A 144,179-nucleotide genomic window follows, 5' to 3' on the forward strand; every position below is an offset into this window, starting at 1 on the left:
GGAGATGACTACATTGGGTTGGATAGTTGTTGGACGTTTTTCTGACACTGACACCTGTTAAAACCCCCACCTGATTTAATGCTGGTCCTCACACAATGTACCTTTTTCTACTGTTCTTTAAATAGACAAATTCTAGGTATAACACAGCAGGCAGTTTTAAATTAGCCAGACATGTATGAAGCCTGCATGTGGGAAATAGGGGTGGAAGGGAGTGATAAAAAACAACAATCTCAATAAAGGCATTTAAAAGATTTTCTGTTTCTTGGTGTGACTAAATCAGTAGGCAACACATTATGGTGAAATGAAAGAAACTTAAAACAAAAATCTTACAAAAAAAAAATCCTTTCTGAGTTGAAAATCTCTCTATTGTACTATTCATAGTAATACAGCGGGTGTAAAGCCAAAAGTTATCAGTTTTCCCAATAGCGTCAGAGTGCAGTTTAAGATTAAGCATTTTTAAAGGCATATTAAAAAAAATCAAGTCCCTAAGTTAAAATAATGCACCTTGAAATCATTTTCCTCATCCTTGTAAAGTTTAATACTTTTTAAAATTACAGAAGAAGAAGAATAAAAGGTTAGTATCTGTGTTTAAGTAAGCCAAGCATAGCCTTTCTTTATGTCAAAATTGACATAAGCCAGTCATGTTTGCATCTCTGTCATAAATTTTCTTTACGCTGTCACTTCTTTGTTAATTTTAATAAAATTAAATCATTTTCAACAGCGTAATTCGATTTTTTGACAATATCTCCGCTGATTTACAAACCTTTCTTTTTCTAATACATTTTCTTTTCAGCTCTACACCCTGAAAGCTTGGGGGCACCTTGTCCGTACGCTGCTCTCGGGGGCGAGCTCCTCGAATGTGTGCGTGCGCGTGAGTGAGAGCGTGTGTTGAGTGTGTGCGTGAGTCTGTGTGTGTATGTGTGTGTGCGAGGTAGAGAGAGAAAGAGAGAGGGAGGAAGAGAGAGAGCGTGTGAATGTGTGTATGTGTGTGAGTGAGCGTGCGTGCGCGTGTGTGGCTGCTCTGCTGTTGCTGCCCTTTGATCCCTGCATTAGTGTTAGTTAGGGGCTCGGAGACACACTTGCACCGAGAGCAGCCATAGTCAAGACACGGCAACAACAACAGCGGCACCTCCTCCGCCTGTGTTCCCATTCCCTAACAATACACTTTAAACCGAGCAAAGCCAGGTGCACGACCGAGTCCCTGCCATCACTGGCGCCTCCAGTCTCAATGGGAAAAACCTTTTTTCTTCTTATCCCTAAACAAGGACGAGAATGTGATTAAAAACGGGGGAAAATGCCAAGGAGGAAGCAGGAGCAACCAAAGCGCCTGCCTTCACGTAAGTCGCTCTCTCGATTTGTTCCATTTTAACGGCTCTCCGTGTGTTTTGCGCAGTAGTTTAGGGTTAAAGAGGTGAAACAGACAAAAGACACGGCGTAGGTTATTTCTCCCTTTTTAGGTCCGAGCGAGGCAGCCATGTTGTTGGCGATGGGTAACGTTAGCCCAGGCAGTGAGTAGATAAATGATACGTGGCTTTATTAAGAGTATAATCGATAGAGGTCCGAATCTGCTAAAGGTTGCGGTCAGTTGGCATATGTGTCGGTTGTGTGTGAGAAATAACGGCCAAGCGATGTCCGTAACGTGCTCGCCTCTCTGCTTGGTCGCTTTTCGGGTAGAAAGGGGAGGATCTGGGAGTCTGGCCGCAATAAAATGAAGGGTCAGTCGGATCAGACAAGCCAGAGTCTGGCTCCCCGTACCCTAGTGTTCCTAGTTAGCAATAGCGCTATCTAGCAACGCTTGGTAAACTTCATTTCCTCAGCTTTATACATCTAACTTTCGCCTCATAGTTTGGCTTTCCTTATCTCGGAACTGGATTTGTTCGCGCTTGTTTGTCAGCGACTTTAAAAAGTGTGTTTCCCCCCCTCCAAGACAATGTAGTTTCTCTCTACCCCTCCCAGTCTGCATGCAGGCTGTGTCAGAGCCATGGTCGGTCACCTGAAGTTCAGGGTTTTCCCCCCCTTCCCTTTGCAGCCATTCATTGCAGACAGACTACGATCAATAACGCGGTTAGAAGAGAGAAACGACAGTTCTGCTGCTCTATGATGCTTAAAACAACGATGTGCCACCGCGGAAACATATAGAAAAAGGCGTGATGTGGATTTCAGAAGGAGGCTGCTTTACTTTTGTACATTTGACCCACCGTGTCTTGGATGTTCGTATTGTGCCTTTATCAGTCCAGATAATGAAAAGCTGCGATAACACACTCCGTCCACTAGAGGATTGCTTTAGATGGTAGTGGGCAGTGACAGTTATTATTAAAGGAATGATCCCAAAGTGACATTTTTCCTGCTCTTGATTATTTCTGCTCAATACGTGCGTGAGCAAACAGCTCAATTAGTCATATTGGTATGCAAATGTAATGAATAATGGAGTGATTCATCTTTAAATTGACCACAATCCTGATACATTTATTTTATGACTCTTATCTTCTGCATTTCTCAAATGTCAGAGCATGCCAGCTGTTCAGCAGAGCCAGACATGATCAGAAAGACACTACATGTTGCCTCTTTTTACTCAGTTTACACATAGTTTCCATTTCAGGGGGCTCGAGGAAGCAAGCCCCTGCACCTGTCACCCTGGCACTCCTCAAGATCTTCACTTGTTACTCAAATTTAGCTTTTTTCATTTTTACATGTCATGGCTACTGACTTACTGTTGACCTATGCTTGAACTGGTGAAAATGCAGCACTTTGCTGGGAGGCTTGGAGGTGGAAAGTGGGTGACAGAAGTGAGCCTTTGTGTGTTTATGTGTGAGACTGAGTGACAGAGAGGTGTTTGGACAGTGAGCTCTACCTGACATGCTGCATAAGGAGTATGTTGCCCGCATGGTCACAATGCACAGTGCAGGGTCATGATACATAACCACACGTGACCCATTGCAGCCTTTTTCGAAACACTCTGCATACTGAGTTTGTTTTGAGAAGCTTGTCATCTGATTGTGTCAAACAAAATCTGTCTATCCTGGGTTACTGGGTATAAAATGTAACACCATGGAGTAGTTTTTCTAATGCCTGAAACAGGTTTGTCTCACCGTTTCTTGTCACATATCTGAAATTCATATAATTCATTTTAAATATTGTAGAAATAAATGTATCCAGAATGTTGGTACAGAAAAGTCGCAGTAAGAGGGCAGTTCTGTACTTTGATACTGATACTACATTGTATCTTTCTTTTAGCTTTTGAAGTCTTTCTTTTGTACAGACTCAGTGTTTAAGGGGTTCTGATATGTCCCCTGTCCCCATTAGTTTATTGAATATATCAAATATAAGTCAGCTGTCTTTAAACATGGCAAAAAAGAGATTTTGTGTCTCTTTATTGCAGATATAAAACTGTTTTGGACTGATTTATTGTCAACTGTTTGGTTCTGGATTTATTGCACTGAGTGATGAATTTGAAGAAAAAAGTCAAAATCCTCTCGATCTAGTTGTGCATATTTTGCACCTGCGTGGTCCAAGGCAGAGTGTTTAAAACTTTTGGTTGCGCTTTACACAAGTCTTATGAAGAATTTATCCTTACTTTATCTGAATGACATTATCTAAAAAAATCAGGCACATTGAAAGCTATGTATGGTTTTTGGACAGTAAAAACAAGCTATATTGATTCCTTAAAATTAACCATCCTTTTTAGATATCCATAAGCACTCTTGGGTACATTTTGTGGACTTTTTTTTAAGAAGTTCTGCTTTTTATGGTATGAAACTCAATGATAGGCTTTTTGTGAAATGTTTGAAAGATTGGACCAGTTTCAGTATGTTATATGATGACAACACATTGTTTAATAATTGTGAGGGGCCGTTTGTTAGAACCCTTGAGCATCGTTCTGCTTTGAAAGTGTCAAAGCAGTTTCACCAAAATATAGTCCAGAAGTCCAAAATCCCCCTCATTTAGGCCAAAACAAGTCCATGTCAACCTTTCAATTAATCTCCTTTGTAATTGGTCTGCAACAAAAATACTCCTCACCCACGTATCTGAAACCATGTCCTCTTGTGTAGGCACTGCGCTGGAGTGCTGCTGTGCCTGAGCTGCTGGGGTTTAAATGAAAGCCTCCTCTGATTTAGGAGTTGTTTCCCTCCTCAGTCAACAAACTGTCACAGAAAAGTATGAATTTGTCAGAAGCTTTTTGCGCTTTGTTTTGGATCTTCCCACTCTAGAATGGAAGTGTCACCTCATGCCATTCGCTGTCAGTCTGTGTGTTTTCATTTTTCAGCCAACAACACCCCGGTGGTGTGCCAGCCAACAAGCACAATATCGAGCTTCAAATCTCTTCATCTGTGGTGAAAAAGGGCAAGCTAATACACTGGCTTTAATGCTGGAGGTGCTTTATCTTAGCACAGACCCAGATATATGGGCTGTGTAGCCCAGCGTGCACTGTCCTATTGTCTGTGGCACAGCTTGCCAGAGGAGACTATTCTTTAAGTGTGTGTGCACAGCACGCACATGTAAAAGTGAACACGCAACCTCTCTTCGTGTGTGTGTGTGTGAGTGAGTGCGTGTGTGTGGGTACATAAGCCGGCCATGGAGGTCACAGTACAGTATGGCGCCTTCACTCTGACAAGTAAACATGACCTTTGGTGCCACAATGAAAACTGCCATTCTTTATGACCTTGCAGTGTGTTATTGTTAGTGTAATTTTGCAGCCTTAATACTCTTACTTAAAAGTTTGAGTCGGTGAAAGTGAATATTAGGTCTAGCATTGTTTTGAATCAGTCAAAATCAGCTTAAATTAGCCTGTTTTGTCAAAAATATATGCTTTAGTGGATATTATAAATTGACCAAACATCCCTGCAACATTTTCCTACCGACTGCATCTAAAGCTTTTTAAGCCAAGTGGATGAGTAAGTTAAAAAAATAGACCGAATGAGAGCCCTTGTCGTAAAGAGCACAACCTTAAGTGTATTTGGAGGAATGCTTGTATTGTGCTCCCTTAACCCTCCATTATCTATATTTGACAACGCACACATTTTTAGCATTTCTAGACTGATTCCTTCTCCTCATCATCAGCCCATATTGGACTAACTGACTCGGTGGCTCCCTACCTTACTGTAATGGCGGGTCACTGGCTCCCTTCCACTTGCTATGATTATAATGACCTTGGTGGGGCTGGGGCCTGAAAACATTGGTTTAAGGGGAAAGGAAAATAAGAGGAGGTTTCCATTTCGCTCTTGGCATAAAAATTTGTGGAGAATTTCTGCCAAGAACCCCCCCCCCCACCTCACCTTACCTCAACAGCGCCACCACCACCATGTCCATGTCCCTCCCCCACCCACCCTTCATGTTGACGAGGCTTGGGTGCTCTGGCCGTGTCTGGAGAGTGGAGCTCAAGCGAGTAATGATACACAGGTTTTGACTTAGAAATGAACTAAAGGGCAGGGGGAAAGGTGCCTCAGTCACTGCTTACTTCACAGGGAGCATAGCAGGCTGCCTGTGAAGATTCATATTTATGGGCCTGACTGGACTCTGTCTTTCATGTTGAACTTGTTAGTAAATGACAACACAGTCTGAGCGTAATCAGTACTCCAGGTAAGGTATACTTGGTTTCAAAGAGATGGCTAAGTGTCAGACATTTAGTTTTAGATGCTGTAGAACCATTGGCAAGGCACATATCTAGCAGTGACAAATTACCATTTACTTGCTTCCAAGGTAGTCGAATAGGACGAAGAAAGAAAAAGTTCTATGATTCTGTTTACAACCCAAGAATAACTCATTAAACAAAAGTTTTTTTTAAATGATAGAAAAAAATTAATACACATTTTTTTGTGTGAGTGTTTGTGTATTCTTTAATCTGGGTTCTCTTGTCACCAAAGAGGGAGGCTGATGCCTGAAGTTGAAAAAAGAACATTTGCATAAATCCTTGTATGGTAGCAAGCTTTGAGAGAGTTGTAAGGCTGCTTTTGTCAAGTTTTGGTTAAGTTAAAATCTTGGGACCTGTTGAGTATGAATGGTTTTTTTATGATAAAACTCAGGGTCAAGCACCCTGTTCATCATCACATTGATAATTTTTTTTTTTTTTTTACAAAGTTATTACATGAGTCCCTGATTTTTTTGGCTTTAGCAGGTCTTTGCCACCCATCCAGGCACAAAACTCAGAGACCTTCCAACAAGGTGGCTTCAATCCTAAAACTAGCACAGAGAAGATAGAGTCAGAACCCATTGTTGAGATTTCCATTTTTAAGACTACCTTCAGAGATGTTTTACTCCAACTAACCTTCTTCTTTTGATTACTGTCAGTCTAAAAAAGAAACATTTCCACCATGTTCAGCTTTCGTAAAATCTGTTTTCTAGAATTTTGTAGTTTTAAAACTTGAGTCTCAACTGTCCTATGAACTTTGGTGCCTTGTTTGAGAGAAAAGATTTGACAGTGTCCTTGTTGAAGTTGTTGAAATTTTCTCACTAATTTTGGTGGATTGACTCATGTGTATCTTTTTTTAGGTATCTTTACAATAAGAGTCTCTAGTGCAAGTTTCTCTGTGTTGTTCAGGCTTTCCGTGGCTGCACAGTCATAACAAGAATAATGTTTAGAAGGCATTACTGATATAAATGTGGACAAAAACTTGCTCATTCACCTCAGTGTTCTTTAACAAATGTTTTTAAATATTGAATGACAGAGTTTGCAGGTAATAGCTATTGTTCGCAGAACTAGAAGCACCAGTCTCTGGTCATCCCTGCAAGTGAACAGCCACTGGCCTGTGTTTGTTACACATCACTCCACTCCAGCTAACCTTCATATAACACAGCCTTCATACAACTTTATCTCCGTTTTCTAAATCAAAACTACGTCAATCCACGCCGCTTGTTGTGTGCTGTGCTATGAGATGCCATCTGTTATCTGTGCTTGTTTACAACCCGATGGATAGTAGTCATTATCGACCTATAGCTCACACCAGTGGCAAGAGGCAGCTCAGACACAGCATATGCCCTTATTTCAGGCCTACATAACAAAAGTGTTAAGTACTTGTTTGATTTGAAGTCAACTTAATGCTCACATCCTTACTATGGCAGTTTCTCCTATAGTGCTGATTGACCCTTCTGTATATTTCCCCAAACTAAGGGATTTTTAAACAATCAACCCCCACCCACTTGTAGTCTCTTGCTTATCTTTTTAGGGTTGCAGGGGCCTGAAGCCAAACTGTCAAACAAAACACACAAAAAACAAAGTAATTTGACCTTAATAAGAGTCAAATCTCATGTCCTTGTTTTCCCTCTTAACCCAAAACATGTGTAACCTTCACCAGATAGCTGAGGGTACATGTGGAATCTTGCAAACTGTTGCACACTGCAACAGTTTCTCTTGTCTTGTGAACTGCAAATTTTCTTGATAAGAAAATGATTGGGGTCACCAGAAAGAGTCTTAAGATTTTAATAAATTTGCTCTCAGTAACGTTTTGATTTGGTGTTAAGATGTGCATATTAATGGTACGTACCCAGTAAATACAAAACAATACTAGACCAGTGGAAGTGCCACAGTTTTTACTTATCTGATAACAAAACTATAAGAAATGTCCAAAAGAAAATATATGGTGTCCTCAGACTATTTTTGGTAAATACATCTGATTATCAACTCTCACTGTGTGCAATATAAAGTACATAGGTGTTTGACACTTAAAAGGTTTTATGAACAGAGAGCTGGATATGGGATCTAAATGCTTTGGATAAAGTGAGTTTCCTGTTGTCAAAGACAGTGAAACAAAAGTTGCAACTGCATTCGTTATTATTTTTATTTTGCTTAATTGTCCCTTTAAAGTTTTTAGTGTTTTAATGGTGGTTTTTGTTTAGCTGTAAATATTCTTGTGGTAAAGTCTGAAACTTTTTTTTTGATACATGGGAAATAAGTGTCATCTCAGTGAACCTCAGGTTAAAAAAAAACTTTTCAGAGCCTCATCCGGTCAGAGATTAAGAGCTTGCAAACCTCTTTTCCACTCTTTGATTTACTAGTTGTCTTAATAAATACACTTTTGCTCTGAAATGATAATTCCTTTTAAGTTGTAACATGGAAACTTTAATCAAAACTGTCAATTTTTGAAGTTTTCTCAGCAAAAACTCTGTAGTCCACGACCTGATTACACAAAACTAAATTTGGTTTAAGTAACTTGGATGGATGTTTTTTTCCCCTCGAATGGGGTAAGAGATGCCTCTGCCACATTAAATCAGGTATTGGTAGCCGTCCTGTACAGTACCTGCCTGTCTGACTGTTCTCAATCAGACCCCCTCTGTGTGGAATGGAAGTGCCTCAGCCTTGGTAACGATTTTTCCCGTGTTGACAAGTCACAACATGGAGATCTACAGCTCGGAGAGCAGCCCTTTGGCTACGTAGAGCCCTGCTTGCACTGAGTAATAGCAATCTCACAGGAGTAGCAGGCTTTCAGCTGGCAGCAGTTCATACGGAACAGCTCGCCGGTGCAGCTGGGAAAGACAGAGCAGAGAAGAGAGGAGAGGGAGAGAGGAGCTGCTGCTGGTGGTGGTGGTGGTGTTGGTGCTAGCAGTGGAGATGGAGGGAGGGAGGAAGTGGAGAGAGGAAGAGCTGTTAAGAGCTTTGGGCGGTTTCTCTGTTGTTGTACCACACAAGTGCATCCAGGCCCTGCAGGACAAGCCTTTAACAGGCATGAGGGATGGAGAGCATGAGAGGAGAGGAGGAGGCGGCGGCGGTGGAGGAGGAGGAGGTGGTGGTGGTCTGGGGAGCTGAAGCCGGCCAGTCGTGCCAGACGCCTGCTCTAAACAGGGATGTGATTTATTGTTGGACTTAGGTTTCACTCCTAGAAAGGCACTAAAATTACATTGTACAGATGTAAGGAGCTTCCTGAATTGTCTTAAAAGGAAGACAATCGCCTGAAGGCTGTAAGGGTATTTTAGAGTATGTGGTACATCTTTAACTTGTGTGGAATTTGTAAATTTGGCTTTTGATGCTTTAAAAACTGCTGTTACGGCTGCAGCATACTCTACATAAACTTTTTTAAAAGCTGCTTCTTTTAATCAGATTAATTCCTTATAGACAATTATTGAATGTGTATTCCGCTAGGGGGCTTCAGATGACTTTTGGCCACTGTGTTGATCTTTGTCCCCTTTGCTGAATGCACTCTGCACAGCGCGCTGCTATGAGATGACCTCACTTCCTGTGTGGGTAGAGGAGGGCAGAAGACCTCTCTCTCTCTCTCTCTTTCTCTCTCACACACACACACACACACATTCACACTTACAGATACACTCTCCCCAAGTACAGCCTGGCTGTAGCTGGCCTCCGAGTGCACGAGCCAAGCTAACCCCTTTCTCCTCTTGGTTGTACAAGTGTGTCCATGTTGCGCGTTTAGGCAGTCAAGAGCAAGGCACGGGCTAATGTCTCTAAGTAGCCGGGCTAACAGCTCTGTGTGTCTGCACCTTTTCGGGACGTAGGATCAGTTTTATAGGAAGATTAAAAGTACAGAGAGGGAGTCGCTGGCTGTTACAGACACAGGATAGTCGCACCATAAGGCAGTGACAGCTCTCCAGGGAAACAATATATCATCTCTGAAGAGGAGAATGGAAGTGTTTGGCAGCGGGACAAAAATCCTGAGGAGTTAAGATCATTGATGTGATGTCATCGCAGAGAAAGCCATTGTCAGTGCCGTGTGAGGGATATTTATGATGTTGAAAATGCAGGTGAGCGTCTTGACTAATACAGTGTCGCAAAGGAGGCTTCCCCATTTGCACAATATCACCATAGCATCTCCCAGAGCATAAAAAAGCACAATGTGACTCAGGTCTCATCCTTTCATTGTTTATCAAGGGCATTTGGTCAGTTCATTTTGCCCTTGTGATGCTAATGAGATTAGCTAATCACTGGATATTTCATTCTGAGTGATGAGCCTTGTAGTTTATGGTACCTTTAAGAACCATAACCATAAGTAGAAACAAATGAAGCAGAGGAAGCTAATGAATGAGTGGATATAGGTAGGGAGCTATTCTAAAAAGAACTAAATCAGATGGCTCGGCTCATGATTGCCCGTATGTTCCCAGTGCCCACGAGTGCTTTGAATGGGGGCCATGTTGGTTCAGATTGCCGTGTCATTAATCCCTCGTACTCTACAGGGGAGTGGTCAGCGGCAGATGTATTTGCACTTCCTCCAGAAGGTTTTCTAGATTAGCACAAATCCTCCCAGAAAAACCGTTTAAAAACCTCATTTGGCACGCACAGCCAGACTTTGTGCTCATAGCCGGCCAAAGACAGCCATCCCTCCCTCTACATCTCATTCTCTGTGACTCCCCTGATTTTTTTTTTATATCCCCACCTTGTGGTTCTCAGAGCTTAGCCCCGTGTCGATTTGGACAGGCCGGTGTAATTGTTTGGAAACTGGGTTCTGTCATTTGCATGTTGCAAGCAGCCACTTTGCCAGTTTCAGTGGTTTGACCTTGTTGTACCTGCCAGCCAGAAATGAGATCATCAGAGGAGTAGACGAGAAGCTGACATCTCTCCTCCACCTACCCGTGGCTTTAAGTGATGGTTGTCATAGCAATCATTATGCCACAGAACAGACTCAGTGGGTGAAGGATGGCTTTGAATGCGGCAGCCTCGGGTCACAACCTGGTTATGACAAAACGGATAGACCTATGAGGGTTGCAGTACACAGTCTGCACAGAGTAAACAGCCGCATACATTGCATGTCAGGTCTGTATAGATTTCAGGTGCAGATTAAAATTACTGAGGCAGTGTCTCCTTTTTATACCTTGGAGAAAGCATGGCAGGTATTGGTGTAACAGAGAGAGAAAGAGCGGCATGGGGCGAACAATGCCTCTCATTCCCATCAGCTGCCCTGGCCAGCATTTAACATGGAGATTGGAAACGGAATAAGCTCTCCCCCCTTTCTCCCTGGACCTGCATGTAAATGAGGTTAGCGGTTAGCATTTCCTGCTGTGCCACTGCAATTCTTCTCCCTTTTTTTTTTCAAAATAATGGCCTGAAAGTGCTCCCCCTTTTTTCCTGGGGTAGAGACCGGGACCAATGCTGATTAGTGTCCCTGTCCTAAGTGACAGGCTAAAATCCAAGCAGGCACTGTCTTGGGCGCCTCTGCCAAACAGACGTCAAACCAATGCCACCATAAAACAGCCCCCGCCTTCCCCTCAAGATTCCCTCTCTCTTGGGTCTTCCTTGCCTCTCTGCTCATTCTCTCTTGTTGTCAAGTCTGAGTGTTCTGATCGACACTGCTTCTATTGCACACTTCCCTTACATACATACACATATAGAATTACCTTTCTGTCTACCCCCACCTTTCTCCACCCGACCTCACTCTGTATCCCTGGACAGACTGGCTGCTATAGAGCCGAGTGTCCCTTTTGCCGGTGGGGTGATTTACAAACAATACATGGACGCTGTACACACTCCCACCTTCCACCCTCCTACTCTCTCTCACTTCTCTTCCACAGACACACAATCACCTCTGTGAGGAGCTTCAGTGTGCCAGAGAACTACACAGCAGGGTGATGGCCTGTTCTTTTTCACACTTGCTTCCAAAGAATGTACCCCGTCTCCTCAAGAATGCTCGCGCGACATCCACGTCTCTGTTGGATGAGGTTACTTTGTCAACCGGAAGGAAAATTGATGGGATCTGACTTGTGTGTCAGGTTGCTCATAATTAGTAGTTTTTAAAATCACTTGAAACGGTAATCTGAGCTGTATTTATGACAGGTTTTTCCTGATATTAAAGCAAATACGCAGGGGAGTTAGTTGAACAGTTGCAGGCGTATGCTAATTACTGTGTTTAATAAGAAGAAATTTGAAAAGTTGAAAAAGCACTAAAAATAAGACTGTTGTGATCCTGGTGTACCTGTAATAAACTGGCATCCTCAGGCTTATTTTTCTGTTACCAATCTGAAGGAAACATTTCATACATAAGAGACTTTAAAACAACCTCAGCAGCAAGCAAATATATGATTATGTCCACAAAAAGCAACTCAACTAAGCACATATGAGTAAGTCATTGTGGAAGAATATCATCTGTTGTTGTGAGCATTTAAGGTGTGTGTTGGAATGATAATATTTTTGGTTTTCACACATGTAAGACAATCACCATTTTTTTTAACCATATGCGGTGTTTTAAAGTGTGCTGCATGTGTTTGCCTGTATTCATTTTGACAAAGAAGGAAGCCACCCACATATGCCTATTCCTATGAGATACAACAGCTGAAGTCTTGATGACTATGAACAGCTCTTCCTCGTAGAATCGAGACATTGCTCTGTTGCTGTACATCATTTCGACACTCTCCTGGCAATAAGCCCCGTTTATCAAACAACCTCTGAATGAATCTTTTTCTGATAACTTGTTACACAAATAACCGTGCATGTGCATCATCAGCAGCAGCTATAAATGACCACCTAACTACGTTCTAAATTAATCCATCCATAAAAATAAATAAAATGCAAAATATTTCTCTTTAGTAATTGCTTTGTGAGAATGAGGGTCGGATATCCATAATTTGTTTTAATAAGCCTGCCATCCTAACTGCATCATTCTGAAAGCCTACTGCTTTTTCAAAAATGAAAGAATTGTGTTTTGGCTGCTCGCAGATAGACTTGGCAGCTGGCTTTTATCCACAATAGATGGAGTGTTATCTTCTGATTCATGATGCAAAATGACTACAAATTTTAGACAGACTATGTTTGTAGTGTATTGAAATGGAAGGAAAGTTGTGTTTGGTCTCCAGCCTACATGCAGGTTTAGGAATTAGGTTTTTATTCTGTCTGTCAATGGACAGTTAAGTAAATATTTTTAGAGCAACCATTAAACATTTGAACAAGAAATCCTTTGTTGAAACATAACTAATTATCAGTTGAGTGACCTTTTTAATTTTTATTGACATTATTGTTGCAGGAGTCAGAGCTCGTATTCCCAGCACCTTACCTTTAAGCCACCATGTCTTTTTTAAAACTCCATTCTTTCAGGATTTTATCCCTCTATCCAGAGAGGATAGGACAGTGGACAGCCAAAGAAACAGGAGGAGAGTGGAGAGTGACATGCACTAAAGAGGCTGCAGGTTAGATTCAAACCTGGGCCAACCGCCTCAGGGCTAGCCTCATGGGACCTGTAACCGAACCTCTAGGCAATGTCAGCTCCTAAAGACATCATATATTTAAATGATGCTCTACATGTACTCAAATTGCAATGTTCATTTGCAGTTATTGTATTTGTAAATGTACTGCCATATGAATGATAAAGATAAAGATAAGATAAAAAATACTTTATTAATCCCAGAAGGGAAATTCATTTGGTTTGTAGCTCATCTTCCAAATACTAAAGAATTGAAGACTGGTGGCTGCAGGGAGGAACGATCATGACATTCAGATCTTAAGTTTAAACATTCTTTTCTGTGCTAAACATGCCAGGTCACTGTCTCAATAAAGATGGGGTCAAAAAATTTGAAGAACAAATGCAAAGAATATTTTTTCAATCAACCTCTGGTTTGTGTTGTAGCACTCAAATTTTGTTGTAACATAGGCCTATTTCAGCAACCCACTTACTGGCAAGTGGCAGCTTCTTAATTTGGACACTGCCATTCAATACTGATGCAAATGATTATAAAGGCATGAAGGCTTGAAAACAAGTAACTCAAAAACACTGTTTAGAAGAACTAAGTCATAAAAATGGTAAGAGGAAAAAAGCTGCAATGCAATAGTTTATTTATTTTTAAATACGCTCATTTTAATCCCCTGTAGAATAAAAATTCTTGACTTTTTTCGGTGACTTCCTTGAACTCTTTGAAGACATCTACCGCTGTTAAACATTTGCCAAACTCACAGAAATTGAGTGAAAATGTACAACAATCTGTTCACTTTCTTACACCAAATCAGAATTTGGTTCTCCATGAGCAAGGGGCTAATTCTGTGTCGGCACTACATCTAAAATGTGACCTTTGGCATTGACTCTTAAGTTATTTTTTAGAGGGCAGAGCAGGTCAGCTTTTCGAGCTCCCTGCAGTTAGGATTATGGTGATACATAGATAGTGGATAAAGCTGTAATTGACAGTCAAACTATCCTGTAGTTGTTCTTATTTATTTAGAGAACTGTAAATAATGTTTGGATTATTTGATTGTCAGGTAAAGCGCAGTGCAGTGGAGGGCTGGTTGGCAAAACAGAGCTCTGTAAATGCTTGTTTCAGTTTCTCTCACCTATTCAATGCTAATTTGCCTGTTAATCCTTCTTTGAATTGGCACAAACTAAGTTTAATGTTGTGTGTAATTTACCCAAACAGAGGCAGTATCATCACCATCAGAGTTGCCCAGGGATCCAGAAGCTTTGAGGGGTATTTAAAGCAGGTCTGGTCACAAATACGTCAGTGTGCTCTAAAACATTAACCCAGTAAGGATGCAGTTCACTGAAAAAACTAGTTGTTCTGATGTGTCCACAGACAACCTGAATCTGTCTGCTGGAGTTGTTTTGGTTTTGGTCAGACTGTAAATTCCTGCCAGGTGTCTATATGCCTTCAGGGGTTTTGGCCAGCATTTTCACACCTCTTGTCTGGCACAGTGGACAGATTATTGCTGATGCTTTTAGATCTAAGTTTTCAAGTTGCAACTTTTTTCTTGGTGTCCTCATTTACAAAAACATCTAGCATTTTTGGAAACACTTGGAACACAAGGTAGTTATCTCTTACTGTAGTTTGTTTTCCACCCTGAGAATATGAAGAAGTGAAATCTGAAAACAGCCACATATAGCTGGTCTTATTTGAACCTCATAAGGTCAGATCTTAAGGGCCCTTTCATAAATCTGAACTGTTGCCAACGATAGCTCACAGGCTCATGCTGGTTATGTGACATGGTGTGAAACTTTAAAACAGTAGTTGCTGGTGGAGAAAGTGCCTAGGTACCAGGTTATAGTCCTCAATAGCTGCACTGGCTGAGGTATGATTCCTGGTCTCATCAGAGCAGGTCATCCTCCACTTCTGCATTTCCTGTCTCTCACAAGCTGTCCTATCAAATGGAGCCCAAAAAATAATCATAGAAAGACAGAAAGAAGTCATATTTTGAATTATTAAGATTTATGATCAACAGCCTGCAGTAGTTATAAAATGACATTGACTGGTATAAAAGTCTGAGGCGGCTCTGAAAATAAATGGTTCAAAAAGTCTAAGCTTCATATTAAACGACTAAATGGGATTTGACTGAAAAATCCCTGGCACAGCCCATGATTTTTCATCATTATGCTTTTTCATTTGCGTATCACTGTAGACTTTTAATACGTCTTTGAAAGTGTCAGGGTAAGACAGTGACTGCCCTTTGTCCATTCGTTTTTAACTGGTAGATTGGATTTGACAGGCTTATGTGTAAAAGATGTTTCAAACATTTTTAGGCTGCTTTTGGGACTGACAGCAAATATTGGCTCCGTTTTCACTCATCAATTACCGTCATTATCAGGCTAATGCAGTTTTTATCATGCCAGGGCTGCAGATTATTGCCAGAATTATAATCCTAATCAATATGCTCTATATCCATCTACGGAGGCAGAGATGAAAAAGATCAAAATTTGCACTGTACTTGTCCCTTTATGGGCGGTGAGTTTCTCTTCTAGTCTTCCCTCTAGTTGTCTCACACCTCGCATATTCACACATTTGCATCAGGACGTTGTTGCATATGCAATGAAAATTCTCTTTTCAGGATTGTGGGAACCTTTTTAACAGCTCACAGCTTAGTGCTGTCATACTTAGCAGCAATTAAACCTGAATTTTTTCACTAGATTTGGGAAAACAGCTTTATATCCTACCTTTAGACTCATGTTCATTTTCATTTTTAGATGTCACAACAATACAGGCACAAGCAGTACAGTACTAACCACAGTTTAGAATCCATCAAAACATGTTATTAACAAACAAGGTGTACTTCGAATGTTTGGTCAAGGAAGCAGAATTAAGTCCCTCATCAGATATAGTTGTTATCTCCTTTGTAATGTGTCAGTTGATGCTGCAAAGATGCAATAGATACACTTCTCTCCCTGCAGCAGTTTAGATCCATAGCTTTGATGACACATTTGAGGTTATGAGCAAGTATTTTTTTTTTTTAAACATGAGACGCTAAAAATGGAAGGCAAAAATAAACCAGGGGGTAAAGTGCACTTCATCTGCAATGAGGAATTTCAGAGGTCTGGGGCTCTCAGTCGTCTCATTCTCTTCCAAGAACACTTCTCCTTCCTGTTTCACCTCTGGCATGGCGCCCAAAGAACCCACAAACCACGGAGGCCAAGGCTGAAAATACACAGATGGTAATTTGCACTACATTTCAATACGACTCAACCGCCATTATATATAGCCCTCCTGCCTGAACCCTGATCCTCGACGAGAGTATCGCCTCACCTCAGATTCCAGCTAAAAGATGGGCTCTTTTTGTCTTTGTCACAAACTACAGGCTTAACAGGATGGCAGAGACAGTCGGAGTGAAATAGAGGAGCGGAATCTGAGTTTTCATCATGTTTTAATGTTTGACATGAACCTTGGTGAATACACAGGAAGATTTTTTTCTTTCCTTGGATCAAGTCATCGTGTCGGCATAATTAATTGCCAGAGGATCGTCTAATGGTTTGGCTTACTCTTGCTGAGAAGAAAAGAGATGCCAGTTTTTCAAGTCACTTAAAGTAAAAAGGCCTTGACAGAGACAATGTGAGTGCTTACTAAAGGTATGTGTATGGAAGAACTCATATCAAGAGTACAGCTTGTGTAGTGGACACTTAATTCACATAAGTTAATGTATAGGAGGCATGTTTCCACATCAGCATCAGTTTCATCAGAGTAAAAAAGAAACCTGCTCTGTTAGAAGATATATTTGCTTCAGTTTTCACACACTGCCAAAACACTTGATTATTGTCATATTTTATTTACTTCCCAATAGAATTAAAAGATGATGGATAGACTCTGGAGTTGTTGTCTTGTTGTTTTAGTGAAAGTATAACAGCTTTTAACAGCTTGATGGTGTATATTTTTTTAAGAGAGAGTATATGTCTGCTATCTCCCACACATCCAGCTGGATTTATTTAGAGCGTCTGTGTTGTATTTCTTGATTTATAATATTTGTGTTCCCAGTTACGGAGACAGGAGTGAGACGAAAGGGGATGAAGGGATACAAGAAAGAAAATAATGTGTGGGTGTAAAAGAGATCAAGCAAGTGAGAGATTATAGAAAAAGTGAGTGGAGGAATCCTGATCCAGTCCGTCCCAATTAATGGAATTACCTTCCTCCTCGGGAGGACTGTTAGTCATTTGCAGAGACGTGAGCCCGCCAGTTGAGCGTCTCTCCCACCATATTGTCCAGCAGGCGCTAATAAGGCAGCCCTGACCGCCGGGCGTGCTCATTAGCATAGCCCGCGGCCATGGCAACCCCCGCTAGGGCCCAGCCGGACACTTAATTACCGCTGTGGCTCTTTCCCCGCTAAATCCATACTTCTGCCTTCCTTCCTATGGCCTCACCTCCTGCTCTACCTCCTTAACCCACCCACCTACCCCCAAAGACACACACAGCCACGCACCACCATTTTCCTCTCCCAGTGAAGATGTAAGACTAATCGTTTTGGGCGATGTAGATTCAATGGCTTTATTCTGTAGATGTTGTGGCGCTCTTTTATGTCGTCCCTCTTTTTATAGCTTTGCGGTCAGCAATCCAGAGATTTTACTGATTCCCTGACCTGCACTACCTCTCTCCAGCTTCTGCTCCCTCCGTCTTGGCCTCTCTTCCTCTCATTGCTATATTAGCTCATGGGCATGACTCTCATTTTGACATCGGCACAGTATTGATGCACCCCTGTTCAGCCTTAATCGGCTAATGGCTTCCTCTTCTTTCCTGCCCGGCCAAATCAACCCCCTCCCCTCTCCTCCTCCCCTCCTCTTTACCATCCCTCTATCTGTCCCTGTTCCTTTGCCTTTCCATCTTCTCTTCCCCCAACCCTGCTCAGGCCTGGGGTCAGTGAGGCCAATTTTCATGCCTGGCTAAGTCACAGAATAGCTATGTGTGTACGCGTGTGTGTGTGTGCAAGGGAGGCAGAATATGTTAGTCAGCAGCAGCCTCACACAAGTCATGTGGCTAGTGACCTCTTGGCCTACCTCTACTCTGGTCCTGTACTTCTCCCTTTACCAGTGATCACTTTATGTGACAAGGAAGCCTGCCTGACTACTGTACTGTATCTGTGTGTAGGTATATGAGTACACACACACATTCACACACATACGGCTCATGCAACCCTCTTTGACCTAGAAAAGTCTCAGCCAAAATAATCCTGCCAAGTTCACAAATGGAGATTGTTGACAGCACTGCGTGGCAAAACAATGAACAAGTACACTACCTGTAATGTCCGGCTGCTTTCAGCTGTACTTACAGGCAGTGAGCTCACTGTCACTGTTTGGTGACGGGTTCAGAAAGCACGCAGGTCTCTAAACACTGTAAGTCACAGAGGTTCTACATCAAAATATTTTTAGCTGCTCCGTGTACACCTCTGCTCAGGCTCGAGGCACTTCAGGCTACTCTGAAACCTCATGGTGTCTTCATGGAGCCTCGGCATTCACTTGACTTGTTACGCTTCTCTATTTGTCCATAACCTGGTGGCACTGTACATCCCTGTGGCCCTAAGAGAAGACCTCCCCAGCCACTGCACCACTGAATCACCCATGTGTGAGTGATAACAGATCCAGACTGCTGAGCCCCCCGCAGCTGTTTGTCTCAACATGCAAGTCATCCCCGCCATTACACCACTAAATGGTTCCCTTTCAGTGGCAGACGCTCGCCGCCTCAGTTGTATCTCCGTGCCTCCATCACTTGAGGGGGGGTGGGTTGCAGCTACTGTCGCCGAGCCAGCCACTGTACTCCAGGCAAAGCAGTTGAATGTGTGTCAGACAAAAATGTGTTGGGGTGGGGTGGGGGAGGGTTTCTGTATTAAATCACATTCTTGGCTGTGTAGTTTAAATATAGTATGTATACACGTGCTTGTGTTTGTCCCCATGCATGTCGTGGGCACACAGCAGCAGTGCAGAGCTCAGACGAAGCCCCTTTAGAGCCTGGGCCGGAGACCATGACCTTGGGAAATGTCATTCCGCCCACGGGGTGGCTTGCCTGTGACACACAAAGCCATGCTAGTTGAGTGCAGCAGTGCACTGTAGCCTGGTGTGGTGTTGTGTTGTGTCTTGCTGCACCTAACCCTGAGTTTTTAGAGAGAGTGAACTTAGGAGCGAGAGAGTTCAGCCTCAAAGGTAGGACCTTGGGTCAGCAATCTAGTGATTTCCCCTCTAACCACATTACAGCCATTAGTGGCTTTTGCTGCTTTTTCACATGTCACATGGAAATGGGTCAAGCCCTGCCTTGCATGACTCACTGGCCCTTTCTTCTTTACCTTCTCTTTCAATCCTGTTAACCCTTCTCAGGTTGGAAAATGGTTCATGGGAAATTGGTCCCCAAGTTGGTGCGTTTTGGTATTTCCATAAATCTTTACAGCGTCTTCAAAAGAAAAAAAAGTCAAGCTGGCTTTTTTCCAACTGTATTTTGTTTATGGATGAGGTTTCCTCTTCTCTACATACAGAAGTGAAGCCAAAGTACCTCGTCAGAAAAGAAACTGACATACATGCCTGTGATGTCATTTCAAGCCAAAAGCCATGAGGCCAGTCTTCTACTGCTCACTAAAACACTCACTTAATAATAAAATAAAAAAGATCCCTCAGGTCACTTCTGTCTAAAGCCTCCACATATCTATAGTTATGAATAGAGATGGGTACCAAATTAGGTACTTTTAAAGGTACCAGCTGAATTCTGTCAAAAGTACCGGGTACCAATTGTAAAAGGTACCATAACTAGGTACCCCACTGTTTGTCTTTTTCTCTGCTAAACTGGTGCACACACTGTCACAGAAGCCACATATGCTACATGTGCTAACAGAGTCACTTGTTATCACAGTATCTCATAACTACTGAGTTTTCAAAAAGTTCTTTCCGGGATCGGCTTAATTTCTCACACTCAGAAGTTACTACTTACTCGCATTCATTCAATAATCATGAAATGAAAATGTTCTAAGTGAGTGGAAAAACAGTAGTTGCTGATGCTTTGCTTGACCAATGTTACCTCTTTTTCCAGTATTATTATGCTGTTTCTAAATTTTTAGTGCCAACTTTTATGAAAAAGTTTGATTTTAAACACTAAATGGATATGGTTTCACTTTTGTGCAGTGCTCGTCGAACTTGCTGATACCTGACAATACATTATTGGCAGTTGAAGCAGCTGACACTCTGTATTAGAACACCCTGTCATGTATCTTGCCCTATCTGAACCATTGTTACAGTTGATGCTCAGCAGTTTGTTTTTCCTTCTCCGTTTTTCTTGGAAAAAATATTATTATGTTATTTTGGAAGGCCAAAAGACAAATATTTTTATATACACCATTGTGTTTGAGTTTTGAATCTGACATTTTCAGTGAACTTTTAAAAAAGCCAGAGATTGATGTGCATGTGTGAGACAGAGACGAGAAGATGAAAAATGTGAGTCCTGTTTGATATCTGTTGCAGCTGGAGAGTAGGAGTCGTACAAGGTTGTGATTGTGGTCACCTTTGTGGACCATGGCGAACCAAGCTGGCCAGATGTCAGCCAACTCTAATGGTCCTTACAGGTTGCTGGGCTGGGTTGCTCAGCAACTGTTTCGCCATCGCCTGTGAACTGAGAGCAAAGACCCAACAGGCCTCTGTCAGGGTCGTTAAGGTGAAGACGGCTGTAGTGTGTGTGGATATGTATGTATGTTCATTCGGCTGTGAGTGCCCATTCTTCTCAGAATTCTCTGCTTATTCCTTTTTTAACAGATTTTCTGAGAGGTTGTGTACAGTAACCCAAAGAGGGAAAAAAAGTCAGTTTTGACATTTTGTTTTGCCCAGGCTTGGAGCTTTTGACATATTCTTATGGTGGTTTGTTAATATGTATCAGGAATATTCACTTTTCTTTGTTCGCCCTTGTCTGGCAAGCTGTAATGTTTTGCTTATGAATATTGATACATGAAGCGTATATTAATGACCCCTGGTGACCTTAACCCTATCCTTATTGGCTCCCTGGTGGTATCTGCAGGCTCATGAATATTAATCTAGTTCTGTAACCTCCATTACCCTAATCTTTGCTGTCTAGCCTCCCAGAAGGACCCGTTGTCATGGTAACCCCTTTACTAGACTCTTCCAGACCAAGGGTGGGAAAAAAAATATATTTAAAAAAGGACAGAAAAATCTAAATTACTCAAACATCTTGGATGCGCCTTGAGGAAAACTGGCGTTATATAAGAAGGAGGTTTAATTTTTGTTGGATGCTGTGTTTTTCAGTGTCCTCTCTTAGCACACAAGTATAGAGTGTATCTAACAAGAAGGTAACCGTGCATATGAATGATTAAAAGTGTGGTCTGTGAGGCTTCCATGCAGAAAAGATCTTAATTTATCATCCATCATTAAAGGAGAATAATCACAGGGAACAGTTTATGCTGAAACCTAACAGTGGTAAAGCAGTTTGCTTCATGAACACAAGCCTTCAAGATAATTCCTGGGCTAACTGTTAGCCTAAAAATTACAAGGATTACGCCAGGAAAAATACCTGCACAGCATCTGAGTCTGCCTACTCATGTTAAATTGTATGTTCTCTGTCTTCCTCTAGATGTGGACAGTAATGAGGAAGGAGGGCCCGAAGATGGTCCTGTGGAGGAGGAAGGCTGGTTTGGGAATGCTTCTGACACACGCTCAGAGTCGTCGTCCTACGGAGACACCCAGGATGAGCTCCTCCTGCCCAGGGGCTCCTCACCTGACGAGCGACCTGGAGTCAGCTCTGGGTCCGGGGACCCTGATATCTGCGGAGGTGAGAGCTCAATGGGTTGCCCCACACCCGTCCATCGTGCCTCTTTGGAACTTCTCGGACTGGATGGAGGTGCATTCTCGACCCAGGACACGCTCTCATCTGTGGTGTCGTCACTCTACGGTGAGGCAGCGTCTCGTGCCCTGGGGAAACCTCTTAGCAGCAACCTACGGCGTCTCTTAGAGGCTGGGTCACTAAAACTTGATACTGGGGAGCTCCTGGGTCGGTCATCCAGGGGAGGTGCTGGGGGTGAGTCTCCCCCTATAGGTCTAGCTCCACCTTTGACCCTTTCCCCGTCTTCCCATCATGCCCAACAGTTAAGTGCTCTTGCCCGAAAGCTGGCCAATAACAACAACAACAGTGGCTCAGCCTCACCGGCCTCCTTGGCACCCTCAGTCACCAACATTAAGCAAGAGCCCCACGACCCCTTTAACTCAGTCACTCCAACCAATGGCAGTGGCTTTGTTTGGGCAGGTGTTGCAGATAAGTGGCCACCAGCCAGCTGCTCCACGCCCTGTGGCTCCAGCCTGTCTCCAGACTCTGCAATCCAGAAGCTAAAAGCTGCAGCCAATGCTGTACTTCAAGACAAAAATGCTGTGGCCTCCTCATCTACGACCTCCTCCTCGTCCTCCACCTCTGCCTCTTCTGCAGTGCCCGCTCTCGGAGGGGGGAACAGAGGAGAAGACGTGGTGCGCTTTGATGCCTTCAACTCGCCGTTCAGCCCACAGTCAGCTAGCTCCACCCTCGCTGCGCTCTCTAAGAAAGTCAGCGAGCGGAGCCATGCCACGTCAACGACTGGCGCTGCTAATGACCACCAAGCCTCAGCTAGCTCCTTTCTCTCACTTGTCTCGATGACGTCTTCTGCTGCCTTGCTCAAAGAAGTGGCAGCTAGGGCAGCGGGAAACCTGCTGGTGGAGAAAAAGGATGGTTCCTCCGCGGCGACAACAGGTGTCCTCCAAGAGGATGTGAAGCCTCTACTGGACAAGAACCAGAAGGCGCCTACGCCCTCTACACCCACACAGAGCCTAGAACTGCTTTTGCCCTCAACTCCAAAGAGCAGAGGCAAACCTAACAGTCAAGCAGGTAATTGTGAGTCATTACATCTGCATTTTAATCACTGTAAGCATACTTATAAAAACATATTGTACATATCCCAATAACAGGAACAAAGATCACCTGAGGTTTGGAACATTGTGGTTAAAAGATGTCGAGACATAGATACAACTTTTCGAAAAACACTGAATTGTTGCCTTTCTCTAAACAGAAACCGACTACTTAAGCTCATACAAGGTTGTTGCTATAAAATAAAAATAAAAAATGTCTGTACAAAAGTGAGAGACTATGAAGGTTCAAAAACATCGCAGCTGCACTTCATCTAAGGGAAGTTTTTATCTTTTTGTCACAGTGCCACTTTCTTTTAAAAATAATCATAAAAAATACCTGAAGGTTCAAGAGAAAAATTTCCCCTGGTATTGAACTTCTTTTTATTCAGTGCTTACCATAGTCAACACCACTTATATCATGGAAGAAAGTGTTTGTGCTGATGAATTGAAACCAGAACTGCGATGGTGTGATTTTGAGTTTACTTGTCACCAAAATACTTTCAGAAAAAGCACAAATCTGAACTTGCATGACATGTTGTCTCTAGTTTTGTAATGGCTGTGTTCTCACCTCACTGGTGCTGAAGTAGTGAGAAGTGTAGCCTCAGCTTAACTGTCAGCCGAGCAGAGAGCATAGCCGAGAGAAAACAGCTCTGGCTGGCCTTCTAGTCTGGGAAATGGTCTGTGGGCTCAACGGGGGGTTCCGACTGAGACCTCACTGCCTTTCCAGACCAGCTCGTTTGTGCTCGGATGTGCGTGCTGCCAAAAGGGGGCCGTCAGTGTGTGCTCAGCACAGTGGGGAGCTCTGGAGTCCGTATCCATCTCGGCAGCCTCCTCCTGGCTTCAACCCCCACTAACCAGAGCCCTTTGCACTGATCAGCACAGCAGACTTAAGGCCAAACACATCATACTTTCCACTGACTGGATACAGATGCGTACATGCACACACACTCTGTCTTTTGCTCTCCCTATTATGCTCTCCCTCTCTCTCCCTCTCTGTTACTCACAAATGGCCATGCAGTATATTCTGCAAGTGTGTACTCAGAAGCAGACATATAACCCAAACAAAGATCTCTGTCTTTCACATGCAGGGAGAGAGATCTTCAAAGTGCAGGCTCACACTAAGTAGCCTTTAGGGAGAACAGAATGTTTTCAGGGAGATGGATGGGCACTTTTGAGGGATTGTGTCGCAACCCCGCCAAATCTAAAATGTCTGGATCAAATTGACTTCAGACAGATGAGGCAGTCGATGTAATATTCTGTGATCTGCATGCTAAGAAGGGGGTCTGCTCTAACCCGCGAGCTGCCAAGGTCGAGCAGTGCTGTAAAAATGCAGGTAGTTGTTTGGTCGCCAGACTGAAAAATGTGACCTTGATTATTGACTGTCATGTCTTGTTTTATTGTTGTCCCTTGCCAGTTCCACTATAAAACTGTATTACACGGGTATGTTCTTCTCTTTGAAGATCCAAGTAAACCCCTTTCTAAAACATGATTACTTAGGAAAGACACGTTATGTACTGAGATGAGGGAACCTAACCTGCACACATTTTCTCCCCCCTGCTTTATTTCCGCTTCACTCAGCTCAACTCTGCATAAGCAGAAGTCATTTTTGCATTGTGATCTCTGCTGTGCTCGGAGAGGTTGGGCCGCAGATGGCGGTTTATTGTTGCAAATAGGCAGTCTCGAGGTTTTACACCTCAGGTCAATGAATGGCTGAGCACAGTAATTTCACCAAACACTGATTACCAGATGTTTTTCAAGGAACAGCACTGGAATACTTATGAAGCCATCCTGACAGGCCCTTGTAGAATTTGTAATGCAATCATGCCTCTTTCTAATAAGACCAATTAAACAGTAATGGATGCTGGATATGAAGCCAACAACAATAATCGAGATACTAAAACATGCTTGAGTTTTTACTTCCATTGTTCCATTGCTTCCAGCTGGCATTTCCCTTGATAGTTCTCATCATTAGATGTGCAGTCATTGTCTTTTCTAGATTTGTGTAAAGTGGGATCTGCTTTTGGAAAGACATTGTATCTATCTTAACGGTAACCTAGCTTCTCTTCAGACACTTTGTTGATGCTGCCTTCTTTTTAGGATGGAGGACTTGCTTTTGAAACATCTTTAGAGTATTGTTTTCTTTGAAAATGGAAGATGATAGCAGTAATTTTTGGTGCCCTCCAGGCTCTCCTGAGGATGGTGGGAAACCATTCCAGTGTCCTGTGTGTGGACTGGTCATCAAACGCAAGAGCTACTGGAAGAGACACATGGTCATCCACACAGGCTTGAAAAGCCATCAGTGTCCTCTGTGTCCCTTTCGCTGTGCTCGCAAAGACAATCTCAAGTCCCATATGAAGGTGAGATGATTTGGATTGTCTTAATCTTGTGACTCTGTACCCTTTGACACCCTCACCTTCAACATAATTGCTATTAGTGCTTTTTGAATATGCATGCTTTAACCAACTGTCTTATTGTATTGTGACCTTTGTCCTGTGTTTTAACACCATGGAGAGTTTATTGTTGCACCTCATTTATTCCTTTATCTGAAAATAAGCAAATAATCCTTCCTCTAGCTGTCCCACTGTTCCTGAGCAGAGTAAAGGTGATTTAACACTTAATCCTGTCCTCCTTTTTCAGGTACATCAGCATCAGGACCGGGGTGAGACATTTCAGTGTGAACTCTGTCCCTTCACCTCTTCCCGTCACTTCAGCCTGAAGCTTCACATGCGCTGCCACCAGCACTTCCCCCGCACAGACGTCAAGGTGAAAGAGGAGCTCACCACCGACACAGAGGGCGAGGGCTCCCTGATGGGTGACAGCGGCTCCACAGACCTGCGAGCGACTGAGGTGTCGCCGCTGCACTTGGACAGTCAGCAGCAGATATCACCGCCACTGCTAGAGGCCTCCTCCAATCACGTCCACATCAAGGAGGAGCCGCAAGAGCGAGATCTGTCCGTGCTCTCGCCCTTTAGCCTGTGCAGGGACCGTCCCAGCAGCAGTGCCAACTCGCTGGACCTGCCCGTAGTCGGGGTAGGAGTCGGGGTCCGATCCAGTCCTAGTGGTCCAACCACGGCCTCCCTCTTTAGCCCTGACATCAGTACCAAGACAGCCACTGACCTGCTTATGAAGCTTTCAGGTGAGCGCAACTGTTTTTCACAAATAATTAAAATACTTTCCAGGGCTGTAACATCTCTTTTTTTCCAGGCATCTCTCAATCCAAGATCCCTAGTTTAGTGTCTAAGAAGACCAAAAATATCTGAAAATATCTGATTAAATTTATATTTAGAAGACTGGAACTGGTGGTGTTTATGTTTTTTTTGTTTTTCTTTTGCTTAAAACACTAATTCAAAGAACAGATTGTCACAGTAGTTTATGACAGCAGATGAATTAATCAGCAATTTGCATCAGCTCTTCAATTTATGCTTATTGCTGTTAATGAAGACTTTAAATAATAGCAGTAGTCTTAATAGCCCAGAGAAATTATCCAAAACAAGCATACATTCTTTTATTTAAAAGCCTATAAAAAGAATAAATCCACCAATGTGAGCATGTGCTTCACTAAAGTTAGGCGTTATTACTGTCCAAATGTAAGACAGATTGAGAGCTACATGGAAAAACAGCTTGCAGAGACACAACACCAGCTTGACTTCTGTAATCCATAATTGTTTTGTTTATTGTGCTATTTTCTCAGCTTGACTTTCTAACTCCAGTCACTGCAGTCACACTTTAATCAAAAGTATTTTACTTCTTCCAGACTCAAACGTGAAGACTCGCATTTCTGATCTGAAGCTCGATGTTGTCTCCCCTTTGCCTTAAGTTTTGTTTTGATTCTCCGCTGTCACCAGAAATAACACTCGTAAGAAGTGTAAACAGTTTTATGTTTATCATTTCAGGTCAAGGCTGCAGAGTGTCTCTGTGAGCTGCTTTAAATGGATTTTAAAACAATGGTAGCCTAAAATGTCTGGGAGGTAGTTCAAACCTTCAGTGAAAAGACAGCTTCAGCTTTTGACAGTAACAAATACATTAATGTGTTTGGACTATTATAGGATCAACTCTGGAAAAAACTAAAATCCCGCTGTTATTGCCTCCTGTAAACCAAGTTGAATAGAAACAGTTTACATAATATGTCCCAGATCACACTGCAGGGGTCTCAGGAAGATTCAGCCCCATTCATACGTTGTTTTTCAGACTTTATTGTGCATATCAAGGGTATCAGGCATGCCTTCACTTGCACATAGGGTTATTCACAACCTTGGTTTCTGTGTCTTTCCCATGAGTCTGTGAGGAAAGTAGGCCAGTGCCTTTTTACAAGTGCTGCGTGCTATCTGACTTTTTATAAAAGAATAAGACCCAAATTGTTCAAGATTTTCACTTTGGGCTCCAAGAAAGTCTTAATACTGTACAATATATGCATTATATAATCCAGATGTTAAGATATAACAAAAAACAAAATCAACTGTGTAATCAAGGATAAACAAAGTCAGTCTCACCTTTTGAGATTTTAACTGTCTGGTTCAACATTTAAGAAATAATACAGCTTATTGGTTGAGCCCCACCGTTCATCTAACGGATAAATCAGCTCTTTATTTTATCATGCCATCCCTGTGTGAGATGAAGATTTGCTGGGAGAAGTTAAAGAGGAAGCACTTTCTGTCTACTTACTCCTGTGTGGTATGCTGGGAATCTGGTCTTGAGATTCTTTCACTAACTATAAACATGTCACATTGCTATGCTATAAGGCAATTGTGATGACCTTTTATCAAATTTTTAACCTATCAGTTATACTGTAACTCATGCAGAAACAGCGTAGTGTTGAGTATATCAGAGTAGAAGCAGAAAAACCTTTATTTGAAAACCAGTTGAGGTACCACTGTTACCTCTTTTCCAGGACTGGTTCAGGGCCTGCGCCTTTTCTGGAATCACTTCTTTTGGGTTTTGACCGCTTAAAGTCAAACCTCAGCGACTTAAATGTGATACAACCATTTTTTTTACAAAGTAGTGGCATCAAAATAAACATTTTGAAGCTGAATGTATAACGTAGTTTGGGGACTATAAGCTGCTGCATTTTTCACAGCTTTGTACCCTGCAGCCCTAACAATGGTGCGGTTAAATTATGGATTTTTATGGTTTTACAAGCTTCATAGCCTTGTCACATCTAAATAAATAAACTTCTTGATTATTTTTATTATCAATAAAATTTGTGCCGATGAAAAATTTGAGACTTGCCCAGCTTTGACAGAGTTTAAGCATAAGTAGCCAGCCTGCTCTTATTTGTGGATGGTGCGTCTGACAGAGCGGTCACTGTCATGTCAGCAGGTGTTTCTGCTCATGGGAAGGGGGAAACAAGTGTTGTGCTAGTTGGGGATAAGTTTTTTTTCACCTTTTTTGTCCAATAAATATGTAGCTACAAAAGGTCTTTGATAGACTCTTGTTCTGAAGCCTGAGTGCTGTGCAGCAACAGCGCATGTCCCAGCAGAATCATGTTATTCTGTTGGGACATTGTTTTTATTCCTTGGTTCAGGCTCCGAGTCCAAACTCTCACCTGCGTTCTTCAGTCAAAATCACTCCACTGATCTGTCAGTATCTTTGTGTATGTCTGCGTGTTGTCCAAAAAACATAATAGCAGCCGAAAAATCACGTCAGTGAAATGCTACAGGCCTCAGAAAACAAACAGAACATAAATTTAGAAAAACTAATGGAACGACAAGCTAGTAATGTTAATTTTAACAAATTCATAGGCTTTCAAAATGTTGCTCGTTAATTGCCCACCCTTTTTAAATAAAATGCAAACATTTATTTTTTGCCTTTAAATATTCTTCATTTCTCAGACCCAGTTTGCTCACCATAGTGCACTTTAAGCTTAAAATGGGATAAGCTACTCTTCCAAAAGTGCATTGTGGGCAAAGGCCTTTTTCTAACACAGTAGTAGACATTTTCCACCTGCTAGGTAGGATGTGTACACTTATAACACAGAACAGAGTCAGAATTATGTTTTGAAAAGACTTCTCTTATTTCATGTTGTAAAACCGTGATGTAATACCGTTATCGCAAAATGAAGGAAAAATACCGTGATAGAAGATTTGGTCATATTGCCTACCCTAGCTAGAAGGAAAAAACACTTATATATTGGGAACTAGAGGTTGTGTTATTGTGGGTAAAATTTAACCCCTCAAAACTTTTTTGTCGCTTATTAAGACAGCCACAACAAAAAATGGTCAATATTTGGAGAAATCTAGATGCATTACCAGTTTTAAATTCCATTTTAAGGTGGCCCTATGGGGCAAACAACAATTCAGAGAATGACCCATACAAAAAAGAAACACAGAAAATCAGCTCAGACCATCAAAAGGGAATTATTCATATTTACACATAAGAATTAAAAAGTGATCACAGAATTAATAAAAGCAACACAAATTTAGAGACAGCAGTCCTCAAACCAAAGTGCCTATACTATCAGAAGCAGAAGTGAGCTCGTTAAGGCTGAGGGCCAGGTGCACCTCGTTACCAATCAGTGGCCTCACCTGGAAACAAGCAGGAGATGTAACACAGAAACACACTATCGTAACAAAGTGTAAATTTATCCACCCACAGGAGTCATCTTTTTTATTTCAGGAAACTTTACAGCCAAGACAATCAGGTTTTTCTCTTCTTGAATGTTTGTTGGCTTTTTTTAGAACAGAATAGATACGTGTAACTCTCAAGTTATGACCTGAATCGTAGAATGTAAAGTATGTTCATATCTTATCTGGTATGGGAATGGGTTTTTTTTTTAACTCAACTGCAAACTATGTGCTTAAAAATGTCATGATAATAGCAGCTTTCTTCAAACCAATTCCATCCAAGGATGAATTTTAGCTTCTTTTACGCAGTTAGAATGGCACTCGATGACTGCTCAGTAGGACACTGCTGCTGGCGACAGATTAGCTCCACTAAAGCAATTGAGGACTGAATGATTTGCTCAAGGGCACCCCGACAATCACTATTGAGGGATTAATTTCTTTCACCACCACTACTGCTGGTTGTCATGGGAGTTTAAGATGTGTAACCTCCTAGGCATGTTTTTCCCTTTGAAGAGTGATTGATCTATACATCTGATTATGAAAATTAGGGCACATTTTCTTTGAAAGGTTTGGATGAAAATGACACAGGAGTAGGTAAAGTTTGCATGTACACGAGATGTCATACTTAGAAAAACATCTTGGAGAAAGTTTCATTGCTAAAATAACACAAGATAATCCTCCAGCAATGTGTGTCTTTATTGTTATTTATTTATTTTTGTTGGACATTGGTGAAGTTACAATGTAACACTTAATTTTCTAATGTAATGATACAGCATTATTTTAACAAACTTAACAAACATGCTGCTCTAAGGTAAACAAGGTCCAGACTGTGTTTAGATGCATTTTACCATGCTGCAAAAATATCAAAGGCTGAGCTTGGAGACAATGGCAAGATTGATGGAAAAAGGTTGACCGAGGTTCAGCGTCGGGGTCGAGGCTACGGCTGCCACTCTTCTACTTAATGCTGCGTAATTAGATTGAGATCTTGCGCGAGGATGGGAGGAAAAAACCCTGGGAACATTAGATTAATTAAAAATTTATGCATAATTCATAATTAAAAAGGAATTCATAATTTGAAATGATTAGCGCCCTCAGCGCCATCCTGTGACCCCGCCAGGATGCACGGGGACTGGGCCGGCTTAGTTAACTCCCCCTCGATCTTGCATGCCCTAGCTCCACATGGATGCCCCCTGGGTGCCAGTTTCACTTCACTCCCAGACTGCACAATCAAGCTCAGGCAACTCCCAGAGGAGCCAAGATGGCTTCTCGCAATGTCAGTCCAGTGTCAAGTGGCGGACATCTTTGTCAGGGCATCATTCAAGGAGAATGAGGGAGAATATAAAAAGACAGGATGAGAGTGTGTTGAACTTGAATGCATGATGATGGGTTTTAATGAATACTGCTTCTTTGATCATCAAGATCTCCCTTTGTTGGGGGGCGGAGTCAAAGATGGAGGGTTATGAAAGTGAGAAGAACTGGACTCAGATCTTTGGGAAACATATCCATGCTGAGGAGCAGCCAGGGAGGGAGAGGTGAGGAAGTTCCTCCTGGGACCTCTAGACTCTATTTCTTTTGACCTCCCTGCCAACCCAGATTGAAAGTGTACACGAGCAGCTCATCCCTTCTGCTTTTACACTGCTGTCTCAGTGCCTCAATCCCACAAGGCTTGGGAGAGGGAGGGTGGCGGGGGTGGTTGGGTAGTGGGTAGTGTGGGGCTTGAGAGGAAAGGATAAAAAAAAAAGGAGACAGATAAAGTGACAGCAAGCGAAGAAGACAGAGAACGAGGCAAAGAGGGAGTTGCACTGAGTTCCCCAGGCATTAAAAAGCCAATGAACTCAGCCTGACCTCTGACATAATAAGCATATCATTTTTTTGGGCTGCCCTGCTTTCCATTGAGTGTTATACTGATCCCCTTTGATTTTTATCCTTGCACGCTGACACAACCGTTAGCTATCCAGTGTGATCCACATTTTGATTCAGAGATGAAAGCCGCCGAGGCACTTTGAAATGCACAGCCCCTACCCTGTGCCCAGTGGACCCTGAGTTAATAATGACAGTGGGCACTGCACACCCTCCAAACACCAACCCCCCTTCACCCCAGTCCACTATCCCCTGCTGCGGTGACACAGGCACAACGAGCTTGACCCTGGCTGGGTGTGAATAATTGGCATGCAGGGGGTTGTGGGAGGTGTTGCATCTGTCATGATGCTTCTGCAGTTGTCTTATTTATCTTTCCCTATGAGAGTACACTGCATGTAACGCTACACTCCAAAAAAATGGAAGCACTGGAAGAATTTCAAGACTCCACATTAAATTTTTTGGATATTTTAGGATCTTAAAGGAGCAGTGACCCCCAACTCCCTTGCTGTGTGATTTTCCTTGCAATAAATGATTATTTTGTAAAATAAAATGACCGGAAAGTTGTACAGCTCCACAGCTGACGCTTTTTTTATTCAAAGAAATGATTTAAAAAATGAAACAAGTCAGATTTTTCTTTTTACTTTTGTGCCATCTATGTAATTTGTATAACTAGATCTTATGTATGAAATGAAACTTAACACACTCTAGTCCAGGCACTGCTGTAACTTCTATAACCTAATCACAGCTGTGGTTACATGAAGTAGAAAACCTCTCTCCCTGTGTGGTATTGATTATTTCTTGTGTAGAAACACTAAGGTCTTGTTGACACTGATAATTTTAAATTTTGAAAAGCCCTGTCCTTATTTTTCTCTCTTTGTGAACATCTAGATTTAATCTGCGTGTCCCCTGCTCTCCAGCTCTGCATGAGCAGACACAGGCAGGCCTTTTGTGTGTGACCTCTGGTACATACATCCCCACTGCAGCCATCAGTATCACTGTCCGGCGTCTAGCACACTGTCAGCTATTGTTGGGTTCTCAACCTGCCCCACGTAGCCCTGCGCTTTTTTTCCTCTCTCTCTCCCGGAGAAAACAGCAGCCAATTGTCAGAGGGGGAGCAGGCCGGCATGACAGAGGTGGAAAGCTAATGAAGTTATTTGACGGCAGCCCTGGCCATGGAGCGAGAGGTGAGGCGGAGTGGACAAGCGCCTGGCAGCGAGACGGATGAGGCGCGAGAGAGGAGCGTGGCGAAAGGGGGAAAGAGAGGAACAGGGAAGGGAACGGGGGGATAGAAGTGGCATTGGTGGCAGGTGTCAGGAAGGGTGTGATAACATGGAGACAAACTGATAGCATCGTCAACCCTGAGCTAGAAGTGGCCTTACAGTATCATGCACAGGGAGCTGACATTGGCCTGGGTACGTGCTCACAGAGGAGATGCCCAGTCACCCAGAGATGCCCGTCTCCTCCACAGCTCTGTGTTCACTTCAAGGCTGATCTGCCACAGACTGGATGCTCATGATGCTATTGTGATTGTGAAATCCTGACAGACAAAAGGCCAAAGTGTAAGCTTGGCATTGTAGGATGAATTGTTTCTGTTGGTGTTTGTGCTGGCTTCTTGTCAGTGAGCCATCAGCTAAGAGGAATAAAAAAAAAAACGTGCCCATTGGATCAGACTACTAAATAATTCATTTGGCTCTGTAACATAGATTCTTAGTGGAAATACTTTCTATTTATAGCCACAAACCCAAAGGTCACTGGAGTGGTGTGACTTTGTGTGTGAGTGCACGTCCTGGGGTTGTTTTTCTTCTCATGAGGCCACAGAAGAGAAGAATTTCTAAGTTTGTGTTGAGTCTAGTGGCTTATGTGCAGCCTGGTATTTTTTTGTGTGGTTTGAAAGCAGGATGACACAGCATGGGTACTGTAGCAAGTGAAAACACAAAGTAAGGATTCCTCCTAAGATATAGTTAAGCTAGTGTCTGTGTGGTTAAATGGGATAGTGTATTTTTAAGTGTGTTTGTAAGACGGTGACCAAGTGTGCTGTCCCTGTCTGATCCGACATGGCCCAACACGCTTCTAATTAGAGGACGTCCTTCCAGGTGCTGACCAGGTTATACTTAGCCTGCCCGCTGACATCTGACGGTGTGACATTTCCAGCTGGTGCCGCGTGCGACCCTGCGCCACTGCCCCTGAACTTGAAAGTCACTGCCCCCCACCTCCTCCTCCTCCTCTTCCCACTACAGCTCAACCTCTTCCTTCTCCCCACCCTTGATCTGCAACCCTGGCACGCCATGAAGTGGCATCACATGGGTGGTCAAAAACAGCAGCACCTGTGTCCCCTTTTTCCTGCCCCTGTATCCCCTGTCCCCAAGCCCTCTGTCCCTCCAGCATAGATCATCATTAATCAGAAGGGCCGGAGCCGGCACAGATTGATGATGCGGGCAGGGGGCGGTGGGCCTGTGTCGAGTAGAGATGTTAGGTGAGACTGGAGGGTGAGGAGTGGAGCAGATCTCTGCTGGGGTTGGAGGAGACTGGACAGCAGTCTGCCCAAGAGTGATAGCCTCGCTTATATCCATGCCCTGTTTCTGTGTGTGCATGTGTGTGTGTGCATGTGTGACAGGTTGGGTGAATAGTTTGTTTGAAAACTATTGATGTGTTCAGGGTTAGGAAGGTTGTAAATTAGATGTCTGGGTGTATTTCTTGGATCCTAACTTTGCCACTATCAGGTTGTAAGAGAACAACATTTATAAAATATTTTTTTTATAACCTCTAGTCAGCCCTGTAGGCTACTGTCAATTTAGGTACCAGCAAAATTGTGGATAGGGCAGAGTAGGGGGCTTACCTTGGATCTGATGTGCCACTTAAAGGCTTTGCATTCATATGTATTGAAATACTTAACTGAAGTACAGCAGGAACACTGCTGCTATGTGTAACCATCTCAAGCTGTAACACCTGCTGCCGGCTGGTATTCACGATAACGCTTTCACAAGCAAGCAGCACAGAATGCTTGGGCTGCTTGGAGAAAACTACCTTGTGGAGTGCTGATAGTTTTACAACTAACTGGAAAGTTAACTAACTAAAAGCCTCTGCCACATATCATAACCCTTAACATAGGTAACTGCTTGCTCAGTTTAAGTTTTGCAGTAATTTTTTACATCTTAACTTTTGTATGAAACAGTCTAACTCCGCAACACCACGGTCCCAGACATTATTGCATCCATGCTGGATAATTTTCTTTCACTTTTGGCAAACAAAAATACAGAAAAATCTTTGCAGAGAACAAGTTATGCTCACACTTCCTACAAGCATAGTGCTTGCTTAGAGACACTCTTCTTATCTGCCTCTTAATACACCAGATAATTTTTATCATTTACTTAATATCACTTGGTCTAAAAGCTCCCAAAAGTGTGTCTATACTCATGAAAACCAAGAGTAAATCAAATTTTTGGAAATGTCAAATAATATGGCATGCTGTCTTTAACTACAGTCATCTGGTACATGTATTCATTGAGCAGTTTTTATAGGAGATCTATTGTGCCAATTGCTCATCCATTTAAGGTGATACTCAGCACTGTGATTGGTTCTGATAAATGACAGGAAGTCAGATCACACTAGCAGAGAATAGTATTCTTTCATCATTCCTGTTATTCCTGCAGTGAAAGAAAGATATTGGGTTACTTTTCAAAAAGTATAATGCATTTTACAGAATATTTGTACTGCTTCTTTTAGTGTCGTATTGTCTTCTTTAATTTCAACACTGTTGTGAGCTTTAGTCTGTGTAAACCTTCCTTTAAGCACAGAGCGTAGTGAAACATGCTGAGAGACACAAAGAGAGGCGCTTGCCCCGCTGTTCTTTTCTTGGCGGCTATCGGAAGTTGCTCCATGTCTAATTATTAATTATTCATCTTAGGCGGATTAGATGTGGCCCAGTTTCTCTTGAAGATGACTTTAGAGCAGAGGGATCCATGTGACAGTTCACTCCCCAACCTAGGCGACACACTGCAGCGATGGCAGATAAGACTACAGCCGATTGTTATCCAGCACTACAGAAGTACAGAATTATTTCATGTCCTAACGTCTGAAGAGACAATCCCGGGTGAGAAGGGAAAGCAAAACCAGACTTAGAGCAGAATAGAGTGGAGAATAAAGCGTATGTAAATTAATGTGATGGGGAGGGGGGCAGTGTGAAGGAGAAAAGAGGAGTGAAATGAATTGGGAATTTGTTGTGGATGCCCTGAAGACCAAGAGAGAAGGACAGTCATAAGGTTGCACCTTCTGTGTTGGCCCACAGCACACCAACTGTGGTGTTTTTTGCAGTGACTAGACTGTGAAAATCCACTGTGGGCCACTTTGTTGTTCCATGTAATTTCCATTTAATTTATTAAACTTTATATTGTGAGTGTAAAGTCTTTTGAAATGGTGAGAAATTCACAAAAACTGAACAATTGGCTTACTAGAAAATGCATACATCAGGTAAGGCATCATAATGAGACTTTGAAAATGTGCTTAACACAATCTGATACACCCTTTGGTGCATACTCATTTTAAGACATTTGCCGCTTGTTAATATGCATAAAATAGGTGTGATTAAAGAGAATTTACTAATCAACTAACCTTTTAGTTGCTCTTTTTTTTTCTGTGCTCCAATCAGATTCTTGTATCTAATTTTTCTGACATTTCTTCTTTTTCTTCCATGTTCAGCGGCCAACCAGAGAGAGACACTCAAGTCTCCATTCCACTTGAAAGAAGAGCCCAAAGTGGAGGAAGCTTTGAGTCCCAGACCATCCTCCACGTCACAGAACCAGGTTCAGCCGGGCTTCACTGCTACTTTCTGCCAGGATGGGCCAGTGGGCGCTGCAACAGCCACAGATCGCCCGGGACCTTTGAAGCCAAGGGAAGGAAGCCCCATGGCTAAAAACAGCCTGCTGAGCCAGGATATCAGTGTAAAGGTGGCCTCTGAGCTGCTTATTAAGCTGTCAGGTAGGCAAGGTATGTATAGTGTCACTGGAATGATAAATAATTGTTAAAATGCAACTGAATTTCAAGGCTTTGATACTTTGCTATGTGTGGACCCTTATTTTTTTTATTGGCATAAAATCCCCGGGATGCATTTCTGGTGTCTTTTAAGTTAATATGGACAAGAAGTGGCATAGTGGGGAGTTTGAAACTTAAAACCTGAGCCTGACTTGCTCCATGTTCCATGACACATATTCGGAGAGTGGGATGTTTGCACCATGTTCAAACCTGTGCAGACCTTTCTGACATCATCCAATGCAGCATCATGTAGCCTTTAGCAGCCTCTGGTTTGAGCTCATCAAGAATGTTGTAAACAAGTCCCAAGGCAGAGATCTGAACATAGTTCTTTATGCTTAAAGCTTCTGCTTATCATAGCTGACTGATTGCCAGGTGTGATCCAAGTAGAAAGGTGTGTCCACTGAGTGGTTCTGAAATGCACCTCTCAGGCGGTCAAGAATGAAATTTGTTGAAGTACGCGTCAGCATGTACTAACAAATATAAACGTGTTGGGCTTGATCTAATTGCTATCAGGCCCTGAACTACCTCCCCTATAGAGAAAAAAACAAAAGTTTTTAACATTGGAATGTTAAGTACACTTCATTTGTCAACAGTAAAAATTTACAGTATGACACTCTTGTGCAAATATGTGCCCACTTTGTTAAAAACCACACTGAAAATAGTGGCCTGATGGTGGGGGGTGTTCTCTGTCCGCAGCTCTTCATCCTTTGCCAGTGTGTGCGTGCTTGACAGACACCTCACACACCGGTTGCCATTGTTCTCTCTGGGTTGACTGGTGTTCACAGTGACTCATGCTGGCTAGGAGCTCTGTGGTACTACACGTGTGCTGCTCCACTGCCTGCCCTCAGGTCACGTTTCCCAGTGTGTGTGTGCGTGTGCTTTTTTGTGAGTGTTAGAGAGGTAGACAAAGATGACATGATTATTTTTTTTAAAACAAACAAAAAAAACTACTTCATGCCATTGGCCTTTCAAATCAGAGAGAGCAGAGAGATGAATGATACGGGCTGAGCTGCATCCACCTTATCGTCTTTGTTTCATCGCTGTTATCCTTCTTTGTCTGCTGTCATTTTTGCCATTTCCCACACTGCACTGATGTTACCCTGCCAGTTTATTTGGTCCTCAAGCAGCATGGCCGGCGTTTATCCCCTCCCATCACTTACACCAGCTCTGTAAGGTTGACCTAGGTTAGGGAAAGATGCTGCAGCGTTCATCCGTCCGCTGGCTCCCTCTGCCCCCTCACACAGTCCTAGGAGCGCAGTGCCGTCCATTGCCATGGCAACAGCGGGGGCGGTAGATGGAGAGGGCTGTCTAGAGTGACAGCCTTGACAAGAGTCTGGACCCTCAAATGACCCTGGGGGGAGGGAAGGAGACAAAGATGGTGTGGAGGAAAAGAAGAGAGCCAGGGAAAGGTCAATGCAGTTACAGTCACGTGTGATTACAGTCATGAGGTTCAAGGGTATCTCCACTCTAACCTTCCTCTGTCCCCTGTTAATGGTCAGCCACACAACACAATAGGATACTTGAATAGGGAAGCACATTGGGGAGGCATTTTCTCTGTTGAAAACATCACTTTGTCCTGTCAAAAAGTGCATATTTTCTCATTCTCGCATGTTGTGCAGCAAATGGTCATAGCCTAATTAGATTTCAGGAGCTCATCCTTCCTCAACCATGGCATTGGACAGTCAGAGCAAGTAGGGTTGTCATCATTACTGCCCATTGTACTGTAACATGTGTTGCATCATCCCTTTAAGTAGGTCACTTCTTCTTCTTCTGCCCCCCTTCTCCCCCTCTCCTCTCTTCCTTATCAAACATTGGTTGGTCATGTTGAGTCGCCTTGCTACCGCTACCTCCCCCACATCTGTTTAAAACCAGGCTGCTGGTGTCTGGGGGCTAATTACGCTGGGCTAAATAGTCCCTGGCGCCAGCGGCTAACGTGTCCTAGCAGATGGGCATTGGTGTTGCAGGGCAAGGGAAACATGGCGTCACAGGAAGGTGGTGGTGATGGTGGGGGTGGGGGGTGGGGAGAGGCAGGAGGGCCCTAGGTGGTGCCCTGGCAGACTGGCATCGTGTGGGTAACAGCCGTGCCACCCACTCACCATCCAGCCACCCTCACTATAGGTGTGAAATCACACTTTGTACTCGCTTAACTCATTCCTCAGGAACAGGAACAGGCCTTCCATCTCTGAGGACATTTAACAGGCCCTCTCCCCTCAGCAGTCCTTGTTAGCTTGATAATAAAAGTGGCATTTAGTAATTTTGACCACTGAGGTGCAGAGTAATACATTACTTTTGTATCTGTCTGGGTTTTACTCTTTACCAATATTGAATAAAAGAAGAATTTACCTTTGAAGCAACACTCAACTCATTTTTCCCCTTCACCATTTAAATGTTGGCCTATTTTAAATAGTTGATCAAACCCGGTTGGGTCACTAAATATAGTAAGTAAACAACAACATTTCTTTGATATTTGTTGCAAATAACAGCAGTAAGCTGGATTCAGTGAGTAACAAGAAGTGAGTGTTGATTTCCAGAGGCCCTGGAAGCAGCCAAAGCTGATTGATTGAGTGATAATTAACACTATTTATAATCAAAGGATGCCAGCTCCACCTGGCTTCCCTCAAAAGACTTCACATAATTGACTCATCTGTAGGAGCCAAAACTCACTGACATATCACATGTTGTCAAACTACAGTGCTGATGTTGTCCCTGTCAGCTGGATAATCTGACAGTTGCACAACTCCCAATCAAGAACTGGACATTTTCCTGTCCTACTTATTTGAATTCAACTAAAAGATGACTTCTTTTAATTCTGCCTCACCACTTTAGTTTGCATGAATTAAAAAGCTGCATATAAAGTGGAAAAAAAACCTCAGTTTTGCTGTGTTTTATTTTTTGCTGGACCCTGGTAAGTTGTGCACTATTTTCTCGAGGTAACCACTGTGGATCATGTTGCATAATGGCCTTGCTCTTTGGCCCAGCAGCACTTGTAACAGATAAAACACACAGTACATCCCCTGCTATCCTTCAGGTAGCTGTAGGGATTGAGTCAACCGATGAGGAGAGCTCTCTTACTCTCTAAGAGCAGTTTAGGTTGACAGATGCAGACAGGCACTTTGCTTGCTCGCAAAAAATAAATAAATGATTATAATAAAATATATATATATATAGATATATAAATATATTTATAGATAGATAAATAGTTTCTTATTGTTTTTATTTTTGTTGAAGGGATTTATTTGCTAGATTTAGCTTTGTTATGTAATTCTACTTTCTACTTTGTATACTTCTACTGCTTGTGTAGCATTGACTGCGCAGCAGTTAAGATCAGAAAAACATAATGGTGCTGGATTCTTTTGATGAAGAAAATCATTTAATTTTTTGAATTAAAAGGATGAAGATTGTTCCCTTATCTGTTACCTCCTAGATGACTTAACCAACAAGCAGGACAAGGAGGGAACAAAAAGAAGAGATCTGAAAATATTTAACTCTGCCAAATGATGCGTTTGTGCATTCAGTATAAATGTAGCATCTCCTCTTTTAGTTATGAAGTGAATACTACATATTTCTTTGAGCCATACATTAAAGGACTCACTATACGCTCTATATAGCTTACCACAGCAGATTGTGTAAGTAGTTCATTCTACTTCACAACACGGGAATTACTGCGCTGTATTACTTTATGTTAAGCTCTTCACTCCTCTGACAGTGTCCTCATCATGCCCCCTCAGTGTGGCCGCTCGCTGACCCCTTTAACTCCAACCCCCCTTACCTCCACATCCCTCTGTCTCAGTGGTCTCTCATCACTGCCTGTAGTTCTATTTACAGGAATGCAGAGATGACTCCCTCTGCTAAATGTAGGTAGTTTGATACGCAGATGTGATTGACACAGTTACTGAGGCAATCACTCGTTCATCTTGACCTCTTTATAGGATAAAGCAACCATACCAGCCTTGGATTTTCTCTGCCATGTGCCAAATGTTTTGTTCAGAATCACTTTATTGGGGCCATATACGGCTGCTGATGGTTTTTTTATCAAGCCCGCTGCTCCGGAGTCAGATGTGGCTGCAGTTTTGGTCCGTTGGAAGGCTGAACTACTGAGAGCTAGCTGGTCGAGGATCAATTGTAGCAGCAGCTGTCTGTGAAGTCTGCAGGCAAGGCTGCTGTGGCTCCCACATGACATGCAGTCTCCACACTGCAGCCTTTGAAGCGCCTGAACTCTTCACCCCTGTCTGAGCAGGTCGGCTAGAGAGCAGGAGAATAGAGAGATTGAGAGAGAGAGGGATGGGGGCAGGGAGCAAGGGATGTGGAATAGCAGAGCAGGGAGAAGGGGTAGACTGGGATAGGAGGAGGGGGAGAGGTGGAGAGGTTGTCATTTAGGCTTGAGCTGTTCCTCATCCCTCTGTCCTCCTACAGCTCTTCTCTCTCATCCCCCTTTCTTCTTTCCTCCCAAACCCTGGGGTGCTCGTTGTCTGGCACTCTTTGACAATTTTATCCCTTCCTCTCTCCCTCTCCCTCTCTGTTTGTCTTTCCAAGTTTTTGTTCCTCTCTAAGCATCACAGTGGTGCATTAAATTGACTTTGCATACATGCAATCACTAATAGATTTTGACTATTTTAGTCTCAGCAAATTTTAAAAGCCCATCCAGGTTCTGAACCCTCCCGTGGTGTATTCTCAGCTGAACAGGCTGTCAAGTCCGTGCAGATTTAAGTAGACACCTGAGGTCAAAGTTGATCACTAAAAACAGAACATTGCACAAACCTCAGTCACTTTCATTCTGGTTCAAAACTTGAGTAGTGCTGCGTCACAGGGAACAAGGTATGTATAGTGCATTTATAGAAACTTGGCATGGAGATTGCTCTAACACACATTGTAAAACTCTGAGACATGGTTGCTCTGAAAAAAACCTACAGAGCTGAATAAAGCTTTCATTTAAAGACTTTAACTTGGTTAAGGGTTACATTTGGACAAGTGTTCTGTTAAACCTTCTAATCCAGACACACATTAATCCAACAGTTTTATATAAGTTTCTAAAACACATGCACCAAAAACAGACAGAAGAAGGAAGATGTGAACAAGTGTATATTATTCTTTTCATTTGCTCTTACATTTACAAAAGTAAAAACATACACTGTAAATCTTCTCATTTTCTGTTTTTACATATCTTTGCTCTCCTCTTTGAAGGTTTACATTGTGATTTAACATCAAATTGGTTATAAGGTAATTTAAGTGGCACATTTAATGTTAAGACAATCAGCCCAACCTTGTGAGGAACTTTCTTAATTTTTTTGCCAGTCCTCATAAATGTCTGCATCAGCGAATAGTGAACATGAAATGCAGCAGACTAAATAACTTGTAACAAGGTGAGAAGTTAGTCATTTGTACCAGGACTCTCAGTATCGTGAAAGTTCTTCAAAGTGCACTACAAACACAGAACTTGTAGCCCTTGTGGCAGTCACAACAAACCAGGAATGGGGGCTTGAAGATCCTGTGCTGTCGTGAAGGTCTCCTTTACAGGAACCTTCAGCTTCACGTTAAAAAGAAAAGATGAACAAAGACGAGCAGATAGGACCAAAGTAGTGTGCTGACATTCTTCAGTACCAATCAGGTGCAATTTTGGCAACATGTCCAGCTTGCTAATGCATTTGAAATGGCAGCAGATGAATGTGAATATCACCGATCAAGGAAAAGAAGAAAAACACAGTATCGCGAACAATGCTCCATTTTGCATTTTTCTTGCCTTTTACTGATAATAAAATGCTATAAGTGTTTATATAGCATCATATTTTGGACCTTCCTCTGTTTTGAACATGTTTCTTTAATGAAGCCTTGAGTCAAAATTCTTCATCTTTTCCATATTTCATCCATAAAGTTAAAATTGAAGAATAAGCCACAACTGCTGATGTGCACAACTTGCCCACACCATCTGATGTAGCCCTTACAACTGATGGATAGACATTCAGAGCTATCACTGTTTTTGGGGTAAATTTTGTGCTCAAAAGTAATTTAAACAAGATGTTTTTTTTATGCCTCTATTCAGAGAGGACAGGGCAGTGGATAAAGCAGCAAAATACAGAAAATGAGTCACGGGATTTTATTGGTTTTGTTCTTTTCATCATTTAATATGAAATCTTATGGAATGTTATTGAGCTATGAAAAACGAGGATTTCAGAAAAGTTATTTCAAATCATGGTTAACTCGATGATTAAAGAGTTCTTCTGTGAAAATCATGTATGCGACTTCGAGGTCAGCTTTAAGAGCAGGTGGACCCTACCTGTTTTGGCTTACAAGGCTGAACTGTGGTGTCTACACTTCAGCGATGTTTAAAAATGAAGTACTTTAAGTTTCTTATCATTAAAGATAAACTTTGTTTTTTGCTTTCATTTTCTTTACTTTGCTGGAAATTAGGTGATTTGGCACTGCAAATATGAGGTTTATACAAAACTGCAATGATCATGTGTGGTTACACTCCTAACTTGTGATGAAATAATATTAGATGACCCCAACTTTTTTAATTCCAAAATGTTACCTAGAAATGGGACCTGTGTTATCTTCTTAAAGAGACATTAAGAGGAAGGCAGAACAGTTAATATTGTACAACACACAGAGACCTGATTTTGTGGCCCTAATGGCAGCTGGTGTATCACAGAGATGGCTTCTTCACCAGAGGGGATGACACATAGACGCATGGAAACACAGGTCACACACACGCACACAAACACACACACACCCATTTACAGACACACACAGGCTGGATTGTGGCAGACTGTGGGCTGCTTTTTATGGCTTCAGAACATTAGGTCATGACCCTGACCAAAAAGCTACAGCTATTATCAGTGTGGGAGTGAGGACACGTTAATACTTTTTTATTTTGTGACAGGTAGACTTCTTGTTGTGGAAAGATATGTTCTGATTTTTTCTTTTGCATTCTGTTTTTGAACACATATTTCCTTTTTTTGTGTCATGTAATCTCCAAGTAATTTCTCTTCGGGTTGAAAGCATGTTTGTCCCAGAGCTGAGAGCTCAAGTGCATATAGTGTCCTTGAGTGCCTCGATGTGTTTTAGCGTGTAACTGTGTGTGTTTTTGCAGAGCAGCAGTCCATTCAGCCTCTGTCGTTAGGGTGGTGATCCAATGATGGAAGCTTGCGTGTCCCTTGGTTGACCCTTGCAGAGCTGTGCCCCTTACCCCTCCGCCCGCCCGTCTCCTCCTCTGCTTTGCCCCTCCATCAGCCTCTCCTAGGTTACTCTTGGCCAACTCTGACCACCTGATTAAGGGATTAGCGGAGCTGATGGTTGTCAGTGTCCCCCCTCATGCTGGCTCCTACCACTAAACCAGACACCTGGACCACTTTGGGGGGAGTTTACGCTTTAATTCATCCTCACAAACAAAGTGTATCTCCATAACATTCATGAGGGAGATACATGTTTACAGTGTCCTGTACACTTAATCTGGTTGAAGTCTAACGCTGGTCTTATTGAGTAGAGAAGTTAATAATGCAAAGAGGAGGGGCGGATAGCAGGTTTAGCACTGGGTCACTGTCTTGTATCTCCCTCCCTCCCCACCCTTACTCCAGCTCTTCTGACCTCCCCCTGCCCCTCCCTCTGCTCCCAGTGCCCTGCCAAATTCATATATCCCATAATCGTGCTGAGTCGCCATGTCAGCAGCACTGTATCAGCCCTGCTGCTTTGTCTCGCTCCTGCTTGTCACCGCACTGAGACTCTGCCTCCTGCCATCACTGCAGTCAAAAGATCAGATACCTGGGCTCTACAGATGGGAAAGTGTGTCCTCATCATTTATTATTTAGCTGCACTGCGTGTACTTACCGTAGCCTTAAGTAGGCCTACATTTAATCTAGTAAATGTAGCCATTATGACCATTAGTGAACCAGTGTCTGCTTAAAGAAAATATACGTTGCCTCATAGATTCTTTTTAATGGTTTTCTATATCTGTCTGTGGTGGCCTTTGGTTTATTTTAATACCACAAGAAAGCAGCCCATGTTTGATGCTACAGATCAGCTTGGGACATTCCTAACAGATGCCATCTTGTCTATTTTTAGCACGGTTTCTTCGCTTCACCTTTTGAACTCGGGCGAGAGTTGAGTCAACAGCTGTTTTCAACCCTTTTTGTTATTATCTGTGCATTGATAAAACCCCTTCAGTTAGAGATTACAAAGCCACTCACCTCTAGTTATTGTATTAAAAAAATGCATTGCTTCTCAGCTAACATATGAGTCGTTTCTAGCATGTTTCTGTTCACTTCACTGAACCTAGATGAGCTGCTGCAGCCCTCCCCAAAGTGAGAAAGTGACCTCCCAGTGACCTTCTGGCCTAGTATTTACACAGGAACATGCTTACCAGCTCAGCTCGGCTTTGGTTGCTGTTCTCCTGTTTTGCCTGTTATTTTTATCTACAGCTGCATTCATAAGACATGTTAAACATTTATGATAAATACTTCATTTACTCATGCATTTGGTTAATAGTCAGAATGAGTTTTGCATGTTTGGTTCTGTATTGTTTTGATTTGTTTGAAGAGGTAAAGGATGAGCACATCTGACAGGTACCATCAAACCATATGAATTAAGCCTTTTTCTATCATTCAGGTACATCACTGCTCAAACTTATTTGTAATCAGGGTTATATGGAGGTCATAGTGTGTGCTTACATATGTCACTGCACCTGATCAAGCCAAGATTTATTTATACTTTTAAAAAGATTCATCTTTCAAAGGAATATTAATCAAATTTTTGATTTTAGTTTTTTAGACCTTTTACTTGGATATCTGCATGATAAAAGTAAGGAAGTCTGTGTAGTTTGAAATGCACATTTGTGTGAAAAGTGCTTGTGTTAACCTTTTTCTTCCCCTCATGTTTTATGTGAAAATAAAATAGAAAGAGAACCACTTGCAAGTACAAATTAAACTGATTATCTGGTGGTTTAAAGAGCTGAAGATGGTTTGACACTTGACAGGCAATCACTGCAGTATGTATGTACTCATTCCTAGAGGAAAAGAAAAGGCATTTTTTAAGTAGAACCAGCATCAGATCCTCAGTTTGAAGAATTTTTAGATAAAAAAAGAAAAAAACTAAATACAAACTAATTTCTGTTACACAACTTTTGTGTTCACTTTTCTGTGAAATGTTCTGTCTCACTTTTCTGTAAAGTATTGAAAAGTTTTAGGTCTTTGATCCTCAACATTTATTAAAATAAAACATCTGAAAAGTTTAGCAAAGACTTTGTCAACAGGTGAAATGGGAACTCAGAGATATCTGAAACATGCATGGTTTAGGGGTGAACCACAAGCTGCAAATGTTGTGAACTTCCAGTAGTAAAGATTAAATAATAAAGATGTAAGTGCCAGATCATTGTCATGGGAGTGTAAAGAAATTTAAAATGGCAACTATAATAATTTTGGATCGAGTTTTTAAGTAAGTGCAGGACCCCCTCAGATTATTTTACACAGCAAGGTTTTTGTCCTTGAAGCTGAATTCAACAAGTGAAATAAAATCTTTCTGTGATGGATATTTAAAGGTTATTTTTTAAGCAACAGTCTAACAGGTATTTTTTTTTTCTGCTTAATCATGTGTAGAAAACAACAAAGATGCCCACCAGTACCAAAAGGTGAAAGTAAAGGCAGAGCCCATGGAGGTTGACCCACCCCCTGCAGAGCTCACCCCTCCTGCCTCTCACCTGCTGGCCTTCAGCACTTTAGGGGCGAGTGAGAAGAATGAGCCGATGAGTAACCTCCCCGAGACGTTGGCCCGCCCCCAGAAAGACCTCTTCTCACAGGACATATCTGTCAAAATGGCCTCTGAACTACTATTCAAACTGTCAGGTATGTTCTTTTGGCACATGGTGTTCCCTCAACAACACTGTATCCACACGTACAGCAGCCAGTCTTCTTTTCCTCTGCTGCGCTTCAACTAAACCTTGGACACTTTTTGATGCTCAACCATAAAACCCATGTTTCCATTTCCATCCTCTGGTGGCTCTGTTGTAAAGTCAAGGATATATGACATGTAATGACATCCTGCTTCTTACCTGTACGACCATGGAAGTGACATTGAGGCAGCAGACAGCTGTTTGTATTGCTAGATTAAGATAGAGCTCTGAGGTGCGTGTGTATGTGTGTTTGTATGTGTGTGTAGGGAGTTGTGTGCTGTGACCCCAGATCCATCCAGGCTCCGATCGCTTTGCTTAAATGCCATACAGAGAAACAAGCTTGTGTAAAATCTTTTTCCTCATCTTGCTCTCACACATATTCACAAATTCACACATTGACAGTCTTTCTTTCCCACACAGTCTTGCATGCACACCTTTACACACTCACACAAGGCCCCATGGGGAGTGGTGTCTGCACAAATGCCCCCCCTCCTCCCTCCCTCCCTCTTGTCTTTTCTCTGGTTCTCTCTCTCTCCTTCCCTCCCTCGACTCGTTTTCAGACATGCCGGCTCAAGCACACTTGGCTGCACACGCTCCCCCCCCTGCACTTCCCCTCCCTCCCTCCCTTTACATTTCTCCCGTGCGGCATCTCCATGGCAACGTCGAAAGAGACCTCTGTCCTTGGCGAGCACTGTGACGGAGTAGGGTGTTTAGGGGTGGGGGGGATGCAGGGGGTTGTACTGAGGGGCAGAGGATAAGGAGGGTAGAGAGGGCAGTAGTGGGTACACTGTATGCCCACCCAGCGAGGTCGGGGCATCACTAGCCTGGCAACAGCAATGACTGCCCCCCTTAGAACTGGGTCTAAATGTGAGGGGGACTGGAACAGAGTGGGCTGCTGTCACACAATGAGCAATCAATATGAATTACCCAGAGCAGTTGGACCTCAGAGACACATCAGTAGCAAGGTCGCTCTGAACACTGAGATGGTTGCAGCTTTGAAATTCACCACAGTGCATCGCCTTGAAACTCACATATATGGTTTTATTCTCAATCATTTTGTACAGAAAACCAAAATCTCGGCTCTCACATTGGTTGTGACACTTTACAAATCCTTCCTAAGAAACCTCTCATAGAACTCATGTAAGAATTCTTATTTTAACCCAATTCTAAAAAAAAGTTGGGACACTATAATTCTGATTTAGGAAACAAGAAACAAAACACATTTTAGTGATTTGCAACAAACCTTTTTATGTGAATAAACTGGACAGCAGCCCTGCTCTGGAAATATGACGCCTCTGCAGATGTTCAAAAAAGTGCAGTTTTTTCGAGTTTTAGCTTGATGCTGGCTACAGAAACACTGGACGCCTTTTACACATTGACTTATCAAAAAGCTACTCCTCACAACAAAAATGAATTTTTACTCCCCAGTTCAAAGAATGGTTTGAGTCTGAATAGCTCATTGCTCCTCTCAGTGTACTTTTTTAGGACTCATTATTGCTGAAGTTTTTAAACTTTTAAGTTTTGCCAATTTATGGCTGACTTGACTAGAATATGACGGAAATTTGATTGATTAATGGAAGATATATTCTGGTTTGAAGAATAATTCTAGCAACATTTTTCATATTTTATTGTCACCCCTTCTTTTTACATTACTGTTGACGTCAGAGTACCAAAAGTCTTGTTCAATTCTTGTCTCATATAAGATTTCTGCTGCGAATCAGTTTGACGTCTCCTTTGATGTTGGTTTTTCTAGATGCACCAAATGTTTTCAATGGGAGAAAAGTTAGGTCTGCAGGCAGACCACCGGGACTCTTTTACTACGGAGCCATACTGTTGGAAAACATGCAGAGTAGTTAAGAAATGTCTTGCGGAATTGTGCAAGATCTTCCTGAAAGATACATTGTCGAGATGTAATGTTGCTTTTCCACATGTGTAAGCCATCCAGGCCATGAGCACTCAGGCACACAGTGTCATCACAGATACTGGCTCTTAGACAGTGCCCTGTTAATGAGTTCCTATAGTTTTTGGAACAGTGGACTGATGTTCATGATATCAAAACAAATTTTTAATTTGATGAGACCAACCACAGGAAAGTTTTTCACCTCGATCCATCGCGAATATGCTCAAAGAATTTAGAAGAAGAAGTTATTTCCATTTCACATGGTACAGTTTTAACCTGCATCCACAGATACAGTGACAATCTCTGTTCACAAACAGTGATTTTTAGATGTGATTTTTAAGCCCATACTTTGATTTCTATCTCAGTCATCTCTGCTTTCAATACAATCCAACCTGAAGATCCTAAGGTATAACCGTCATGGATTTCTCCTGATTCTCTGAAGCTTTTAATTACATCATGTTCTGCAGATCATGAAATTCCTACATTTTTCAGTTTGATGCTGGAAATCATAATTCTGGCATTTTTTTTAGATATTTCCTCTTGCAGGCTCACAGAGTGGTCAGTTTTTCTCCTTTAATTCTGAGTGACTCAGCCCATGCAGGCGTTTTCCTGACGTGTTGCAATTAGACATTATAGATGTGACATTTTTATTTTAATTTCTTTACTTAGTAAGCTTTTTATCATTAAAATTTTCACCCAGGTGTGGCTGCTACCAAATTTGAATGAGTAGAAAAAGCAGGATCAGGATTGGTCATATTTGAAAGAATCTTGAAAGAGAACCTTCTGCCTTTAAACAAGTTTAAAAAATAAATAAATAAAAATTAGTGCTGATGCTGGTACATAAGAGGAAGCTTATCCCTTCAGGTCCTTCTTAAGTTTGCTTATCAATTCAAGGAAAAATGTTTTGTGCTTTTTCCTCCTTCACTGTGAAATGTTGAAAAGATTTGCCTTCAACAGACTTTTTCAGTGTGTTCAAAGACTCTAGAAAGCAGTTATCACAGAGTGTTGGTCTTTTAGCTAATTTTGTACAATGAAGAGAAAAGAAAAAATTTAAGAGGCCTTGGAATTATCCCAAATTTTTCAAGTGTATAACTTCACATTTAGCTATTTTATCATGGTAGCTGTGTCAGTCGAGCTCTTGGGCAGTTTTTTTAAGGCTTTAGTTGTTTGGACTCTCAAAAGGTGTTGGTAATATTTTGTTCCCACTTCCATTTACATACAGGAGCACAACCACACACAAACATGCCATCTGGGTAGTCTAATGCAGATCTGACCAGGCTTGCACATTGTTATTTTTTTTACAGTCTATTTTTCACATAGGAGTTGCTGGGCTTACTTTTGGCCTTCAGGTCGGCAGGCCCACCAGAGACACCCACCACTCCAGATGGCTAGAACACCCCTGCTGGCATAGTGAACCACTGCTTTACTAGCAAAGTTAAACTTTGAGGAATCAGGATCATATAGTGTTTGTTCTCTCCTCTATAATGGCCAGTGCACTGGGGATGTTTAGGACATTTTCACATATAACCAGAGTCATTTAAACTGTCAGTATGTTGAAACTTAATATCTATCCTACACTCAGCTCGCACTCTAATTTTCATCTTTTTAAAGCCATCTAAAATTTTCATTTTATCAGTGGACTGGACAAAATTTGCTCATCTTATTAGAGGTAGCACTGTTCTCATTTAACAAGCTACCAAACTTGGATAGGTAAAATGCAATCAAAAACCGTTAACTTAAAATGTACATGTAGTATTGCAGGTACTGAGCTGATGAGTGTTTTTGTGCTTTCAGAAAAAGTCAGCAAATCCAACAACCACAAAGACGGTAACATGGTGGGAATAAACAGGTGAGTCATTAATAATGTATATGTATTTGCTGTTTAGTTACATAATGTTTCCCTGTCTAAATTTTCTCTTGGGTTTTACATAATGTTGTTTTTTTATCACACAATTGTCTGTGAATAATTTGATATTTATTGCGTAATATTTGTACCTTAAAGTCAGCATAGGCAATAAACTGCTGTTTTGTATACGGTTCAAAATCTGTGTTTGAGTTAGCAGGCATGTAACTGACAGTATTATGTATCATGTTTCAGTCCATTCCTGGACGAGTGCTTCAGACAATCACCCTTTAACTCGCGCTCCAAGAGCTCTTCCCCCGCAGAGGCCAGCTCTTCTACCAGGGCATTTCATGGTAGGACACACACACACACACACACACACATGCACACACACACACACACACACACACACACCCGAACATGACTAGAGGTGTAGCAGAGGAACAGAGACATATCAAGAGCAGTCTTTTGTAGGCAGTGGATGCAGAGCTCATAATTTGTGCTTTTAAACAAAAAAAAAAAACTAACAGTTTTTCAACAAAAATGCCAAATGTTGGCAAGTTTCCTGCATGTTTGAATATGTATTTTTCCTGTTGTGATAATGTACTGTAAATTCAGAACTGGACAGTTGGTCAGGCAAAGCATGCCAATCAGAGATGTCAGGCTGTCATCCTGAAAAGTTGTGAATGGCCCAAATTCAGCATTAAGTTTCTTGTCTTTGTCAAAGTGAAAGAGAAGAAATTATAAACTGGTGACAACATAAACTTTGTAAATATGCCATACTTCTTGCTGCTGATTGATTTCTTATTGCATTGGAGGTTGGGTTGCCCTAAGCATCACCTTTGCTATTCCATTAATTACATGAATTACAATTGTTATGGGATGTGACCAATCAGAAACAAGTATTTAGCATAGCCAGGTGATTAGTAGGGAAGTTTACCAAACACCATTTAAAACAACCAAAGCTGATCAAAGTGCTGAACAGATTAAAAGCTGCACAGATAAAAAGAAAAAAATCAGAGCAAATATAAAATGTAAATAAAATGGAATACAATGGAATACAATAAAATATGTAAAATTAAAATTATGCCAGATATCCATTCAACCTTGATTAAAAGCCAGGGAGAAGAGGTGTGTCTTCAGAAAACATTTAAAACCTCAATTGATTTGCCTCTGTCACCTGTTTTTGTACCTGTTTTTGGGTCGACCAGTAACTAGGGATGTCCTGATCTGATCACGTGATCGGAATCGGGGCTGATCTCGTCAATTTTTTATGACTGGAGATCGGGGGAGAGGGAATCGGAAAAAGCCTGGGGCCTTAGTTCATGTTTTTAATTAAAATGTGTATAACAGTACATCATTATTCATTTTAGAATAGAACTTTATTTGTCATTATAACAAGTACAACGAAATTGCAAACAAGAAATTGCAACCTTATTGTCACACACATAAAAGGTAATCTTGTGGTGCACCACTGAGAAGCTTTGTTTTTATTTTGTTGATCCAATGCTGCACTAAGCGGAGAAAAAAAAGCTATATCCATGTTGGATAGAATGATACCTTCATTCAAATAAAATAAAAAAAACTTAATGGACAACTTGTAGGAGTTTTTTTTCTTTTCTCTTTTCTTAATGCATTGCTGAAAGACCGGATCAGGAAATATCGGGATCAGCAGATACTTAAAATAAAAAAATTGGAATCGGATCAGGAGCAAAAAATCGTGATCGGGACAGTAACCACCACCAGTAACATCTGACTGAACCATCTCAGTGATGGAGAAGCTGGGTCAGGTACTGGGCGGCCAGGCCATTAAGAGCTTTAAAAAGTAATGAGTAATTATTACATTCAAACACCTGTGTTGCTTCCGTTCTGTCTTTACAATCCCACAGGCCGTGATAACAATTCTGCGCAGTTTATTTTTGTGTATGTCCCTCAAGGGCCCTAACAATACACTGCAGTGCTTGGGTCCATTCAACTGTAAAAAAAAAAAAAAAAAAAATACAAACCTTGTGCTGCCTTTTTCCATCTCTGTATTTTTGTTGTTGATGATATACAAACATTAAGCACTATGTAAAATTGGAATACAATATTAAAAAACAGAGCACAATTTCAATTGAAAAACACACAGACCAATACAGTTTAATATGCAGTTTAAAAGAGTTTTACAAGCTGGTTATTAACATCTTACATTAGGCATAGTCAAGATGCTGTTGTAAAGAGTTGAGAGGGTATTTCTGCTTGGCCTTTACATAATTGATGAATGGATGCCAGTCTTGCACTCTTCAATGGAGACTAGTGAACTAAGGTTTCTTTTTTATGTGTGTGCCTCGTGTTTGAAGGAGTTGAATAACATTTTTGATCAGTAAAATAAAGTGGGAGTTTCAGCATTTTTCTGGTTCACTTGAGTTAAAAGGTGTAACCTACCACAATGGAGCCCCACCACAGTCTGCTTTTCTGGTTTAGGAATACATACAGAATAGAAAAATGCAAATGTAAAATGCTCTTCAAACCTTTATTTATCTTTTAAACTTCTTGAAAATAAAGGTAAATGCAACCTCAGTTAAACACTCTCACTACTTCTTTCTACTTTAAGCTTTAAATCTGAGTTTACAGTCACAAGGACACATAACAATTAACCAGCTCAGGCTTAACATGATCTGCTCCCTGGTTAAGCCCCTCTCCCAGTTTCATATTTAGAGCTCCACCCGGCTCTTTCTGCTCTCTCACTTATTTCCCCAACCAAGAGGCCTCTGCCCGGGGCACCCCCCCATCTCCCTCTCCTCCCCTTTTTCCTGGCATCCCACAACTTCCCTCCATGTTCCTTTGGCAGTGAGAGATCCAGAGGTTAATTAGCTTGTGCCAGCTTCGCCTGTCCCTCTGCCAGTTAATGAAAATCTGATTGGCTTCTGGGTGTCAAGAGTGTCCTGAAAGTTAATTCGCCCAGTCCACCTCCCCTTTCCCTTGTGTGTTTAAGCTTCGGATCCAGCCTCTGCTGCTGGCTGTTTTTTTTTTTTTTTTTATTAACCGTTGTACTGTTTTACTCTTTTCTCTTCTTCATATATGTCTGTCTAGACCTGCTATTTTCCCTTAGTCTTTATTTTCTTATTCATTAGTCCTTCTTTCTCAAGCTGAAGTGGCTGTAATTAAACTACAAACAACTACAAGAATAGCCACGACAATCAACATGCTGATCAATAACCCACAGATACAACTGTAATGGTCAAATATTTTAGAATCCACAAAACATTTCAGTCATTTTTTAGACTTTTTTTTGCAGCTTCTCAAACAGAAAGATTCTCTGATTTTTTTTTTTTTAAATGACAGTCAATGAAAAGTCTACAGGTTTCAGATAGTTAGTTAAATGAGCTTATTATCAAGGTTTAATTTGATGAGCTTAAAGATACGCTGTTGTTTATTCTAAAATATTAGTTTTGTTGTAAGAATTAGCAGATGATTTGATAAAGATATGTAGATGGATAGAGTAGTTGGACTTTTTTGTTCCTATAGCTGGAAATTTTTTGGAATATTGTGGAAAAATCAGGTCCAATGCTAATATCAAATCGACTTATTCAGCTGTGTGTTTGCTGGTTCATATCTTTGAGCCCTTTCTTCCTATCAACATGTGTGACTAGGCTATCTTCTACTCTCACTTTTGAGTCTGTTAATGCTTTTATGTGCTAAGCTTTAGCTTTAGTTACAAGCTCGGTAAGAAGATCCCGGATTCTCAGAATAAGCCTCAAAAGACAATGAGATCAGAGAACAGCAGCGTGAATACACAGGAATGGTAACAGCTAAAGCTAAAGCCAAAGATAAAGCAGGAGGTCAGGAAGTCCATGACTTGCAGGTTGGCCCAGGGTGCAGGTGACTTGACATGTGTTGAGGAAGCTTGCAGCAGTGGTAGTGTCAACGATGTCACACACATATCAGTTACACACTAATTACATAGCCTGTTTGTCACTAACTTTGTCATTTAATCTCATTTTTTTCTATATAAGAAAAACTGTTTTTGGCTTCAGGATGAATTTATCAAAAAGAGACCTGCTTAAAAAAAAACTACAACAGACTTTGTGAAATGTCTAAATGCTGTCTTTTTTTCCTCTTTCTAAGATATTGTTTAAAATTTAGCTCAAATTTTTTTTTCTTTCCTTGAATTTTAGAGAGACCACTCTGAAGATTCAGAAAAAGGTGGTTGTGGGTTGTGCTCGAGCACCCTTCTGTTTTCCATATCTCTTTATCTTCTCCAACCTCTTATTTCAATAACATTTATATATTTTCCTGTCCTTTACCTTTGACACTTCACTGCATGGTATGCAACATTTTGTTTTCAATGTTCCTTGAAGCTGGTGCAGAATGGTCTGGCAAAAGCATAAAGCAAATAAAGGCACACAACGGGTTTGCATGTAAAGAGCAAAGAGGGGATGAAATATGTGAGACAGATACTGACAAAATGCTCCAGGGTTTGTGAGTCAGCGCAACAACAGTAAAATGTCCTTTCACACCTCCTTCCGAAGCCGATGCATCTGTTAGTTTCCATGCGGGGAACAGAAAACCTGCTCTAGATGTTTCAACATTCTGCTCTCTCTATTTTGGATAAAGTCTTACCTTTTTTAGGACCCACACTAAATCAGACCGCGGTTTAAAACAGAAAGATTTTCAGAAGGTGAATTGAGCAAGTCTGCACAGTATGTGACTGAAAATCCAGTGTGGTATTTGTTTTTTTATGGTAAAGTTGGAGCTGTGAAGCTTATGTGCACTGATTTCCATCCACAAAGAATCAAAAAGTTTAGTAAGACAGAGGAACTGAGCCACAAAGTTTTTCCACCCTTTATGGACACTGGAAATAAAACTCAAGAGGAACTTTCAGTATCATTTTCTTTTTTATGCCTTGCAAATACAAAGTTTTGGCCAAGGTCAGTCTGTGTCTCAAGTTCCCTGAACTGTATAGACTACGAGTAAAAAATCTTGCCTCCATCTTTGAAAGTTGTACTGTATCAAGACAGCTATAAGCGCTACATGTTTATACCCTTGGGAGCGTGTGCCACACTCATATGGTGAGACTTAAATTGCAGCAGCAACTTCAATTCTTTAGTTTCTATCAAAACATCTGAAAATAGCTGCTCTCATTCTTTCTGTTTCTTTGATTAAAGGGTGGAGGAGGAGGGGAGGGGAGGTGACACACGGTAAGGAGAGATACAGTGGTGTGTTAGTATCTGTATGCTGCAGGCTTTCGAGCAAAGGACTGGCGCTCGCTGTTGACATTAAGAATGCATTTTGCACCATATCCGACCCGCAGGCTAGTGCAGGAGCATCTGTCAAATGGTAGCAGACAGGTTTCAGTCTTGTGGGTTCGCAAATTAGCCCACAGTGTATCAGCTGTTCTGTTGTTTCACTGACTCTAAGGGGAGAGAGACTTTTCCTGATTGCCTAAACCTTCTGATTTATTGAAACCTGATACTCATACAGTATTATAAAAGGGCATAAGACCTTTTTTTTGGATGAACCATTCAGTAATAACGGATTAAATTATCCCTCACTTTTTGCACATCTTTCAATCTATAATATATTCTGTTAGCTTTTGAATGCATGTCATTTTCCTGTTTGCATGTGCTTCTCCAGCCTCTCCTGCTCCTCTGTGCAGAAAGATGGAAGCCAGGCAGTTTGATTATCATCAGAAACCACACAGAATCCATAAGAGGGTCTGGGACTGATGATTTTTGTTGATTTATATATATATATATGTACAGAGCATCAACTCGCAGCAATGTTAATTCGAGACACTTGAAGCAAAGAGCAGGTTAAGCCTGTTTAAGCTAAGAGCCAACATTAATTCACCATTAGCAAAGCACTTTGCACTTGTTTTTTCAACAGGCAGAAACCTTGAGCACAACTGGAATAATGAGAAACAGCCACCTGCTAAGACTGTGTTAGACCTGGAAAGGGGATGCAGAGAAAAAGAACAGCAGTTCATACAGACTTACAGTGCAAACAATAATGGTAATAACTGTTTGAAACACCAAGGACATGTAAAAGACTGATTCTAATACAGCAGCTAAAGTCATCAGGTTTGTTGTCAGCATTTGTGGTTAAGATTGTGCTAATTTTAGCAGGTTGTTGGTTAACATCTAGCATTAATCAAGTGATGAATGTAAAACTGATGATCTTTTTATATGTGTCTCTTGAACCCAGCAGCTCTTTTTTGTGAAAGTGCACATGAGAACAAATGCTTTTTTTAAGTACATTTCAAGTTTTCCTGTTCCTTTAGATTTAGTACAGAAATAAGCGTATTCAGTATAGGGCTGAACGATTTTGGAAAATAATCTAATTGCGATTTTTTCAGACCAATATTGCGAATGCCATTTAGCATTCGATTTTTTGGGGGTGACATTTATCTTCTACACTGTTCACTTAACACAAGTTTTAAGTCATTTTATAGTATGACTAACACAACAAAAGACACTGTGGACATTTAAACGAGTCTTTTTTTTTTGCATTTCTTGAATGAAAAAGAAGAAGGAACACTGTAAAAATTTACTGACCTCCTGTTGTCAGTAAGAGTAACAAACTATACATAACAAAGTGATCAAGAGCTATGGCTCTACCAGCCACAATCATTCTACTGGATGGAGCTTTGTAGCTCACAGGGGTTTTTTTTGCCAGAAAAAACAGCATTTTGAGTTTTGCTGTTTTTAAGGGAGGACAAGCACAAGTTACTGTACTTCCTCCAGGTCTGTGTACATGAAACTTTTTTTTTTTTCAATTGCAGCCTTTGCAAATTGAAAAATTGCATCCTATTACATTGCAATGTCGATTTAAAATCGATTAATTGTTCAGCCCTAATTCAGTAGTTAGTTTACCTTAAAGGCAGGGAAAACACCTAGCCTCATGCTATCCAAAGTTAAGATGTACTCATATGCGTATCTTTATGGGCAACACATAAAAGAACTGAGATGTGAAAACAACAAAATCCGGTTTTGTTCAAAGGTAGGGACTATTTCTGGCCAGACATGGTTGATGCTGACTTGTAGTTTATTCTAGTTTCTAGTCTTGTGCTATGTAAAACTAACTTCATGTCGACTGTAGGTTGTGATATTTGGTGGACAGACAGCAGTGATGTCAATCCTCCCATTTTATATTGGCTTATAAAGTGAAATTGAGTATTTTCCACGCACAGAATGAAAAAAATATATGAATTGAAGCAAAACAGAGACTTCAAGGTGATTTAGTGATGTTTCAGCTTACTGACAGTCAATGCATTGAGCTGCTGAAGTAAATAAAACTTGACCTATTTTTCTCTTCCCTTTTCCTTTTGTTTTTTGTAATTTCTCTAAAATTTGCTGAAGGATACAAGCAGAAGACCCCAAGAGTAGTTTAAAGAGAGGGAATGGAATTTAATGGAGACAAGTGCATTATTTTTAGGACATAAAAAACGGTATACAACCATGTATCACAGTGGTTTCTTTGGTTTGGAGGCTCAGGTTTCAATATCAATGAAATATGATGATATATCACTGCTATACTGAACTTAAGTTACTTAATATAGTTAACAGCAGCATCACAGGGTCACCTCTAGATCCTTTAGTGGTGAGTCATATCAAATGTGAATGATGAGTGTGGTTTCCTGTGTGTGTTTCAGACTCAGAGAAGGAAGATGGAGAGCCGGGAAATGGGATAGCCCAGTGGAGACTCAACGAGCAGCTCTTCCCCTGTCCTGTCTGTGGAAAGGTGTTTGGTAGACAGCAGACTCTCTCCAGACACCTGTCCCTACACACAGGTAAGTAAACAAATAAACAAACACTGTCATTGTTGGTGCATGTGTCCGCGTTAGCTGCCGTGTGCTTGTATTAGCGCTGCCCACAGTAAGTAAATAAGGTTTGCTAGACTAGATTACCCTTCCTTTAAAGAGATTACCACCATGATTAGTCTCACTGGGAAAACTGCCCGTCTAATTACCCAGTAAGAGGGATCCCTCACACACACACACACACACACACACACACACACACACACACACACACACACACACACACACACACAGTAATTGTGATTCAGCCACATTGGTTCCCTCTTTCACTTTCTCTCTCTCTAACACACACACACACACACACACACACACACACACACACACACACACACACACACACACACACGCACAATCATCACACAGGAGACTTCCTCAGGATGAAGCTGTGCTCTCCCTTGTGTCCTGATTACACTGTGTTTTCAAACTTGGCCCTTCTTTGTTTGCAATTGATCTTTCTTCACCGTCACGTCATCTGATATCCCTCTTTAGTCTCTCTTCAGGAGACAAAAATTAATGAATTTCTCTTATAAACACTTATTTTTTTTAAAGAAAATTCATGCTCCATTAGAAATTAATGCAGCCTACTTTGGATTGCAAACTAAATCATCGAGTGCACAAATGGAGACTCGTGTACAAAATGCCCCCCACACAATTGGACATGCTCTCACATCTCGCGTGCACACACTACACGACGCACACACACACCATCTGAGCGGGTTGGCTGCGAACAGCTTGGCCACACCACAGAGAGCAGAAGCAGGGGCATATGTCAGTGTGATGGTCTTTTTGGTTTCCCCGGCGACATAAAGGTTGCCTGGCTTCATGTCCTTGGGGCAAATGGTTTGTGTATGAGTTTGTGTGTGTGTGTTTTTGAGGGGGAGCTAGGGGGAGAATTTGTGTTATGTCAAATTTTATTTAAAATTAGAGGAAAGATTGTGTCTTGCAGTAAAGAGCTCTATTGGATTTTAAACTGCCTGCAAATAAAGTAGAATTATGTCTGTATGTGCCACGTTTTTCACCTCCGTAAAGCACTCACAGTATTCTTCAAGTTCTTCCCTGAAAAGCTTGAGTTTTCCAGACATCATAAGGTGTTTTTTTTCCTCTCCCTCCTTGCAGGATCAGAGATACAGTTGGGGTCAGACAAAGGTGAAGCCGGGTTAGGCATTGAGTAATTAGGTTTAAGCTTCCTTTTAATGCTGAGAGGCTGAGCGCAACTTAATGAAATATCACCTGAGGTAACGTATACAGTAACCCAAGGTCTTGTGTCTGTGTGTTTTCTGTTGCAGAAGAGAGGAAGTACAAGTGTCACCTGTGTCCTTATGCAGCCAAGTGCAGGGCTAACCTCAATCAGCACCTGACCATCCACTCTGTCAAGCTGGTCAACACAGACGCCGAGCAGATCGTCAGCGCTGTTACAGCTGACTCTGCTGAGCGCAAGAACTGCCCTTACTACTACAGGTACTGAAAACAGGGTAAAACACAATCCCTGACTCTTTTTAGCAGCGTTTTGAGGCACATATGATGCTTTTTTTTGACTGATTTTTTGAAAAATCATATATAAAATATTTCTTAATTAAATTTTACCAGAATAGTTCCAACTTGAACACCAGTTTTTTAATTCCCCGAATGGTTACTTGTGATGTATCTTAAAATGATACTTGTTTGTATTCCAGGACACTCTATCTTTGTAAAAGTATGAAGCCACAGCCTTGAGGAAGTTAGCTCAGCTAAGAGTTAGGACATGGAGAGGCTATCAAATGTTAAGCTGGAAAACAGACAAAATAATGCACCTCTGAAAACAAAGATTAAAATATGAGGCTTTGATGGTTTAACCTTTTCAGACCAGGTTTGGATTTTCTTTTACTGAGGTTTTCACTGGTGTAATTGCTGATTTTTTTTCATTTACTAATAAACTGACTTTTAGAAGTCATCTGTATCGAGACAACTACTCTCAGCAAAAAATTTGCATGTTTTTTTCAAAATGTGGTGCTGTTGCTTTAATCATTTAAATGTGTCTCATGATGTGAAAAGAGTGAAATAGCACCAAGTCTGCAGTGTGTCATTTTCAATCATTTTAATCAAATAAAAAAAAATATCCACACTGTGCCACTTATCAATTTATGCGGACATAATGTAACACTAAAGCTGCCTGCCCCTCCCCCTGTTATTCTCACCATCGTCCTTCCTCTTCCTCTCTGTTCTCTGTCCAGCTGCCATGTGTGCGATTTCCAGACGGAGCTGAACGCCCAGTTTGTCAGCCACATGTCGCTCCATGTGGACAAGGAGCAGTGGATGTTCTCGCTCTGCTGCAGCGTCTGTGACTACGTCTGCATGGAGGAGAACGACATGAAGAACCACATAAGTACTGGGCATGCAGGTATGTATGTCTGGAACGCATGGCTGCCCACTGGTTCTGAGAGTGACAGCAACGATCAAACAGATCATTGTTATGGATGGTTGCAACCAATAATAGTGATTACTCATATTTTTCTTTTAAGTAGATTATTTTTCCTTTGAAGATAGTCAGAATATAGTGTGACACCTATTCAGATGACATGTATCAGTTGCCTATTGACCCTAATAAACAACCCAAACCAAAAAACATATTTAAAAGACATTGGGAAATCTATTAAATAAATGTTCACATTAGATTACAGATATTTTTTTCTGAAATACAAAACCAAAAAAGCTCCAGATTTCTGTTATAGATTGACTTTCGAATCAGAGAATCATGCTGATTTTTGCTGTTCATGCAGGCTTTTCAAACATTCACTGGGTAGTAGAAAAGTACATGATTCAACCTCTAGAAAAAATGATTTATGGAGTTATTTTCAAAAATTACTCTCACATGTTAAGAGTGGGTGGTAGCTTACACATTGTGGCTCTTGTTCACAGCCCAGAATAGAAAAACAGTGCAGTGCTTGGACAGTGACACATTTTCTGTTGTTTTGGCACTGTACTACAACACATGGGGTTTAAATTTAAACAATGGCTAAGGTTATAGAGACCGCTTTCTGCTTTAAGGCTTTTAGAGATGATACAGTTTGAGATGGAGCTCAAATATGGTTACAATTTCTTCCCTTTGCACTTTACTTGTGGTACAATGTTTGACCATAAAATCCAGCAAAATGTTACAAATCAGGAGCTGGTATCCCTGATTTTTAGTCCAAATTGTGAGAATAAATAACTTCTGTCAAATTTCTGAGATCACTGCCAATGAAAAACTAATGTTTTCAGCCTTACCTTTCATTTTTAAATGAATACAAAACAAACACAAGAGTCCTCACTTTCTGAGCTTGTGTCTTAGCTGTACATTAAGTGACTGTGGAAGGAAACAAGCGAACAGTTTCCACTCAAAAAAGTATATATAATAGAGCTAAAATTTCCACATCCTATACTTCTCGTGTATGAGTTTAGAGGCCACAGGGAAAGACAAGCAACAGACTCGGGTTTCACAAACCAGCCTCCTCCAGTCGACCTTCTTTGGACTTTTAAAGCTGCTGGAGTGAACCCCCGGTGGTCGATATGAGTGTTTTTGTCTAAAACAGCTTTGTCCAGTTTATTGCTGATGTTTTGCTCCTCTGCTGTTCCTCTGTGTGTGTGTCTGTGTGCATACTGGTTGTGTGTTATGTGTGGGTGGGTGGGATTGTCCGGCCTAGACAGCTGAGGGGTCTTTCAGAGGCCACAGTGGCCTTGTTTATCTGAGAAGGTTGGCCCTTATCGTGCCTGAGGGGAAAAAATCAATAGGCCTTGGGTCCTTTGGAGACGAGCTGGGTTTACGATGCCGCTGTGGCCATCTTTTAAGTCTCTCAGCCAGGCTCGGCATTTATCTCAGTCTCACACAAGATGGACACCACCACCAAAAACAAAAGTACAGGAGAGCCGCTTACACTCAGCATGGTCCCTCTACTTCCTGTCTGTGGACACCTTAATGACTTGTCAGGGTCTGGCCCTGTTTATCAGAGTTTAGTTTTTACATAAAAATGCTAAACCTGTTCATACATAAGATCAGGTCTTTGGTATAAAAACTGTTCTGCCCTCTGTATTTAGAGCCTTTGTAGTTTGAATGTTGAATGTTATAACGAAGGAGTAATCTAGCAAACTCAAAAAGCTGTACTTTTTTTGGTGAGTTAGATTAAAAAAAAAAAAGTTAAGTTGAGTTACAATCTGCTTGGTGCTGTGTTGGGATATCCCATCAGTGCGCAGATTTCCTAACACTGGATACACACCAGATGTGTCTCTGCTCCAATACGTGTTGACTGCGTACTACCTAACTCACACCAGCACCTTGCAGGACATCAGACAGCTGGAGTGGCGAGAATGAGTTCCTGTCCTTCTAAAACATTGACTCTGCACCCATTATATGGGCTCGCTATTATATCGTCAAGTTGAATTCAGTCTGGTTTTGACACGGTTTGTTTTCTATTGAGAGTCACAGGTCTTTTTTAGGTGGTTTCCTTGTACAACTGCCTGTCCTGCTTGATCTTTGTTAAATTGACTCAACACTTCACATACAGTAATGTATTTTGCATTTTACTTTTTAAAAATCTGCAATTTGATACCTGTATCTTTGTAAGTAAATGATGAGAAAATCTGTAATCAAGAGCAAATCTTTTGTGTCCATGTCTGTTTAAACTGAGACTCACCAGACAAAGCTGGGTGGGTGCTCCTCTTGCAGCACAATTAGAGGGCGGCTAGGCTGGAAGTTGTTAAATCACTCACTGCTGACTAGACTGGAAATCCCAAGAAGCTGCCCATAGTTCTGCCAGAGCCATGTATCATCGTCAAAGGACTAACAATTTGCCTTAGGAAATCTTGGTAGACTGGAAAAGGTTACTTTTCTGGTGAACCGTATGGACACGCCCAGACATGAGATGTCCGAACCCAGCGGGTGTCAGAGTTCGAGCTGACCCCCTGTGAAGACTGGACTCCTCACAGGGGAAGGGGTTGGTTGGGTGCCCTTCTCTGTAGGGGAAAGGTGGTGAAGTATGTGACTGTATTCCCTGATTTCTACTCTGGATATTGTGGCTGATTTAGCGTCTTATTAATGTTCCCCTGTCACAGACGAGAAGTCACATGTGAGAGAGAGCATTTTTCAGTACAGGTGTAATAAGGGTTGAAGCTTAAAGGTGCATAGATTTCCCTCTTCTTTGTGCTTATACTCTGTTATATTCTCCTTTTGGATATTGCAATAGAAGACAGAGAAGCTCCAAAAAGGCCTACACTATAGTTTATTCAAAATTGTTACAATCACGCTGTGATGACCCTGTTACATTTAGATTTGATTACATCTTCTATTCATATATATATATATATATATATATATATATATATATATATATATATATATATATATATATATATATATATATATATATATATATATATATATATATATATATATATATATATATATATATATATATATATATATATATATATATATATATATATGTCTGTGTTTACAGTATATGTGTGTATTTCTGTATGTTTTAGGACTCAGTGCCTATGTTTCTGTATTATATAGAAAAAAAATGGGTCAACCATTTCAGGATCTCTGCAGCCTTTTCTCCCTCTTTTCACTCCCTCCTGAGTGAATACCCTTTGTCGAGCTGTGCCCTGAGATGCTCCTGCCATCTTAGCTCCTTCGGCCATGACCTGCGTTCCTCAGCCCTCCCTCCCTCTCGCCCCCTCCCCTCCTTAATTCCCTCTCTCTTCCCGGTGAATTGCCGACTTAGAGAAGGGGATCAATAAAAGCACACTGCGTCTTGATTTGACTGGCAGCAGGGCCTCAGCCAGAGTCTGTTTGTGTGTAAGCCTGTGTGTCTGTGTAGTACACAGGAAAAGGGTCCTTGAAACTGAAAATGTTATATTGAGCTTTTCTGTTAATTTTCTTGGAGCTCTTAAAATGTATCCCACACATTTTCTTAAATCCTAACAAAAAAAAAATTTTATGCCCCGTCGTATGTCCTCATGGTATCCAGGTCTGAACTCAAGGAGTCCTCTCAGTGAGACCAAGAGCACCTCCTCGTCTCTGTCAGCCCTCAGCGACTCACTCAACAGCTCGGAGGGCGGAGACCTCATCCACAATAATGAAGAACTCAGGGGCCTGCTTGCCCCGCCCTCCTCCGCAGGCAGCCAGACCAGCTCTGGGAGCCACTCGGGATCAGGAACTGAGGACAAGTCTGACAAAGGCAAGAAACTAGTGGAAAAAGTCCATCCTGACACAGTCTATTGTTTAAAGACCATCTTTAAATATTTCTCTAACACAGTAGATGTATATATTTTAGACCTGCCACACAAAAAAACACAGACAACACCCTGATTTATTGATTAGGAGTTTGATTTTCAACCACTATTCAGGTGTAATTTGTTATGAATTGATTTGACGCTTACCAAATATTACATTCAATTAAATTCATTTCATGCTGAGTTGGTGCAAGCCAGTTTATTATAATTTTTTTCAGTTTTATAAACAAACAAAACCTGTGTATATTTCCAAATTTTCTAAGCCTTGCATTTTGTCAGACCCATCAAAAATATTGTTAATTTAATGAATTCATTTGTTCCTTACCCATTATCCTAACAGAGAAAATTATTTGATACACAGAGATTGTTTTATTTGCAAGCAATGAGCAACGAAAGTAAACTGGTCGTTTTTTTTTTTACAAGTTCCGTGTGTTTTCAAAATTTGATTCAAAAATGTAATTGGTCTGTATCTTTTGGCTTTGAGTTTCAACCCTTCAACACCCTTAAAGTTAGTATAGGGTTGAGGTCAGGTGAGTTTGCTGGCCAATCAAAAACACTGGTATCATGGTCAGGAAACCATTGGTTGTTTTGGGGTTGTGGGTAGGAGGTGCCAGGAGAAAAGCTTGAAACATTTTAGTTTACATGATAGGACTCTAAAATATCTTTTGTTTTCATTTAATTAAATAGGTGATGAAAACAGTTATTTTCTTGAATTTACCCTTATGTCTGAGAAGATATTGTTTGTTTCGACTTTTCCTTGATCTCCCATTAGTTTCTGTTTTGAGGATTACTCTTTAGAAAGGTTTGACTCACCCTCACCTCTTTTCTTTTTTGACAGGGTTCGAGTGTGTCTTCTGCAATTTTGTGTGCAAGACGCGTAGCATGTATGAACGGCACCTCCAGATCCACCTCATCACGCGAATGTTCGAGTGTGATGTCTGCCACAAGTTCCTCAAGACGCCCGAGCAGCTGCTAGAGCACAAGAAGTGCCACACCGTCCCCTCCGGAGGGCTCAAGTAAGGAAAGCAAGTACAGACAGAGGTTCCTAACTCCGCCTGTCCTTCCCCTCCCTCATCCTTCAACCACTCAATTCATTACCCTTACAGGGGAATATTTCATACATGCACACTGAAAGACCAGGGCAAGAATGTGTAGTTAACAGCAGATTTAAATTTTGGTTCTGGTCTGCAAATCAGAAAAGGAAGTGTGCAGCTGTATATGCACTCAGTTGTCCACAGTGTTATTTAGCATGGAAAGGTAAGCTTTGATGGCGTAAAATGAATGTGAATTAACTTAAAACACACAAAAAAGCTGACTGACCAGATCACAGCTCTTTTTTTGAGTGAAAATTAATTTTAAAAGACTAAAAGATATCTATTTAAAACTTTCTTAAATCAGACTCGAGCATAAATAAGAGCTCTATTTGAAGATAATTCTCTCCATGTGTCCCTGATCAGTTAACCTCACTTTAATGTCCATTATCTGCAGCCAGCAAATGAAACGATACAAGCTGCAGTTTTGCTCGACAGCCTCTCTTGGCAGGTCTAACTTATTAGACAGCGGTCTGTGGGTCTGCAGTGGCTGCTACGAACAGAAGGGAGAGTGAAAGGGAGATGGAAATGGGCTTCCCCTCAGGGTCTGTTGTTCCACTGCCCACAGCTAACAGCCATGCCAAAGAAAAATATCTGATGGAACCTGCATACCAGAAAGCTGCTTTTATCCCCCCAATGCAGACACACTGGGCTGGGTATTATATAAAAAATGTTGGCACACCACTAGAAGATAATCATTTAGAAGAAAGTGCATAAGCGCCATAAGTGTCACATGACTTAGATTTGAAACAGCATAGACTGGACGCTGGCACAAGTCTATTTTAAATGAACTGATACTCAAAGTAAAGCTTGCTTTTAAGTGCTCGTACTCTGATCTGAAACACAGCATGCAGTTTATGGAAAGAAATGAAAGCTTTCCAAACATAACTGACACTGTAGGCTGCATCCCAAACACTTCATACTCTAAATGTAGAAATACTCCAACAGCCACTGTAGTGCACGCATGTTGGTGGTTATACGAGCTCAGGAGTTTTTCACTAAACAGTTTTGTTTTTCTAATACTGACCGTGAATGTAGCTCCAGTCTCCTCTCATGCTTCCCTATCCATCTCCATACTCCAGCCCCTCAGGAGCCTTTGTTGTACTATGACATGTTTATTTCCCATTCCAGGCCTGTCAGGCTAACATAAAGACCATCTGTTGATCTCAGCATCTTCACAACACCCTGATGATGTTCCTGTTTGAGTTTAGATTGCTCATAAAAATGTACGTCTGTACTAATTCAACGTTAGGGTGGCGTATGACCGTATTTGCCCATTTATTAAGGAAACATGCTGTAAGCGTAACATTTTGTTTCATTTCAAGTAACACAAGCCATTTCTTGTTTTTCAGTTGTTCTCATGCCGCCAGTTTGTGCATGTGCAGAACCATCAAGTATCATTATTATCGATTATCGTCCTCATCTTGTCATAAGCAAAGATCTGTACTTTACATCTTATTTGTGTGCAGCCATCAGTGGAGTTAGGATGTCCTAAACTTTGACAAATGTATTTAAATGGCAGCATTGTGTTATATGTAAAGAAGAAAGCTGCCATCAAAATGACACTGATCCCTATTTATAACAAACTGTGTGACAGAAAACACAGAAACCCACTTTGAGCCCCTGTACTGCATCTGAAGTCTCAAAACCTGAGACTTTTAAAATGTTTTAAGCTAGATTTTTTTTTAATTAAAGGTAACATACAAAACTGAAGTGAGACATTTTGGATACATTTTAGGATTATTATGGTTAAATCTGCTATGATTTATCCTCCCCTGTACCGTACTGTTTATGTCTATACATGTGGGTTGTATTTTCACTTCTTCAAGGTTTACAATGTGTCTTTAATTTATGTAAACCAAATTTATTTTTAGCTTCAAAGCAGACAGGATTCAGCCAACAAGGTGTAGAGTAAGTTATAAGACCTGAAGAACAAGCAGTGTTTAGATAAACTCCTCTATTGCCTACATTTTCTGACCCCCGAGGTCCCCATAAAGATTTTTTCCTCGACCAGTATGCACACGTGTATACACTTGAGCAATGTGAAGTGTATTTCTATATATGTAGGAGTGTGTAGAAAGGCAGAGAGGGCCTTGACCATTTCGAGGTTTTTCTGAGGTGATTCTGTTCTGCAGGGTTTGTGAAGCGCTTTGGGGCCCAGAGCAGATGAAAGGTGCTATTTAAATGTAAGTGCCACTCCATTCCTTCATTTCCCTTCATGTCCTACTGCTCCAATCTTTTCTCCAGCCTGTCACCAACCTCCTCCTCCTCCCACTCCCCCACACACACATATAACTGATCACCTCAATTCTCCCACCATTAAACTGCCACACATACCACCATGAGCACACATACCTGTACATCATACACACTTTTCCTTTACCTGCTCTTCTCCTCTTCATTTTTTTGTGTTATTGAATTTCAAGCTGTGTTATGTGTTTTTTTTTAAGTTTGAAGGTACACTTCCCCTTCAACTGTCTTTTGCTTCTTTGTGTTGTGTCCTCCCTCCCTGTTTCCCTTTTGTTGCATTACCCAGGTGCCCTTTCTGCATCTACTCCACCAATCGTCCAGCGGCCATGGAGTGCCACCTGAAGACGCACTGTAAGATGGAGTACCGCTGCCGCATCTGCCAGGGACTGTGGCCTGACCAGACCTCATTAGAGGCCCACATGCGGGGGCACCGCCTGGGCAACCACTACAAGTGTGAGCAGTGTGGCTACTTGTCCAAGACGGCCAACAAGCTGATCGAGCATGTGCGCGTGCACACGGGCGAGCGGCCCTTCCACTGCGACCGCTGCTCCTATAGCTGCAAACGCAAGGACAACCTCAACCTGCACAAGAAGCTGAAGCACGCGCCGCGCCAGACATTCGGCTGCCAAGAGTGCCCTTTCACCACCACACACCCCTTCGTCTTCAGCCGCCACCTCAAGAAACACCAGAGTGGAGGAGCGGGGGGACTAGGCAGAGGAGAAGACGAGGAGGAAGAGGAGGAAGGGGGAGAGGAGGAGCTGCCACTCCAGGGGGTATCACCAGGGGGCTCATCGTCAAGGAAGTGCCAGGACAACTTCCTGTTTGGTGGAGGAGGGGGGAGCAGCGGAGGGAGCGGGAGTAACAGCCCTCTCATGACTTTAACAGCGTCTCAGGCGCTGCAGTCCGTGGCTCTGTCACTCAGCCTGGGTAAGTCCCACCAGCTGGACAACACCAGCCCTCTGCACTGCCTGGTCAGCACCAACGGCAACAATGACACCAGAAATCCCGGCTGCCCAAGCAGCGGCAGCCCCTCCCTCTTCCTCTCCTCCTCCACCTCCCGCCACGTGTTTGAGCAGTACAGGAACTGCGAGAGGGCGCACCTGATCCCCCTCACCACCCTGTTCACCCACAACAGCCGCTTCACATTCCACTCGCACCTCCACTCCAGATGGCGGCCCGCCAAATCTACTCTCCTCTTCTCCTCCAGTCCTGCGTCCCCCTCCCGCTCTCCTTCCTCACCCGCCTCCCACAAACACTCCTTCCTGGCCTACCTGGGACTGATGGAGAGGGCCAAGACTGTTTGACCTCGCCCTCCTCCTCCTCCTCCTCACCTCGCTGTATCCCTCACTCCTCAGACAGTGGTGTGAATGACACTTCTCCACTGCAGAGGGAGCGACATCTTTTCCAATCAGACCAGCAGAATAAGCTGGAGCAGACAAACATAATGAAGAAACATTAAAAAAAAAAAACATTTATAAGAGAAAAAGGCTGTACATGCTACAAATGCATTTATATCAAGAAGCTGCTTTTCTTATCAGTTCTATCAATTGAATTATTACTACTTCAGCTACTACTCTCTATTACCTTTTCTTTCTGTTTTTAAACGTCTGAATGACCTGGACCCAGTTGCATTATCTAAGGAAACTAACGTATCTCAGTTTTATAGATATTTTCTTTAGTCATTTGACGAGATATACAGTTGGAAAAAGAAGAAACAAAACTTGCAAGTGCTATATTTTAGTGCATTTTTGTCTATTGCTATTATGCATCAAGATAGCATGCCTGTTTCTGTGTTTTCAACTAGCTTTGACGTCATTAGAAAGCTGAAAATTCAAGATATCCTGAAGTGTTAGCGGTGCAACGTGGACAGAACCAATGAAACGGAACGCTTTTCATTGAAAAAGGCACGTTTCCAAAGCCACGCCTCAAACCACGCACTTACTTATTTATCAGTCTTGTACATAGTTTTGTAGCCCTTCCCTTCCCATCTTTTTTGATTTCCGTTGGGGTTTTTTTTGTATAATGGTGGAACCATATTATGCATAGCTGCTGCCTGATATCACCTCTGCCTCAGAATAAGTGTCATTATCAGCTCATTTCAATATTTTTTCTAAGCTCGCAAAACAGAGAATAAGCTGTGTTGATGTAAATAGACAGGAAATATTAATCAGACCGATCATGATGACGAATACTTACGTTTTGTTTCAGCGATGGATTTAAAATCAAGCCAATGAATTTGCACTCACAGGTGAATTAACAAAGTAGATACTCAGTTTTTCTGAGACCAGGTAGATATCAGTGCAGCCTCGTGCAGAATTATGTATCGCGCACCTATACTTAGAAGAGATATATGAGATAACTATTTTGTGGAGGTGACCAGCTCCGGGTTAGCCAGCGAGCTGCCCGCAGCATGGGTCACCACAGGCCGATTCAATGGTGCTTTTTGGAGCTTTTTGTAATTTTTTGTGTACAAAAAAGGAAAAAAAAAACTGTTCCAAAATGACTTGAATGAATGTATTTTTGTTTATGTATATGAAAATGAAGTGATACAGAAGTGTGAACAGGGACGTCTTCTGTGCTGGAAAAGACGGGAAAGTTAGTGTGTTTGGTGGCCTTCTGTGTCTTTTTTTTTTTCTTTGGTTTGTTTTTCTTTCCTTTTTTTTTTACTTTTTTACTGAGCCTTTTACATCATGATAAAACATTTTCTACTAACATTCATATGAAACCCATTGTGAGAAAAAGCTCCTGTAGGTGCAATGATGAAGCAAAGCCATTCATGTGTACAGCATTGTGTTGGATGGCAGAGGCTTCTGTTAGGCCAGCAGACATGGTACTGCTTTTTAGCCCCTCTCTCCCTCCTCTTGTCAACCTTTTGAGTTTTAATTGCACTTAATGTAGTTACACTTCAAGCCAAAAGCACTTAAACCTTTAATTTTCCTGTTTTTCTTTTTAAGTGCAAACTTAGATCCACCAAGTTACCGTAATGTGGAGTGGACAGCAGTTGCTGGAAATGACTCAATCAACACCCCTCATTTTCACGTGTAGGCATTTCTTGCAGTGCAGAAAGGTCTGCCTCTGTGAAATCGGAGAAAGTAAATGAATACAAATTGCATGAATTAGACAGTAGAGGTCAAGCTCTCCCTGGGAACTAAAGGTCCCAGGCTAAATTGCGATGAGCCAATTTTGCACAGTGCTGCACTTTTTGATTAAGAGAATATGTATTTATCCATAAGACATGCTCAAAAAGTATATTTGCGAGATAGGGCAGCGTACTACAAGCATTTTATTTTAAAAAGCTTTACCCATGACTTGTTTTTTATAAGTGGTCTTTAAGCCAAAATCCCTTATTTGTAAAGGGATCTTTTTATTTTCTTTATTTTTATTTTGTCTGTTTTCCTCATGCATTTCTTATGAAGAATCATGTTTTTTTTTCTACTCTAATCATGTCGGAATAACAAAAAAAAAAAACGTGGATTGGAAAGAGAAGATGAATTGTCAAGACCAAAATGTAAGCCACCGCAAGATGTGATGTTAGGATTGAATCCGTCACGTCGTGCTCTGGAGCGATTGTCCCCTTTTACACTGCTGTTTGTTGGTTCCTTTTTTCGCTCTGTCCATGTCTGGCATGCTGTCTCTGGAGTGAAACAAGCATCCCTCTAACACACACACACACTCTCACACGCACACACACTTGTACTATCTACATTATCTTTTATACTCTAGTGCCACTTGGTGGAAGGAAACCACCTGAGACTTCTGGGGATGAGTCAAACTTAATTGTCAGGGTCCATAAAAAAGATGAAGAGATAAAAAAAGAGTGCATCCACTCTTGACACCTTTTAAAAATATCTGCCTTTTATTAATCATGAATGGCTGCACTTCTTTATGTCCCCTCTTAGTTTTGAGTGTATTGTTGAAAAAGGTAACAGGGCTCTATCCTTATGAAAACCAATATTCTTAAGCACTTATTCTTTTATTTTGCCCATTTGTACTCAGCACAGTGACCTTTTTTAAAGCTTGACTACCTTCTCAGCACTTGAAAGCATGCATGACATGGCCCTCTCTCTTTAGCACTTAATTGTGTTTCAAACTAACTCCCTCAGTTGCATTTAGCTAGCATCACACTGCATTGTCTACAATCAGTTAGCTTTACGTTTGCCTGTGTTTTATTATTAGCAAAATGGCTCAACTATCTTCTCTTTCGGCACTCGGTAAAGATTGGTATGTGCTGTACAAAGCTTTTTTTTATAACTCCATTGTTAAGGCTGTACAGGGTTGTGACGATAACTGGTAAATAGATCATTTGTACTATTTTTTTTGTTTTGTTTTGTATTTGTTTTTCTTTATTTGGCATTACTTTCTGTTCAAACTTGCCAGATCTAAATGTAACAGGACTTGAAAGTAAAGCTTACATCAGATATTACTTCAGTTGTTTTGTCTTTTCTCTGTTAATGATTTGTTTCATATTTTATTTAACGAATGTCAAAAGCATTACACTGGCACCTTGCGAAACACACAACAGTTTGTTCATCTTTTTGTCGGGCAGTTGCTTCTTTGATATGAACAGAATTACAACTGATAACTGTTGATGTACAGTTTGTTAATTTGGGCTCACAAGTTTTATAGAATGTAAGATACATAAGGGTTGCACATCCTTCAATTAATGCCCACAAACCTCTGAAACCTTGAAAATCGGAAGTTTTCTGTTGTTGTTCATTTGCAATAGTACTGCTGGCAACAGTTAGTAAACTTAATTTTTAAAGCACATACATCAAAATATAAAAACACCCTCTACTGTATATTTTAACCCATGTGTTGGCTTAGCCCATTTATTACAGTTTGTATAGAGGAACACATTCACAATTCTGACATTCACTCAGTCTTCTCGATAACCTTCCAGTCCAGAAGTTAAGCTGTTACGTATGAATAACAATCGCAGCAGTTTGAGTTGAGTAGCACAGGGTAACACACGTTAGGATTATATTTCATGTAAAACAACTTCTTTATTTATTACAAATAAGCTCAGTAAGAAGATTATCAAGAAAGAACTTCGCGTCCTAGTAATTAAGTTATGCTGCAATTTACAACTAATAAACAGTAATAAAATGTTGCAAAATTCAATATGTGTTGGGTTGCCAGTTGAGTTCAATAGTTAAATTGTGTTGCCCATGTTCCAAACCCTGAAACTGGCAACCCCTAAGATCCATTGGCCTTTTGCTACTCGCCATATCCCCATTTCTTTTTCCTACCCACTGTCCCGTCCTGCCCGATTAAGGAATAACCATCAGAAATAATAACCTTAAATTGATCACCTCTGAATAAGAGTATTACAACTAATTTATGACAACACTTAAAGAAATGAAGAGCTGTGTCAGTTTTTTAACTTCTGCAAAACTAAACTGTCCATTGATGTTGTTATGATTACATTAACCCTAACTTTAAAACTAGCCAACAGTTTTAACACAACAATGACTACTGCATTACAATTTTATGTGTTTAGATGTTTCTCAAACTTATTTTGAAAAGTACCCCAGCCTTCAAACAGATAATACCTGTTTTTAGCTTATAATTATATCAAAGAACTAATGATTTGGGCTCATTCACTGCCTCTTTAACAGAAAATCAAAAATAAGAATGAAAGCCTAGAAGAGCTCAGACGTGCTTCAGACCACTGAGAGGAGCTGGAGGAAGGAGACACTGAATCATTCAGTGAGGAATCAGGGACAGGAGTAAAGGAAGCACACTGATCATCTTTGAGGGACATAGCATTCTGTAATTTATAACGCTGGCTTGCCATCATAATAATAAGGAATAGGATCTGTCATGACGCCTGTGCTGGTGTTTTTATTAGACCAATGGGAGGTGCTCGCTCTCCTCTCTGTGTCGTAGTAATGAAAGTTACAGCACGTTTTCGCCCAGCCAAAGGTTGGCCCTGCCTAATGAAAACAGATGAAGCAGAGATAAAGTGTTTGCCGACATTAAGGGACTCATTTATCACCGTTAGCCCCCGAGCTATAGAACACCTTGGTCTGGAGCTCTCCTTTAACGGGCCCTGCCTCACAGCACCCTGGTGGCACACTGCATCCAGCCTTCCAGGCACATGAACACCTCCAACCTCACCTCTTTCTCTTTCATACTATGCATATTTCACGTTATTTCAAACAGATTATATCATTTCCATGTGCATATTTTCTCATGTGTGGGGTTTTTACATGCATTAGTGTGAGGGTTTAGCTGTAAAAAGCAAACATTTTTGGAAGATTCTTTATCAAAACCAAAGGATTAGGCAGTCCTCCATCTCTGCGCCCTCGATGTTGACCCCATGTGGGTTCAACAGCCGGATCTCTCCCGTTGAAGGGCCATGTTCTCATCTAGCTGCTCATCTTTGCCTGTGTAATAATGAATCTTTTCGGCTGTGTTTAAAGCTGCTTAATTAAGTTCAAAGCAGTGCTCGGGGCACTGTGCGCCTGCTCGTCTGACCTCCCTATGAGTGGAAGTGTTGATTAGGAAGTGAAGAGACACGCAGGCACTGCAGGGGATGGCTATTGATTGAAAGGATAGAAAACCTCATTTGGATTGTGTGATTGGAATATCACGCTGTACACAGGGGCTGTTTTTCTTCATTTGGCGTGCAACAATAACTCCATCCCTGCCCTGTGAAATTGTCAACTAAGTGAGGAATTTTTCCGTGATAAGACTAAAACGCTAGTTTTCCCTCATCCCAATAATAGCCCTTCACCCCGGCCCGAGCTGTCTGCACAATGTCGACCTTTCGACACCACCTCGCCAAAGTTGGCCGCTGTCGATCGATAGCGTGTTAGCTTTTTTGTTTGAAGGTTCAGGCTGCCTTGGCTTTATTACAGCTGCTGAGAGTCATGGGGGAGTCGTGCACGGCTTTGTGAGAGAGGAGCTCCCTCTTGTTTGCCAAAAGTGTAATCCCGCCGTGACCTGCCGTGACCCTGCCCTGAGAGGAAAGCTGCTTAGACAGGAGTGCGTGTCTGTGGGAGCTCCCAGCTGCCTGGCCTCTCTCTCTGTCTCTTTTTCTCTCTGTTTTTCTCAACACATCTACCTCACCCCCTCTTTTAACGCTCCGTGTACATCTTAAGATCACAGAGACTCTCCCCTTTTGCCCCTCACTCTACACTCTCCTCTTCTTTTCTCCTGTTTACCTCCTCATTCTTCCCTGTCCTTCCTTCTCTTACAGTAAACTCCATCAATACTTCCAAGACCACCGCAGCCCCCCTCCTTCGACCACCGTCGAGGTTTTCATCCTGTGAAGCAGTAGAGGCTTTGCTAAGTGGAGACAGACCCCCCAAACTCCCCCCCTCTTTTTTGCTCCAACAGTGAAAATAAACACACAAAGTCCTGCCATACACCGCCTTCAGAGCAGGCTCCAGAGCAGGACCACTGACACGCAGAAAAAAGGAGAAAATGAAGGAAGAAAATGACCTCTGGAATCGATTTGGCATGGGTTGAAGCCAGGGCTAAAAACTGTGCAGAACAAGGCTCCACTGAGGCTGCTTGTTGATTCATAAATCTATTCATCTTTGGGAAAATTAGGCTCTGAAATGAATCCGTGAATATGAAATTCCATGTTTATTCTGTCTTTGATTGTGAGGAGAAGTTGTGCTGGAGAGAAGTGCTGTTTTATTGCAAAGTGGAAGCTAAAACAAAGATGTCAGGCAGGAAACCAACAATCCACACCTGTGCTGCAGGAGGATGATCTGCAGGCCTGGGCTGTGTCACTCACTAGTTTCTCCTCTAGAGTTTGGTTTGGACACGCATGGCAGGACGTGGATTTACATGCATGTTTGGTGCCCAGCCCAGGGGGCATAGCTTCACTCACTGCCCAGCCCCCTGCTGTGCCCGCTCCCCATTCTCTGGGGTGAGACATCACTCGGCGGGGGTCAGCAGCAATCTGATTCAGGAAGCACTGCAGGGGGTGTTTGGATTTTTTAGGGGGGAGAAATTACCCACAAGTCTCCAGGGCTGGCATATCCAGACTGAGGGGTAGCCTGAATCAGCAGGGGGGGTAGGGGGCAGATTATACCCCCCTGCTGGGTGCTGCCTCAAATATAAAGATACTGCAACGAGATGACAAACATGTTATAGAGAAGGGGGAGGTGGGGGGGAGGAGGGTAATGGGCAGGGGGGGGGAGCAGCTCTACTTAAGTGTGATCTTTGAAACAGATCGAACACACGCCAGCTCACTCCCCTGTTGTTAGGCTCTGCTGTTACCATGGCATTCGGTGACAGCCACCAGCCATAGGTTACTTGGTTTCTATGGGTTACAGTTGGCTCTTCATACACGTCTCCTGTGACACTGAACTTCAACATGTTTTCCAAACAGTGTTATCTGCAGTGCACAAGTCTGAACATTTCATCAGGATCCAAGAATCCTCTTGTTTTTAGGACGTGTTCTTTGGCCTGTCAGGTGCAATGATTTCAATGATTCAGGTCTGCAGTGAGAAGATTTGGTTGCAGAGAGCTTAACAGAATAGTCGGAGGTCGAGACCAAACTAATCAGGCTCCTCATTTCCCTGGACGAAGTAATGAAGGAGAACGCTGACCCCCCTGCTGACCCTGGGAATCTGTAGCCGGGAAAACCGGCCTGGGGACCAATTAGGGTAAAGTTAACAGAAATATTAAAACAGAGGAGTCATTCATTAATAAATACAACCCCAGTCATCTTAATAAAAGCTGCTTCAAAGCACTTTCATCTGCATGGATCTGAAAAGAAAACACGAACAGCAAGAAATTTGCAGGATAACAAGCTCGCCTAAAGATGATTTGTACCCAGGGTTGATTACAACTTGGTTAGCTCCCCTAATTATCCCATGCACTTGAGCTTAATGATTTCTATGATTCAATTATCCCTAACTGAATTCCTGTCCTCAATCAATTAAAGCCAAAGCCGCACACTCATCCATCTTCCAATCAGGACGTTGGGAATCCCTCCATCCATTCTCATTTAAGTAGAGAGTGGGTCAAACAAATTGAGAGAGATCGCACCCATCCGTGTCTTTTCTTCCTCCTTTTTTTCTATTTTGTTTTAACCTTTTTTTGCTACTTTTACTTTGTTTCTCTGCACACTGGTTGTTTAGAAAGAGGCCATGTGCTGCTGTATTTTGTTGAAAACTGGCTTCATCTTGTGTGTGAAGAGGCAGACAGATACACACCTGATCAAAATTTTAAGACCAGTTAAGAAAATTCATGAATTTACATTTTGCACTGTTGGATCTTCAAAGGGTTCTTAGTAGAGTTTCAATATGCAAAAAATAGAAATGGAAGTGAGACTAAAATGTTTGTGAATTTGGTAACACTTGATATTAGGGAACACATATTCACAATTAACTAGGTGCTCACTAATATGCATATAAGAATCATACAAGCCCTTCATTAGTTTTTATTAAGCAGTTATTTGGTTCCTTATTCTACCTCTACTACAATATGAGTTAAGATTTTTCACAACATTAACTCATAGTTATCACTAATATAAAGTGTTACCAAGAATTTTACTGAAAATGACGTATCCTTCCTGGAATGAGGATCACTCCTGGTCCTCCTGACTGACTGTGTACTAACTTTGTGGTCTAAATTCCTAATGCTGGATTGAAGAAGACACAGAGTTCAATGAAGGAGAGGACAGTTCTGGCAGCTTCAGTCCAACACTTTATTCAAAGCAAGGCAATGGAGTTGACGCAATGATGGCACACGGTCACAAACCCCAATAACCAGTTTTCAGTTTCTGCTTTCATACCCCTGGGGTGTTCTAATTGTGTACATGCAGTCCCTGTATGGACAACAGACTCTCTGTCTCTGGGTTTTCTGTAGTATTCTGGTCTCTCTGAGTGAGCAGATCTTGGTCGGGACAGCTGAGGCCACTAAATCTATCAATCCTGGCGAAAGAATCGTCTCAAGTTCACAGTCAGGCTAAAGTTGTCCAAGGGTCAAAGGTTAGCTCCTGCAGGATTCTCAGACCTCAGCAGGATGGCTTCTGCACTTCACTAAATGAATCCCCCCTAAATGAATCCTCAACAAAAACAATTAACCCTCCTAAAACCACAAGGATCACCGGTGACACGGTGTGCATGTGTATTTACAAAAATACTAAATAAATACTTGACAGAATTTGAAAGTTCTACTTCTCCTTGAAAAGGGTGTTAATTATTTACACATAGGGCATTTTTTGACAAAATTATTGACAAAAATAGACAAAAAAGATCAGGCGTTTTAATAGATATAGCTATTATAATGTTGCTAATTAAAGTGAAATAGGCTGTTCCCCACCTGGTCAAAAGTTCAAAACCACAGCGACTCCCACCCCAGATAATTAATAAATAAATAAAATCAACAATAAAAAAACAAAACAAAATAGAAATATAAGTTTTTTTGAAAAATAGAGACACAGTTATGAGTAACTCCACTGCTCTTGTTGACCACTTTAAAAATTAATTTCAGTATTCTTGATGTGAGTGTTTCCAAGAGGTTAGTGGGAACGTTGCTCCAAGTGGTAAGAATGGCTTCATGGAGGGCCTCCACTGTCTGGAACTGGTGTCTATTTTTGTAAACTTCCCTCTCCACCCATCCCCAGATCTTTTCAGTGTGATTTAGATCAGGGGAACACGCAGGATGGCCTCAAAGAGTGAGTTTTTTTTTTTTTTTTTTTTCCTTTTTCAGGTGGACATTGTGAACTGCAGCGTTGTCCTGTTGAAAAACTCAGTCATTCCCACACAGACCAGGGCCCTTATTCATGAAGGAGGTCCCCCTGCAACATCTCCACATAGACAGCTGCTGTTTGACCCCTCCGCACAACCCTGAAGCTCCATTGTTCCACTGGAGGAAAAAGTCCCCAGGTCATGATGGTGCCATCTTTACAGTCCTGTGTAAAAAACATCTCAGGTGGGACCTCATTGTCATGCCAGTAACACTGGAGGCCACCAGAATCAATCAATCAATCAATCAATCAATCAAAATTTATTTATAGAGCACTTTACAACACTCGGGGTGACCAAAGTGCTTTCCAGATAAAATAAATAGTAAGATAAGAAATAAAAGCAGATTAAAAGAAAGCAACAATGGAACACGTCAGGAAAATAAATTCAGATAAAAACAGATTGAACAAGACAAAATACACATTAGTGTGTATTAAAAGCATAGACTGTATAAAACATGGCAGTAGTCTCGCTGACGTCACCCGTCTGTTTCTGAAACGGAAAGTGAAGCACATCGGCTATAGCGGCCATATTGGTAGTGGCAAGGGCTTTGCCTACAGCCATAGGGTGCCTCTCAGTCACATGACCCTGAGCTGTGCCTCTTATTAGGGGAGCTCGCGATCTCAATATCCTCTGAATGGCTGAGTTAGAAAAAAATTCACCCCCTACATGCTGGTAGTAAAATTAGCAACTCAGACAGGAGACGTTTTATGAACCAGGCTGTAAATAGGTTAATTTCTGCTTTGAAAATGGCTTTTTTTGGCTTGGTGTGTATTTGACTTCTGCTACTTCTGGAGCCAGCCTCAAGCGAACACTTGAGAAACAGCAGATTTTAGCACCTCCACATTGTCTCTTGATTAAAAGCCAGTCTAAACAAGTATGTTTTAAGCCGGGCCTTGAAAAGGCCAAAGTTGGTAATGGTGCGTATGTAGGGTTTGTTCCAGAGTCTGGGTCCAGCGACTGAAAAAGCTCGATCACCCCAGTGCTTATACCTGGTCCTGGGAACTCCTCAGGGCAGCTGATGTGAAGACCTGAACTCCCTGTTGGGCTTTCGATCAGAGAGAAGCTCAGTCAAATAAAAGAATCAATGTCCCATGTTTGGTGCTCTCTTGCAAAATCCAAACATTTTGTGGTGCTGAAGGAGACGTTGCCTCTTCTCTCACAGATGTCGTCTGAAGGTTATTGGGAAACAGTCCGCACCTGTAACAGCTATTCTATAACCCCCAGGATCTTTGACGAAATTCAAAGTGGTTGTCTTACTGTGTCCAACCTCAGCAGAGATGGTTAGAGGCCTTGCTTGTGCAGCTCAACAATGGAGTACGTTCAAAGAGAAAGCTTTTTTGCCTCTTTCATCGGGAGGTTATGACAAAAAACAGCATCGAACTCACATTTTTGTGTTGGTTTGGCTTTAAAAAGGCTGTGGTCTTAACCTTTTGATCAGCTGATGAACAGACTATTTCATTTTGACTGTTTTTTTTTTTGTTTTTTTTTTTTCAAAAACTGTATACTTTTTCTGTCCCACTCCAAGTTCTTTTTGCATTTCGATAAAGTACATTTTTCAACTGGTCTTAAAATTTTGATCAGTGATCTTCTGAAACCTTGAGAAAATGCAGAACTGTCTTTCACTAAAATCTTTCTTTCCTCTCCTCCTGCATGTTATTTCAAAAGCTGATACAAAGTTGAGTGGAAGAGGCTCTCTTCATCTCTCATTAATGTGTTTGCACAGAAAAAAAAAACACTTATAGCCCTGAACACACACACACACAACTCTACTTTGAACACAGGCACACACAGTTTGGCACCATCTGCTGGAGCTATGTGTAGAGGAACCATTCAGCTTGAGAGGACATTTGCAATCGAGTAAACAATAAAAAGACAGACGAGGGGGAAAAAAAACAGAAATGAAAATCACAACCTGTTTCAGTGAGATGATTAAACAAGCACAGACATAACTCAAGACTCTTTTGTTGAGATTGTTCTTTAAGGAAAAGAAAAGGCATGTTTGACTCGTGAATGCAGCCGGTTATGCAGCCACTTTAAAGCTAAATTAGAGGAAGAGGAGAAGAAGCACTGAAATGGTTGCCAAGGTGCCCAGATAGTCATTTAACCCTCATTGGTCGAGAGGGAAGCTGAGGGCAGGGCAGCCTTTTTACATGCTGCTCTTTCCATCCCCATTATCTCCCCTGTCTCATCCCTGCTACCACCACTATGGCTTCCTTGAAAGCCTTCAGCATTCTCTTAAATGTAAATACCAAAATTGTGCTCCCTCTGCGCAGACGCACAGGATGCGGCCAAAGATTAGGTTTGATGTTTTTATCACCGCAGAGGCAAAAATCGTTTAACAGCAGCACAAAAAGCATAGCGGAGCACTGGGGGCATTTTGGTCACATTTAACACCAGGGAAGATAAAACACAAAGACAGGCTGACTCCTCTGCAGTGGCCTTGTCTGAGCATCCCACCATGATGGACTGTACTGCAGGAAAACATGGCTGCAAACTTCAATCTCTCTCAGCAGTGTTCATCATGTTACTGAGTAGCTTCAGATGTCTTCATTTAGAGAGCAGCTTCCAAGATATCTATTCAGAGCCTGTGCATCTTTTTGGACGGCAGTGAGTGTGCATTCCCTGGCACAGTTTTCAACAGAGCTCCCCCTGGAGTGGCCGGGAGCGGCTATCACAACAATTACACTGACAGCTCTTTTCTAAAGTGCTCTTGATTTATTTGATTTAGCTAAGATTAATGGCCCTCCCTGCAAGCAGGCCAGGCTGAGATGTGCAGAGAAACGCAGGCTTTCTCTTGCAGAAGCACAGGTGTTTATGCTAACATAGATAATGAAAGTGCAAACACCCGAATGAAAATGTGTGTACTTAGGCTAACAAATCATTTGTAAGCCTGTATCTCATTTGGTTTTTCTAGCTACGTGCCTGAGCTTCACACATATTACACTAGGTTATACATTAGCTTTAAGGACAGTTTTGGAGGACATTACTGAAAAATAAGACACACAGTCCTGAAAAAGCCCAGGGTGGACTGGGCTGTCTGATGCTGTATACATAAAATAGCAGGCACTCTAAATGAAACGTTGGTTCAGTGAAGGGCTCTTACAAACTTTGTCATCTACATGCAGAACAGCTACTGTACAACCAATCTGCATCCCAACTTCATAAACCAAAACAAACTAAAGCACAAAATAAAAACTCAAATTGCCATTAAGTGGAAGTAGACATGAAATGACAGGATAAACTTGTTTGTTTTCATGTAGGGGTTGAGTTTTGATCATTATGTGGGAAAGCAAAGTTTTTAAGTTGTTTTTATTGAAATATATACATTGAAAAATCAGGGTGTAAGCCAAAAATATTCAAACTAGATTAACCCTCATCCAATCCAATCCAATCCACTTTATTTATATAGCACATTTTAAAAAACGTTTAAGTTTACCAAAGTGCTGCACAGTTAAAATAACATATAAGAACATCAATAAAAGAAATAAAATCTATTAAAAATAAGGGGTTAAAACCATAAAAGAAATAAAAGGACACAGATCACACAACTCTCATGCTGAATTAAAAGCCAAAGAATAAAAGTGAGTTTTAAGATGCGATCTAAAAGTCGTTAGGGTGGGGGATGTTTTTATTTTGAGTGGCAGATCATTCCACAATTTGGGAGCCACCACCAAAAAGGTTCAATCACCTCGGGTCTTTAAACGGGTTTTAGGGACCACTAGGTGGAAGTGATCGGCAGACCTCAGGGACCGTGAGGGGGTGTAAATATTTAAAAGGTCAGAGATGTACTGAGGTGCTGATCATTGAAAAGATTTAAAAAACAAATAATACAATTTTTAAATGGGTTTATAAGACACCAGAAATAAAGTTGCAGTGTTTTACAAAGTATGAATTCATAACAGTTACAAAGTTGTGTGAACTTCTCTGGGCTTTGAAGTAAACAATACACTCTGCCTTTTCTCCCAGACTTTGCAGATAAAATCTGCTTCAGCAAAAGTTCCTTTTCAGAAACATAACTCAAGTTTTTCATAGTCATCAAACTAGAGAAGGCTGTGTTAATCACATATATTTTCCTGAAACTGTAAATCCCTTAGGTTATCATAAACTGGACAGTAAAACAGAATGAAACTAAGTTGCACCCAAGCTTCACAACAAACACACTCTCTCTTCCTCTGGAATGGTATTAAACCTACCAGTCTCTACGACTAGGGGTGAAGTTCCTGAGAACAGCTGTTTACACAATGATCTCTATCTTCTGGTGAGATTACACTTCACATAGGACTCTGCATCGTAACTATTATTTATAAGACAACGTGTTCGTAGTTTTGGTTTACACCATATATTGGCAGACCATTTTGGTCTGTGTTTAGTAAACATAGAACTCTTAATGTCCTGGATGTCACATAGAAACTTATTTCAAAATTATTTGAAATTTTATCAGTTTAAGGACACATTTCAATAATTTGAATTCCAGAAAAGGAGTAATTTTCATTCATTCTTTCTTTCTTTCTTTCTTTCTTTCTTTCTTTCTTTCTTTCTTTCTTTCTTTCTTTCTTTCTTTCTTTCCTTTCATAATTTGTAGATTTATTTCAAACAACACTAAAAACCTAAATTGGACTGAAACACTTTCCACAGCTCTTCCAGATTTTTGTTCTTTCAGAAGAATCTGAAACAAGACCCCCCACCCCCTTTTTCCCAACACTTCTTTTCTTTTTTATTTCATTTTATTTATTTTTGTGTGATTATATTTTGGTTTTATTTTCTTCATATATTGGATTAAATCAAACTCATTCAATAACACTTAAACAAGAGCTATATTTGCAAAATGTTGCGCATCCAGTTTGACTTTCAGAAATATTGCAACTGGCTCTGATTCCCTCACAGCCTTCATTTCCAATATCAACAGCCATACTGTTCTGGAAAAGACTCAGACTTGAAAATAAGGGTTGTCTGATTGTTAAGAAGTATTCCTTTTTTTTAAATTCACTTTCCTGTCCTATCTGTGCCCTTCTTGTTTCAGTGATTGAATATCAATGTTGCCATTGAGCAATATCAAAATCAGCACCTGTTTTTATTTTATGAAACTTCTTACATATTAAAATGTTATTATGTTTTCTTTTAACTGTCTTAAAAGCAGGCACACAAGCTATATGCAGACACACGAGTTCCCAGATCAGGCTGCTAGAGGGAGACACCTGCCTCCACTGTGTGCCAGAAGCTGCTACGTCTGGTTGACCAGCCAGCAGTTGCCAGGCCAGTGGTCCGGTACAGTCCAGAGCGGTTGGCACTGATGCCTGCCCATCTGCCCGAGTTGACACATTTGCTCCCACACCACTTGTCCAGGAGGACGAAATGTGCCGTGGTGCCCTGGCAAAGTTCCCCAAAATGTCAACCTGGCGTGACAAACCCAATGCCGGCCCCCTTGGCCCTCATAGGTTGGAGAGTTAGGGCCCCTGCCCTGGACCAGACCAGGAGCCAGGAACATGCCACGGTTACAACAACCGCTGATCGACTACCGGGGCGCTACCATCTTGTCCACGGTGGACGGAGCTTGTTGGGTCGGGGGGAGGATGACTGTACTCATTACTGGGCCTGAACCCTACAAAGCACCGCTATTCAAAGTTTATGGAGGGCAGCTGGACAGAAATGAGACATGTCGAGTGGGAAATGCACTCAGGGATAGCACTTGGAGCATTTGCTGAAGGAATCCTAATCCATTCAAAAATGTTATAAATGAACCCACTGTCTCTGCCTACTTTAGCCAAAACCAGTGGATGCAGGAGACAAATAACATGCTGAACATATTTTCAGTTGTCTGAGCAGATGGTCTTGGAGGTGCAGTGAGGTTCTGGTGTTGGCTGACTGTGTCCTGCAGGCCCCCCAGGGCAACAACTGTGAGTGGTCATTAACACAGGGAGCAGGCCATGCCAGGAGAGAGGAGTCGAGCGGTAGTTAACAACCACTATCCAGTTAGATCCTCCTCCTCTCAGCTGAACAGAGAGAGCTGCAGCATTCCTCACTGGTTGGAAAAGCTGTAACAGCAACACTTCATGTTAAGAAGGAAAAAAAAGGCCCTGTTTTACAAGCACAAAGGACCACAATGGAGAAAGGTGCATTTCTCCTCCACCACACCTCATCACTCACTTTTGCTGAATCTAAGGTTATGGCCAGGGCTGTCTGGCAGTTATCCATACACTGTGAATCAAGTGTGCGAGTGTGCACAGTGTAGCTGCGGACAGGTATGACAGGCTGACCTCCACATGTTACCACAGAGAGTGTGTGGCCCAGTGTTACCTGTCATAACACGGGCTGCCTCCAGCCCCTGAGAACCAGCCTCGACCAGGCCACTGGGCAGCCAGAAATAATAGAGACTGGCAAGAGGGCAATGAGGGGTCACACAGAGGGAGAGAGGAGGAGGGGGATGTGTGGACATATGACAAGAGGAGTGGTGGAGGAATAAAGGCAGGAGAGTGAGAGGGAGAGGAACAGAGGGAAGAGAAATTTACTGTAGTGACGGACGCTGTGAGGATAATGATGAGGGAGTAAGTGGGTCAATCAGGGAGCAAAGCGGGGAAGATAAAAGAGAGAAAGTACGGAAAGAGGATGCTGTTCTTCTTTCATTTTGCACCCTCAAGTCTCTGAAAGGAGCTAGAAAATGTGCTTGAATGCAGTGACGGAAGAGAAAAAGGAAACCCTAAGTGTGCTTTGAGCTCTCAGTCTCTTTCTGACACCACCAAGACAGAATACCAACAAGACGGACCACCTCGCATCACTTCCCGTCTCCTTTTTGAAGCCAAGTTTATCTTTGTGAGTATGATGTCGGAGCGCTCTCGCAGTGCAGCCTCTCACTCGCCTGCAGAGATGGAACAGCTGAATTCACTTAGGCAGGCTTGGCCGGCAATTAAAGTGCTGGATTAAGAGTGATTGCATTTTGTGTCCTGAGGAGGCGCTGCCTGCCATCTTGAGAGGTCTCATTAACATGGCTGCCGCGGGCTGTGCTGAGCAGTGCCACAGGCAGTTAAAAAATAATGGAGACATTATCAGCCTTAATGTCCTGTACCTGGAGTGGAGAAGATTTTATAATCGCTATTGTGATGGGCCACAGGCTGCCAGTTGTGCGAAAGGGAAAGGTTGGATGAAGATAACCCTTTTCTCTGACCAGACCCCTGTGTGTTTTTTTGATCAGCCACTACACGTGGGGGAGTCTGAGCAGCTGGATTTCATTAATTGAGTGCTGGCAGCGCTCTGCTCTGGCGGCAGGGGTGAGTCACACTGGTGGGATTGGTCTCCCTCTCCCTGATATCATCTTCCAACCATAACTACAAATAATTATTCACTCAAATCCATTACCGGGGGTCAATCAAGTTCCCCAATCAGTTCTAAAGTCCAATTACTGGCGCCAAGGCTCTGTTCGCGCCTTCCTGCAGATGAAGGCCTGGGCCCACAGGCTGCCCAGTAAATTACACACAGCAAACAGAGCAGTGTGCATGTGTGGGAGAGATGCAGCCTCCTCAGGTGGGTAATAAAGCAGAGGTACAGAGTGGAGTCCCTGGGGCATTCTGACCGTACCATCCAGCAGACTTCACCAGGTTAAATAGAATTAGCCCATGCAATGGGACGCACTCCGAATACCAACCACGTCTCATCACTCTACAGGCTAGAGAGCACGCAGCATGCACACGCAGCCTGGTATTAACATCCATCTCAGCAGTTGATATAATAAGACATGTCGCCATAAGGGTCTCGCTTTAAAGAGGCTGCACAGTGACCCATCAGAGCAGCATAATGAGTGGGATGTTACATCTACAAGCACACACACACATACATACACACACACACATAGGGCGTCACTGCAGCTCTCCCACCCCATTAGCGTGCAGCTTCTTGTATCGTTTTGCAGCCGTCTTGAAAGCGAGCCCTGAGCCTGGAGGAAATGCTTCTCACACACTCTCATCTGTCACTACAGAGAGACAGCAGTGCAGTCAGTCGAGTCGGGTGGGCAACAAGGCACAGCGACTGTGGTGTGTGTGTGTGTGTGTGTGTGTGAGACAGGATGGGACAGGAAGGTTTGTATGTATGAAGAAGATGTGCAAGAGGAGAGCAAGATGAGTGTTCATGTGTGTTTTAGAAAAGAGGCAAAGGGCGGTTAAGTGTGAGGTGGCATGTGTGTCAACAGAGCAAACAGCAGGGATGGGTGAGGCTTTGTGGCTCAGCAGCCCATGACCGGTATCTCACACACACACACACACACACACACACACACACACACGCACACATGCACAGTCACAATCATCTTCGTAGGAGGGCCAGTGTGACATTTCCTCCAGCTTCAGGCTCTGATCTGACCAGAAAACAACCAAAGTACAACTCTGGAACATCCAGCGGGGTGAAAAACAAAGACGTCTGTCCATGCTCTGCTTGTTTTTTCAAATTTGCAGCAGCCTCATTGTTCAGATCTCCTTTCAGACTTTGAGGTTTGAAAGGGGAAAAGTTGAGTTTTTGGGCCACAATTGCAACAGTATGCGGGCTCTGTTTTGTTTTGTCGTGGGCCAGGAAAGCGTTTTGTCTTCAGACTGCTGACACAAAGAAAGGCTGTCAATGTAAACCCCCTCCATTAAACATGAAAAACCCTCATCAAAGCACCAGTCTCTGTCCTCTGCTTACAGTCAGTGAAAATGCTAAACACATGTGGACGGTCGCTGCGTTTGGGCTAAAATGGCTGAACACGATCCGGCTGCATTTGAGTTAATCTTCCTTAGTGGAACCGCATGGTGTTGTTTACACTGGAGACAACTGAGTGTGTATGTACATGTATGCACCTAAGTGTGTGTGTGTGTGTGTGTGTGTGTGGAGTGTGTCCAGACCTGCAGGACTCAGTGTTCCTTCCTGCAAAGCCAGAGCAGTTACAGTGTGTATGTGTTTGTGTCAGCATGATGGAGGAGAAGGGTGTTACCCAGACCTAATGAATCCATCTGCATTCAAGGGGCATTCCTCCTCTCTTATGCAGGCAAGAGCAAACGAGCAGCGACCTGGGAGAGAGTCCAGTGATTGGGGGGCTCAGGCTCTGTGTTTCTAAAGGAAAAGAACAGAATGAAGCGCACGCATGAGGACTCAATTCACTTGTTTCCCTCCTTAGGATAATGATTAATTTCAAAGTGAGAGTTTACAGTCATACCTATAACCCCCTCGTTTCTAGCACTGCTAGTTTACATTTTTCAGCCAGGACTGAGACAAGAGGAAAAGGTTTGGCACTGTGGGCGAGGACTACAGTACAGTCTGTGCTCCAGGAGAGTGGCAGCTGCTGATGTCCTCACCTCTGAGTGACCTGGCACCCCAGGCAACCTCAATGAAGAATGGATGGAGGGCAGGAGGTGGGGGCGTTATGAGGAGGAGGGTGGCTGGCACCGAGGGCCCTGTCATTAGGATAATGAATCCAGAGCCGAGTGGAAGTAGGGAGACCTCTAGTGGTAGGAGAAAGTGGAAGATACCTCAACTGGGGGTGCATATACATATGATGCGTGCATTATCAGAAAGCATTGTGTGTTATAAAAAAGTAAGCTTTTAATACCTCCGCCAAGGAGGTTATGTTTTTTTAGAGTAGGTCTGTCTGTCTGTTTGTTTGTTTGGAAATGTTCAAAATGAGAAGAGGAAGACATGATTAAATTTTGAAGGTGATCCAGATCACTGTTTGGATCCAAGAATTTTTTAAAGGATTCGATATCATTGTAAGATAGGGCCATTTTCAGCATATATAACTACACAATAAATGGTCTATATTGCAAAAAATTACAAGACAAGTTCACGATAATTTTAGACAGATATTAAAGTACGATCCACATCCTGGCAATATTCTGGATATTAAGATCCAGAATATGAATTATGTACTGGGTCATCATCATAATTTTCAACACTGTCAGGTAACAAATTAGCGTATAAACCTGCAACTAACACCAAATTGTAGCAGACAGTCTGCTGAAAGGGAGTATAACATTAAAGTAGGACTACACCCTGCAAAAAAATGAAATCTTATCAAGTGTTTTTGTCTTTTTTTTTAAGTAAAAATCGTCTTATTATACTCGATATGAGCCACTTTCAACTTATCAATCCAGGAAAATGTCTTGTTTCAAGTTATCAGAGTACAAAAATGAGGTTTGAATCGCTTGTAACCAGTAAAAAAAATCTGCCAATGGAACAAGAAAAAATTGCTTGAAAATTTCCTTGAGACTAGAATAATGTCTTAATACAAGTAACGTTTCTCTTGTTCCATTGGCAGATTATTTTTACTGGTTACGAGCAATTCAGACCTTATTTTTGTCCTTAAATAACTTTAAACACGACATTTTTCTGGATTGGTCATGTGAATTTGGCTCATATTGAGTCTAAAAAGGAATTTTCTACTGGAAATAAGACAAAAACACTCCATAAGAATTCAGTTTTTGCAGTGCAGTTTTGCTTGACAATCACAATATGTTGGAGGAGGTCTGCTCTCTCTAAGTGCTTTTTTAGTTTCATTCAGTTTAATGTTGTGATTCTAGAAATTAAACATGTTGTCTGTAGTTGGTTCCAACAGCAGCTACAAGGCTCTCAAGGCAAAGAGATGGAAGAGGTACAGAAGATTCAACCATCATTCAAATTTATTGCTGCCGTAGTCCCTGTGAGAACTTTATAAGTGATATTGAAATCTTCTCACTTTTGAATATTTGCCTGTTCATAATCCACTATATTAAATAACATGACCACTGACAAAATTGTTTTTCTTCTAAACGCTATTTCTCCATATCTGTGGTTGGGTTAGACTTTCCCTTGAGGACACAAATCCATTTATGGCACGCAGAGTGAAAGTCCCTGTCACGACACCACGCCTGCTGGCAAAGTTTGGCATTGGGAAGCAAGATCCTTTCCTGTGCTGAAAATGATTTCTTGGATTTATTTTATAGTAGTGGTGGACTCTGGGGCTGGGCTGGCAAAGAGACAAAGAACAGAAGAGCAGGAGAAAGTTTAACAGAAGAGTGATAGAGTACGGGCTAAAGGCTAAAACACGGGCTAATGCTCACCTTGGCAAGAGTTATGTACTTATGACAGCAGGTGATAGTGCTCATGGGAAACAGAGTCTTTATCCCAGAAAAACACCACAGATTCCATTTAAAGGTGTCTCTGCTATAAACCACAAATGGATAGTCATAACAGCGCCTTTAAAAGTTAAACAAATGAGCATAAAACCTGATTTTTAGCTTACTGAAGAGAAGTTTTGCTTCTCCTTGATTGTAATCTTTGCACTCAAATTTTGTCTTATTTAGCAGCCGGCTGCTGCTGGTGCTTCATCCATGGATGTTGTGTGTTTTTTTTTTTAAAATATACAACTTCATGGAAAGTCATTATTTAGGAATAAAAGGACATTAGGCTCACAAGAAAGCCATAAATTCTGGTTTATGACTCTGATACTGCTGCCTGTAAAACATCTGTAATATCACATTTTGAGAATCTACTGCTGTGAAATTCCAAGGACTAGCTTGTTACAGTATGAGGATTTGTTTATTCCTCTTTTTATTTACTGCTAACCTAACCTGAATATGTTTGGCTAATAGGGATCTGGTGCTTTTAAGGGCCAAACGATCAATATATAGCAGAAAATACTCCTGGTTTGTGCTAGAAGTTTGAGTATGACACCATCTGAGAGACTGATGTGAAATACCTTTTGTATAGATATTACAGAAAACACAAGCACCTGTTAGTGAGGGTGGAATGTGCTGCTTCACTTTCAATAAAACAGCCTGTCTGTTTAATTTAATAAAGCAGCAGAGTTATGAGTGTGACTTCACTATGTCTGCAGTCCTCTGGAGGTGTGCAGGAGTACAGTGCATTACAAAGGTAATTCAGGAAATATTAGAGTGTCTTGCCTGAATATGATGTGAATGCACAGCTGACTCATTCGACGGATATCTAGCAGTGACACTTCTGGCTCTGGAGTGCAGAACAAAATGTCATTACATCGTGGCAAATCTCAGGACTAATATTCGAAGAGGTTACATAAATCACTCTTTGCTAATATTGTGAGTAAACAGGAGCTGAGAGAAAATCCTGGCCGACTGTACGGAAAGATGTAATGTTATTCATCAAACCAGGCAAGGTTCACACGGTTCTTTTAATATATCACAATCAAAAACAAAAACAGTTATTAACAAAAAATAGTCCAGTTTCTTTTTAAGTAAAATCTTTGTTTTTGAAGAAATACCATTGCACTGAGTCTCTTTTCTGAGATAATAATAGTATAAAATATTGATGACAGCACATGTTGGGAAAAATGACAGTACAAGTAATCTTTTACTGATCACACCACCATCACAGTAATGCTGTAGATGTGTGTGGCATTTATAGAAGTTGAAAAGTGATGTGTGCCATGCAAACTATTCTGTTAATATGACAAGGCCATTATAGTCCTCTATTTTTGAACATTATCAATACTGGTCAAAGTGGTCAGTAGTGTTTGTATCTAAGTCAAGCCCAGGATCTGCCTCAGAGAATCAGACCACTGAGAGTGTATTATTTCATTTCTCACAACAATTTAAAACACAATTTTTGATTTTTCTGCCTACTGTCCAAACGTGTGTTCAGCTGTATGCTTCTGATTTCTCTTCCGATTTCTCTTGTGGTTTGAATTTAATGCTGAGGATGAAGTTTCTGTGAAGCACTGACTTGTATCTTGAGACTCTCACATCTCAGCAGAATCTAAGAAGATTGAAGACCCAAGAGTCAAGCTTACATCTGACTTTGTCCTGGCCCCCTTCTTCAGCCCGATTGGCCATGGTGTAATTATCATTCATCATTTTAAAGTCCAGTTTATTGCTATATTGATGAAGATGAAGAGGAAAAGGCCTTTAGGAGCAGGTCAGCAGCCAGGCCTGGAGAGATGGCTCCTTTGGTGACCCGCTCCTCGAGGTGGGGCAGAGCATCTCTGACACTGGGGTGGTTCTGGAAATGTAGGAGGACGTTCTCCTGGATCAGACTCCACATCCAAACTTTCTGCTGGGCTCTCCGCCGGCCCTGCAGTTCACCACTGGCTAGCATAGCATCCCTATACGACTCCATCTTAGCCCAGACCTCTAGGATGCCCTCAAAAGTGTGTGAGGAGGCGCGCACCACCTGAGAAAGGAGATATGGTGGGAGGGGTCCAAGGTGCATGTGTAAATACAGAGCTGTAGACTTTCTTTCATACATTTCTGATTTTAAAGCTCAATGATATTGAAAATATAATATCAAAGCTTTTAAAGCTGCTGAACTGAAGACTTAAGCTGCTTTTCCACCAAGCAGTCCGGGTCGGTTCAGCACGGTTTGGCTTGGTTTGGTACAGTTAAGCCTGATCCTGTTTGCGTTACCACAGCAAACTGTGCCCTCTCGTGGTAGGTGGCGTGTAAGCTGGATGCTGAAAGCCGCAGCTGTTAAACAATAGCGTGACACCGTAGCAGCGCAACACAGTTTACCCCGCTAATAAATCCAACAAAGAAGAAAAACGCTACGCGGTAAACAAAGAACACAGATGGAAGACATGCAGCATTTCGTCCTCTCTGTGATCGGCATGTAACTCTTTGATACAAAGTGCAATCAAGCTTTGTTTCAGAGAAGTCTGTGTGCCACCAGGAGAAATACAGCCACTGTCGGGGTAAGTGACGATTCTTTTGACAAATCAACGGTCTGCAGTGTGTTGCTCCACCTTCCAAGAGCGGATCAGTTCAGTCTGGCACCCATACGAAAGGGTCCCAAAAAAGTAGGCCGGCTCGTCTCGGTTTTTGGGGATCTGTCCCAGGATAAGTCAGTGGAAACGCCGCAGACGAACCGAACAGGTCTGCTTGGTAGAAACGCGGCTTTACAAACAATCCAACTTACTGTTTTTTTTACAAACTAATGGGCAGAAGAGTATAACATTTCTCAGCTTTCAGTGCCCAGAAGCTCATTTTTTATTTCTGTGTTATTGCAACAGGTATTAATATTGTTAAGATGTTTGTAAAACATTGAATACTGGCAGTTTCAAATTTAGTCCACAACTTGGATACTAAAAAACTGGGCCATCATACTTTTTCACAAGAGTAACAGATCTGTGGAAAACGTAATTGTTCAGATAATCAAAGACTCAAAGACACATAATGATTGAATTTACCAATGTCTCATCTGGTTTTCAAAGAAATGTCATTGATACATTAAAATCTTTTTAATAATCAAAAATCAAATTTGAGCCTGAGGAATTGCTGCTTTTTTCCTCTATTCTATTTGGTACTTTTACGCTATAAAGACTTGATTTAAAAAACACCTCAATCCTGCAAGTAGCAGTCATGTCACTTCACCACCAGTGAGTATTTGTCACCCAATAACACCTTGTTCACACAAGCACACCTGGGGATAAATGTCACCTGTGTGTTTAGTTCAAGTGGCTGTGTGTCTCTTGTCAGAGCTTGCCACAGAACTCAGAGCAAATGATGAAATTCAAAGTAACACTGAAATTCAAAGCTGACACATGAGTGAAAGTGCCTGAGATTTAGGAAAACAAAAGAGCAATCGCTCAGACACGCAATCGGGACCCATGAAACAGCTTGTATAAAAGTTAACAATCTGTTTTTGTTTTTTTCACCTCATCAAGTACTTGTGAGTAACTATGGGGGAGGGTGTTTGGCGGTTTGGAGGCCGGGGAACGAGAGCAACTCTCAGTGTTGATGTCAAATAAATAAATAAAACCCCACAACAATTTTAAACAACAATCCCCTCACAACCAAACTGTAATGAAATTACAAGCATCATTTGGAGATAATTTGACATCAACTGGCAATCGGCAAAGTGTAATATGATGGCCTGTAAAATACTGGAGGCCTGTGATGAACAGCCAATTATGAATCCTCTAATTAGATCGCTTAGTTCATCATTTCACAAGAGGTTGATTTGAGTCTGATGCAAAAACAAGAAACTGAACTTTATGAGATGAAAATGTGCAGTGCACTGGGTAATTATTATTTTTAAAGGGACAGTAAAAACAGACTTTGTACTCTTACTTGCCATACTGGCATCTAGACAGGTAGATAAATGTGCTTTTTTGTACGTGTTTTAAGATACTGTGTATGAATTTTCCTGTCAAGAGAGCGATCAAGAAGAAAGCCTGATTTGAAATTTTTTTCAATATGTAGAGATACATTTTGATTTAGTGCTTTATTTCACACGTCAATTTGTGTTGTTCATTTGCCAGAGGATAGTGTTGGCACGTTTTCAGATTTAATGCCCCTTAAGAAACCAAAATACTCTCAACAACAGCTAAACACTCCTATGACTATTGAATGATGAAGAAATTTATCTTTTAATTTGCTTTGAGCTGAAACACTTGGTTAGCTGTCTGGAGGTTTTTAGAAACTATTGTGGTGCTGAATTATTGTTCTAATTTTCTTTTTTATGATAAAATATTCTGTAAATTTTAGGCCAAGTCCGGGAAAACAGCATTTGGAGATGGCGCTCTCTGCTTTGGTGTTTTACATTTCCCTTCCTCTGTAGATTTTCTGAAATTTTAATAGCTAACGAGTAATCCAGACAAGTGATCTCATCCTTGGACTCAACAAAGTTAAAGTTAATATAGCTCAGCATAAGGCGACATGTAACCAAGGACCAAAAAAAACAAAACAAAAGCAGCATCTATGACATCTATGAGCCTGGACATTCACCTTTTTTGTTTCAGTGCTGATTGTGGTTGAACACTGAAGGTGGAAGGATGACGATGAGATGAATAAATTATAGATTACAGTGATATACACCAAACAGACAGACACAAAAGGGGGCAAAAAGGTAAAGGTAAGAATACATCCAGGGAACGAAAAGGAGGAAAAGCAGCCTATTGCCTTTTATGTCGAGTGTGCAGGCTTCTTATCAGAGAAACGCATGACACAGCAGCTGAATATTCAGAGCAGCAGGAGCTGGGAGTGGGGATTGGAAGGTGGAGGGATTTCTGAAGGAGTGGGAGGAGGGGGTGTTTCCTGGCAGAGTGCCCAGTGGGCAGATGCTGCATTGGGCTGGGAAAACAAAGGGACAAGGCCAGGCGTGCAGGCGGGTGAGCTGGGACATGCAGGGAGGGCTGAGACACTGCAGCACTGAAACCATGGTGCTATGACATCATCATCACCACCATCATCATCCTCATCATCCCTCCCTCTGTCTGGGTCAGCTGACCTCTCAGTGGGACGGCTTGTAGGATGGACAGAGCAGAACTACTCCTGCTGCAGCTGCCCAGTGGGTCGGATGTTGAACACTTGTCAATGAACCTGTTTATTTTTATCAAACGCTTAATCATGTTGTTGTTGTTGGCTCCCTCCAACACTACACAGCCTACACACACACCCTGTCTCTCTCTTGCTCTCACACACATACACACACCTTAGGGTTCCAGGACTTGGACTGCTTTCTGAGCAGCTTGAGTGCGCTGGTGTATTCAGCCTGGATCCTTCTTGCCGGTACCACCAGGTCCCCATCCGACTTCGTCACCACCACCAAGTCGGCCCTCTCGATGATGCCTCTCTTGATACCCTGAACGCAGATTTTGGCATTAAGGGGGTGGAGGTGGGGGGGGTCATTAGCTTCTCAAAATGCTGTAAATAAATCTGATGTCTAGACAACTAATCTGCTGAGAGATCTGTAGGCAGTATGATGGGTGGATGGTTGGCTGCAAGTTTGCATGAGGAAACCAATGAAACCTTATTATGTAACTAACAGTTTCTTTCTAATATCAAACTCTGACTTGACTTGTCTTAAAGAAAGAAACATTTCACTTATTTGTATAAATGTTGTGTTAAGAAGCACCTTGCACCTATAATGTGGTTTTAGCTCGGGTATTTGTACCCTAAGACACTAATGAGATGTTAAATGGAATATTTGCCAACTTTAATCTTAAAGATTCTTATTACTTTTTAAGCTTTTCTGTTATTGTGAGAATTAAACAGTTTCTACCTTACTAAAAAGTTATTCCTAAATGTAATATTTTGAAGTCATAGAGTTTTCAATGTAATACTTTAAAACCAAAATGTGTTTTCACACAGTGAAATTAAAAACAAAGTAAACAAACATCACTATTGGACTTATCTGTTTTTGAAGGGGTAGATGTGAGGGTCTGTCAAAAAAATGAAAGCTGCAATTGTCTTTTGAGACACTTTCATAATTGTGGAGAATCATATTGTTCCACATGGTAAAACATCTTAAAGTAGTCAACACACTATGACCAACTCAAGTCCTCATCAGCTGTGACTGAATACAAAGACCCAGCAGTATTTCTACTCTTTTATCTTTATTATTATTTGACACTCTGTACATGACCGTCATTAAGAGAGAAAAAAAAGTCCATGTTCCGTTTTAATAACACTTTCAGAAACAAGTGTGTAAACCTCATCTTTCAGCCGTTAAATCTAATGCTGTCTTTTTTTCAGTTCTTTTCAGTTGCCTCAACCTCTAACACTGACAGCCTTTTTTTGTACAGCTGCTCTTTTTCACTGACCTGAAGTTCATCGCCCCCTGCTGGTGGAATCAGTAGCACAAACATGTCCACCATGTCAGCCACTGCAAACTCTGACTGGCCCACACCTAAAAGAAAACACATCTGTTAAAGTGTGGTGACTTATAATGCAGTCTCAAAAAAGCATTTTGGAACGATCAAAATTATCAATCTGGGAATAAAAACAACCTTGTTATGACAGTAAAAAATAAAATAAAAAAAATACAGTTTTCAGCACTGACTAACTTTGGATTCATCACAGTGAATGAATTTGAGCTTATGAGATGCAAATGGTGTCTGTAGGATTTAATGTGTAACTTGCTGACATCCCACAATTTTGTTTGTTTCTTATTGGCAAAGTTCCTCTAAGGCAGAGCTAGAACGACGGTTCAGATCACAACACATAAAAATGTACAGTGCATTTGTATTATTATGCAGAAAAGCACATTATTGTAAATGCTCACAAAAATATAAATCTGCACAAGCCTTTTAAGACACATTCCCTCTTACTACGCATATATCTGAGTGTCAAATCATAACAAGATATAGTCTGTGTCTTACCAACAGTTTCTACAAGGACAATGTCATACCCCGCACCCTCACAGAGAACAATGGCCTCATTAGTTGTCCTGGTGACTCCACCAAGAGTTCCCGAGGTTGGAGATGGTCTGATAAAAGCATCCATGTCCCTGGAGAGTTCAGTCATACGCGTTTTATCACCCATCAGGGACCCTGCAACAGGAGGGATGAGTCCGTTTGTAGCGATAACATTGATCAGTGTGTCGTGATGCTGTTCAGGTAGAAACTTCATAGCTGTAGCCCAATTCATACATCCCACAATACACGTTTAAAAAACTAAACACCACACACATCACATTGCAAATAACAAAATAAGTCTGTAGAACTTTGTCCTCTGATGAAGATTTTATGTTACCTCCTGTAGTGCAAGAAGATGGATCAACAGCAAGTACTGAAACTTTGTGTCCTTGTCCTGTCAGCATCTTCCCCACCACCTCAATGAAGGAGGACTTCCCTGCTCCTGGAGGACCTGATAGCCCTGTGAAACCAGACAAGGACTTGAACAGGGGATAATACTTCGCAATACTTTTTCTATACTCTGTCTATAACTGTTATTTAATTAATTACTGTCACTGCATTTTACTTTTCTACTCATTGATTGCATGTCTATTTAATTTATTATAATTATATCCGTTGTGTTTATTTACTTATTCACAATACCTGTACATATACATTAACTGCAAAACAACTGAACTATTCATCAATGTATATCCCCATTTATGCTATTCATTCACTACACATAAATACTCTCAGCCACCTTACTGTTCATTCTCTACTCACCACTCATTCACGGACTCAGGGTACATAACATAAAAATTTTCTTTGTATTTGTTTGGCAACGCTGTACAGGAATGCTCCCACAAAGTTTTGCTGTGTGTCTTATACAATGACAATAAAGCTCAATTTGATTCCCTTTCTAGTAAGCAGTGTAATCCTCATCTCAAAGGTCTGAAACTATCACTTTTTGTTTATTAATTCCAAATATTCCAATATTTGTAAGAGATGTCAAGTCCAATACAACCAATACCTACAATATCAGTAACAATGTAATGTCCAATACTGATTGAAATTTGTGTGAAAAGGGAATCTTGTTATCTATAAAATGAGTAATTTGTGACATATTTTGCAGCTGTATAAAGGTATGTATACCCCAACACACAGCATACTGTGTACAGACACTCCTGACTGAAATTACTTTTCATGCTGTTTGCTTCGCACATATCAAAGGCAACACAAACTTCAAAAAGATAGGCTCACACACCTACTCTGAAGGCCATCGGTCTCCCTCCATTACGACCCTCTTGCTCCCTCCTGTAGGCCAGCACCCTCTGCAGGAGCACCTGGGCCAGCTCTTTCTTCCTTGGGTGCTGCGTCTCCACCAAAGTGATGGACTCAGCCAGAGACGCCCGCTGCCCTCCGATCAGCCCTTCGTAAAGTTTATTTAACACTCTCTGCTCGGGTCCAGTGAGGTCCTGTATGTGCTGTCTGAGTGCTGTACTCATACACCTCCTGTGCTGTTGGATGTGACCCGGGAGTGAACTCTGATAGCAGGGGTAAGAATCAGTGAAGACCCCATGGAGGTGACAGGACGCCCTGGTGACTACTGGGATAGCATTTGAGCAGGTAAAGGAAGAGCTGTGGCGGAGGAGGGAGTAACCAAATCCCTTCATTCTATAGCAAAGTCGGGGCATCTAGAAAACAGAGACAGGTGATTTGCAAACATAATTTCGTCACAAGTTCCTATCATTTAGCTGTCTTTTTTGAGGAGCATGCATTTTTGCGTTTAAAAGTTGTGTTAGCAAACTGTGGCAAGGCTGAACAACTTCAGAAACCACTTCATAGTTGATTGAAGACTGTTTGCTCTCTAAACGCAAACCAACGAAACGTAATATCGACACTCGATACATTTGTAGTTCTACTCACAGTGGTTTAAGATAATTAAAAAAATACATTTGGAAAAAAAATGTCCATTTAGTGTGACAGCACAATTCACACTGACCTCGTAGCCACTGTATGGACTTGTTACAGGCAGGTTAAGTCATCCATGCGCTTCCTGTTTCCGGTGACGTTGACGCAACGCCCCTCAAAAGACATTTCCGTTCCATTTCGTTTAACTAAGAAAATAAATTTAAACTTCATCAAAATTATTTCGACGATATTTTTATTAAAATTGACCAAAAGATGAATTAAATGATAAAAAAGAAACTATTACTCTATTCGGAGTGTATACGTTAAATCAAATTATGTCGCAGTATTTGGTTTCGCCAGCAGATGGCTACAGAGCTTTATTTAAACTGAACATTCCTTTCACCAGATTAAATAAACTTGAGTACCCTGTCCTTAAAACATTAGTGCCACAAACGGTGGGTATTATATGAAATTTATTCACTGTCTTTGGTAAGAATATGTTGCCTCACTAGAATTTTTCACCCTCCATAATCTTAAACTATATCTGTAAGTTAAATTATCCAAGATTTAGAGCAAGACCAGGCCAAAAATGCCTTAAATTTTCAAAGATTGCAAGTGGTGAGCTAATACTGTAGACCGTATAAATCATTAATTATGCATTGCAAGAGACAACGGAAGTGACTTGTGATGATACACAAAAGGAAAAACAAAAAATCAATAAAAGCCCCAACTTCAGATGGTGTCTATGGTTCCATAAGCACTTGGTTCTGAAAAAAATAATCTGCTCTGCTTTTAGAAAAAGAATGGTCCTCAAAGATATTGCTACATACTGCCTTAAATATGTGTCTTTTGAGGACTCTTTTTCTTAAGTTAAGCAAACATAAGCAACAAAAACAAATTTGAGACAAATGTTGCAGAATATGTGTCAGAAAAAAACTTTTTAATTATTTGATTTGGAAACCAAACAATTTTAATCCCACGGAGCAGTGTGAACAAAACTTTAACCATTTTTAAAAACCCTATCAGTAAAAAAGCCAGATTTGAATAAACGTGAACAAAACAGAAAGCCAGTGTATGGATGACACTCCAAATTGATTTGCAAAGCTTGGCATAACAACAAGTTTTATTTTTAATTTCTGCACGTCAAATCCTTGGCAAAGTTGTTTTTCAACCGCTCATTCATCCAGTCTCAAGTCCACCTGACTTACTTATCTGTGGAATTTGGTAGAAGCATGCAAAGTCTTGAGAGGCAACAGTACTGACCACTCTGAAATTGTACCACCCACATCATGAGATCTTATGAAACTCCTTCATGCACTAAAACTACGTGTACAGTAAAGCCAGTGATTTCTAGGAGAGGTTACTAATTTTATAACTGCTTCACTTCTATCATACTGTGCCCCACAGCACAAAGAGGAACAGGTAGTTTCATGTAATTCTAGGAAAAAACTGTGGTATGAAAGTACTCAAGATTTTGACGGCTTCCTTTAAGATATTTGTATCCGCTGTTTTTTTCTCTTATTAAATATTTACTTCCACACACATGGACACCACACTCTCAGGGAATGTTGTTTTCAAAAGTCCTGTACAACACCACCTGTCTTGTTGTCTTGTTGTGGGTGGGTGGCTTGTAATCAAATTCATAGCCCCAGAGGACAGAAATGCTCTGACACTATGTTCATAAAAGAGACAGAGACGTTGCAAGTAATGAAACAAATTTATTGAATCTTCCAGTAGAGGCTTGATATTCATGGAATAAAACTGCTTTCTGGGAGTTTAACTGAGCAAAAAACATAAGGAGAAAAAATCCAAAAACTAAACAAAGGCAATGTGTGAAAGTGCAGACAAACAAAACAGAAAACATGTTCAAAATACAAAAAGAATGTAGAGAGTAAAACAGTTTAGTAGCAAAGAGGATTGCTCAAAGCATAAAAGAATTGAATGCCAAAATCTGCATTTCGTAAAAAAAAGAAAAAAAAAGAAATCATACTGGGCTATCAGTTACTGATACCCTTATCTCAGTCAACAATTCAAATTTGAATGCTCGATATTTTCCCGTAACAGTCATTTAACAAAACTTGCTCAGTTGGTGTAATAAGAGAATGAAGCACAGTCACTAAAATTTTTATGTCTCTAATGTGACTCAGTTTATGACAAATAAAGTTTTGCTGCAGCTTTTACAGCAAGGGACAAACTAACCTGCACTTGTATTTGCCTCAGCTTTGTTGTGTGTTCAGCTACCAGTCTTTATATGTGTACTAACCAAACTATGCCTTGCAAAACCAGACTGCACAGCACATATTCTAATAGTGAATATATCTAAACACTATTTTTTCTTTAAAATCCATTTGAAACACGAGTTTAACACAAGATGAGCAACATTTAACATGTCTTTTTTCTGAATAGTCTGAAATGCCCTTTTAGTGCCATGCCCCCATACTAAACCCCACTCTTATTCTCTCAAACTCGCCCTAATTGTCTCCGTTCCTAATATATATATACTTTTATCATTTGTGATAAGGGATTTTGTTTTCATTTAAAACAGAAGTAACTGCTGTCATATATCTGCCAAATACAGGAATTTTTGGACGATATGACATACTTGTTGACATACAATTTCTGCTGTACTGGTCAAACTCCATATGTCTGCCAACCTTTAACGTGTCATAAGTACATTTTATGTCAGCCTAGATGGACTGACAGCAGCCAATTGCAACTTTGGTGACCTGAAAGGTCACATTATAATAGAAACTGCACTCAAAAGCCTGGATTTCAGAGGAATTATTAGATGCAAACTTGTATGGAGTCAGAATTATACAACGATGAATAAAGAGACATTGTGGGAGCAAGATCAGGGAGGATACTTGCTTTATGATGAGTGTGATGGTCGAATTATAAGAGTTGGTCACAAAGATCAAGTATCTTCCAGTTGCATCATGCTCACTTTGTTTACCCCTCTCCCAGACTGTAAATGTGCCCAATTCAGACATCCTTCAAGTAGAGAACAAACCAACCCATTTAACAACCCGCCCAGCCTGAGTGGTCCCAGATCAGCTTGTGTTTCAGTCAAACCCCTTTTTGGTTATCAGAAAAGGCAGTCTCGCTGGACCACAAGCTGACATGTGACCCCCTTTCTTGCTACTTTGCCCAAAATGCTGGGGTGTAGACAGCCACAGGGCTGAGGACAGTGAAGCCTAGGAGACAGAGGATATAGGGTTGTGGGGGGAGCCCATCTGGGTCAGCACTTTATCCAACCACTGCAGGGGACCATGCAGGTGGATCTCAATCCAACAGGGTGTGCTGGTCACATCCTGGCGGTGGTACTCTGCTCCCCAGCCCTGCACGAACAAAGAATCACATCAGTGTTGGTTTCTGATTAAGTCACAAGAAGATTTCACTTTGAGATGATGATCTTTTGGATCTTAACTAAATCTGTTTTGTTACAATTTCAAATATACAAAACTGGAAGCTGATCAAAGACAGTGGTCACTGAGCTTTAGAAAGAAAAGATTTAATCAACACAGGTAAAATATTATAGAAATAACACTAGAGAAATTTTACTGGGAGGAAAAACATTGAAACACTGAACTTACTGTTGATAATTGCTTACATGCAGTAGAACATCAGAGCATATGGCAGCCCAAATATTTTAATCCAGACTGCTTACCTTAACAAAGCTCATGCGGATGGTACACATCTTGGTGAGCTCGTAAACAGCCTCAAAGCCATGGTTGACGGACTGAGCCAGCAGCTCAGCAAACTCCTGGTTGTTGAAAATCTTTAGGCTGCAGCCGCTGGGGATCTTGCATACAGTTGTAGGATGGAAGCCATGATGGTAGTTACAGTTACGACTCTGGACGAAAATACTGCTGTCACTCAGACACTCTGCATACACCTCTCCACCGACATAATACAGATGGACACCTGAGGGGAAGCAGGGAGTGGACAGTGTTGGTCACCTCAGTCGAAAAAACAAAATTCCCCAAACACCAGTGTGATCAAATTAAATCTATAAATGTTTGCACTCTGTGTTTTTATTGTTTTGTTTAAACGTCTATTGACAACATTGATTAAGTCCCATCTGCTCAGTCATTGTACTGCACCTTTGCCTATGTGCCGCCGGGTGTTCTCGATGGTGGAGTTGCGGTTGACGTTGGAGAGCAGGCCGAGGCAGAACCGGTTGCGGTTATTGGAGGGATCTGTGAAGCCATCGACGAGCACGCTGGTGGAGGATGCCTGAAACGCCTCTCCGACACGATTGTTAAGCTCGTAGTAAACAATAGAGCACCAGTGCTTGGGTTCCTCGTAGGCCACAGGCTGCACATCTGCACAGGAAACACATTAACAGGTCACAGGAGTAAGCTGAGAACAATACACATGCAGAGCTAGACAGATAAATGTACTTTAAAGACTCCGCTGAGCAGATGGGTGCAGACAAGCTACCAGTAGTCAGTGATCCTCAGTGTATCTTACCTATCTGCACAATTATGCATCCTAATTTGTCTCCTGCATCCCTTAGCAATGATGAGAGTTAACATATAGGACCCACTGGCCACATTGTGCACTTTTCACTGACTAAAATCAATGCAGTAGCTCCTAAAGCACTCCTGCTATCTGTGGTCTGTGTGCCAGCCGACACTGAACAGCCAAACAGTCAATAGAAGCTGCCTGACTGTTGTCTCTGTGCCCTGATCTGAAGGCGAGCCTGTGCCAGCTGGCCTCACCCGCTCCAAGAGAGGAATAAATCATGTTTATCTAAGCACATACTTCTCCCAAACTTCCTCTGCAGCGTGGCACTGGCTAGCAGGTGTGTTTTGTCTGTCCCCCCTCCCAGAGCTGGCCTACAATAGAATCCCGCTCCTCTGTACAGGATGCAGCTTGTGGAAAAGACAAAAAACTCCCTACACTCCCACTTCCAGCAAACATTTCAACAGCTCTTCCCGCCACTGCTGTCACCATGTGTGGGCAGGATTTTTTTTCTGGCCTTGAGAACAAGATCCTAAATAACATTTTGTAGGTCAAGTGTGGAAATCTTAAGTCAGACAAACGTCTGGCTGTTGTTCCGGTGTCAGATCAGAATGATGAGACTGAAAACATCTGGTGTTAATGTAAACTAGAAATCTTACCATGAAGAAAGATTACTGCAAATTTCTAAATGAACTGGCTATCATTTGATTAGTTTTTAGTGACTACATGCTAACAAAGTCACTCCTGAGATCTGAATACATGGCAACTTTGGTGTGTTGTTAAAAACAAAAGCAATGAGGGGGATAATCAGGATTTACACAGGGCAACAGAAAAGCTAGTCAGCATCACACTTTTTAAAAAGGAAATCCAGAGGTGCCTCTAAAATTTTACTATTTTGTTAACAGCTTGTAATTCTCAGACAATACCATTGTTGTGAGGACATTGCTTTGTTAGGAAAAACACAAAAGGTGTCTTCCAAGAATGTTATCCAACCAGAGTTTATTTGAACCTTGATCTCAACTGTAACCTTATCATTCCTAATATTAAAACCATTTTCTACATCGGCTAGAGTCCCTTCTATGTCCACTGGGTTGTCTATTACAACCATGAAAGCAGAGTTCAGATGTCGTTCTCTTGCGAAAAACTATCAAAACCACAGCAGCACAGATAGCTGCAATTATTGCACCACACTTCGGATCTAAAGTTAGAGGTAATTAGTGAATCCCAACATTAACGAGTTTTGAGCTATTACCCCCAGCAGAGATGACACAAACTCCAGCTTTTATAGACCTTGTAAACTGCTCTGAGGCTTGGTTTAATTTGAGCTTCCTATGGGCTGGCACCCACAGACAGAGCCTCAGAGCAAACTGACAGGTTCCTCCCCACACACTGTTCAGGTCCTCTCTGATTGGATGAGGCCAGTTTCAGCTGTGGTGTTCTTCATTTACTCAGAATTTTAAATTTGACTACAAGACAAGAAGAAATTTAAAAGCAGTCGAGCTTTCCAGTTTTTTCTTATTTTGCACCTGCAGATCAAGTTGAGCTTTGTCGACGATACCACTGTGAACACAAGGACTAACGTGTTACCTGGCCGGTTGTTGCTCTCTAGAGGCAAAGGAGGAGCCAAGAGGTTAGTGTCCATGGGCTGGGGACAATCCTGAGTAATGGGCTCCTCTGGGGGCATGTAGGCAGGAGGTGGAGTCTCTGTATCAGGGGGGAGCAGAACAAAGATAAATAACGGAGCTGTTCTTTATAAAGGAATAGATGAAGATTATAAATGAAGGATCTCACCTGGCATCTGGAATGGACTGCCAGGGTCCGAGCTGGATGGTGAATGAGGGAAGGTGGCACTGCTGCCGCTACCCGGTGAGTTCGGGTAGCTGTTCCCTGGTGAATTGGGGAAATTGGGGGGCATGGTGTTGGCCTGAGCAAACGACTCTGGGAAGGTGGCATTCTGAGGCATGTGAGGCTCATTCTGTTGCAGAGGGTTGCGGAAGCGAGGCAGCATTGTATGCTTCGCATTGAACTCGCTGTTCCTTGGTACCAACACAGGGGGCAGTACTGAGAAGAAAAGAAAATAATTCATCAGCAGTTTTCAACCAATCACTGCATCATACCTTGGTCAGTAGAGCTCCTCTGAATCCACCAAAGCACTACTCCACAACCAATCCAAAAACAACACCAACTTTGACCATCAAGTTGTTTCTTTTTAGTTTTTCTCTGCAGATTTTTTCAATCACAACAGTCATGAAATTGTTTATATACAGTGATAAGGTAAACTGATATACACCTTGACCCTTGAGTGAGAAAGGCTCAGATGGTGCAAATACCAGAGCAGCAGGCTTGGGTTTCAGTCAAAAGTTCCCATGAACCAAATGAGAATGCTTTATTTGTCACCAACAGCTAAAAACCTGAAAACTGAGTCGTCTCCTTTTCCATCTGAGAAGCTTGAAAGAATGGTTTGTTTTTGTTTTTTTTTTAGTTGGGTTTCAATGTTTTTGGGTCAGTCTCCCTCCAGTTTTATTTTAGATTGTTCAAGGATTTTATTGTACGCAGTTTATTACATCCCCCTAGAGCTCTTTTAGCAAACTCCCAGTTTAAAATACATATTCACTGACATATTCTTCACTGAACAAAAACTCAATTAGAGCTCATCCAATCAAAATAAAAAGAAATCTCTCCCCTAAAATCTCCAGATTGTAAAATCTGAACACAGATGTCTGCATTTTTTTAAAGTCAGTTTCCAGGCTGCAGGTCTTAGCCAGCGATATTTGGAGCAGTCTCTAGTTTCTGCTCCGAGAAGACACTCTGGGATGAGCCATTCTTGAGGAATTCACCACTTGGGGTGAGTCTCCTGACTGATGTGAGAGCTATTCAGGTGCAGCACAAACCACACAGATACGCTCCGCTTGTGTCTATAAATACCTGCACAGATAAATAAAGCTGGTGCTGAAATTTTAGACAGGCCTGTGCTGCTCTTAGCGTTCCTGCAGGTAGACGGTGTATGCTGCAGCAGGCTAATGTGTCAGTGTAGCAGTTACTTTTGAAAGCGATATGTGGAGCAGGTGCTTGGTAGAATAATGAAGGGAGATTGACAGGATGTCTGTGTGTGTGTATTTGTGTGTGTGTGTGTGTGTGTGAGTGTGTAAGTGGGTGGGTGGTAGACGGGGGTAGTGTGGACAGACAGGTGCTTTGGGGTTTAATCACCTCAGTCATACACACCCTGCTAAAGCAAAAAGTGTGCAGGGCAGGCAACAACTCTTTCCTCCCATTGTGTGTGGGTGACTGACTTCCTGTTCCAGGAATCCTCAGAGAAACTGTGTGTGCACTGTGCAGGCACGTGTGTATGTGTGTGGGTGTGTGTGTGTAAGATGCATGCAAGTATAGGAGTGTGTCTTTAAATGTGCGTAGATGTTAAAAAAGGGGGGATGAAGCACAGTGCATGCCCAAAACAAAGCCCTCATTCTCCCCCCAGATGGAATTTTCTGCTCTACACACATTTTTGCAGACACACACATATGTGCACAGACTTGGCCCTTTACTCACTTATCACCCTTCACAGCTGTTTCTATCTTGTCAGCTGACCCTTATTTTCTTTGGAGTAAAAGGCCAAATACTGTTTGATTTGTCTTCCTCACACGATTCATCTGCAAGGAAGGCCTTGGAGTTAACTTGAATAATCTCATTATTTCTTGAAAAACAAATTCCAGGAGTTGAATGAATGCTTTTTATTTTCAAATTTCATTATTTTATCACTGTCCTGTAATGAGGATATCTAAACTGGGAGCACTTAAAGGATGCAGCAATACGATGTGAACCTCAATGTAATGATGCTGGGTTATCTAAAACTTTTGGGGCATGTTTTAAGATTAAAAACCTATCAGAAAACAGATGAGAAAGGGATAAGACAGCTGAGAGTGAAGCATATACACAGAAACTTCTCAAACAAGAAATTATTCTTAAAATACATCAGTTACCAGAAGTCTGATGGTGTCGTTTTTTAGCCGGTACAATCATAATAAAAGGTACTTTTATAAACCTCCAAGATGCTCCTAAAAATACTGTTGAGTCTAACAACATGGGTGATTATTTTTAAATCATGAAATACTCACTGCTTTATCAAAAATCAAATAATTAATGTGAATGTAATCTCATTTTAAAAGTACAATGTTTTATTGTTTTCACAGTGACCGGTTGTACTAAGTTATTTCCACCAGATGATGGCTGTAGAGCATCTTTAAGTGCTACAGCCATCGTTATAGAAGAAGAATTGGTGACTGCATCAGGTAGCAATAAAAGAAAAAAAACATTTAGTCCTTAAAGATATGGGAGTCCCGCTGCAAGATCCAAAAAGTTAAAGAGACTGAGCATGGCTGTGAAGTGTAAACAAACACTGGCAAAAAGAGGTGCAAAAACCAGCACATCGTCCCGCTACTGTTTAACCCAACTGCCACAGAAATGCATTGATAACAGGACAGGTGTTCCCTGGAGTGTTAAGTCTGTCTACACCTGCAGCACACACAGTGAAGTGTTTTGTGCATTAATGTTTTCTCTACATCTTCTTTCTTTACACTTCTTACATCCTGACACTGTAGTGTATCTGAATCTTCTGCAGAGCATTTGCACCTGGAATCACAGGGTTTCACTCACCTGGACTGTCCACTCGTTTGTAGTGGTAGGGATTGATACACACATCCTTCTGCTTAGATCCAAAGGGGTACTCGCAGCACTCCAGGGCCTTCAGCTCATGGTGGGACTGCAGATCTGGCCAGCGCCACACCCTACAATAAATGACGTGGGGGAGACCTTTTCGATGGGACACCTGCAGCCGTCCATCCAGGGAGCGTGGGATTGTCACACAGTTACTGGGCTGACCGGGGCAGCTGAGAGCCCTTTCCAGCTCCTCCATGGCTCCTTTCTTCTTTTTTAGTTTCTTTACCAGAGCATCCACTGCCTTTTCTGCCCACTTCTCTTCCTCATCTCCCTGCTTCCAACCCAGCAGTCGTTTGACCGCCGGGCTGGTGAAGGAGAAGAGTGAGGTGACGTTCATGTTGGACAAATCGCTCTCCCCGCCTCTCACTTCTGTCCAAAGGAAGTGTGAGCAGTAGAGTATAAAAGGTCCAAAGTTAAGGATGGAACAAGAGTTTGTCTTTTATGGAGTCTCTGATGATCCTCAGCTTCAAAGAAGTAAGTCACGTCCTCTTCACAGTCACTGGAAGAAAAAGGAACTATGAGTAAAAACACTGGTTTTAGACACAGTTCTGGTAGAAACACTAGTTTCAGATACAGTTCTGCTCATGTTCTAGCACCTCTGCGGGAGTTACCCCTTTACTTTTTGCATCAGAAACAGCTCTTATGTATCGCCAGAAGACCCCCAGATCAAGCCTTGATGAGGTGATGATGTCACTACTATCGCTTTAGTAGCCACGTCAGTCATGGCTTCTGGGAAACTGGCAGAGGAGTCACAACGCATATCTGCTCCAAGTAGACATTCTCCAGATAGCTTCCTATCCGAAAGGCTTTTCACATTACTGCCACTCACTGATGTCATTTACAGTAAGAGACTTCAAGTACACTGTACAGCCACTCTCCTCTGTCTGTAGGAATTCTAACTGAATGTTTCACACTTGCTTATTTTCTAAATTAATCTATTAGGTATTAGTCCTTTATAATACTTTTAGAAAGTGGTGGTTATTCAAGAAAACATAAAATCTTCAAACTGACATTTTTGCTTGAGTCTTGACCATTATTTGTCTGAAAATTAATAAGAAATTACAATAGAGAAAAAAAAACACTGACACAAAGGTAGAGAAGCCTCACATTCAAGGGGCTTTCAGACTTCCATGGAAGAGGACTTTAAAAGAGCCCCCTGCTGAGGCAAGAGCTTCTTCACAACCAACCAACAAACACTGGTTCGAAACAGGAATTTGCCAACGTGCAGGACAATGAAAAGGAAGTGCATGGAGACCCCGGGATAAATGTGCCCATTCACCCGGGTCTCACAGGAGCAATTTAGAACCAGGAGGTGCATACATACAAGCGTTCAAAAGGGAAAACAAGAAAGCATTGAGCTATTTGGGTTCCACCTTGATCAAACTTTTTTTCTGAATGCAATCTGGAAGATAATGACATAGTTAAGGCTGAAGTCAGCTCTGATGTGAGGCCAGAATCAAATAAACAACTTTGTCTGAACTCCACCAACTCATCCGCGCTGACTCTGGGTAAGGATGCATCACTTCGACTGTAAATCCTGAAGTGTATTGGATTTCCTACGAGCAGGAACAAATACATCACCCCGGCTGCTCTGCAGTTATTCTTGGCCCTTCAGATTATGGGATGAATAGTGATGGCTATCTTTGTCAGCTACTGCATACATAGACTGCATCATACTGACAAACAGGCAGAGTCTGATGAGAACAGGTGTTGTTTACTACACATGTTTGTGTGTGTGTGTGTGTAGTGAGTGTGGGTAGTGAGTGTGCTGTAGGGGTCTGGGGCGCTTACTGCTGCCAACCACACTAAGAGGGAAGTGGTAAAGGATATACTTAGCAAAGCCAACTGAAGCTAGTGGCTGATCAAAGGTGACCCTTCACTACTACCATAAGACGAAGGGGATACACAGCTTGTGTGTGTGTGTGTGTGTGTGTGTGTGTGTGTGTGTGTGTGTGTGTGTGTGTGTGTGTAAGGTGTGTGTGTAAGGGGTGAGTATTGGCAACAACCTCCCGATACAATATGCATCAGGATACTTAGCTCACACTACAATAATATCACAATATTGTGATATGTTGGGATATTCTACACAGTTAACTATTTCATTGAAAACAACTTTTCTATTTTATTGTAGTTAAAATAAAGTCAGATCCAGTGTAACACTTAGCTTGAAAACATAAAGTGTGTCAGGTCTGCCTCTACTGTGACATTAAACTAATGTTGCAAAAAATTATTGAATCAAAGATGTGGTTAGCTGGTAAAACTGATAAATGTCACTTGGTGTTACCAATGTTACCCATGAAAAAAACTAATATTGCATAAAACATGACTGTGATTATTATGTTATCAGTCTACCACACTGTAAAAGTAAAACTTAAAATGATTTTAAACTAACTGACCCAAGAACAGAGAGAAAATATTGATGTTTACGGCATCAAAACCCACATCATCATGTTTGGGAACAAAATATTTTAAATAAACTTTGAGGTTATATTTATTACACAGTTTATGGGCAACATACAGAGGAATAGCTCTTTGGCGCCAACTATCGCAGTGGAGGTGGGAAAGACATATCGTACTTCCAAATCAGCTAAAATATGATTTTTTATTAGATCATAAGTATCGATATTCAGAGTTAAAAAAATTGATTTTTAAGGTCAAAGTATTGCAATATATTGCTGTATCAATATTTTTTCACAACTTAAGTGTGTATGTATGATAAAGGGACAATGCATTTCATCTCAGATACCTCTTGTGTCTCAAGACTCCACCATGATATCACACCCTGCTGCATCCTGGGAGAACAGCTTTCCACTATCAAAGAGACAGGAAACAGGCTGTGTTGATACATCACCGTGTCTGTCATCGACACTGCAACAAAAACATCGCTGACACCTGCAGGTTTTACCCCAGGTGCAGGGTGGGAGTGAAGAGACAGTTTCCTTCAAGGAGCTGTCTGATAGTGATATTTCTATTGTGTCTTTAATCACACTGCTCTTTCCTTTGGTCGAGAAACAGTCAAGAGGAGAGGATGTATGGCCAAGTGTTTCAGGGATATGGCCTTTGTTGCTCTTTTTGAGTCACTGAAGTTCTCAATAAGAGATAAACAGTTATTTGTCCTCAAACTGCATCACAAGGGATTTTAAGGATGTTTATTACAGCATGGATTCCTCAGAGGTATAATGCTTGGACCATGTTGTCCCATTGCTGTGCTGGCACTGGAAGCTGTAAAAGAGGTATTACAGAGGCCAGACAGGATCACTGTAAGCTGGAAGAGCAGGCAGAGCTGTGTGTTTGAGTGTGTATGTGAAGCTCCCACTGTGGGTTTACGTTTTCCACAATGCCAAGACGCAATGTGAAATGATACACCGGGACACCAATATTATGCTGTTGTGGGATTAATATGAAAGTACAAAGACGTGATGATGGCAGAGCATTGCTGCAGTGCTAGTGCAGACTTGCAAAATGGACAGTGCTTCAGTAGCTTTGTAGTAGTGAGGCATGCTCGTGGACGACCAGACAACCACCCAGTGATTAAAAAGTCCTGCTTACTGATGTTTTAGTTTCTATTATATATCTCAATAATTCCTAAATAATTGATTGATAAGTCGAAAACACGGTATAGGTTTCTTAAAAGCCAGTGCATTCACTGCATTAAGACTGTGTTTGACTGCTGACTCAGCACCTCTTAACACAAAAAGATGCCCTGGATGCTGACTGTGGAGCAGAACAACACAATTTCAAGTAGGGCTGCAGCTATTGAATATTTTAGTATTCGAGTATTTTACTGAAAATCCCATCGATTAATCGAGTACTCGGATAAAATACATTTTTGTAAAGTTAAAGAGCAGTTTTTTTTCAAATTAAAATTTTTCTCTTGAAGAAATAGAATTTTCTGATACAGCATGTCAATAAGAACACTTGCTTTGGTCGCTGCAAAATTTGTAAACACACTCTGACACATTTTTTGTGCTTTGTACATCTCATCAAATTCTGCGGACCCAAATGGCACCTGTTTCGTAGAATGACCCATTAGTCTCCAAACTCCAGAAAAGAAGCTAGATTTGTTGATAGTTGCTATTTTGTATAAGAGGTAGCTTGAGGGGTCTGAAAACTCTCTTAATATGGCCTCAGCTCTATTTGAAATACCACTCTTTGATCTTTTTAAAAATTAAACGATTCCTCAAGGCGGAGAAAATTACTCGAGTATTTTTTGTAATCGAGTACCTCGAATAATTCGAGGAATCGTTTCAGCTCTAATTTCAAGGTAAAAAAGCTCAAAGTGCAAAATCACCTCTGTACCATGGTCACCAGCCAGATACTCAAAGAGTCTTTTTGATCCACTTCCAGACAAAAAAGCTGCTTTGATAGCCTCTTAGTTCCAGCCAGCACTTTTAGCACCAGTTCAGGATTATCTGCACATAGACAACCTTTAATCATTGTCAGATGCAAGATTCCAGAAATTTCAGTTCTCCAACATCTGGAGCAGGCTTTCCAATCCTGCAATGTCACTCTGCAGCAGCTGGTGGCCATATCTTTTGGATGTTTGCACCCTTGGCAGTTAGAAATATGTGACTGCAAGCCAAACCTTATGCTCACTCAAAGGGTCTCATGTAGCTGTGTGTTGGTGCTCTGGACAATGCAAGTTTAGAGCCATCTGTGAGGCAGTCAAAATATGAAGGCGCCATTGTGCTTCCCTGTTCTGAAAACTATGTATAGACTTGACATAAACATGCTTTTCTCCTCTGAAAGTTTGCCTATTTATAGGCTCTGTGTTCATGTTGATTTGAAGCTAAAATTTCAAAACGAACTGAATATATTCAATGATTTCATTCTCTTTAAAGGTAAAAATAAGGATCATATTTTGAAATTTCTGAAATCAAAAAAAAGAGGAACAATTTTCTACTTTTCCTGCAGGATTAACTACATTTTAGTGCAATTCTTCTTCCCTGAATCCACAACTCAAGGAGCTAAAGGAAGATGTATTCCTTACACACACCGTTTTTATGTAGCCATCAACCTTTAAGCCCCATCACTCTTGTCTCAGTCAATGAAGAGCCACACAGATGCCTGCAGTAGCCTTGGCCACTGCTCTCTCCCCCTATAAAAGCTGAAACACACACCATCATTTACACAACAGCTCCATAAAAACCACTCTGACATTCCCTACTGCCAGGACCCACCGATGCTCTCTCGCTATTGTATTAGCAGTAGCTTGTTACGACCATCAGTTAGCCCACTGGACACAAACTGAGGCTAATGGGAGCACCGAGTGGGATCATGCGACACTGACAGGCGGAGGCTTTGACCCACCTGGTGCGAGCTGTTAGCCACTACACTAGCCCCATGGATCATTTTGCACCACTCCAGTGTCTGTTAATCAATTTAGGCCTGGGCTGTGTAGGATGAGGAGGCAGTAATGATGCTCTCTGGACCCTCCCAGGGGACAGAGCATTATAAAGAAGCTACATTATTTATCAGCAGGGTCCTGGATGGGGCCTCCATTAGCCCCCGCTCAATGGAGTCACTGGCTATAAACAGAGGAGTGCAGGAAGAGAGAGGGAGAGGGAAAGACAGAGAGATGGAAAGGAGGCAAAAAGGGAGAATGATACAGAGGATGAAGGAGAATGTGAGACTGGAGGAAGACAGTGATATGAGACAAAGTGAGTGTTTTTGGAGAGAGGTTGAAAACACTCTCTTTACAACGACCGATCTTGGTATAGATTATGTGTATTTGAGGATCCTCACAGATTAAGAGCATCTCGATAGAGATGTAATTGCATGAATATATCAAAGTATTGCGGCACAATGTGTTAAGGCATGAACATGTGAGAAGCTGTCAAGCTGAGACAACTGGTCCAGTAGCTTAGAAACTCAAGTGAAATAGGAGGTAAAATATGAAATGATACTGAATGTCTGCAAACGAAATAAAGGTTTAGTGCTTGAGTTGTAGTGCAAAAATGTAAAAATGAAATAATTTCATTCTTTTCTTAAACAGAACAAACTTTCCAAATGTCAAATGTCCAAACAAAGACATCATTCATATTTTCCTAAATTTAGTCACTAGTTACTCATACACTTTGCTATGATTGACATTGACATGAGTCAGTGCAGACTCATCATCAATAAACTGTTGCAACACTTGTACATTAATCACTGAAACTGGCTACACCAGGCAGAGCGGTGCATTCATTCTTGTGTATCTGCTACAAAGCAAATGTGCAACATGCTAGCAAAGGCAACATATCTTTGGAAATATCTGTACCACACCGACAGCTTGGTCCCTTTCACACGTGTCATGTGCACATCACTGCTGACTTTTGCGTCTGGCACACTTTTACAACTCAAAACATTTGGTTAGGTTTTGATGAGAAGAGGCGCCTTGGTTAAGTGTGTGTAGGAGGTGTTAATGTTACTACAACATGTATAAGAAGAACATGCCCAAATCGGTGAGCAGTATAGGTTACAGAGCAGCCAAACTGTGCTTATTATTGCCTATCACCCTGTCTCTTTACACAAGGTTAACGTCCAGATTACTACCTACTACATTTACACAGTAGCCCTGACTTCACAGTGATGTCTTACAAAGGGGTTAGCTGGATAAAGACCAGGTGGATGGATTAGAAGATCTGCACTGGCACATACTCCTTACCCATGCAGACTTGCGTGAAAGGTATTCGAATCAGTCCACAAATACTGTCAAACTAACCAAGTATTGGCCTTTGTATCATACGCCCAGCCCGCTTGTATCTCATTAAACAGTTGGAAAGCAGAGCCTAACCACAGTCAGACATGCTGCTGCTGCCCTCAGCAACTAGACATGGCATTGACCTATGAGGCTTCTGTAACTGACTGGGGTCAGACACAAACACTTTACAGTTTTGACCCGGTAACAAGCACACTGGTATACAAAAGACAACCTCCAACATGACATGGAAAAACTAGACAACCTTCTGTCACCAGACTTGTGGATAGCATTGTTCTGGCTCTGAAGGGCTGGACTGGGATCAGATTTTTTTGTGTCCCAGACACACCAGTCCACCCACTGACTGCAGACATAACTTGCAAACACATGGGGTTTCAAGCAGCTATCTCAACCATGCTTGGCACTCAGTGTTGGGTTAGTGTTGTGTTAGGGTGGACACCTCACCCCGACACATAGCAGTCTATGTTGTCCCGGCCATGCAGACACACGGGTGGGTTTTGACGACGCTCACGACTGTTGTGACTGACTATCTGGAGACAGGAATGCTACTAACCTATATTTACACCCTGTAATTGAGTAGTGTGTTGCCTTAGCTTTTATCGTAGTATGATTTATTGATACAAAGATAGATTGTTTGTTTATTTGGAGAAATACTGACAATCAAATGTTGGTTTCCTTTTGTAAGCAGGATAGAGATACTACATGCATCTGCCGATAAAATCGGCACTGCTTTTAATTCAAAATTCACCCTGAAGAGAATTAACCCTTCTCTGACCCCAAATCCATGAAACCACTACTTGTTTCAATCCCAAACAGAATTTAAAGCCGTGTACTAGGCGAACGCAGGATGATAAAACAATTGAAGGTAAATCACAGACAAGGACAAATTCCTGTCCTTTGGGTAATCTGATATGTCATCTTCAGTAATGTCAGGAGATCCAGCCTGAGCTGCTGTAGGTCTCTCTCAGTCTCTTTCTTCTTTTCATTCTTTCTCTCTCTCTCTCACACACACACACAAATTCACAATTTCATAAACACATAACAAAAGTAAAACCACAGACTCTTGTCCTCTGTGGAGCACAATACTAAGCCAGTTAAAATAGCTTCAGCAAGCCTGCACTGGCAAAAAAAGCGTAAATGATGAAAACTTTGAGATGGCTACATGCAAAGAGATGACATGTACTTTTTTTAATATGATAGATATAATATACTCTTAGTGTATTTGTTTAATCAATCATCTAATGCAACAAAAAATGATCAATGAAGGGTATGATAACAAGATCACCTACAGCCCACACGCTGAAGGTTGATTAACCCCAAAGTGCAAAGCCAGTGGTTTTTCTCACTTTACACAGTACAGAGCTGAAAGGATTAGTAGATTAGCTGATCACTAATCATTCACAATTAGATAACATTTCAAGATGTTGTATTACTGTATTATATATCTTGATAAAGTATATGACTAGTCTGATGGAAAAGTCAAATTTTACACCTTTATCATTCTGTCTTTAAACTTCAGCTAATTGAAGCCAACCCCTTAGTCTGGAAGAAAATTTGGGAGGCCCTTTTTTTACACTTTACAGATCATTAAATAAGACAAATGATTTGGCTTAACAGACGAAATTGGCCCAAACCAATGTCAGTTACAACACAGTTTGGTCATTGTGTCTCTATATACATTGCACTAGTATGCTTTTAAATGTGCAAGTGCTTCTACTAAAACCTTGAAGATTTAAAACATCCAAATGCAGCACTTTGGCAATATCATCAAAATAAAACCTGATCAAATATACAGCACGATTGTCAACATTGAAATTATTTTATTAGTTTCATCAAAACGCCCATGTTTTTCAGATAAAGGCTAAATAATTAGTTTAAACCTCAATGGAAATGTATTTTCATGTGCAACGTAAAATCAGATACTCAAATAAACGAAGCAAAAAAAAAAAGTTTGAAGCTGCCAACTGATAGATTCACTGGAGTTGATGTTCGTTGGGGTCTACTTTTCCTCTGAAATTTTTGCTACACATCGTAACAAGTTAAAATAAAACTAAAGAAACATCTCATTTTGCACGATACTAAATAAACCAAAAGTTTTACAGTACCTTTTTTCTTTCAAAGCTGCAGTTCCCTCTCTCTCTCTTCCTCTATGTGTCTACTGCTGTGTGCTCTCTCTGCCCGTCTTGGGGCTGCTCGGCCTGGCGTCAGTGAGTCGCGGAGCCGCCTCACCCTCCGCTGAGCGCCAGTATCACGCCGCGGGATGCAGCCCCCGACAACAACAAGACCTACTTTTCACACATCTCTAACCTCTTTATTCCCTGTGTGGAAATGGATTATGTAACTGTGAAACAAAGCGGGGTTCTCGCTAGAATGAAGGAATTTCTTTTCAGATGTAGGAGTTTCACCTTTTAAGGTGGTGAAATAGTGCAGAACAGAAGCAGTAAAGCTGTCTCTTCACTTTGGAGACTTGCAGAACATGCTTTGCAAAAATGTTTTTTTGTCATCTTCTGCATGTATAAACAGTAATTGCACAATGAGGGTTCATAAGGACCCTTTCTGATGGGATTTCTCTCTCCTCTGTTCTAAAAAAGTTGACTTAGTGACTCTTCTGTATTACAAGCCTATCAGTCACAAACCCAAGCAGTACTGCAAATTTTGACCACAGTTGATTGCTGCAGAAAGGATATTTATTTATTTATCTATTTATCAAAAATCTCATTAGACATTGTATCTGATGTCACATAGAAGTTTGAAGTGTCAGACTGGCAACTGTGTGGTTTATCCGTTGTGAACTCATGAACTAAGCCTGCCTGTCAGACGCTCTTTTGCTACGACTGGATACAATATGCACTATTTATGTTTTTAGGAGAACAAAAACTTTCCAAGGAAAGTATTAAAGCATAAGAGCATGCTTACACATACCATCATCTCAGCCTCTCACCTGTTAAAATGAAGCTCACACACACCACAAGTTCAGCCCTCATTCCTCTGGTGATGGGTGTATAAAAGGCATGATGATTCAATGTCAAGAGTGAAACTACCAACAGTTAGTCAAACCATCTCATTAATAATGCAGGAAAAAAGCCTTCAGGCAGGGAAACAGCAGCAGAGGACATAAAGTGTCATTTCCTCATAAGAGCTAAATCAGTCTATACATGTGCATCAGAGGCAGAGTGACTCACTTTCAGGGAGAACAAGAATCAACTGAGAATAACCTATGATTCATTTGGAAATTGTGAAATATCTTTTTAGGTCAAAACAAGAGCTGAAGAGGTGAATGCAATGATACAAAAATGATATAGTAACCACAGAGCATGAAAAAAGTGTGTGAACATGCAGATTTCACAGGGGATTTTTCATACCTCAGAAAAGTCATATTAGAAGGAAAATTCTCTTATTAGTTCAATAAAGTGAAAAAGTGCTTGCTAACCAACACCACAGGCATTTCTATGACTGTTAGAACAATAAATTGTGCTTAAAAGTCCAAGGATATAAATAAGAAATAAGGCGTCAAATAATGTATATCTCGCTGTAGAGGTCCATCAATGCACAAAAAAAAAACGTAAATAAATAAAGTCTTGTCTTCCAGCCCTTAGGAGACTTAATAAACTAAGTTTAAGGCTGCAGCTGTGAGAGGGACTAGATTGTCTCCAAGGCAGGCGGAGGGAAATGTTCAGAGCGGAGGAGGCTCCTGGCGTAGGTGACGTCACAGCGCTGGCGACAGAATGTCTGAGTGAGGCGGTAGCGAGCTGCACGTGAATAAATCTGGGAAAACAGTGCGGGGTGGGGGGCTAAACGAGAAGAGGGTTGGGTATGAGGACGGCGATGATGATGGTGGCGATGATTGAGTGAGTAGGAATAGAAACAGAAATCTACACACTCTTCTGCTGATGGTTTCCCTCCAATACAAACGCACACGGTCGCACACCAGACCCATGCACACATGCACACAGGCAACTGCATTAGACCAAAGCAGAGGCGAGTGAGTTTAAACAGACGCTATCTGGTTTTATGGCATTTTACTTCAGTGCAATAAACCAGTAATATCACAGAAACATATTTAACATAGAGATATAAACAATGCTCATAAAAATACAAGGTAGCCTGTATTAACTGGAGCACACTTAATGTTTTCTTTTTTTTTGTCCATTTGTCTCTGTTTAAGAACATAGAAAAGCTACTAGCTTGCAATTCTTTTCATTTTGATACTAAAGTTAAATCAAATCTTATCAAAAGCTGCAAGGTAAAGACAAACTGTATAAAACGGTGAGGGAAACTATTGCTTATGGTGATTTCACATTAGACTTGCAGAACAAGAGAACTATAAAGGCAGTCCACACAAAGTAAATTAGATCTAAACCTTAAGTTTAAAAGGTACAGTGTGTAGAAACAGGCGTATTAAGCAATTTATAATAATCGCATTCTGGATTGAAACACTCAGTTACACACCCCTTCTACTGGGGAAATTCCAGAGGTGATGGTGGCCTTCAAGGACAAGAAGCTATTGCGTGCATGCAAAATATGAGCCATCATTTTTGACCCCCTTTTGTTCCCATCCCTACATTTTTTTTGTGCACAATAACCCCTCTCTTCTTCATGTCTCCCCATTATCAACCAGCTTGTGAGCTTTTGCAGCACCCACTCACTAGATGGAACACACATCTTTCTGAGTATGGTAGAAACATGGTGGTGCAAGATAGTGGCCTTTGTGATTGGGTACCAAGTCTTGATGTACTGGAGATAGAGATGTTTATTCTTGGCATAAATGGAACAGTTTTTATATTCAGGTGTAATTTAAACATACTTAAAGATACTGTACTCATTTACGCATCTTTGTGTACAGGTCTGTTTTGGTAAATGCGGGCAATTACTACACACTGCACCTTTAAAGCTGTTTCAGTCACCTGCTATGAATCAAATTGTGGTGGGTGTAATGAAAATTGAGGTTGTGTGTGCTGCTGCCACAAAAATAACTGAATGAATATATGCCAAAGGAAATGGGCACTAATGGCTGTATCTCTTTGATTTAATATAGAAGACACAATACAGAATAACTTTTTTTTTGTTGTGCTGCTTAAACGAGACTGAGTGCAAACCATGTCATGAGCAAACAGTACAGTGCAGCATCAGTAAAAAATAGCTGATAACAAATGCTCCCTGCCTTACAATAAAAAGGCACTTTTAAAAAAAGAAAAGGGAATCAAAAAAGGAAAAGAGAAAACACATCATTCCAGGACACCTCATTCTGCATGGTATTGCGCGTTTCATGTCCTTTCATGATTCCAGTTTAACTTTTGGTAGTGTCATGTGCATATCACATTTGGGTAAAAACAGTTTTCAGATGTGTTTGCATCATTGTTATCTTGAAATATCTGAATACCTGAAGACAGTAATTCAAATGCAGTGAATCCAGGATGGGACGAAAGATGCTTCTATAAAACTGGTTTTGTAAAATCGAAGGATTATGCAAATCGAGTCTCCTGTTGTTAATTGGGGTGTCCCGATACAGATTTTTCGACTTCCAATTAGAACCCGTTTTTTTCATGTAATGTTTTGCCGATACCAATCCACTACCTTCTCTGATAAATCCCATACTTTGGGTGATTCTGTTGTAAATGATGAATCATATTTTTTGTGTTAAAGTGAACCGTGTGGAACACTCACTTTACAAATGTTGTGAGACTCTGTTTTACTATCATTAATTTCCAAAGAGAAGTAGTCCCACACAGCGGACATGTTTGCAACGTGGTTTGATTTACAACAGCCGTAAAGCATGACGGTGCTGATAACATGTGAAAACTGGATCAGTCCCGATCATTTAATGAAATCCGATGCTATCCGATCCTCCAAAAACAGCCGTATCCGGCAACAATACCAATTAGTTTATGGGATCGGGGCATCCCAAGTTGTTAAGCCAACCACTGATGGAGAAGAGGAGTCACCTGTCATTTCTACTAACATGCTCACTTGTAGTATGTGTTTCTGCAGCTAAATGAGATACATTTTGCACCCTGTGAATCTGAACATGACAGCACACAGGGATATGCACACACCAAACAAGGAAGTAGCAGACTTGGACCTCTCTAAAATGAAGAAAACTGATGGGTGTCAGGCTGTTGTACAGTTCAGCTGCACCTGGTAGACATCGAGTTCTAATAGTATCTTACACGTTGCTGCATTGGATCAGCTGGCTGTCAAACATCTGCATTTCTGCTTTGTTCATGGGGTTCAAAGTTTGTGTAGTTGTCAGTGGTCTTTAGTGCAGTGAGAATGAAAAAGGAATTTAATGAATCAAATAACGACAAATATATATCATTATAAAGAAAATCCAAATTCAGAACTCAGAGGTCTCTTTCACACCTGTCACAAAAGTTTCACCTGTGGTTCTGAAAAACGAAGTAACCCTGTATTTCGATCTTGTCTGGTTTGTGTTCATATTAGTTCCGCACTTTTAATAGACCAAGAGCTGCAAACATGAAGTCAAACAGGCTCACAGGTGTCCTCACTTTAGTACTCGAGATGCAGGGATGCGTTCACTTAAACTGCCCAATGAAGATGACACCTTTTGTATTTTTGTAATAAGCAACACAAACTGACTGTAACTGAAATTTACAAACAAGTTAACTTTTACCCATGTGGCAGAAGAAAAAAAAGACAAAAAAAATGGTGGTTAAGTGTTTTGAGTTAACTCAGGGGTCAAGGCCATATGGAGTCAGCCAATGAGCCAGAACTGGATCTGAATAGAGAAAATTATGCTGTCAGGATTTTCTATTGTGACAGATTTATGCATTTAACACTTAGATTCTCAGTGTTTTGGAATGTATTTTTAACCTAGTTTCTCATCCCCTCTCATTAAAATATCTTTGGCATCCAGCCCAACTCCTCTCATTTCCAGTGTGGGCATTATTCACATTCATTCCAAAAAACTGGAAAAGTTCATGTAAAAGAAGATCTGCAGCTCTTGAAATGGTCAAATTCTCTTCTGCTCCTTAAACCTACCACAGAGCAGGACTACGTGGCCAACATGTTGCCGGTAAAACGTGTGGACAGGACATTAACATTTGAAGCACTTAGTAGTACGCTCTATTAGGTCAGGGTTCATGAAGAGCCATTTAGAAACTTTGGAGCGCTGCCTGTCTCTAACCAGATGGAGGAAGAGTGGACTCACGAGTTGGGATTGATTACAACATTAACTCCACAGACTTCTCTGTATTAACCCGGGTTGAAATGCTTAACAATGACTGACACGCATGTTTGGATGACACTCCTTCACACATGCAATTCATTTCACTGTATGAGGGCTCTTGGCAGGCCTCCATCTTTTTTTTTTTTTTTGCACTGCTGCAAGGCATGGCAGCAGTGCATCAGGGCAGCTCACATTTCAAACGGGTGGCTCATTTGGCGCGGCTTTTTGCAAGTACTTCTAGAAATAATGTCTGAGGGGGTAATATTTGAATGCTGTCTCCAGGGGATCTCAGTTTCCCGACTCTACCCGCGTCGCTCAGAGACAGAGGATGCACCAATCAGATTTTGACACAACCTAATGTCCTTAATACACATCTACTTGTCACTTTATGCACAGGATCTTTGCAATTATATCCTTTCAGGTTCCCTGGGTTCCCTGGCATAGTGTGACAGGGTGACATACACCTAACACTTTATCATTTTAAGTCCTAAAAACAAACATGACTGACTGTTTTTGCAGGTCTTCAGAGGTTTCATCGCTGCTCTTAATCAGACGATGTCCCATTTCCAATCCAAATTCACCGTGAGTGTGAAATGACACCCCTTGAGGACCCTGTTTGCCCTCTCATGATCCCCTCTAAATCATGCAAACACAATTCTGCCCCCTCTATAGAGAGATTCCCCTGGATCAGTACAGAGGGTGGTCTGCACCCATTTTATGGACTAGAAGTGTTTGAGTCTTGCAGAGGGGGACTGGACTAAGCAGCTGTCACAGCCACTTGTTAGACGAGACAGTTAACTCTACATGGCACAGCTGTCAGTCAAAGCAGTCATGGCACATTTCACTCTGAGGGGGTGGCGGTGACACAAAGGACTTAAACCAACTGCTGACTGTTGTTCAAGGAGGACACATGGCAATGCACCTGTACCTCTGCCAGCTGTCCCTAACTATACAGGTGCACTCTCTGAAATATCTCTACATAGGGGAAGTGTTCTTTTGTTCTTATTTTACATCTTGATAGTACTTCCTGTGTTGGTGTGAATTTTCTTTTATTCTGCCAAAACATGTAAATAGAGTGAACTGTGAGGCAGAATAGCTTTGAAGCAAATTATTCTGCTAAAGAATTGGCACCAAGTCTCAATCATTTCCCCTTTCATTAATGAATTTGTGTTTAACATGCAATACCTTTGAAGATCCCTTTGAGTTCAGTTACTGAGCAAGGGCTTGTCGGTACCCGCTGAGTAAATCTTAACGTATCTAAAAAAAAGTTGTCAGTGATTAGAAATAAATAGACCTAAAGACTGATGCTTATATTTGGCTTTTTTAACATGAGATTATATCATGTTCCTCATGTGACTATCAGCAGGAGCTCAAACATGCTACTTCTTGAAAGTATTGCTGCAAAACATTTGAGTGGCAGATACAGTTTAAGACAACATCAATAAACTAACAAATACTGATTAAAGAGTTTGCATGATTTGCCTGCTCCTGATATTTGGAATATAAAATTATTAGAATTACCATTTTAATTTTAGTGTTTTTTTAAAGTGTGTCCAGTGCCATTTTTTGTTTTCCAACTTAAAGAAAAAAAATCAATATTTATCATCTAACTCTTGTGTAATGTTTTACAGTTGACTGGGCCATAGGCTGATGGCACAACAGATCCCTCTGAGTAAAGCTCAGACATTTAGAGCCCCCCCTGGTGTCTGGCTGCGGTACATATCATAAACCCTACCTCACTGCTCTAACAAAAGGGAAATAAGTCATTCTAGAAAATCGGAATACACGTCAGGTGTGCTTTGCCAAAATAGACTTTGCCATTCAAGCAAGCTCTTATTACACTGATTTATGCATAAATGTTTATTTTTCTGACAAGTTAGTTTTATTTATTTATTTATTTTAGCAATAAATGATAAATGTAGTTTGATGTATTTAAAGAGAAAAGAAGAGAAAAACTGCATCAAACACAAGTGTCATTGAATGCTTCATAACGGAGAGTACACAGCAGTCTGTCTTGCTGTAAATCACTCAAGCGAGAGATCTTAGGAGCTTTATTCGTAAGGTGAATGTGTGTTTTGATTGGCAGAAAGAGTGCCTCTATCCCACTGCTCCATCACTGAGCTCGCCCCTGGCTCTAAAATATGTTACCAGCACATCATGCTACCACCTGCCCTTGAATTTTGTCCTCACTTTATTGAACAGTCAGAAGAGATAGGAGCCAGTCATCCATATTTATAAGCAGATACTGTATTGAGACTTTCATGGACTTGGCTGTTACTCTGAGTTATTTGGGGAGTATCAGGATCAGACTTGAAGTTTACTTGTGAGCAGACCTGAAACAAAGTTATTTATATGTTGAATAAAACACAACTATCCCAGTGTATGAATTTAAAACATTGGTACAAAGACCTTTAGATTTTCCTCTCATTTCAAAACACTAATACAGCCACAGTAGATGAGGACTGATTACTAATACTTTCCTCTAAAACGCACAAGAAACCTCTCTCCAATTGAATGTCTTGCGTCAGATCAAACCTGCATCCTGCTCACCAGATAATCATCAAGCAGATGTTCTCTCTGTGCACCCAGGCTGAGGTCATACCACATGAGAGAAGGGGAGAGGGGGAGTCTGTACATCTGGAGCTGGCTTGAGCATTGTAAGTGATAGCCATCATGACATCACCTCTTCCTGGTTTGGCCTCCAAAGACAGATCTGTAGGGCAAAAATAGACCGCTCGTCAAACAAAGCTGATGACTGATTGTTTGCTGTAAAAATGATTACGTTAGTGGATGAACTATAAAGACAATGAGGTTGAGTGTCACAGAGTGAAGACAACAGCTGTCAATGCATCACATGATTCTATAATTCTGTTACACTTATTAAGGCCAGTGATCTAAATCATTAGATTTTACCTCTCAAGTTGTTTTACATCAGACACACAAAGCCATATTCATAGAACGTCTTCATGGGACACATTGAATACTGACAATTTGTTGACGAAGACAAAAAAAAAAGCAATCTTTTATTTAAGTTCATTTGTAAAAGAAAAGAGAGAGGGAGGGCATTCAAACACGTGACAGAGCATCAGCAAAATTTTCTTTGCCTTTCTTATGGTGAATCTCTAAATCAGTGGTTCTCAACTGGCCTGGCTTCCGAACCCACCATCCCTCCTTATAGACAAGCAGTGACCCAAATCAAGAAAAATTTTCATCATCTCAAATTTATTTACTAAAAGCATGTTGCAGTTTGAGTCTGACATATTACAAAATATCACAGTGTGCCATTAAATACAAAATTCAAGATTAACCATAACAAAAAACAAACAAAAGTGTGTGATGGTGGAGAGAAAAATATTACCTAATATTCAAGCGAATGCATTTTAATCAAACAACAAAAAGTGAATCTTTGGGTCACAGCAATATGTATAACATAGAAACTTAGCTGAAGTAACTTCAGTAAAATTTTTAAACGCAGTAGAGTTTAATGCACAAACACACACACACACACACACACACACACACACACACACACACACACACACACACATATATATAAACCTAGAACCTTGACCTGAGTTTGGCAAAATTAATAGGAGAACAGGGGACGTTTTGTGCTTCTGATAAGAGTCTCAAAGTTCGAAGTTATAATACACAAAGCACCTCGAGGTCATTCTCAATGTCACACAAATAATACTGTTGTTTTTTATGTCCATAGATTTGATCATCTGTAATGGAGAATGACCACTTGTCTTTATGTGGCCCGTGGTCTGTTTGATGTAACACGATATATCTTCAGTCCCCTGACTGATTGTGTCTTTAGACAGAGGTATAGTTTTCAGTTTATCCGCTGTGGATTGATCAAACACCCTTTCTCCATATCTGTAGCTGCAGGTCAGATAAGTGTCTGTGCAATAGTGTTGGACTTCTTTACCTTAGCAATTGGTACACAACAACAGGCTGCAAGGAGGAACCAGCATATAAAGTGCTGTAGAGCCTATAGCAAAAGCAAATCCAGGACCTCTTTCTAGTGCTGTAGTTCTGCTGAGCTTGTGAAAACTTTTCAGAAAAGTAACACAAAGGGAGGTCAATGCTTCTGGGACCATCCTGAATCAGAACAGCTCCAGCACCTGTACCACTATCATCAGTCTGAATAACTTGTGGTAAACCAAAGGTAGAACAGGTTTTCACAAGTTCCCGGAGAACTGCTTCCACCTTCAGTGAATACAGTAGGAATTGCCTTCAGAATAACGTTTGTTTGCACACATTATTGTCAAGAGACATTTTGATTAGAGGGGAGGGCCTATACAGTTGACAATGAGTCTGTCCCCATAGAAGGTAAGGAGGTGCAGAGTGAACCACTTGGTTTGGTTTGCCTGCCAACTGACATACATGACAGATTTAACAATACTTATCCACAGAAGCTTCAACCCAGGCCCAAAGAAGTGTCTCATTATCTAATTGTACGTTTTTGCATTCCCCAACTTTAGGAGCATTAGCCAAGTTATCCCCACAGCTTTCTGTGTCATAATCAGCAACAAAGCTAGCAACTAGCTTCTGTTAAGCTGAATTGGTGAAATCAAACATAAATGTCTCAGCGATGTAGCATCAGTGTAACGAGCCTGAGCACAGGTCACAGCACAACCAGGATAGACAGAAGTGTCCGGTGTTGACGCACCATGGACAGATTGTTCAGTAATCGCCAGGCTGTCCATCACAACTAGTACAGAAAACACCTTCTTGCCAGCAAGGTCATTACCTAAAACGAGATTGAATCAATCAACAGGAATATAGGGAACCAAAAGTACATTAACAAGTCCTGTGACAAAACTACATTTCAGATACACTGTGTGAAGAGGGGCCACAGAACTATCAATGCTAAAGGGTTCAAAACCTGATGGTTCAGGAACATCAGAGTAGCATAGCTCCTGCTCAGTGTTCACAAGAGGAAGCGGACAGGTAATAGAACTGACCACCAAGGTGGTCCCCACCCTCTCAAAGTGTGACTTGACTAACTTATTTCTACTGACATCAATTTGGAGAAACTGGAAGGGGTTTATTTGTCAGTGCCAGCCCTTAACTGTATCCCTGAAGTTCTCTCTCATGAGCAAGGTGAATTTTAATCACATCATCAAATCACTTATGTGTAGTTTATGCTTTCAGCTTCAGCATTTCAATGCATTTGTTGCAAGGAAATGCACATATTCTAGTTTATTTGGCTTTTCTTCTGTCTGGTGTTTTAAGCTTTTCTTGACACTTGCTGTTGACTGTTGATTTTCAGATGTGTTGGTTGGTCTACATGGGTAATCAGTGTTTGTAGTAGGCTTACCTGTTTCAGCTCCATGGTCCTCAACCTATGTATTTTAGAACTGCTTGGATCCTTGTAAGCAGTCCAGGTTTGGTTTACAGGCAGAAGCTGTAAAAAAGTTGGTGTATTTCCCAAACAGAATCTTTTAATTTCCCCTCACCATTTAGTTTCATCACAATGAGACACAGAGAGCACTGCCACAACTTAAGTGACTTTTTGGCTTGTGTTAAGTTGTTTTGGTCTGACACAGCCCTCACCCTGCTGTTGTATAAAATAATTGTGGAGGGGACACAGTGATCACAGTTTAAGAATCAAACATCATGTCTGCGTGCTCGTGGACAACTCGGGGCTGTTTGGTCATTGAAGTCCACAATTACGTTTACAGAATATATATATATATATATATTCCCTAACTGTGTGTCACAGAGCATGAAATCAGGACATGGTCAACCTGGGAATTCCCTCCATAATTGCACTGGGGTAAAGAAACAGGACCCAGACACTAGGATGATGTCACCAATCTATTATTGATCCCTGTGGCTACAGCTGTTATGTGAACAGGACAGACATGTATATACTTTAAAAGGGGCAAGAGGAGAACTGAGGTGGGCCAGACATTTACAGGACAATCTCACCTAACTGCCAAAGATAATCCTGGATACACTTTTACTGAGTCTTTGCTGAAATGAGACCGTGGTTTCATGTGTTGCTTTCAGATTGATAAATGTATCACCCATCTCTTCCCTCCAACCCCCTCCATGTCCAGTTTAATGACCCAGCCCTTAGGGTATACCCATTGATCATGACCATTTACAACAGTGCTCCCTCTTGAACTTCATAGCAGCACTCCCACTCAGCCCAGTTAACTGATCCACCTTCATCTGAACTGATCTTTATGAGCACTGAAGATTTTGATAGTATTTCCTTGTCAGGCTAACAGGATACCAAATGATATCCCCCTTGAGCACAACCTCACAATAAAAGATTTATTGTCTTTTACAGGAAGAGAGAGCCCATGCATTTTGGTTGATAGAATAAGAGAATTGATGTGATTTCCTTACACTATCTTAAGCCACCGTTAATAGCGGTGACAAAGAAACTGTTAAACAAAGTAAAAAGTTTGTTTAAAGACAGAATTATCTCATCATATACATGAGTTATGTGTTGTTTTTATTCTTTTTTTCAAATTAAAACATTACTAGGACTCTGTAACAGTACTCTAATGGCTGTGTATATTGAATAAAAGTCCATAGCCAACCAGAAATGTGACTGTAAAGCACAAGTCCTTGGACTGTAATCAGAGTTTTAAAATCATTTTGCGTACTTTGAGTTTACAAAACAGAGCAAACTGCCTAGTCGATATGAAGTGGATTCTGAGCACCACCTAGTGGTGATAGGTGGTTAGTGTATGATTATGATTTTGTTTATTGGTTGAACGCTTCTTAACAAAATATACACCGATAACTGTTTGAATGTATCAGTTGAAAAAAAAAATCAATATCTGGCATTTTCTTTACATTTCTAAATGTTATTGAGTATTTATGCAAGATAAAGCATGTTCATTTATTTCTATTATGGTTTAGAGCAGAAGATGACTGCTCTTTTTTTGACTGGGATATTCTCTCTGAGGTAAAAACACTGGTAGTTTTTGTACTATGTGGAATTCATCCTCAGATTATCCAAAAGTGTGGAGGATTTTCTTGTTTGTTTGTTTTTTTGTTTAGTTTGTTTTCTTTTCTTGTGTTTTTTTTTCAAAAATGATTACTGATTTGTCATTTTATCATTTTATTTTTATCAACTTACTTTTCAAAGAGTTTCTGTTTGTCTGTTTTTTTCATTTATGTGATTTTTCTTACGAAGGACTTGTTGAGCCCGTCGTCCAATGTACATAGGTCATAATTTTTATAATTAAAATAGGGCAAATTCAATGCAATGTTATTATGTCCAGTTGTGAACTTGCTCCAGTATCCCTCATATGAATCAGAGACTTTTTTTGTTACGCATTTAAGCAACAGGTAGTACAGGTGCATCCAAGAAGACTGAATACCATCAAAAGTTCAGTTTTTTTTACAAGGTAGTTTACCTAACTTCACATTCAGAAGCAGACACACTCTGATGTATTTTCGTCCTCAAAGCGTAGACCATAAAACAATCAATGTCACAACGCCGGAAGCTAAAACTTTTTAGAACTTTCCATGGTGGCTGCAGTGTGGGCCATACAGTCTGTCTTTTTCTCCATAAGATTAATATTGGTCATTTTAGAAAATTTAATCACAGGTCAAGGCTGAATGATCTTTGCTCAGACCACTGCAATGGGCCTGTCAATAATAGTCACATCCCAAGACGTGTGATGTCAGTCATATGACCATATGACCATGTTTTCCATGGTTGATGTACTGATGTCACTGTAATGCAGCCCCTATCTTGAACAAATAGAGAACTGGCCATCTGTAATGCTCAGTCTATATGTGTGTGTCACATGACTGTAGAATTTAAACACACATGCATCATTGCTTTCCTAACGTTATTTTGGGTTCTCCTCTTAAAGTGGTTGAAGGCAAGGCCGAGATGTCCCTGTGATAAAGAATCAAAGTGCCAGATGTGAAGGAATGTTAGTAGTGTGGGGATATTTGACCATCCCTGGAAAAAATATATATATAGGACAGGCAGTTTCAAAGATATGTTCCAGTAATATCCCCAGAGGAGGAAGTACTTACTGCAAATTAAATAAATCTCAATACTCATTTGAAAATAACAGACACAGGGAGCTCCAGTGAAAAAAAAGTAATGGAACCAACTGATGGCTACACTTTGATTTAAACATCAGGATTGCCCTAGTTTTTTTGTTAAATCAGTGCATCTCTGAAAATTAAGCTGTTTTCTTCTGCTGTGATGTTTCTACAATTGACCCTTAATATTGGGCGTGAAATTCCTCTAACATTCTTTTGCCTATACATAGCTCAGCCAGATGGTACGGTTTAGTGGTTAAAAGTTAGGTTCTTGAAATTTAATTTCAAATTCAATTTTTATGAAAAATCTTCATAGAAATCATTTGTCCATGCTTTTTTTTTTTACGTCTTCCTTAATTGTGTTTTTAGACATGTAATGACGAAGCAGGTGAACCTATTTTTAATCATATACTGTACTTAATCATGTTACACCTGTTCCACTGGCACTTGTTTCATAGTGTATTTTATGGAACGCTACAAACATGCCCTCTGATACTTTCCAAACATACTGTTTTAAGTGCACATCTTCTAATTCTCCATAAGATGTCAGTGTTGCACTGAACACATTCACCTTCCCCCATGAAATTGTGTCAAAGAAGCTTTTGAAAGTCTCTTGGCAGCACCTGACTGACAGCCAAACACTGGTTCATTTGGATGGAAAAAGCTTCAAGAACTCATTCCAAAATCACTAAATCTGTATTAGTCAATATGCCCCTCTCCTTCTACCAAAAATTTTTAAAACTGAAATGTGGCAGTTTTTCCTGGAGCCATCATGGAGGCAAGTGTTGCTTTTATGTTGCCAAAATAGATCAAATAAAGCCTTAAATAATAATTCAACCAATGGTACTGAACATCTCAGTGATAGGATGAATGATGCCAGCAGCGGTTGCAGTGTGGTCAGGGTGAGGTGAGGCTTTGAGGTTGTCAGTTCCTCCTCAAGTTTAGTTAAAGTGGAAATTGAGGTTCGGTTTGGCATAGGTTGAAAAGCTGGAGTAGGGAATAGTGGCATTTTTTCAGTTACACACTGTTCCTTTGCATGGTTGAGAGTAATAGTAATAGAGAGCTTTAAAATAAATCCAGTCGATGAACCTGCAATTTTACAACTGCAGTCATAAAACCATTTCCACCTATTGAAGTTTCAAGCGGAACAAACTGTTTTCATTTGTCAGTTCCACTCTGAAAATTCAGAGTGTGTCCCCGTAGGCAGGGTGCGGTGGCGGCTCGGCTGAGTGAATGGGAAGGTATTACACAGCATGACTACAGACCGTCTCTGTGTCTACGTCTGTGTTCCCCGACTCCGGCCCTCGTGAGCTCACCGGCCACTGACAGAGAATTGGCTGCAGTCTTCTCTCACTGAGTGAATCCCCAAAGGGACAACCTGCCAAGCTGCGAGCCTTGCCAGCAACCCTCTCATACATTCCTCAACAGAGTGGACACCATCCAGCTCAGCCAGTCTGGGTGGGTGCCACCCAGTGCTTCCGTAGCTGCCCCAGACACCTGAACTAGCACAGGCAGAGAGAGAGACAGAGACAGACAAGGATAGCTGGACGGGTGCATGGCTGAAGTGAGAGCTGTGTTAAATGGCCAGCTAACAGCCACTGCAGCTGTCGGAGAGTTTTCCACAACGATTTCACTGTTCCAGCCTCCAGCGCTCATTAAACTGTGCCTATCTCTTTTCTTGCCAGAACTTTTCTCACATATGTTAACATAAACATACAATTTCAGACATGCTGTCTCTTACATCTACAAACATGCTGTGCATCAGCATCAGGGAACAAAACAGCCAATTTTTCTGTCACTGATTAAAGCTAGGGCTGCACGGTGGCGCAACGGTTAGCGCTGCAGCCTCACAGCAAGAAGGTCACCGGTTCAAATCCCCACCTCGGCCGGTGGGCCTTTCTGTGTGGAGTTTGCATGTTCTCCCCGTGCATGCGTGGGTTCTCTCCGGGTACTCCGGCTTCCTCCCACAGTCCAAAAACATGCTCATCAGGTTAATTGGTCACACCAAATTGTCCCTAGGTATGAGTGTGTGCATGCATGGTTGTCTGTCTATGTGTCAGCCCTGCGATTGACTGGCGACCAGTCCAGGGTGTACCCCGCCTCTCGCCCAATGATTGCTGGGATAGGCTCCAGCCACCCGCGACCCTTAACAGGAGAAGCGGTATAGAAAATGGATGGATGGATGATTAAAGCTACAACTAAAGATTCTTTGACCACTTGGGGGCAGCAGAGCAAGCTCTGAACATTAGACTGTGTAAAACCTGCTCTTGTTGGGACTTCACTGATTGGTGAGGCATTAAAACACCAAAAGCTATTGATTACCATAAAGGTAATTCTGATTTTAACTCTGGCTGCTCTAGAAACGATCTGCTTTAGAGGTGCAACAACTTGTGATGTAAACAAGATGACATCTTGTTTAGATTTGGGTAGTAGAGTACCCTGGCTAGTTGGTGGTGGTTGTGCAAAAGGTCGGTATTAGGATCTGACTTTGGGGGTTTGAGGCAAACTTTTGTGTGGCACAACTCCATAAGCAGCACTTAACTTCACTTGAAGTGCTTATTTTTTCTTTTTATTTAGGTGATAATATTGTAGCTTATTGCATTTTATTTGTATGCTGTTAGGATGTTTCTACCTGTATTCTTTATCTTTTTCAATTGTTGTGAACTCTGCTCTGACCTGTCAGAGACTACAGATTGAAATTCACCTTGTGGCTAATTCTGTCATATTTACATGGATACTCTGCTGAAAAGTTCATTAAAATACTCTGTCCCTTTAAATGAATGAATGAATGAATAAATAAATAAAAACTGGACAAGAAAAAAAGGAGTAAGCTACCCAGATGAGTTGATGAGTAGAAAGTGGCTACTTATGTGCATGTACAGTGTTGCGATTTTTCCAAAATTGGTCTGCTGCAAGTGTTGCTTTAGTCAACGAAAATTATGAGTAAATATCAACGTCAATGAAACTTAATCAAATGACGGAAACGGGAGGAAACGGGACGTGAATGGTGGTCATGTGACTAAAACTATAATTAAATACATAATGTAATATTGTTGATGAATAAAAATGGGACTAAATGTGGTTTACAAGATGAAAACTCTGCTAATATTATACGTCTTCATTTTCGTTAACCAAAACGAGAAGGGACGGAATGTCATTGCGTTATTTAGTATCACTTTTATCTTGTATTATTTCCATTTCCTGGGTCGCAGTTGAGCGGCTGCATCAGGTCGTACTGCGCAGACGCAGGTGACGTCACTTCCTCTGTCCCCCCACTCGCGCGGCATTATGTGGAAGACGGAGCTACGGATAGTCAAGTATAACGACAACTGAAGAAACAAAGTTAAGTCTGACACAACGAAAGGGATTGATGGCCAGCCAGGCGGGGTTCGTTTTTGGGAGAAAAAGAAGAAACAACACTGGACACACTTTCATTACACAGAAGAGAGTCTATAAGGTAACAATAATATAATTATAAGATATCCATGTTTGACTTGTGAAATGGATGACTTAGAGAAAATTGTGGTTACATCTACTACATACTGAGTACTTGTACCTAATTAAGTGGGTTAAGTAGAATTGCATTGCTCACAAGAGATGAGATTAAAGTACAATCTTCATTGACTAAAACTAGACTAAAATGTCATCAGTTTTCATTGACTAAAACTATACAAAAATAATCATGGATAATTCTGACTACAATGAGACTAAAATGCTCAGACTTTTAGTCAACTGAGACTTGACTTGACTAAAAGGAGTATAAATGTGACTAAAACTAATAAAAACTAAAATAATAGTTTGACACAAAGACTAGACCAAAACTAAAACTAAAACAGGTCGCCAAAAACAACACTAGCTGCTGCTGCTGATACCTTTGTTAGCCTGACTTTGTCTTCTCGGGGCTCTTGTTGCAATGAAAAAAATGTGGAAAATGGACCAAAATTTTCTGCTTGCATGATTATATATTTGAAATACAACCCATTTTTGTCATCTCTTAAACATAATGGATAGAATCTGCAATTGTAAATACTTTTTGATCTTGGAAGGCATTTCACAACACCACCCTCTTCCAATCAGAGTTCTCCAACCCCCACTTTGGTAACCACTGACTTGTTGTATACCAAATGAGTCTGATAGAACCAGTGAAAAAGCATCATGCAATTATATGAAATAGCCAAACTTTTCACAAGCCAAGAGTTTTTCTCTACATTACTGACTCATCTGTTTTTTTAAGTAGTCTGGACAATCACTAACAAGTCAGTTTTAAAAATCAGAGCCACTACAATAAAGGATGTGTCCAATAATTCAATACTTTTTCTGTTTTGTATGACAAAGGAAACAAATCACTTTGTCAAACAGATGACTCCTTCTCTAACCCACCTCTGATCCAGCAGTCAGGTAACCAGCTTGTCAGTGATTAATTAATGTGACATAAAACATTAACTGCTGATTTCAATTTATAGTAGATTAATTGTATAATGTCTCTCACTGACATGCACTGATTCATTGGTGCCTTCAGCTCTGTAAAAGAACAGAAGTATAATGCTTTTCTCATCAGTTTGTGTCTGAATGCCACACAGAAGATTAAAAAAAGTGTGCTGGCCTCCAGAAGAAACCCTAGGTCTCATCCACTTCCCTTCACCTTCTCCGGAGTGGGCATTCCTATATAGATTAGCTGGAAATCTTTCCTGTTCTATGGAGGATAATCCCCTGAACAAGGCTGCCGGCTCTCATATTAAGAATGATTTAGGCACAGTGAATTCCGGTCAGGTCAAGTCTCTACTTTCATGTTATGACGTCGGCTGTTCCAGTTGTTATGTGTACCTTTTGGTGAGAATAAGAGCAGACAGATGAAAGGAGAGGAGAAGAAGACGCCTTCTTTTTTTTTACTGTTCACACTGAGTTCAAAGTCATCATGTGGATTTAAAACATGAATTAAGGTCACTGATACAAAACAGCTTAGTGTGTGTGTGTGTGTGTGTGTGTGTGTGTGTGTGTGTGTGTGTGTGTGTGTGTGTGTGTGTGTGTGTGTATGTGTGTGTGCGTCTGTGTGTCCGATAGTAAACTCTCTACATGTCTATTCGGATATTTCCACATCATGTTTTCCTTCACAAACACACTGCCCACCACATAGCAGCGCATTCATCAGAACTGTATTAGTATGAATGAGAACCACAAGGAAGCGCGGGTGCACAGGGTTACACAGAAGAGAGTGACTCACATGTATTTACTCCACATAATGTGATTTAAAAGTGACTGAGAGGACAGCGCTGCCTCTAAGATAACAAGAAGCTTTAATTATCACCGTGGTAGAATTGGGTATGGTTAAGCTGCTGTGATGTGGGTCTGTTTTCATTCCTAAACTGAAACAAATGGTCCAAGTTCATTCCTGTGTTTGGCACAGACTCATGAATATGGGGAATGATTTGGCAACAGGACCATTAAGCTCAGTTTTATTTAGTTCAGCTCATTTCAGTCAAATTCAATAGTAAGTGAAAGAAATCTGGAAAGATTGCTGCAAGCAGTGAGCTGTCACACTCTTTACTCTGCTGCAGATTTTGTACGAAAAAGCAAGCAAGAGAAAATGACTCCCTAACAAGATTTAAAATTTTACACCAAAGGTTCAAGGTTTGGCTCGTTGCCTCAGTGTGGTATTGGTCAGCATTTATAATTTTGATTCATTCATGGAAACACTGCACTGTGTTCCTCCATAATGTGACTGTGTGTCAGAGGAGATGTGGCTCCAACAGGAACATAATACCAGAATTAGCCGTGGAAAAGCCTCCTCTGATGGAGCACAGCGAGAAAAGGCTGGCTTATTTCAAGCTAAAGTGAAAAGGACAGTATGGGCAAGACAGGGGTTTTAGTGGTTTTACAGTTCAGTGGTGGTGTTTGAAAGCACAGGCTTTCAGCTACGTGGGTGGCACGGTTGTTCCAAGCATCTCTGCTATTGTATTGTCATTGGCTCCATGCACTTGTCAGCATCATTGCTCACTTTCTCAGGATAAATGTTGATTTTGCTTTATGTAAGGAAAGCTGAGGCAGAAGCGCTTTGATTCGTGAAATTGCCATGGCCTCAGTGTGAAAGCTTGTGTCATTGCAGATGTCCAAATTCCTCTGACATGTTTATTGTTTTCTTTTATTTTTTCTTTTTTTTACGCAAGCTTTTCTGCACACAGCTCTACCGCCACTGTGCCTAAAATCTTGTGTGTCATGTAAACAGAGAACCAGAAAATAACAAGCACAAGGAAAGGGAAAATTTCCACCCCGGCTTCATTCGCCTTTTTTCTCCCTAGTTCCTTTCAGTGCACCCACCACTTGTCCTTTATTTGTGGCCTAAGTGCCTTGGCATTAAATCTTATTATTTTTTGGTAAATAAACCAGTTTCTGGTTGGAATTACACACAACTTGGTGTGAGGTCCTTTTCAGAGAGGGGGCCTGGATCCTTTTATCTGAAATGTTTTCTATTTCTGCTTTTGTAAGACACTTTTGACTGCTTTGAAAGAGAGAAACAAGGTTTTTCTTGCGTTTCTGGGGGTGAGGTTGGGGATTTTTTCTCGGCATTGTGGTGAGATTTATTCAAAGAGGCTGCATTTTTCCCTGATTTCCTTCTTTGTTCTCTGTAAGTAGTTCCAGGTCCCCACTCAGTCACACACACACACACACACACACACACACACACACACACACACACACACACACACACACACACACACACACTCATCTGTGCGCGTTTGTGTGTGTGTAAACGTGCACAAGGCTCAGTGATTTTGCAGATGGGTGTGTTTGGAGCACATGTGTGAATGTGTGTGCGTGAGGGCGAGGCGGGGTCTTGATGTGACACCTGCTGTTGGGATGAATAGGGTCAGTGGCAGGGCCCTTCAGCAGGCAGCAGCTGCTTGTTCTCACTGCAAGACCCACTCTCTCAGGACCCCAAAGCCTCCAGGACTACAACTGAGGCCCCTGACACCACCACACATAGTGCCCCCTACCACCACCTCCAATCATTACAGTTATTATCCCCAAGTATTGCAATTCTCTGTCTCCCAGGGTCACAAACTTAATCGTTCGGAAGGAAACCTGAAATTGACCTGAGGAAAACATCAAAAACTTCAATTTCCACTCTTGCGCTGGCTGAACGCAGGAAGAGGTTTCCAGACAGCTGCTGACAGACAAAGATTCCTGGTATTTGGTTAGTCTGACCTGTCTATGCTCTCTTGCTGTGTGGTAGTCTGCCCTGCGTGTGACTTAGTAGGTCTGAAAACATTCCCTGTGGCATAACAGAAGAAGAGGGCAAGAGATAAAACATAAGTCTGTTTTGGCCTGAAGGCTGACTACATGTGTCTGCGACTACTCAGATAGGTTCTTATTTTGAAAATAGAGACATATTTTCCCTCTACAGACCTCATAGACACAACTTTGTATAATTTTCCTTTCCTTTCTTTTTAACAGAATCTTCCCTTATCTTTCCACCAGAGGTCAGCCTTTTATTAACCAATTCTGATTAACTCTCTTAAATCAGCTTTGTGCTTCAACAAGAAAATTCAAACTTAAAGGAACATGTGACAAAAACTAAATGGCTCATTTGTAGTGTTTGTAGTTTTGGTCCACATTTTGTTGGGTATTCCACGTTCAATGACAAGTGGTGTTTCTATGATAGTGGCGATGCCAGTGCAAAGAAAAGCTCTCCTGTCATCATGGTCCATTAAGGCTGGAGCACACCAGCAAAGTACACATTGTGGTCCTCCTGCACTGTGTTTGTTAAATGAAGGGTTCCTTCAGCAGACATCAAACAGGCGGCCAGTGGTGCTAAAGGGTGTTCCAGGTTTGTGTCTCGCTTACTTGGAAGGGAAATTGCAGTCTTCAACAGAAAATGGCAACAAGGTGTCCAGTTGTGCTGACAACTATTAGCATAATGTAGGAAAATACTTGACATTGCAGTACAACAATTTCCTCACCTCTGTTGAACATTGTTTTAACCTCAACTTGTATGTATATGAAGAGGATAGTGTGTCCTCACTTACTCCTGCAGTACAAAAACACTAGCATGCCAACACACACTCCACTATACTCTGATATCTAGTGTATTTCATGCTAGGCATTGCAACTCAGATCAGCTGATGGAACTGTGTTAATAAAGGTCACTTTTTCAGGCTTAATCAGACTTTAGATGCTAGCACTGCTAATGTTAGTCAGACAAGTTTCCTAGTGTGATTTTAATTTTTAGTTTAATGACTACGAAATCAATTGCTTTGAAATTCCCTGCTGTTTGTCATCATTACTGCTAATTCTGTGCACACTGCAAATCAGGGCAGATTTTTTTTTCAACCTGTCATACTACATTTTTTGACCCAATTAAAAAATATATTTCTATAAAAAATGTGAATGGATTTCATGAAAAGAACAAATTCTACTGACAGAAATAATGATTGAAAAACATTTATTTGACATAATTTCATTTTAAAGTTTGGCTCATGTCTCATCTGTTCATATGGAGGAAATGGGCAGCCAATCTGTAAGGGGGTCTCCAAATGGTCTGGCCTTACATTTGAAGAGCCATCATGTAAAGCATCTTTTTATTTCTTATAATGAAAACCCCATGATGTCCTTTTCATTCTGAGCTATGTAAAGGTTTGGTCCTTTTTGAAAGTTTGTAGTTGTAGTACATGACAGCTTTGGACTGTTGGGCTCTCTTGCGCTGGCAGGTAAGCCCATTGCCGAAGAACTCCTCCAAACACTGACAGGTGTAGGAACCATCTGTGTTGACACACTGAGCGTGACGGCTGCACCGGTGAGAGCCGGTTAAACATTCATCTTCATCTGCAGAGAAGGAGATTTAAAATGTTTATAAATGATGACACATATTGAATCACTTCTTCTGAGACCAAGGCTGTTTCACAGCTCAGTATGGAGAGAGAGTAAAGGGTTTTGAGGACTCTGTGTTTGAAACCTACTCGAGAGAGAAATTTGCAATGCTCATCACATGGATGAAAACAAAAACAGCTCGTGGGTGAGCCCACAGCTGAGTGGGTGAGCTATGAGTGCTCATCAAATAAACATGGTCTCTGGATCCTTTGCTGCCAAAGCACATCTTCACATGATCCCTCTCTCTGCCAATTAGCACAGATGAGGAGAACATGTGGAGTTACGCTATGTTCATTTTTTTTTCATCTACAGGATTGGACATGGAACAGATATGAGTGTGGTTTCAAAAATGTCATTCATGTGTGTCCCTGTGGCTCGGTGGTCTAAGAGGCACAAGACAGATTTTTAACAGCTTTGGCCTGATTTGATGGAGGACTTCTGTTGCACAGCATCTCCTTTACTCTCTCCATGTGTTTTCTACTACCAAAAGTATGGTGGCCTGCAAGGGCAAACGGGCCCAAATATCTTGTGAGTGGAAGCACACAAAAACTCAGAAATAAAATCAAAACAGCATGGAATGAGCTTCAACAAATGTATCAAAGTAAACCTCTTGGGGGTGTCCCCCAAAGAAGCCCAGCAAAGTGGGCTTTCAGATCAACTGCTCTAGTCTGTCTGCAACTAAGCTCCTCCTTTTATGATGTGTCTGATTTTACCAATGGCATATGTGTTGTGACTGATGCTTGCTTTGTTCTGAACTCCTGGGGGTCTTTGCTGCTGCTCTCCCTACCTTGGATTTTCACACAGATATATGAAGGAGAAGGGAGGGAGCTGAGAGAACAGAGCCATACCACTATATACAACTTATTGTTGTGTTATTGCAGGTCAGCAATAATAAAAAAGTTTAATGTTTAAAGGTAAATATATACAAAACAGAAATTTATAACATAACTTTACATTGAATCATATTAATTCCAATGCCTAATGGTTTTATGGGATTTGAGCTTAAACTGAAAGCTACTTCCCATTCAGTCCTTTGTTGCAATAACTTTATATAATAAATGTACCTCGACACCGCATTAGCCCCTGGAGAGACCCAATCACAAAGCCTTCCTGGCACACACACACAAAGCTGCCAAAGGTGTTTTTACAGGTCTGCCGTGGTGGACACACATTGACATCCTGCAGACACTCATCTACATCTGCAACACAATAAATGCACATTAAAAACACCAGCAACACAGTCCATCCATTTTTACATTGGTATTGGTACCATTCACAGACACCCCCCCCAACACAAACACAAACACGCACACACTGATACACACAAACCCTAATTCTTAGGAACAGAGTGATTAGATGTTTCTTGTCTTGGCTCAAAACAATAATTACCTGTGAAAAAGTTGTGCAAATGAGTACCTTGACCATGTAACCACATCTTTGTTCTATGGCTTTGAAAGGTGGTCTGCTGTTCAAAAAGATGAATGACCCAACACACACACACTTTTGTACTTCAGAGGTGACAAGAGACATCCGAAATGGTGTCTTTTTGTCTGCAGTTTTTAAGACTGCAACTCAACTGATTTCAAATTATCAAGCGAGTCATCATTGCTTGAAGACTTTAACTGGCATATCCTACTGCATCCATACTTTTGTGTTTTCTTTTTTTTTAATTTAAGATCTTTTCTGATGCAAGAATGTAATATTGTACATGCTAATTGTTTTAAGTCATGTATTTTGCATGCATGTCTGACATTCTTTGACTCGTGGTTTTGTGAAGCCTTTACTGTTCCCACCAATTCAATTCAATTCAAAGAACTTTATTTATCCGTTAGGAACTTTGTTTGTGCAGAGCATCAGTGCGTGTACAATACAACATGCATTCAAACAGTCAACCTAAAAATACTGATATAAGACAATTAATTAAAATGAATGAATGAGTGAATAAATAGAGCTAATAAAAAAAACAGTTGATTAAAATACAGAAGGTATATAAATAGGTGCTAAAAACTCATAGACATAGGCTCCTGCAAACATACATGGAGCAGGCTTTCATGAGCTTATTCCAGAAGCTCTACCCTAGTGTGAAAATGTGTTTTTCTTAGTTACAGGACAGGAGGAGTATGAGGAAGACACAGGTCACAAAGCAGTTGGACACTGGGGACAGAGTTCAGGGTATGTTATTCTCTATGTCAGGTAATTAAAGGCTTTTCCCATCAGGTGCACAGACTCAGAAGAGAAGTGGTACTGCCAAGTTTACTGCAGGTAGTTAACTGAATGCTCATGGGAAACTGTATGCTGTATGAAGCCACAGATAAAGGTTTGGATGATATGATTTGACACAATCATCTTGATATCAGTGAAGGGATTTGTAAACCCTTGGTCAAGGAACTACTGAGGTTTGCTTTGTGATGCTGGATTTGTTTTATACTTGTCATTATGGCATCATCCATATGTTATCAATTCCAGCTCAAATGAGAAAAAAAAGACAGAAAAAAGACCAAAACCTCACATCAGTCTTAAACCCAAAGAGATAGAGCATGATTGCTATTTAACTTTTTTTGCACAGTTATGCTGTTTTCATTCTCTTCTTTTTTTCAGTCTAATCCTTTTCAACCCTTACAATTCCCCTGCCTGTGATAAATTAATGTACTGATGAGCTGTGAGTTATCTCTGATACAGCATTACCTTCACAGGTCTTGTTATTCGCAGCCAGGTGGAGGCCGGGGGGACAAAGACAGCGCACCTCTCCCCCTCTCTCCATCTGGCAACCAAACTGGCAGCGCAGGGAGAAACATGCGGCCTCTCCTGGAAGACAGACAGGGAAACACTGGCTGAGGATCGGTCAGAGAAATGGGCCACTGGATCACCACTGAGAGAGTGCACACATGGGTACATGTACAAATATTCACACAAATACACACACGTATACCTGTTTTTCTATGGTTGTGGAGTACCTAAAACCAAAAGGCACTTCTCAGCCCCCCTTCCCTGTTCATCACTAAAAACATACTTACCATTATCTTAACCTAATACCTAATGCACCCTTCTGATTAAGGGAGACAATTTCTCCTGAATGTTCTTGTATTTCCACAATGTCCCCATTATAAATAAATAAAAAAAGAATATAGGTCCTCACAAAGATAAATGAACAAGCACATCCACACACACACACACAGTTTCTTGAAAATTTCTATATTATAAACTTTGAATTTCTGACATCAAAGTGTGAAAACTGGGGACCAAGTTATCAGAGACATTCAGTTTCTGTAATCTACATATGTAGCACATGACATCTTGAATACAAATTGGTCCAACATCATAAATAATATCTGTCAGCCTGTAGGCTTTCTTCAAATGTTTTTTTGAAGGTTGACAATAACATTTTAATCTAACATTTAAACAAATAGTGACTCACTGGTGCAGGTGCGCCCATCTGCATTGAGTGTGTATCCAGGTTCACAGTAACAGCGATAGCTGCCGTGTGTATTCATGCAGCGCTGGGCACACGGCCTCTCCAGGAAACCACACTCATTCACATCTGGAGTCAATATGAAACATAACTCAAGCAGCAGATAGAAATCATTACGGTAAACGATGCGAGAGAACACGTGCAATGGTTGAGAAATTAGAACCATAAGACAGATAATGAATTTGTGAATTACGCTCTACCTTCATCACACTGTGGTCCTTTATATCCCTTGGAGCATGAACACTTCCCTGGTCCCACACATTTGCCATGAACACATGACTTCTTGCACATTGCTGTGGAGAATTATAGACCACATATATATTCACAACTATTATGTTACAGTTATACATCTTTTTACACTAATACAAGGTAACTTACAGTAAATTATCGAAAGTCAGCTAAACCTGTGTTAAATTTGATCAAAGAAGGAGAGCAGCATTCCAATATCCTTTTATTTTCATCTCCTTTTAAGGCTCCACCAACTCATCAGGAAAAATGTGCTTTTTGGCAGCTTCACCTCTTTACATTTTATATGACTGTTGCCTTCTTTAACCAGCCATTTGCTCACAGTATAAAATGCAAATCTTACCTTGTTTTGGAAAAGAAAATATTAGCCATACTTTTACTTTTTCTAAGAACCAGATACAAGAAACACTTAATATTGTAGTTTAAACATAGTGTGAATCCTGAAAAGTTGAATTGGAAATTGAATTCCACTTTAAGTGATTAAAATAATGGATGATGCCTAAAATTTGTGTTAGAACACTGTAAATAACATAAAATATTAACAAATAAGTTCAAGCTCCTCCAAAGTCTTACTAAATACAGTTTGAATTCATGTAATATAAACCACAAAAGCTTTAGTGCTGAACTGCTGAACTTTAAACTTTGGGTAACTGTGCACTTAGTGAATCTCAGAAAGACTTACGCTGACAAATGCCATTAATGTGTCTCCATCCCAGACAACAGAAAGTTGTCTGGCCATATCTGCAGAGTCCTGACATTGTGTGACTCCTGGAGTGCTTGACCACATCATTCACTGACCTGACCCAAGGCAAAAGATGAACAGAAAATGATAAGTATGGATTTCTTGCCATTACACGTGTAGCTATTCAGGGAAATAAATACATGTAGTTTCATAAAATTCAAGGACTAAAGGTTTGGAGTATACTTGTTTCTAGTACAAACATTGAACAAACTCAGACTTTAACAGAGGTACGTGTTACAAAGGAAAAAACTGATTGCCTTGACTTATTTACAAAACCATTAAGTGCTGTCAGTTAACTTTCATTTTCCATTGGTAAAGAAAGAAGCAAAGCATCACGGATAAAAATTCACATTGAACATAGAAACCCAGTAAAAAATATTTTAAATGCTCCAAAAACATAAAAATCCCTGGTTCTCTATTCCCCCGTCTCTTCTGTTAAAAACTTGTTTGCTCAATAGATCCAGACTTAAAACACACATGTTAACCGTGTTTGACACAACATATAAAGGTATTTTCAACTTTACATAATGCAATGCATTGCACTGTAGGGCTGTAAGATGTACATGAACATGCTTAAGTTTAACTTGGACATTTGGGCCTCTGTTGAGTTTTTTTTTTCTTTACTCTTTAATGCCAGTTGTCCATTTTCACAGCACATTTTTTTAACATGCCTTTATAACACACTAGTGTATACTTAATAATTCTCCTCAAAAATATTTCATTAGACTTAGAATAAGCTAAATTGACAAGTCAGGGTAAATGTTTTAAGATACTGTGCAAAAAAATAAGACCTGAATAAGGTTTTACAATTGAACTTGGCAGTGATAAGGCTAACATATTTGCTAGTGCAGAATAATAAAGTTACCTTTTTTTTTTATTTCAAGAACGATACCAAGTGAACTTTGATCTCTACATAATTACATTAGCACATGATTATCGGAGCTTGTCACATTAATGTGGCACATACAAGACATATAATCAGATATTTTTGATTGAATACAAGAAAATTACCAGTGCTTCAGTTTGAGTTTCTTGCAGTGTTAAGCTTCAACTTCTCTTGCACTGCGCAGCATTGCAATATTATAAAAGCTTAAACTGTTGTTCTTAAGCAGAGATGACACATACATTACTGAAAATGTATGTTTTTTTCCCACACATATGGAGGCTATAACAATACATAAATACATAAAAGTGTGTCAATGGGTATTTTGAGCACACTCTTCACTCCAGCTTTACACTGTAACTACTTACCAAACACCTTCCCCATTACTGTGGGTTTAGCGGAAAACCCTTGGATTCTAATTTTTTCCCTCATTAAAATCTGCTGTCATAAACAAAGGTCTAATAAACTATACAGCCTGTAAACCACTGACAAAGCTTCATTTGTACCCGCTGTTAAATCTCCTCACACCCACACTGCAATATGAGGCTATTAAAAATGATTAGACACAGGCCAAGTAGGTCCATTTTACATGCTCACACTGGAGTGGAGGAGCCCACCAACAGTCTGTATGAGTAAGATCCACACACCTTTTTTAAGATGTGGAGTAAATGAAGCATTCCTCTCAGAAAATAAAGTTTTCCCTATGGAGTTAGTCTTACCTGTCTTGATGATGAGCCACGGAG

The 144,179-nt window shown here is 41.1% G+C and overlaps 3 protein-coding genes across 6 annotated transcripts; 1 reads left to right on the top strand and 2 right to left on the bottom strand.

Annotated features, from left to right (window-relative positions):
• Positions 1-905: 905 nt before the first annotated feature.
• Positions 906-70,903, top strand: znf827 (zinc finger protein 827). Of its 2 annotated transcripts, none has more exons than XM_074686412.1 (14): positions 906-1,337; positions 21,661-22,938; positions 25,143-25,315; positions 25,596-26,094; positions 36,074-36,352; positions 45,991-46,236; positions 49,978-50,032; positions 50,282-50,379; positions 57,660-57,797; positions 59,114-59,285; positions 60,038-60,204; positions 63,812-64,021; positions 64,915-65,092; positions 67,704-70,903. In XM_074686412.1, exons 1-14 carry the CDS (start codon positions 1,295-1,297, stop codon positions 68,719-68,721), a joined length of 4,554 nt encoding a protein of 1,517 aa, XP_074542513.1. In that variant the 5' UTR covers positions 906-1,294; the 3' UTR covers positions 68,722-70,903. The 2 variants fall into 2 exon arrangements, with proteins under 2 accessions (XP_074542513.1, XP_074542504.1); XM_074686403.1 differs by having other exon boundaries at positions 907-1,337; positions 36,074-36,361.
• Positions 70,904-90,271: 19,368 nt separating this feature from the next.
• Positions 90,272-98,296, bottom strand: mmaa (metabolism of cobalamin associated A). Of its 3 annotated transcripts, none has more exons than XM_074694009.1 (7): positions 98,220-98,296; positions 97,482-97,911; positions 96,576-96,698; positions 96,203-96,373; positions 95,645-95,730; positions 94,534-94,683; positions 90,272-91,275 (listed from the first exon to the last, which is right to left on the bottom strand). In XM_074694009.1, the coding sequence occupies exons 2-7, from the start codon at positions 97,909-97,911 to the stop codon at positions 90,979-90,981; spliced, it is 1,257 nt and encodes a 418-aa protein (XP_074550110.1). In that variant the 5' UTR covers positions 98,220-98,296; the 3' UTR covers positions 90,272-90,978. The 3 variants fall into 3 exon arrangements, with proteins under 3 accessions (XP_074550110.1, XP_074550118.1, XP_074550124.1); XM_074694017.1 differs by having other exon boundaries at positions 98,144-98,246; XM_074694023.1 differs by lacking the exon at positions 98,220-98,296 and adding an exon at positions 97,994-98,133.
• A 1,576-nt stretch (positions 98,297-99,872) lies between these two features.
• smad1 (SMAD family member 1) lies at positions 99,873-116,218 on the bottom strand. Its single transcript, XM_074665057.1, has 7 exons — positions 116,117-116,218; positions 107,246-107,807; positions 104,387-104,656; positions 104,183-104,299; positions 102,232-102,453; positions 101,796-102,052; positions 99,873-101,466 (listed from the first exon to the last, which is right to left on the bottom strand). The coding sequence occupies exons 2-7, from the start codon at positions 107,643-107,645 to the stop codon at positions 101,323-101,325; spliced, it is 1,410 nt and encodes a 469-aa protein (XP_074521158.1). The 5' UTR covers positions 107,646-107,807; positions 116,117-116,218; the 3' UTR covers positions 99,873-101,322.
• Positions 116,219-144,179: the final 27,961 nt, after the last annotated feature.

This window comes from Halichoeres trimaculatus, unplaced genomic scaffold (assembly GCF_033239565.1).
Source record: "Halichoeres trimaculatus isolate MK-OKI-2021-1 unplaced genomic scaffold, fHalTri1.1 fHalTri1_scaffold_2, whole genome shotgun sequence".
NCBI classification, from domain to species: Eukaryota; Metazoa; Chordata; class Actinopteri; order Labriformes; family Labridae; genus Halichoeres; species Halichoeres trimaculatus.

What these genes read in the sequence shown, in the direction of transcription:
- znf827 (XM_074686403.1), top strand. Translation starts at nt 1,295, where the DNA reads ATGCCAAGGAGGAAGCAGGAGCAACCAAAGCGCCTGCCTTCAC. An exon ending in ACCAAAGCGCCTGCCTTCAC is followed by an intron (nt 1,338 to 21,660) that starts GTAAGTCGCTCT and finishes GTCTTCCTCTAG; the next exon opens with ATGTGGACAGTAATGAGGAA. An exon ending in TGAGGACAAGTCTGACAAAG is followed by an intron (nt 64,022 to 64,914) that starts GCAAGAAACTAG and finishes CTTTTTTGACAG; the next exon opens with GGTTCGAGTGTGTCTTCTGC.
- mmaa (XM_074694009.1), bottom strand. Translation starts at nt 97,911, where the DNA reads ATGCCCCGACTTTGCTATAGAATGAAGGGATTTGGTTACTCCCTCCTC. An exon ending in ACCGATGGCCTTCAGAGTAG is followed by an intron (nt 96,699 to 97,481) that starts GTGTGTGAGCCT and finishes CTGGTTTCACAG; the next exon opens with GGCTATCAGGTCCTCCAGGA. An exon ending in TGTCCTTGTAGAAACTGTTG is followed by an intron (nt 95,731 to 96,202) that starts GTAAGACACAGA and finishes GTTTTCTTTTAG; the next exon opens with GTGTGGGCCAGTCAGAGTTT.
- smad1 (XM_074665057.1), bottom strand. Translation starts at nt 107,645, where the DNA reads ATGAACGTCACCTCACTCTTCTCCTTCACCAGCCCGGCGGTCAAACGA. An exon ending in CAAACGAGTGGACAGTCCAG is followed by an intron (nt 104,657 to 107,245) that starts GTGAGTGAAACC and finishes TTTTCTTCTCAG; the next exon opens with TACTGCCCCCTGTGTTGGTA. An exon ending in CCGGCGGCACATAGGCAAAG is followed by an intron (nt 102,053 to 102,231) that starts GTGCAGTACAAT and finishes GCTTCCCCTCAG; the next exon opens with GTGTCCATCTGTATTATGTC.